A 118,001-nucleotide genomic window follows, 5' to 3' on the forward strand; every position below is an offset into this window, starting at 1 on the left:
TGTAGCTAGTAAATAATCCAATGCTAGTCTGTTATTGAGAATTACATTTGCCACACTGTCGAGGGACTCTTCAATTCCCTCTAATGCCTGATTTGTGTTTGTGGCTAAGGATTTTAGGGTTTGAGTTAAGTTTTCTTAGGGTTGACTCATGATAGGCAAGGCCACCCCAGGGTGCTACTAGTCCTATTGCTACCCCAGTTCCTGCCAGAATTAATCCAATTGTTCACTTGCTTCTGGTATTCCTGGGTCCTATGGGGTTAGACTGTGACCCCTTAAGGGGCAAGGGTAGTCAATGTAAATGCACCTCTGTTCCAAGTTCTTTATATACAGGGAGAGCTACTCCTAAAAGAACAGGTGTCTACGTATGTAGTTGGGAGTGGTTACAGAGTATGACTTTTTCCATTCATGGCCTCAACAAAAATGAGCCCACTTGAAGCAAAAATAGAGGCCTTACAGGGTATGATGTCTATATATCACTGCCAAGTTGGGTCTATATATTCTTTCCCTATTCCAATTGGGGTGGTAGAACAATCTTTGTTTTCCAGAAGGGGTTGGTACTTCCACCATCTCAGATTAGGCAATTATTTTTTCCCGTTTATGTTCTGATCCAGGAGAAGGCACTATATATGGTCTCACTTACAAGTGGAATCCCATTTACTTTGCTGCAGCCTTGGGAACTTGGCAACTAGAGTTGGATTAGAGCATCACAGAGAAACTTCCATTCTGGGTCATTAACACAACAGTGGATGCAAAAGATAGAATCATTAGTGCACTTGTGTATTAGTCCATTTTCATACTGCAATGAAGAAGTACTCAAGACTGGGTAATTTAGAAAGAAAAACAGGTTTAATGGATTCACAGTTCCACATGGCTGGGGAGGCTTAACAATCATGACAGAAGGTGAAAGAGGAGCAAAGTCATGTTATACATGGCAGCAGGCAAAAGAGCATGCGCAGGGGAACTGCCCTTTATAAAACCATTTTATCTCGTGAGACTTACTCACTATCACCAGAACAGCATGGAAAAAAACCTGCCGCTAGTATTCAATTACCTCCCATTGGGTCCCTCACATGACACGCAGGGATTATGGGAGCTACAATTCAAGATGAGATTTGGGTGTGGACACAGTCAAACCATATCAACTGGAGATATAGATACCCACCTTCCCAAGTCCAGGTAATAGCGGCAGGGGGTGTTCATGTGGAATCCATTAAGTGGTGGAGAGTTCCACATAACAAGTAGGGACTTGGGTACTTTGGGATCACTATGGTTAGTTAGAAGGTCTGGGGAGTTGGCTGTGAGATTTTCTGGATAGATCAAAAGACGGAATGTTGATGACAAATCCAGAAACTTTGCTTGCCCCAGTAGGTACGGAAGACAGGAAGAAGCAGGGAAGAGGATCCTGTAGCATCAAGTAAGGAAGGGACAGGGTAAACCATGTTGCTCAAAAGGACACCCTGGAGTCCCCAAGCTGCCATAGAGCTTACCCAGCAGTGAAGACACTGAAGAAAAACGTTCAGGTGGCCACTTCTCTGCCATTGTGAGAAGCTATCTGTCTAGTCAAGGGTCCAAGACCTCTTTAAACTTACTTGAGCAAGGTAGCTCACTGGGGCTAATGTAAGAAGGTTAGCTATAGTATTAATGGGGAGTCTTTTTCTCTCAATCACAGGGAACAGTTAGGACATTCTCATTGTCAATGGTCCTTTTGCTTACAGTAGGCATACTGATTCTGGCCTAGTGGCCACCAAGTCAGGGGCTCTTGTCTGGGCCTCCCAAATGCCAATCTCATAACACTTTTTTGGGATGGGTAATTCTGAGGTGGCAGGGGGTTTAATGCAACTGCTAACAATTGTACTTTTTGTCTACTTGTTTTTATCTTTTTTTCACTTTTTTGCCCTGTATGTATTGTTGTAAACTTTTTTTTAATGTTTTTTGAGATAGAGTCTCACTGTGTTGCCCAGGTTGGTGTGCAGTGGCACGATCTTGGCTCACTGCAACCTCTGCCTCCTGAGTTCAAGTGACTCTCCTGCCTCAGCCTCCCGAGTAGCTGGGATTACAGGCACATGTTACCATGCCCAGCTAATTTTTGTATTTTTAGTAGAGACAGGTTTCACCAGGCTGGTCTCGAACTTCTGACCCCAAGTGATCCACCGGCTTGGCTGGGAAAAAGGTGCTGGGATTACAGGTGTGAGCCACTGCGCCTGGCCTTTTATTGTTGTAAACTTTAAAGGCTGTGTTTAAAAGTTGACCATAGGGGTTTGAGGTCCCATTACTGCTTTTCATAGCTTTCTCCTAATGTTAGGGGCAGATTGTGTAATAAAATGTATAACCAAGAGAGCTTGCCCCTCTGGAGAGCCTCGGCCTGCGTTAATATATATCCTGAGTGCTCTAACCAAATGACCCTGAAACAGAGCAAAATTTTTATTTTTTCCCTCAGTTATTTCTCTAACCTTGTCATAATTGACTGGCTTAATCACACCTTTTTTTCTTCACTCTTTTCTCACAGCACAGCAAGTGGATGACAATATTAGTAAGTCATGACAAGTTAAAGAACATGGTCAGCTTAAAGTCCTCCACAAATTTTTCTAGATCCTCTGAAAGCTGACCAAATTTTTCCTTTTATTAAGCCAAATTAGACAGAGAAAATGGCACATGTACTTAGAGTGTTCCCTCATTCTATCAGCTATCTTCCTCAATGGACACGTGGACGCAGGATTGAATTTAGGGGCTGATATGGGGTTCCACTTCCAGTGGTACTTGTTGAGCTTACTTTCTCAGACAGAGGTGGGTATAGGGTGGAACTAGTTGAATAAGGAATAGGTGTGCCTGACAATCTTGAGGTGGGATCCTTCATTAGAAAACTGGTGGGAGACCCCTCAGCATTGGGGATCTGAGAAGACTCTGGGGAAAATGTAGGCCTTCTAGGGGGAGCAGCTAGGAGGGGATCTCTTAGGCCAGGGGTCCCCAACCCCCAGGCTGTGAACTGGTACCAGTCTGTGGCCTGCTAAGAACTGTGCCACACAGCAGGAGGTGAATGACAGGAGCAGCAGGAAAGCATTATGTGCTGAGCTCTGCCTCCTGTCAGATCAATGACAGCATTAGATTCTCACAGGAGTGCAAACTGTATTGCAAACTGAGGGTGTGAGGGATCTACATTGTGCGCTCCTTATGAGAATGTAACTAATGCCTGATGATCTGAGGTGGAACAGTTTCATCCTGAAACCATCCCCTCCCAGCCCCGGTCCATGGAAGAACTGTCTTCCATGAAACAAGTCCCTGGTGCCAAAAACGTTGGCGACTGCTGCTTTCCTGTTGCCTGGAAGTAATGTGAGCCAGTAAAGGACCATAAAAGCCTATATATAAGAGACCTTCTCCATTTTTCTTTTCTTTTCTTCCTTTCTTTCTTTTTTTTTTTTTTTTTAACCAAGTAAGTTCAATTGTGAAATATCATTATAACATTTAGAACCATGTTTTGGCTAAATCTGTTGGTTTTCTAAGTTGTATTGAACCCAAATAATGATGCAATAGAAAATGAATTCCTTTTTCTTTAAGCTGAATTCTAAAAATTTGCTCCAATAGCATAAGAGACGCTTTAGTAGTGAGTTTTCTGAGATGCTTGTCACTGTCCCCATGACTAACAGAGGTTTTTCTGGACATAGAAGTTTTTTTAATGTAGCAAGAGGGAGAGCAACTGGGCCCCTGTTATTTTTCCCTTTTGGATTTCCACTTCCCACAGAAAAGGTCTAAGTATAGGTAGCAAGATGTTAATGATTATAAGGATTATAAATGTTTGCCAGGGAACAAAATACAACCAAAGATGTATTTTTATTAAACAAAGTATAGAAGGAAGAGTAAATAAAGTGACAATAAAAAAGAATATGCTGTTACAGGAAACAATAACTTTAGGGTGGAAAATAAGAAAGAGCAAGACCAGGATTCTCCTAGGGTGGGCTTCCAACCCACAATCCTAGAAGGAATGCCAGTGCCAAAAACCCTAGAGCATCTGGAGGGCAGCCAACAATACCAAATGGCAACAACCCAAACTATCTGAGTATTAGTCCATGAGGGTACCCGCATCAAATGCCAGAAATCCTGGAGTACCTGGGACTGACCAAAGGCAGAAAACCCAGGAGCATCTGAGGGACAGCCAACAGTGAACCAGAGAGGTCTGGCTGGGGACACAGAGCAATGTGAATCTGGCATCCCAGAATCAGCACAGCAGGGGACCTCTCACAACAAATTGTCCTGCCTTAAACAGTTGCCCACGGAGTGAAAGCAAAAAATAAAATAAAATATAAAATAAAATAAAATAAAATAAAATAAAATAACTGTGAACATAACATACATTTTAAGACTAAAAATAAAATGGTTGTTGGTTGTTGGAGCACTAAAACGGAGTCAGAGGACAAAGGACCATGGGAAGGAGTGACAAGGACATGTTTTAGGGCACTCAAATAATGAGGGATTTTTAAATGACCACTTAGCCAGAGGCTTTTATTCCCTAGCCTACCCAATATTGTGAGGTTAGGAGGAAGATGAGACACTCGCCCCATCTGCAAGAGTCAAAATAGTGCTACCCAATCTTCCATGTGGGACTGGGGTGAAGGTCTCTCCAGGTTTTCTCAGCTTGAGTGAGCGTGGCTGGCATGTGGGGGGCCAGCATGAGGACCAGAGATCTGCAGGCCTGCTGGTAGGAGTGACAGGTCTCATACAAGGTGGCAGCATGATGGCTGCTTGCCCTTTCACTCAGCTCTGCTGCCCCTAGGAAAGGTGATGGCTCTTCAAAGAGCCTTTGGCTAGTGTTACAGCTCTGTAGTGTTAGCAGCTTCTCAGCGTTACAGCTCTGCAGCTTCTGATTGTTGTCTCATTGTCTATTGTCAGTTGCTCCCTCTCTCTGTCTCACCATCCCATCGTCTCACCACCTCTTGCTGTCTCACTGTCCTACCACCTCTGTCTCACTCCAATTGCTGATTGCCACCATCTTTGCTGTCTCGTTGTCTCATCTCTCCACTGATTGCCACGATCTCTGCTGTCTTGCTGCCTCCACTTGCTGTCTTCATCCCTTTGTGGTTGCTAGATGATGCAGGGTAGGCAAACCCCAAAATTGAGGCTGGCCTATCCCAGGAGGGTTCTTGGCTTCACCCAAAAAAGAATGCAAGGGTGAACTCATGGTGTTAAACAGCAACTTTTATTGAAGCAGCCATGTACAGCAGCAGCAGAGGTACTGAACCTTGTGGAACAGGGATACTCCATAGGCAGTGTGCCCAGAATAGCAGCTCAGAGGCAGTTCTGCTGTCATATTTATACCCACTTTTAATTACATGCAAATTAAGGAGCAGATTATGCAGATATTTCTAGATATTTCTAGAAAAAGGGTGGTAACTTTCAGATCATCAGGCCATTACCATGATAAAGGAGCAATAAATTTTGGGTTTTGCCATGGCAACAGCAAACTGACATGGCATTGGTGGGTGTGTCTTATGAAGAGGCACTTTTGCCTCTTCCCTGTTTCAGTTAGTCTTTAATCTGGTCCAGTGCCCAAGCCCCGCCTCCAGAGTCCAGCCCTGCCTCCTACCTCTGTAATGAGTAATGATCTCACTGAAAGTTAAATATATGTTCAGAGAAGGGAGAGACCAGAATTATCATCTGGGAAAAACTCACAGAGGGGTTAACACTTGAGTCTGGCTATAAAGGATGAATAAGGTGTAAAGAAGTAGAGGGAATGTAGGCTAGGCAATAGACATAGAATAGAATGTATGGGAGCAGTGATTAGACACATCTAGGGCAAAACACTCATTCATTTAATTGTTTTGAGATAATTTATTGAATAACTATTAGAAGCCAGGCACTATGCTCACTCTGGGGATAAAATGATTATTTTAAACTGACATGCTCTTACTTTCATGGCAATAGGAGGTGCCATGTTGCACGTTCTGTGAAAACATGAGAGGGCTAGAGTCAGATGTGAGAATCAGGATAAAACACAATAAGCAATGAAGCTACTATGGTAGCTCACTCACTCACTATCACAAGAACAGCACCAACAGAGAAATCCACCCCCATAATCCAATCACCTCCCACCAGGCCCCACCTGCAACACTGGGGATTACAATTCAACATGGACACAGATCCAAACTATGTCAGGATCTATTTTAATGTTCCCCTTAATCCCAATCCTAGAACCATAATCTTTACACTTAAGGCCTTCTACCTTGTCAGCATTCAAACTCCAAACTCCATAATCCTTGTGGTGGACACTAGCTAAAATGTCTGCTTAGCTTTTGAAGTCATCCAATCAGTGCTTTTTTGCTGTGCTCCTTGTCGTCTTCTTTGCACACATGTAGCTTTTGTAGCAGACAGATATTTGAGAAAAGTTTATGTGCAAATTTGTGATTTTTCCCTTTGTTTCTCCCTTTTCAGGACTTCTTTCTCAATTTCACCCTTTCTGACAGCCCAAATTGCGTTCTCTGATACCTCAAGCCAATAAGACTGTAGATTTGTATATAAATTTTAGCCATCCCCATTATGTAGACTGGAAAGAGCCTTTATGGAAAAGTGTTATAAATGTAGAACTTATTCTATGCATTTCCTTCCTTTTACTGCTCATATTCCCTTTAACTTCATTTATGTTTTTAGTGCCTTCAAAAAGTTTTTAAATATTTTTTTCAAAGGCTTATAATTTTTATTTATGTGAGATTTAGTTTCTCCATCACTATCGGAATCACAACTTCTTCATCAGTAGCTCTTTTAAGCATACGAATGAGGTCTCTAATGTTAGGAGCAAATTGTTGCTGCTACTCTGACACTTCATGAAACTGCCTCTAGATCAATTGACACAGTCGGTCTGTTGCTGAGTTCAGGCCAGATTCTACCATGGAAGTTTCCTTTGTGATGTGTTTCTAAAAACCTCTAACTTATTCTTCGTCTCCCTCATTAAGCAAGAAGAATGATATCAATATCCAGCTGCTCTGTAGCTCTTTTCTGACCATGTAAATCACAGTCTTCAGTCTTATTCTAAGTCTTCTTGATCAAGGTCTCAGCCATAAGTAAAGCAGAGTATCCTGCCTTGCATGAAAGCTCATGGTTTTTGCTGCCAGAACTCTCTTCCTACTACATCTTTCTCCCCATATATTTCCTGCAGTGTTTATTTTTAATTGGTTAAATGACTGGTGGGGGTTCATGGTATTTTTATATGTAATAATTGGCCTTCACAGCTCTTTACGTTTATAACTAGAATGCATTTTTTGAAGCACTTCTGTATTTTATGAAATTTGAGAAATAACATTTTTCATTCTCAAAAAGTTCTTTCATATATACTACAGTACTTCAGAGACCATGTAGTATATTGGTTATGAGTACAGGAACTAGATTCTATGATTGTATATCTTGCTACTTACTAGTAGTTTAACTTTGGAAAAATTACTTAATTTCTTCCTATCTCAGTTTGCTCATCTGTAAAACAAGAATGATAATAAGTAGTACCACCATTAGATGCAAGCAGGTAAAGCCCCTGCCTTGGGTACTGCCTTGTGGAGGGTAGGAAGGAAAAGGGTTCCTTAAAAATTTTTATGTACCCTTCCAGTACCTACAACTGGCCAGGGCTGGCAGTGCTATCCAGGCAGGGGACCCCAAATCTAGACCAGGATCCATATAACCCAGAAGCTCCATTTGTCCCCGTAAGAGAGCTCTCAAGCCCTCTACCATGCATATGGGGTTGACCAGATACAATGCAGAGCTCTAGGAGTTTCACCTATGAGGTCATCTGGGCCTCCATTTCCAGAAGTATGGCCTGGCATGGAGATTGCTTTTGCTGACCTGAGCAGTATTTATTTCATGGGATCCCATGATACTGGGTCACCAGTCTCATGGTGTCTCAGGGCAACTCTCACTGACCTCCAACAGAGTACAAGTTAAGGGCTCTGAACTGTGCATGGTCTATTGCCAACCCTTGGTTTTAAGTTCTGTGTGTGGGCATATTAATTGGCTCTTGCCATTTGGATTCTAGTCATGATGCCACCTTTGGTCTATAGCACCCAAGGGGTAGTGCTAGTGGCAGACATTCTTTTATTCTGTGTACCCTCATTGATGACACTTAGAGCAGTCAGCACATCCTCTCTACAGTCTTCACTCCATATGTCAGATTCTCCAGGGATGGTCATGACCATCTCATTTTGTAAGGCCATTCCTCCGCAATGCCAGTGGGTCCTTCCAATCAATGTCCTTTCTTTCCTCCAATCAATGTAGTGGTGTAAATGCACATCTATCAGTCCTAAGTCATTCCAGATGAGGACTGACCATTCCTTGTATTAATACAAATGGGACTGCTCTTGTCAGTCTGCGCATAGTCCTCTTCCTTTCCTCAGGTTATGTAGATGGCAGAGCTGCAGTCAACATTGAAAGAGTTCGCAGTCTAGGAATGCATTGATTACAACCTAAAGATTTCAAGAGGAGATATAGTTGGAAAATGTGTTTTGCACATTTATGCTACAAAACTCTGAGTGTTAAATGAACATAACCAGAAAATGAATTATTATTCACATTATTTTTCTGCATATTCTGAGTAAGACTCGTATTTGTAATCATCAACAAATAATGATAAGCTTTTAGAGAGCCACTGCAAATAACTATTCTTGGGTAGCACATGGACAATGCATGGTTATAAATGATTATATAATCAGCATTAAATAAATGACATTAGGAAAGTATAGTGGTAAGAAGGTCTCTATTGTTTTAATACAAATGGTTCCAAAGAGCTATGGTTTTGCAGGCAGAATTCTGAGATGGCCCCCCAAGATTCCTGTTCCACTGAGACTGTGGAAATGATCTATTTTACTCCTGTGATTAGTTGATATTATGTGGCACGTTTGACTTTAAGAAAGAGAGATTATCTTGAGTGGACCAGATCTCACCAGATACGTCCTTAAAAGTCTGAGTTCTTCCTAACAAAAGAAATCTGAAGTATGAGACAGCTTATGGAAAGGAGCGATGTAGCAATAAATGGGTGGCCTCTAGGAGCTATAAGCAACCCCTGCCTGACAGCCAGCATCGAACTGAAGACCTCAGTCCGGCAGCCACATAAAAATACTATTTTGGAGTGATCCTCATAACAACTTGAAGGTTCTTGGAAGCAGATTTGTCCCCACAGCCTCCAGAAAGGAATATATTAGTGATATGGTTTGGTTGTTTTCCCAGTCAAATCTCATCTTGAATTGTAGCTCCCATAATTCCCACATGTTGTGGGAGGGACCCGGTGGGAGGTAATAGAATCATGGGGGCAGGTCTTTCCCATGCTGTTCTCGTGATAGTGAATAAGTCTCACAAGATCTGATGGTTTTATAAGGAGGAGTTTCCCTACGCAAGTTCTCTCTTGCCTGCTGCCATGTGTGCCTTTTGCCTTCTGCCATGATTGTGAGACCTCCCCAGCCACATGGAACTGTGAGTCCATTAAACCTCCTTTTCTTTATAAATGACCCGGCCTTGGATATGTCTATCAGCAGTGTGAACACGGACTAACATAATTAGGTCGGTGCAAAAGTAATTGTGGTTTTTGCTATTGAAATTAGTAGCAAAAACCATTGAAAGTAATGGAAAGAACCGCAATTACTTTTGCACTAACCTTTTATACCACAGTCAACATCCTGATTGCAGCCTGTGAGACCCAGGCAGGGAACCCAGCTATGCCTTGCCTAGACTTCTGCCCTAGAGAACTGTGAGCTAATACATGGGTGTTGTTTTAAGCCACTTTGTAGTAATTTTTTATGTAGCTTGGAAAACTAATGCACATCACATTGCCATTTTTTTCCTGTGGTGGGAGATATTAAGTTGCCAAGAGTAGTACGTTTGATAACAAAGGACATGAAGAGATGATTCCTGGACCTGCCTGAACACTACAAAGAACCCTCACATTGTCCGATTGGGCAATAACTATATGTACGTTCCTATTCTCTACTCCTAATTCTAAATCTTCAACTGTATTCTTCACATTCTTCATGAACTTTGTAATACAGCTTTAAACCAAATTGGAAATATTTTCCAGGAGCCCCACATACCCTTGGAGAGGCTCTGATAATAATAGTTCTTACTTTGTTGAATTGTTACAAATATTAAATGAGCTAATACATTTAAAGGGTTTATCACAGTTTTTGACAAATACTAAGCACTCAATTAATGTTAGCCATGTCATTTGATCTTAGAAACTACCTCTGGCCATCAGAGAAATGCAAATCAAAACCACAATGAGATAACATCTCACACCAGTTAGGATGGTGATCATTAAAAAGTCAGGGAACAACAGGTGCTGGAAAGGATGTAGAGAAATAGGAACACTTTTACACTGTTGGTGGGACTGTAAACTAGTTCAACCATCGTGGAAGACAGTGTGGTAATTCCTCAAGGATCTAGAACTAGGAATACCATTTGACCCAGCCATCCCATTACTGGGTATATACCCAAAGGATTATAAATCATGCTGCTATAAAGACACATGCACACGTATGTTTATTGTGGCACTATTAACAATAGCAAAGACTTGGAACCAACCCAAATGTCCATCAATGATAGACTGGATTAAGAAAATGTGGCACATATACACCATGGAATACTATGCAGCCATAAAAAAGGATGAGTTCATGTCCTTTGTAGGGACATGGATGAAGCTGGAAACCATCATTCTCAGCAAACTATCACAAGGACAAAAAACCAAACACTGTATGTTCTCACTCATAGGTGGGAATTGAACCATGAGAACACTTGGACACAGGAAGGGGAACATCACACACTGGGGCCTGTCGTGGGGTAGGGGAAGGAGGGAGGGATAGCATTAGGAGATATACCTAATGTCAATGACGAGTTAATGGATGCAGCACACCAACATAGCACATGTATACATATGTAACAAACCTGCACGTTGTGCGCATGTACCCTAGAACTTAAAGTATAATGAAAAAAAAAAAAAGAAACTACCTCTAGATATAGCAATACAGAGATTGTTCTATGCATTTTACAACTGAGGAAACTGAGTGTGAAGCAGGTTAAATAACTCATTCAGGGTCACACAGTTACTAAGTGTAAAACTTGGATAGTCACAGGTCTTGTAGATTTACTTTCTACTATTGATTTTCTGCTTGCAGAGATTCCTCATAGTAGGATGATGTCAAAGTTCTTTATCTTTAACAGACGAATATGCAGAAAGTCATATTTTTAGAGTGGCACAGTAACTGGAGGCCCATGACGTAGAGTCATAAACCAGTTATCACTTCAGACCCTTGCTACTCGAAGTGTAACTGTCCAAACAGTAAGCATCTGCCTATTAGAAATCGACTATGTTGGCAGGGTGTGGTGGCTCATGCCTGTAATCCCAGCACTTTGGGAGGCCAAAGCAGGTGAATCACATGAGGTCAGGAGTTCAAGACCAGCCTGGCCTATATGGTGAAATCTCGTCTCTGCAAAACTACAAAAAAAAAAAAAAAAAAAATAGCCAGGCATGATGGTGGGTGCCTGTAATCCCACTTACTTGGGAGGCTGAGGTGGGAGAATCACTTGAACCTGGGAGGCAGAGGTTGCAGTAAGCCGAGATCACACCATTGCACTCCAGCTAAGGCAACAGAGCAAGACTCCGTCTCAAAAAAAAAAAGAAAAAGAAAAACAAATTGACCATGTTAGAAATGCAGATTCTTGTGCCCTACCTAAGAGCTACTGAACCAGCAATACGTTTAACAAGATGCCCGGTTGTTCATATGCACACTAAATTTGAGAAACACAGTTTAGGAGTGTTCATCCACTAATCTACTTAATTTTGGCCTTCTTTATTCACTTGGGGTCTCCAAGTGAGTTCAGCTGCGTTCAGATATTTCTCTAGGCTTTCTTAGTGCCTGTTTATATATATTCCACTGTTTTAAAAATAGAATTCCTTTATTCTGGTCACTAATAGTATACTTCCAATTTTTTTGAACATTTTCCAGGGAAGGAAAGAGTTGGCTTCACTCATTATTGATTTTTTTTGTATTTAATATATTAAAACAAATGCAAAACAATTAAATGTTTACAAGCATTGTTTTATCCAAATCCATATTTAGGGCATCCTAGAGCACAGTGTCTAATAATAAAGTATCGCCAAATACATGTCTAAATTGACTCGGGAAGAATTACCTTAGAATGAAACTTATCAAATTGGTTTTATTCTTATCCTTTAGTTACTATTGTCAGCTCTCTCTCTCTGTTCTAGCCTCTTCTCAGCTCTTTCTAATGGACAATCATAGATCCCCAGGATGTTCTGTCTCCCAGTGCCAAGAAGCTGGCAGGAGGACGTTTCACACCTCCACCCAGAATCCAAGGGGCGTTAGGCATAGCTGTGTTTGTTCCAGGCCATGGGTGATAGCATCAGATTGTACTCAAGATGTAGCCAGGTGGTTTTCTGGTTTCCTGACATTGGATGTGTGTGATCATTGTCCAAGAAACCAAGTCCTGATACCGCAGCCAGCTGAGTGGAATGCACTTCCAACATCTATTAGATGATGCAGTTTATAAAAGTGGGTGCCGAAGTGTCCCTCCTGTGTACAGCAAAGACCTTCCCTTATATCTCTCTGATAAGGGAAAATGGGCTTGGCTGAACAAAGGCAAGTGTTCTCAGAGTGCCCTTTAGAGAGGAGACAAGGTTTTCAATGAAAGAGAGATTAATAGGACGTCTCCTCAGCTGCCACATGCAAACACACACACATACATACACACACACACACATCAGGCTTTCTCAAGATAGGGAGGAATGTCTCTCTCAAACGTCCCTCTCAAACATCCCTTCCCTTCTTGAGACAACATCCCTAGGTCAGGTCACAGAGCGGTGCTATGCCAGTAGCTCTAAAGTTTTGATGAGCTCGTGCAAATACATTAAAGATGAAAAAAATCAATAATGAGCGAAACCAACTCCTTCTTTTCTTAGAAAATGTCCATAAAATTTTTGAAACATACTACCAGTTGCTAGGATAAAGAAATTTTATTACTAAAGAGTAAATTTGCATCCACAGGATGTGGTACTACATGTTGGCTTATTTAACTTTGCTTGCCAGTGGGCTGGTGCCCCACTTTCCCTGCCCTTGTTTTCTCTTTCTCTATAGGGAAAGAATATTTGATATAGCAGCTTACATTTGATACCCTTTCTGTTTCCAGGTTGACCCATCCATCCCACATACCCAGACTAAATATTCATGCTGAATCTCCTTCCAAACTCCAAAAGGCATTAGCAAATACAGGGTGTGTTATCTAACCTCCCGTGACCCTAACTAACTGTGCTTCCTCTGTCATCCCAAAGCATCCTCCCTTTTAACCTGTATCGTGGCTATATTCTGTATTTACCAGAAGAGATTTGAATTGTTGACTTGCACATCCCTCTCTCCTCCTAAAACATGAGCTCGTGAAAAGCAGAGCCAATGATTTCTTCCTTTTTTGGAGACTTGTTGAATGAATTGGACTGCCGAATCCCTCCCATCTCCATGCTTGCTCTCCAGGACCTGTGTCTCTCCCTCAGTTGCTCTAGTAACTCCTTCTCAATCCCCTACACTGGGCCTGCTCTTTGCCCAGTTTGCCAGAAGACCAGCATAGTAGATATCATGTGTGAACCACTTGCTGGGGTAAGTCCCGGCAAATCACCTTGAGACATAGCACAGGGTTTGGTCAGATTTCAAGAGTCATCGTTTTCAGCATGTTCACTGCCTAGTTCCAAACACTTACTGCCTCTATGCCATTGCATTACTTGGAAAGTGAATTTGTCACTTGCTGGTTATGCTATTGCAGGACAGTCTGCTCTGAGTTCTTCCAGGTCCCTGAGTTCCATTTGTTTTTGGGGTCCTACACTGTAAATTCCTTTCTCCTTCCCTTCCACCATCTCTCTGCTGATGTTCTCTTCTTGGTGACAACCATGCCTAATATGTCACAGTTGTGTCCTTGCCTGGAGTGCACAGCTGGGGACAAGTAGCAACAGGTTTTATTTGTTTGTTTGAACAACTCAAATAATCTGTTAAATGGTCCCTTTGTGTGTCTATAGCTCATGTATATGCAAAGACATGGTGTGATTTCTGCTGAGTCTAGGCAAGGCACAAACGTTCAGGAACAGGAGCTTCTCAAATGAAGGAAGTTACAATTATTGCAATTTGGTGACCCTTTCTTTCCAGAGTAAACTTGACATTCCGTTGTTACTAAAGGTGCTGTGTGTTGGCCGGGCACAGTGGCGCACGCCTGTAATCCCAGCACTTTGGGAGGCCGAGGTGGGCGGATCACAGGGTCAGGAGATCGAGACCATCCTGGCTAACATGGTGAAACCCTGTCTCTACTAAAAATACAAAAAAAATAGCTGGGCATGGTGGCAGGCACCTGTAGTCCCAGCTACTTGGGAAGCTGAGGCAGGAGAATAGCGTGAACCCGGGAGGCGGAGCTTACAGTGAGCCAAGATCGGCCACTGCACTCCAGCCTGGGCTACAGAGCAAGACTCCGTCTCAGAAAAAAAAAAAAAAAAAAACTAACGGTGCTGTGTAGTGATAGCAGAAGCTGTCAGCGTCCCCTCTGTTCACCTCATAGGTTACCTGATAGGTCCCTTTCTGGGTGTAGGATCTTGCTCGGCCAAAATGAACACGGAGTAGACAGAAGCAAGAGAAATTAATGCCCCAGGGGTGCCCCTCAAGCAGTGACGAGTTTTCTAGCTCTGTTGTCTCCTGAAAATAAATTTTGAGTTATTTTCTACACAGTCTCATAGAAGATCCCCAGTGGGACTGAGCCCCAAATGTCCAAAGCAGTGACCCACTTATCAAGTCACCCTCTATTGACTTTTCTCCTTTCCCTCTCTCACTTCTGCACTCCTCAAATAAGCTTGCACTTAAATCCTTGTCTCAGGATCTGCTTCTAGTAAGCTGAAATTATCCATGCATGTCCAAATGTGTAAAAAACAGCAAAAGCTATGCACTCTGACTAACCACTCACTATTCATGATTTAGTAGGTTGTGGTCCAGGACTGTGAATCTTACTGTTAAGGGAAAGGGGTTAAACTTAATGTGCCCATCTGTATGTGCTCTAGAATGTGCCAGATGTTTTATATACATACATAGTTTTATTTCTTCATAATGGTACTTTCCTCCTGCATTCAATGTAAGAATTAAATGAGATAACATAAAGTGTTTGACATGGTGCCTGGTCATTTTTATTTTTGTTATTGTCATTTATTTTCTATAAACAAATTGAGGCTCAAAGAGGTGCAATATATTCGGATTTATTTGCATATGGACAATATGCATTGGATAAAGGATTCAAACCCAGCTTTGTTTAATTCCAAAGTTGGCCACACTCTCTGTATGCTGCCTTCCATTTTTCAATGATGGTTCAATCAACTTAATTTACAAATGCAAATGCTTTTCCTCTGAAGTGTCAGATACTCCTAGGCCCCTTTCAGCATTAAAATAATACCTTGTCCTCATTTAAATAGGCTGCCATCCTCACATGAATCATCACACAACATGTTTTTCTTTAAGAGTTCCACTATAAAAGAGCAGTCTTCACCAAATTCTCCACTGGCAGGGATATATTTTAAAATGTCAAATCTCTAAGAGAAGAAAATAGATTCATCTCTATTTCTGTCTCCCATCCTAACAAAATCCAATTATGGTAACAATAACCGCTCATCTGCTTACTATCAAGATCAGCCAGTATTGGGCTTTCAAGATGACAGATGACTCAAGTGTCCCCACATCACCCTTAGAACAGGGCCTACCTTTCTGCAGAAATGTTTGGCAAACTTTGAGTAATTATTTTAAAGATATTGCAATACCCACCAAAACTCATCTACATTTTTAGTTTTCATCTGACAGAACACAACTAAATTGATCTGATAATCATGTGCCCAATGTGTTCTTTTTTCCTATGTTGGAAATAAATTTTTGATTCTTATTTAGAGACTCTGCTAAGGAAGAAGAGTTAATCCTATATCCTCAATCCAAGAGATTCCTCTTCTCTCTGGGACTGTGGCCTTTGATTAAACCCAAGACTTTCAGAGAAAATTAATACATACCTAGCTAGCATTGGGATTTAGCCTTGGGATCACAGTGATGTTGCTACTCAAGAAATAATTCTCATTACAAAAACAGTACTGGCTTATTAAAGAGCATTTGGAAATACATTGTCAAAAGAAATAATAGATGGAGTGGGGAAGGGGTTAATTTCCTATAACCTCCATCACCAAAACACACTTACTTAAAGCAGTCTGACTTGCCCCCAATCAACGTGTTCACGCATTTTTCTAATAACAATTATTTTATGTATTCAGTTTTGTTTTGCTTCTTTAACTCAACCTTATATCATAAACATTTTTATTATATATTCTTTGAAACATCATTTTCAAAGTATTTGTAGGATTTAATTAAGAAGATAGACACAGTTTACTCAGTGATTAACCTGTGATTGGATAGCTTGGTGGCTGCCAAGTTTTTGGTATTATCAATGTAGAGGTGTGAATTTTCTGTAGTTAGAATTATTTTGTTAGAATCAAATTTTTTAAATTTCAATAATATTCAATGATTGATGTGGCTGTGAAATTATCTGAACTGGCTTTAATTCGTAATGTACTATTGACAGGTTTCTAAGCTTGCTCAAGCATCAGGAAACCAGTTGGTAGCTATTAGTATTTCTTAGCAACAACTCATTTCTTTTTTCCCTCAACATGAAGAAGAAAATTAGACCAGGGAAATATTGAGTCAACCTCTAAAATTTGTTATTATACAGCTTAAGTTACTATCAGTGCTAAAAAGGGGGAAAAAAACATACTAAAATGTTAGGGTAAATTTCAGACCACAATATTTGTCAGTTAGACCTTGATTAGAGATGATTTCCTGTCTATTCCCCAATCTAGACTGTTTTTAGATCAGTTTACAGTCTAAAATGTTAACAAATGATACAGAAGGCCAAACTCAAACTGTAAATCATCCATTAAAGATAGAACATCCTGTGCTTATCAGATCTAGTTGCTAAGTACCCACTCTTTATGACTCAGGAGCCCACACAGACCCGAGGCGCCAGCTGCAGTTTGAGATAGCAGACTGGGGAGACAGCAATACTAATGTGTTGAAAATGGATGAGGGGAAAACTGTCCCGGATTTTCAGGTGGTTCATACAAATGAGGTGAGGAAAACATTCAACAATGTGAATGGCGTATTCAACACTGGGATAGAATGAGGTGATAGCCCATCAGGAACAATCTAGAACTTGTCTTGAGCTGCCAGAGGATATTTCAGGCACAAAGCATTCATGCCCTCTCCATGCTGTGCAACTGCATTTTTTCCCTCCCAAATCCCACCCAACATTTATTTAAATAGAACCCAAAATAAATAGGTTATTTAACTTGGCATATTTTTTCCTATGCAAAAAAAAAAAAGAAAAAGAAAGAAAGAAATAGTTACACCTAAGCTGGAAATCACAGTGGTCTCAGGATGACTCTAGAGCCTTGGCTCAGAACCAGTCACCAGCTGTGGGGCCTCAAGCCAACTGGTAAGCGTTCTGTGCCTCAGTTTCTTCCTCTTGCAAAACAGGCTCTCTCAAGTGTGAGGATTAAACAAGACAAAGTATGGAAGGCACTTGGCCCAGTATTGGGGTCATGATATGTACGTAATCAATATTAGTGATGATGGCTCTTCCTTTCTGGAGGTGCATGGGCTATTATCTCAACATAGAGAGGGCATTTTCTATTGCATTCTTTTTTATCTCCCTAAACACAGACAGGAGGATTATAATGAAGATTCTATACCTATTTACTATATTGAAGAACCTGTGCTTTAGAATGGCATGCTCCTCTTCAATTTTATCAGAGAGCTTTGAATACGAGCTGTTAATTTTCAGATACTTAAAAGGGATAATGTTGTGACTAACAGCTGTGTTTCTGGAGTCCTGTGGAGCTGAATCTGAATCCCTAATTTTCAACCTACTACTTGGGCAAATTAGTTCAATTCTTTGTGCTTCAATCTCCTCATCTGAGAAATAGGGATGGTAGAGATACCTCCCTTATTGTGTCTTGTGGAAATGTCAGAAATAATTTATTTAAGTGGCATAAGGCATGGAACCTGGAATATAATAAATCTTTCACAAATGTTAGCTGTTTTTATATTAGGAATTTAAGAGGTAAAGCGGGAAAGGTTAAATAAGCAGAACTATTTGAAAGTATTGCCCTCCACTGTTCTTTCAAATCAAGACTGTCTCTCTATTAATTGAAGGATTTAGCAATATAAAGTCATCACAACTTTGGTCAATCTGTACATATTCTTGTGACTTTGGATAGTCATATATTGGACTGATTACAGAAGAGTCCCATCTTCGAATGGTCTGTTTTAACAAAAAGTGTTGTAATACTAGTCAAACTAAAAGCTTTTATATACATCTTACCAAAGGAATTGTTATATAACTGCTATTATATTAAATAGCATCAATATGTAATCATCCAAACATTACTTTTTTACTTTGTCCCCACCAGTGTCTTAAGTTTTTGTGAATAGCTCTGAATTCTTATTACCTACTAGTACTTTCTACTTCCAAGAGTCTTTAATTCTTTCAATTCTTTCAGGAAGAAATAAAAGGACTTCTCTGGGTGAATTCTACTTTAAACTAACATCTGCTCCAATGTTTCTGGCTTGTTTATTGTCAAGCTACTGAATTGCCTCTTCCTTCTCTCTCGGCCATCCACTTTTATTTTATGTACTGTCTGTATTTTTAAGTCTAAGCTGTGTTTCTACCGATAGAAAATCCTTAAGAAACTTGTGGGCTTCCTATGTATATCACAGAGATTCACTTCATTAGATGAGAGGCTTCTCTACAGATCTTTCCTAGATAATCCCATCTCTGTTTTTAACTTCTGCTAAGATGCCTGAGGAGATAAGTAAGTCATACATTTAATCTCTTCAAATAGCTTTTTTGTAAGTGAACATTCTGACTTTTTGCAATATGAATAGGCTGAGAATTTCATGAACATCAATCCTGGTTTCTCAGTGTACTTTTTTCCTCTTTTTTTAATTTTTATTTTTATTTTAAGTTCTGGGGTACATGTGCAGGATGTGCAGGTTTGTTACATAGGTAAACGTCTGCCATGATGGTTTGCTGCACCTATCAACCCATCACCTAGGTATTAAGCCCAGCATGCATTAGCTATTTTTCCTAATGCTCTCCTTCCCCCACCTAACCCCCCAACAACCCAAATGCCCATCAATGATAGACTGGATAAAGAAAATATGGTACATATACACCATGGAATACTATGCAACCATAAAAAGGAATGAGATCATGTCCTTTGCAGGGACATGGATGGAGATGGAAGCCATTATCCTCAGCAAACTAATGCAGGACTATATGTTCTCACTTATAAGTGGGAGCTGAACAATGAGAACATATGGAAACAGGGAGGAGAACAATATACACCGGGGTCCTCTTGCATTTTACTGGAGGCTGCAGAAGTCACAAGGCCACACCTTTAATGCACCATTTGGAATTTCCTCAGCCAAATGTCCAATTTCATCTTTTATAAATTCTGCTTTCCACACACCTGTAGGACACAATCCTGATAAGTTTTCCACCACTATACAAGAATCCCTTTCCTTCCAGTTTTCAGTAACATGTGCCTCTCTTCCTTCCACACCCTCACTAGCACAGTCATTAACATATAGACTCATATTTAGTTTGTTTAAGACAATCTAGGCATTTTCTATCATCCTCAAAATTTTTCCAGACTCTTCCTGCTGCCCCGTTCCAAAGCCACTTTGGCATTTGTAGACATGTGTTCCAGCAGCACCCCAATCTGTTCATTTTACTTTCCTATTGCTGCCATAACAAGTTAGCACAAATTTAGTGACTTAATATAAATTTGTTATCTTGCCATTTTGTTTGTCGCAAGTCTGACATAGCTCTCACTGGGCTAAAATAGTGCATCAGCAGGGCTGCATTCCTTTCCAGAGGCTTTGGTGGAGCATCTGTTTTCTTGCATTTTCTAGCTTCTAGAGGCTGCCTTTACTCTTTGTCTCATGGTCCCTTCCCTCTATCTTCAAGGTGAGCAATGAGGGTTTAGCATCTTGCACATTGCATTACTCTGACCTCACTTTTTTATTACGCCTCCTCGTCTGACTCTGGCCCCTCTGCCTCCCTCTTCTGCATTTAAGAACACTTGTGATTCCATTGGACCTACCTGGATAATCTAGGATGATCTCCCTATCTAAGGTCAGCTGATTAGCAACTTTAATTCATTTGCAACTTTAATTTTCCTTTGCCATGTAACCGAACATATTTACAGGTTCCAAAGATTGGGACATGGAAAACTTTGGGGGTGGGGGTAATTATCCTGCCTACCACAACATCTATTCTATCAAATTCCAAGTCATGAATGCCTCCAACTTTCCAGGTCTCCCTGGAGGTATAGTAGAATGTTTTCAACTGACAATTGAGGGCTCCGAAAGACATCTCCCCACATTTAAGTCTCTCCTCTCCAATCTCTGTTCTGGTTTCCTGGAAGGCGTATGCTTAAGTGTGTGTGTAATGCAGAGTTTAGAAACATTTAGACAAAGGAATTACAAAGCTAAATTTTGGCTAGCAGTCAGAGTGAAAATTCTGATGTTTTAGAGAAGCACACTTACCAGATTTCTTAAAAGGTCAATCCTCAGTGATTGTTGTATCTAACATAATTTAATCTAAATTTTTTTTTTAGCAATCCAAATGCTTTCTCTCTAAACATTGATGGTAAATTAGACGTTTCTCTGCCTCTATAATTTTTCCCTCTCTTCCCAGGCAAATGGTGGATACTTATTGCAAATTTGGTAGGTTAAGAGTAAAGAGAGATTTTTTTTCCCAAAAATATTCCTATTTCTATTTGGTTCTACCCTACATTTAAAAACACATTAACTGACACAAACAAACAAAAAAGCAGTAATAGTATTTAAAAATCACCTGGGCCAGGCACAGTGGCTCACGCCTGTAATCCCAGGACTTTGGGAGGCTTAGGTGGGTGGATCACCTGAGGTCAGGAGTTCGAGACCAGCCTGGACAACATGGTGAAACCCCGTCTCTACTAAAAATACAAACATTAGCTGGACATGGTGGCGGACACCTGTAATCCCAGCTACTGGGGAGGTTGAGGCAGGAGAATTGCTTGATTCACCACAGCGGAGGTGGCAGTGAGCTGAGATCACACCATTGCACTCCAGCCTGGGTGATAATAGCAAAACTACACACACACACACACACACACACACACAAAAGAGAGAGAGAAAAAGAAATGAAAAAGAAAATCACCTGTAGTGCAAAAGTCCATAAATTCAGAATATGTTAGGTTCAGAATGTGTAATAGTCAACTGGAACCAAATTTGGCATAGTGTTGATAATTTAGCCATGATTACCCACTAATTTCAACTAACCCAAGTTTGTTTATATACTCTGACACAGTATATTTTGAATAGATTTAGTCATGTTTTAAGATAACAAGTTGTATTTACCATGTGTTTGAGTAATATCATGAATACATCATGTGAGCCAGCAGCTATTCCTTAATTGCCAGAGCTTTAAGAAATAGTTCAACCTTTTAATCCACTATTTTGTGGTTAGGCATATCCCTCATAAGACACTACATTGGTTTGTACTGATGCCTGTACAAGCTTTTACCTACTTGCAAATCCTAGCAGTAAGTCAATTTACATTCTATAATCATGTCACATTCTCATTTTAAGTATCCTTTTTAGATCTCACCAATGTGAAGAAATATATGAGCGTTCATCATACAATCTTGGATTTGCTCTCTACCTCTCTTTGAAAGAGGTGGAAGCATTAAGACTTATCTTACTAAATTGCAGGTAGCTACTATTGGAAGATTTTTACTGATGGCTCTAGATTAATAAAGTGCAATCGTATTTTGATTTTATGATGACATCCATTTACCTTCCTGGGATGGAGATGCTATCTATGTTTTTTACCCTTTCTCTCATTAGCACATTGATTTGTTTTGATTATTGAAGGCAACTCATTTCTCTCTTGCCTGTTTCTATTTGCATGGAAATCAAGGAAGAGAGCCTTGAGGGGTTTATAGCAGAGGCATTTAATCTTGGTGCTTGCAGACTCATGGCAGTAACTTTGAGAAAATGGTTATGATTGCTATCCTTGAGTTTCCTCACTTTCGCCTTGCTCTTAAACTCCTACCCATCTTAAATTTATCACAAAATGGCCCACTGCAGTTTTACGTTGTGAACTGGAGGGAATAGAAAATCCTTTCTCTATAAATGAATTTTACTGCCATATAACCACTGGTAAACTTGTAAATAAAAATATCCTAGATTCAACACTGCCTTTCAAAAATGAATGCCTACTACCCAACATTTTAGAGTTTTTGAGTATTGGATGAGAAAATTGGCCTGCTTACCCACTGAAACATTAGAGCTCCCAAGCTAATTATTTTGTACCAGCGTATTGTTTAGGAGTTTTAGAGTTGCTTCATTGATTTTAGCCAACATGTATTTTCTATAAAGAACTCAGTAAGTGAATAGAAACGGGAGATCTGAGTCAGAGTGGGAAATTGCAATTTTATGTTCTCTAAAACAGAACAGATTTTTGGATTTTCCCCTTGAATAGAAATGCATAGGGGGAGAATTTGGTCTAAGCTACTTAAAATACAGTTCCATGTGGACTGAACAAAACAGTCACCACAATTTGGTTAAATCATTAATCTTATTCAGATCAATTATTAACAATAACCACCGACTTCTGTTGCCCAAAGTAGATTTTACTTCATTGTCAAACAAATGTCATTAGATATTTACTTTGCTATGTTAATATATTAATTACTGTTAATTTCTAAGACTATAGCTTTAGGAACATATATTTATAGAAATACATATATTAATTTTAAAAAGTAAATGAGAAAATCATATTCTTTGTGACTTCTGCTTTGAACTCTTTAAGCACTAAGAGTCAACTGATCTCAGCACCAAAATTACAAAACAAAATACATTAGCATCAAAGGATTTGTTCATCAAATTGGTTCACAGTTGCTCTGTAGAAGACTATTGCATCTATAATGGAGGAAGATGAGTAGTTAACTGGATACTTCAGTGATTTGCACTGATTCTTTGCCCCACCAAGTGAAAAACTGCATAGTTTACATGCTGATGAACGACCACAGACAATGAATTATGTTACAAAATACTTTTATTGCATACTTGTTATATACAAGGACTCATATTTGGTGCTAGGGAAAATATAGAGATTAATAAGATCGAGAAATGAGTAACCTGGGCCTGAATTTAAGCATATGAAAAAAAAGAAATTAGTCATCATGTTTTTTCTAATTCAGTAAGTTTAAAAAAAGAAATTAATAATCGGAGTCTCCAAAAATAACTCTAATTCAAAGTAAGGGGAAGTGCTTAGCATGACATTGATGTACAGATTTTATAGCATGGGCCTACATCAAAGTACTGAATAGTGAGGTAGCAAGTTTGCATGAATCTTGGAAGAGAAGGTAACGTCTAATGAAATGGCTAATTTTAGACTTCAACCCACAAGCAGCAAGTTGGTGTTAAAGAGCAATGCCCAAACTGAATTAAGGATAAATAAATACTCAATTCTGTCAAGAAAATGATAAGATCAGTACTATCCTATATAGTAGTGGAAATATAAATCCATTAAAACATAATATTGAAACCATTTCTGAAAAGCAATTTAGCAACATATGTTGAAATTCTTGACAGGCTTTATATTCTCGGACTCAGTAATTCCTCTTCTGAGGATATAACCTCATGAAATAAGCTTAAGTGGTCAAAGATTTATAAAGCTGTTTGAGGCCATCATGGTATTATTTTGGGTATGGAAAAATTGGAAACAACATAAATATTGAAGAGTTAGAGAGTGGTTAAATAAATTATGACACATCCATTTATTGAAATGTGATGAAATTGGCCGGGCGCGGTGGCTCACCCCTGTAATCCCAGCACTTTGGGAGGCCAAGGAGGGCGGATCACAAGATCAGGAGATCGAGACCATCCTGGCTAACATGGTGAAACCCCGTCTCTGCTAAAAATACAAAAAATTAGCTGGGCGTGGTGGCGATCGCCTGTAGTCCCAGCTACTCGGGAGGCTGAGGCAGGAGAATGGCGTGAACCTGGGAGGTGGAGCTTGCAGTGAGCTGAGATCATGCCACTGCACTCCAGCCTGGGTGACAGAGCAAGACCCCGTCTCAAAAAAAAACAAAACAGAAATGTGATGAAATTACTAAATAACGTGTACTTTAAAAACGAATCAACAAAATTAAAATGTTTAAAATATAAATAAAAAGAAACAGATTACAAAATGCATATATTGAGTGTGATCCCAATTTGGCAAAATATACACTGGGAAAGTGATGTTTAGGCTTTGTGTCCCTACCCAGATCTCATCTTGAATTATAATCCCCGCAATCCCCACGTGTCAAGGGAGAGACCAGGTGGAGGTAATGGGATCATGGGGACGGTTTCCCCCATTCTGTTCTCGTGATAGTCAGTGAGTTCTCACAAGATCTGATGGTTTTATAAGGGGCTCTTCCCCCTTCACTCAGCACTTCTCCTTTCTGCCACCTTGGGAAGAAGGTGCCTTGCTTTCCCCTTAGCCTTCCACCATGATTGTAAGTTTCCTGAGGCCTCCACAGCCATGCTGAACTGTGAGTCGATTAAACCTCTTTCCTTTTTAAATTATCCAGTCTCAGGCAGTTCTTCATAGCAATATGAAAGTGGACTAATACAGAAAGATATACCAAAATGATAAAGGATGCTGTTCTTAGAGATAGGCTTTGCCTGCACAGAGATTTTTTGGAATTGATCTCTGGGATTAGTCATCATGGAATAGAGGGAAGCAAGACTGGGCAAGGGGAGAAGCTGTGCTGCAATGTGGTTGCAATGGATGCTTCAGACAGTTCCACAGGGTGTTCCAGAACAGGAAGGGCCCTTCAGAGTTTCTCCAAATTTAGACAATGAAGCCAGAACTGTTTTTGTTGTTGTTGTTGTTGTTGTTGTTGTTGTTGTTGTTGTTGTTGTTTTAGACAGAATCTCACTCTACCACCCAGGCTGGAGTGCAGTGGCAAGATCTCGGCTCACTGCAACCTCCACCTCCTGGGTTCAAGGAATTCTCCTGCCTCAGTCTCCAGTGTAGCTGGGATTACAGGTACACGCACCACCATGCCTGGCTAATTTTTTTTTTATTATTTTTAGTAGACACGAGGTTTCACCATGTTAGCCAGGAGGGTCTCAATCTCCTGACCTTGTGATTCACCGATCTCGGCCTCCCAAAGTGCTGGGATTACAGGCGTGAGCCACCACACCCGGCTGAAGCCAGAACTTTTATAACTACACCAGAACTTTTATAACTACACCAACCAGCCATTAACCAGAGCCACCCCTACAGGGTATGTGCAATAGACTGAACATTTATGTCCCCCCAAAATTTGTATGTTGAAATTTTAACTCCAAAGATGATGGTATTAGGAGATGAGACTTTGGGAGGCAATTAGATGATGAGGGTGAATACATCATGAATAGGATCACTGCCCTTATAAAGGACCCCCCAGAGAGCTGGTTTGCCTCTTCTACCATGTGAAGACACAGCAAGAAGTTGGCAGCCTGAAACCTAAAAGAGTGCCCTCACCAGAACCTAACCATACTGGCACGCTGATGGACTAAGATAGAGTGTGAACTTGGTGAAGCAATACCCTGCAGCTAAGGGCAATTTCCAGTTTGGGGCAAAGCTATGAGCTGTCTGCAGCCAAATTCTCCATAGCTGAGGCATGGGTGCATAGCCATGGCAGAGGGTTCTGAGCAGATTACTATAGTGTCTTCTATGAGCACTCATTTCTAATGATGATAAATTACCAGTGATTTCTCTTCCTCTCACCCCCGACACTCTCTCTCTTTTAAAAATACATTAGAGTACACTCCTTTTTCTAGTATGATTTTGTTGTACAATCAGAATATCATTGTTAAACGTTAATATAAAAAAAATTAACTTAGTCAAGCCTTTGCATTTGGAGCTCTTACTTGAATCTCCTTAGTTTTATAAAACACTGGGACAAAAGAGATCAGAATTTGGCTCAGTAGTCTTTACCAGACATTATTTTCACAGTGGCACAAATAGCTTTCTTTTTCATAATGGCAAGAATGACACTTTATGAAACATGAAAATGAGATTGTTATAATGTGTTGTGCTTCCAAAGACTAAATATTAGTTGCAGATATCATTAGTTGCAGATATCATTATAAAGCTTTTCACCATTTTCATCTGAGAGTCAGTCAGTTGGTCATCCATTCAAGATTATGGCCAATAGAATGAATGGATTTGGGGTGCCCTTTCCTCTCCCCTGTATCTACTCAAATAGCTCAGCGTCAAACCCTCGTCTCTGAGGTTTTCCACAAGTACTCGTGCCCCACTTAATAACACCTTTCAGTGGACTCTTATGGCATTTAGTTCACATAATTCTATAGCCAGTACTGAAAGTAGAAGGTCATCTGTCTTACAAACCAGGCAAAAAACTGGGAATGATGAATGAAGGACAATGAACACATTTTTTCATTCTACCTGATTTTGCTAAGGATGAACCCTGGTAGAAAAGAGGCATTATGTTGCCTCTCAATAGGAGCTACTCAAGAATTTTATTATTTCAAGTGGGAAACAATGAAAAGTTCTGAATTAGCAATGATATGAGAACAACCTGTAGTGCCTCCTACCTCCTCTCTATTTTCCTCAGGGACAGCAACATGGCCCAGTTAGAAGGTGTGGAAATGACAGTGCGTGTGGACAGTGAAGGTGTGCCCAGTACAGGAGGGTATGCCAGCATCTCCAGGATGGGTGGCCGGTGTGATATATTCCTCCTTCCAGGAGATCTCCACTTATGCCACTTTCTAATATCCCTAAAAAAATAGCAACAATTGAAGGTGGTTGGTATCAATAGAGACTGCCCATCTGGCAATAATCGTGGAGCCTTTCTTACACTATTTTTTTCCCTCAATATTTCTAAGGGCAAATGTTCTATGTGTGGCAGGTTTCTGTCGATCTCATCCCCTACTGCGGGTAGGAAACTCCTTAGACCAAGCATAACTGACACTGAATTGTCCTCTGCTTATTCCAGGGTAAGGAGGACATCTTGTACAGCAGCAGTGACCAAAATGAGGGTGAAAGCGGTCTACCATAGAGTGGAATAGCTATATAATTCCTGACCTCATGTGAGTCCCTGAGACTGAATGCTTCCTTACCTGTATTTCTCCTTCTAAAAATCTACCAGCCACAGATACTAGGGTTAACTCTGAAGAATCACCCATCTTTGTTTTCACTTTCAGTCTTCATTTAGATGGAAGTTTGAGCCTGTTCTTCCTTGGAGGAATGTTATGCTATATTGTGACATATGAAGTGACCTTTTCCAAAATGTCACACACTAGAAGAGGAGAGAATTTCAATATTCTCAAGCTCTGCTTTTATGTTGAATAGTAATCAAGAGACATTTTACCAAGTATGAAATACTGGATAGTCCTGATTCTTATCATAGGTGATATAGAGCTAGTGGAATCAGATGACTGAAAATTCACCCGCTCTTACAGAGCCTTGTTATGTATAACTCATTTAGGGAGATTTAGTACTACACACAACTGGGTGCTATGTTCTTATTTGATATCTCAAATTGTCCATGATATTTTAGAAATTTTTGCATGTTCAAACAAGCTAATGCAGTCTGAAGCTAAAAATTTTTTTTTTTCAAAAAGCAATTTCAGTGGAAGGACAATCTAATTCTGGGCAAATCTAAATGTCATAGACTAGAATTACAAGCCTCTAAACTACACAATCAAAAATTCAGTCACTATTGGCTGTTTGCTATTTTTCAGTTAGAGGCTTTAAAAGGTGAAATTTTTGATATAGTTGATTCAATTAACTTAGTATTCAGCAGACAGAACCTGAAAAATACAGAAACGCCCAGTAGACGACAGATCCAAAGAGTGAATTTCGGTGAATGGCACATGTTGATCTAATACTAAGGAGTATTAGCAGCCAAACAAATGGAATATTTATGAATCAGATCATTAAAGCTGTTCTTTTATGATACAAGCTCTATAAAAGTATTTTTAATACAAATTATATTACAGTGGGGTCAGAGGATTCAGCTCTATGAAGGCTGAGTGCATACCAGGGAGATGATAGGGATAACAATTTGCATTTTTATGATGTTTTATGTCTTCTAAGCTGCTTTTGGAAAAAGAGGGGACATAAAGGCAGAAAGAGAGTATATTGGCCAATTGATTGGGATCAGACATGCCTGGGTTTGATTCCCATCCCTGCCACCATGACGGAGACAACTGACCTATCACCAAATCCTCTGCTTCCTCAGCACACAACAATGCTACATTTCCTGGCCTCCCTTGCAGATAAGTGTGACCATAACTACATTCTAGTCAATGAAACATCAACACAAGTGCTGTGCAGCTTAGCCTTGCCTGTATAACATAGGGAATTCTTCACGTTCTTTCTCCTTCTGCCTCCTCGAGGCAGAGAAACAATGGTGGCCTTGGAGACCAAATGTAAAAAACTGTAAAACCACAACAGAGAAAGGTCCTAAATCTTTGCATCGCTGCTTAGAGGAGGGCTTCTCACCAATTAGAATCACCCATTTTGGATTTTACATGAAAAATAATATTCTATTACATTAAGCCACTAAGAGTTACGGGTTTATCCTTCATAGCAGCGCACAATATTGTAATGAATATGGCCAGTTTTTTCCCGGATTTTGGTCAAGTTACTTCTCTATGCCTCAATTATTTCCTCAGTAAAATACTGGTATTACTAGTTCTACCTCGAAGAGTTGCTAGGAGGACATGCGTAAGGCGCTTTCACAGTCCTTGCCATGAGGTAAGCTCACAACAGATGGCAGCTGTTATTAATCACTTTTGCTGATGCTTAATTTTTGTTCAGCATTGTGCTATATATACACATTGACACACACATATGTTCTCATTTAACCATCAAAATGACACTGCAATGCAAGGACTTTCACTCCTACTCTGTCCATAATAATAAATGTGATAAAAAAAAAATTGGGCATTTTCTGCATGGTCAGTACTGTTCCAAGCACTCTGCATGCACTGATACTACAAACAACCCTATATAGTATGTATTATTATTATCCTCATTTTACAGATGAGGAAACAGAGACACTGAGATTATTCTTTGGCCCCACGCCCATATAGCTAAGTAAGTGGCAGAACCAGGATTCCACTTGGGAAATCCCGCTGTAGAGCCAGATTTAACCACATTCTAGAGCTGGCCATAACTACAATGCTGGTCTCTTAACCAGCTCTGGTCACTGAGGTGTCCGAAGTTTGTCAAGGTCAAGTGAAATGCCTGAGATCTAGATATGAGTACCTATGGCCTTAGAACGTGATGGCTCAAATCAGAAGTGAATGCAATTGAATCAGCCCATCCTAACTGAGGAATTTAGTAGAATATAAATCTACTAAAGCAGTGCTAGTCCTGCAGGTTGGCTTAGTACAATAGTTAGGAAGCTGGTGGTGTTTACGCAGAGCTATATAATGCTACTAGCTCTCTAAACACTGGTATCACTTACAGCTTTGTTTTAATCTTAGAATATGTTCCAAATTCACAAACGCTTGCAGACCAGGACACATGAACGGTATTTGCCAAGTACTTCAGTTTCTGTGGAATTTTATGGTTGGTTGGATTTTTAACCCAAGTACTGCTGATAGGTTGGTCCAGCAGTAGGACTGGAAGCAGGTAAAGTGAGACCAGATTTTTACCTTCTGTGTCTCTGTCATTAAGTCTAAGATGAGTCATCACAGAAAGCCTACAAAGCAGCCTGGTTTCTGGCTTTCTTGGGGAGATTCTAGAACATTAGTGATGCTTAATAATTTAAGTGCAGATGTTGCATGGACTGTAAATGCAACCAATTTGCTGAATTTAATTTTTCTCATGAGGAATATTGTGATGCTGCAACAGTGGTGAATCCACTTGCCTTACAGCTCTTGGAAAAAAGGTCTGTTTTACTGGTAAATGTTTTTGCTTTTATATAGGCAGAGAAGGTTTCCTTCTGTAGCAAATTCTGCATTTAAATTATCCATTGAACATTACAGAATGACTGATTCATTGTCTAAAATACATGATTGAGTTTTATCATGTTAAGGGTAAGTTCATTATCTGCCTACTGCTCAAACTCAGCGATAAAAATAGTGCAAAGAAAAAGATGTGTTGAAATATAACACTATATTTTTCTGCTCTTGAAAAGCACTCTGCAAAATTATCTCATCAGTCCTCCAAGACTTATACAGCAAAGAGCTATTACTCTATTATCAATTAAAGGTACAGTCAAGCTCTAAGTTAGAGAATGGCTCTAGAAACTATCTAGGTCACACAAACTGATTTATTAAAGGATATATAAAAATTAGGGGAGAGATACTTGGGGCCAATATATTTTATAAATGACTTTGTTTTATAAAATATGATTATGTACTAAATACTGCAATATGCTTATTATGTTTGTCTAAGACTGTGTTTACCATATAAAAATCCAAAGCATTTTAAATAAGTGAAATATATGCTGTTAATAATGATACCAAGTGTCTCCTTGGAGTACATAGTAGAACACCAGGGTGAAGCTTGGTCTATGCAGCCTGTGCAACCTTGGGCAACCATCTGGCTTCTCTGTGTCTCAGTTTCCTCATCTGCAAAACGTGGAAATAGTATCTCCTGCATAATGTTGCTATAAGATGAACTAAATCAATGTATATAAAAGTTTAGAACAATGCATAGCCTAAAATAAGTGCTTGATGAATGCAAAAAGAATAAATGTTGTTTAGCTTTTACAGTTTCAATCATAAGATAAATAAATTCTGGGTATCTAGTATACAGTATGATGGCCATTGTTAATTATACTTCATTGTGTACTTAAAATTTGCTAAAAAAAAAAAGGTAGATCTTATCAACACATATACACTCACGGTAACTATGTGAGGTGATTTGTTTGTGTTCATTAGTTTGTTTGTGGTAATCATTTTACAATGTATACATAAATCAAATCATCACATTGTATACCTTAAATATATATAACTTTTATTTATCAAATAAGCTGGAAAAGTATATTAGTTATCTTTTCTTGGGGGAGCATATATTACTCTTTTTCAATAAAGATTAAGAATAATTTTATTAAAAACTAATGCACCAAAAGAGGATGCTTCAATTCCAAAAGGTGTGAAGGAGGTAATTAAATGTTAAAAATAAATATTTCCTACCTTCCCTACTGAAACTCTATGTTAAGAGAAATTAAAACTGGGGTGACAAAGAGGCCAATATTTCCATTCACTACTTGTCATTGTCCAACCTGGAAGTGTTTTGGGGTAAGGAGGAACAATCAGGTATCATTCCCAAATTCCTAATTTGGGTGGTTTCCGTTTTTAATGCAACTTATCTCTAGGAGAATCATTCACATCTATTCAGAACGTACTTTACCTGTTCAGTTTGTTTAAATGAAGCCGTTTGGAGAGTTTGGATTGTTAAGGAATATGAACTACAAGTTTATAACGTGGGAAATTTTAGGTGAAAATTATGAGAGAACATCTCAGTGAAGCAATTTGGATAGTATGTCACTTATCTCCTGCTGCTTAAAAAAAAACCTCCCCAAAACTTACAAGCATGAAGCAACAACCATTAGCCCAGCTTATACATCTTTTGGGTGACAAAGTAGATTGGGCTCAGCTGGGTGATTCTTCTGATCTGGGCTAGTTTGGGGCATTCTTGGCTGCCTTAGGTCACATTTCTGGAGGCTTGGCTGGAACAATTCGGCTGACTTCTCCATATGAGCTCTTATCATACAGCAGGCTGGCCTGAGTTTGTTCAAATGATGCATACAGGGAGCCAAGAGCAAGTAGAGGCCTGCAAAATATTTTCGGTTCTAGGATGGGCACTGGAATGCTTCCACAGCATTTCTTGGATCAAAGCAAGTCACAAGACCAGTGCAGACTCCGGGACTGGAAAAATAGACTCCAACACTTGATGGGAGGAGCTGCAAAGTCATGTCACAAATGATGAGGAGAGAGCCAAAGGAAGGATTAGTGGTCCAAATGTGCAATCTACCACGGGTAGCCAACATCATTCCTATGTTAGCAAGAAGAAGGCTGAAGAAGGCCCCATCAAAATCAGAGAGAATCAAAGTTCATTTTGCAAATTGGCTGGGACCCTCATAGCCTTAAAATGGATGAAGCTGGAAACCATCATTCTAAGCAAACTATCACAAAGACAGAAAACCAAACACCACATGTTCTCACTCATAGGTGGGAGTTGAACAATGACAACACATGGACACAGGGCGGGGAACATCATACACAGGGGCCGGTCGGGGGGTGGCGGACTGGGGGAGGGATAGCATTAGGAGAAATACCTAGTATAAATGACGAGTTGATGGGTGCAGCAAACCAACATGGCACATGTATACCTATGTAACAAACCTGCATGTTGTGCACATGTACCCTAGAACTTAAAGTATAATAAAAATAAATAAATAAATAAAAATTAAAATATATATATAATTTCTATTTTTCTGGCATCTTATTTCATTCTGTTGTCTAATGTGAAGCAAGATTTCATGTAAATGGAATTGCTGGCCAGACCAAAACATTCATGTGTGTGTGGTTCATGCTAATTCAACCCATATGACTGGAAAATCTGAGAGATCCTTAATTTTCCTACTATTAGGTGAAAATTAACAATTCTTTAAGAATATAGATAATAAATTATTTGCATATCATTGCTCTTGCTTTAGTTTTGTCAAGTGTGACAGACAACTTTTCATAAAGTACTTCCCCACATTGGAGAGGGTGGAGAGGAGGACAGCTTCAGTAATTCAGTGCATTAATCCAATAACATAGTATCATTAACTAAGGTAAAAACACCTTTTCAATGGATACCTCTGGAACTCTCCCTTTTGGTGTTATGTAATTGTATTGTAAATTTAACTAAGATTTATTTTTAGAACGTCAGCGTTTTAGCAACCACATCTATCAGTCCACCAACTACAAAGTCAAGACTCTTTTTGAAAAAGGCCTCATGAATACAAGTTAAGACAGTAGCTAATGCTTTTAACTAAACAGCATAAATACATAATGCAAACAAAGACAATTCTTCAAGATGCACATAGAGGGAAAATATAACCTTCAAGGTTTAGAAAATGTCGGGTGCTTTAAAATTAAATGGTATGAGAAATATAAAAAGCTAGAGGTAGTCCAGAAAAATAGGAGAAATAAACAACATTTGTTAAAGTAATTAGAGATGATAGTATTAATTAAAGTAATTACAGATGATAGTATTAATTAAAGTAATTAGAGAAGATACTATTAATCTTGCAGTCTCCTCTGGCATAATAAATGTGGATTACATTCTCTTTGTCTCTTCAGACCAAAACTATATAGAGGAGAAAGTAGGACAACTTTAGAAGTTTATGAGATGACATGAAAATGAGACATGAAAACAATCCAGGTAGGTAACTTAACATCTTGAAGTGTTAGAGCTGAAAAGATTAATAGAGATTAGATTACATAATCCCTCATTTTAAAGCTGAAGAAACTGAGTTGTTTGCCCAAGTTCGCACAGCTAACAGGTAACTAATCTACTCCCCAATAACTGATTTTACTATACTTGCCTTAGGGCCTGATCACAATTGCTTAGTAAGTTCCCAGTCATGCTCATCCAGTTTTTATGACCTTATTTTAACATATGTGAAATATTTTTAAATTAATTTCTGAATATTTTAGCATGCTGGAGAATGAGGGGCTCATAGCTAGGATCAAAGACTTCATTGAAAGATATGGTTTGGATGTGTGTTCCCTCCAAGTCTCATATTGAAATTTTTACCCCCGTGTTGGAGTAGGGCAATAGTGGAAGGTGGGGGTGATGGAGGCAGATCCCTCATGCTATTCTCACAGCAATGAGTGAATTCTCACTCTATTAGTTCGTGTGAGAGCTGGTTGTTTAAAGAGCGTGGCGCCTTCTCCTCTTGCTCCTTCTCTCACCATCTTCCCCCTTTACCTTCCACCATGATTGGAAGCTTCCTGAGGCCTCACTGGAAGCTGAGCAGATGCTGGTGCCATGCTTGTACAGTCTGCAGAACCATGAGCCAACTACCCAGTCTCAGGTATTTTTCTATAGCAACACAAAATGGATTAACACATTGAACTTCTGACTTAAATCTCAACTCACCTAATCACTGGGTTTTTGCAGATGAGATATGGGTAAGTTGGGTTTCTGAAAAATGTAGGAAGGGCTTCCACTTCTATAAACATGTTCAGCTACGTCTCTCTTCTCACCGAAGGTCCAGCACTGCTTCAAACTGGATAAATAAGCTACGATTTCAGGCAATCACGTGAGTAGAGGAACATTGAGCTCTTCATTTCTTTAGAGCATAAACAGGCATCAAAAGAGGTTTTTTTTAGAATCGCTTGAGTTGTTGATACTCTGAGGACAAAGTGTTGCCCACTAGAAGGAAGGACCATGGGGAAAAGCAGACCTAATTATATGAGACATCTCCAACCTTGGCAGCCCCCATGGCATAAGTACTTCACTCTCATAACCCGCATAAGTACAGTTGTTCTCTGTAGTAAATATGTGATGTAAATTTGTGGAAATAGGAAAGGATGGGAGAAAGAAAGGATTCAAAAAGGAAGAGGGAAGGGGAGAAAAATAAAAAGAAAGTATCATTTAACAAGAACTTTTGAGTGTTCGTGGGTGGGCAGAGAGGAAGACCTGAGAATTAATGGAGAGAAAAAAGATGTGGCTACAGATGTAGGAGGTGAGAGGATTCTAGAATGAAGATTAATGTGATAAAGAGGACATTACATAATACGTTGGTGGGTTATAAATTAGTCCTCTTTGTCATTATTTTTAAAAAATAAGTAAATAATGCAATTATTTTTATGACTATTGCTTGCCTGATAGTACTTCTTTGTATCCCACAAGGCCTTGACTTTTATGGGATGACATCACCTGTTGCTTTCTGAGTTTTCATCAATTTCTAGAGCTGCATTTTCTTCCACAAAACCTCTTGTTCTTAGTAATGGCTGCTCACTCTACCTCTGGCCCTGCCTATAACTCTGTTGGCTCATGCTGCCAGATACCTCTCTGTTGCTGTGGAGAACTGAGGAGTAACAACATGATAGTACAGCTTAAAATAAATACTATCATAGAGAAAAATAAAATAAAATATAAGGATCAGGGGAGAAAATACATTTGTAGAAACAAAGAAAATGAGAAGACTATGAAGTGTTGCTACAATTAAAATGTTGATTCTAAATCTGTTTGAACTTCAGTTTCTCTTCTTTTTTTCTGAGTGATCAGATGGCTCATATTCTGAATGTGTTAGCTTAGGCATTCAGCTTAGAATACACGTTGATTAATTCTGAATTATTCAGCGTTAATCAGGTATTGCTTCAAGTTTTCTTCTTTGTGCTTCATGTCTCCAAAGTCAGAAAGTTGAGCTTAAATACTTCTGAATAAAGTAATTCCTAAATGAAATGTGAGTGTGGCTCTACCAAACAGGAGGGGTGTTAGCTATGCAAGGCTGGGCTGCCAAAGGGCAGTTTGGAAAGAAAAGGAAGCAATTTCTCAAAAGATGGATGGAATTGATATCAGGATATAATCCTGTCTATTTAAAATGGTTGTATACCTATGTAACAAACCTGCACGTTGTGCACATGTACCCTAGAACTTAAAGTATTATATATATATAAAATGGTTTAGATGACACGGTGCTTAAAGGCAGCATTGCTGATGGGCTCTGGGACCAATACGGTGTTTCCGAGAGCTGCAGAGAGCTATGGGACTCTGAGTATTATGATATCCAAGCCTTGGGATAATGTTCAGGAAAAAATGCACAGGGGAAACTGATAATGTTTGCTATTAATGATGGGGATTGGGAAAATACCTAATGCAGTGAAAAAAAAAAAAGTGTGATTTAGGTATGGGTGGCCCTATGCCCAATCCTGATTCTACCTTTTACCAGCCATGTGGCTTATTCCATCTGAATAACTAAGCTTTGGTTTTTTATATTCAATTTGGCACCTAGTGGATATCCAAATACTGATAACTATTAATATGACTTTAAACATAGGCTTCAGTGCATAGAGCAATGGTTTGAAGTCACATGGTTCTCCCACACTTCTTTGGGGTTGGCCTTTAATGCATGAATGAGCTCACCTGATTGGAAGGGGACACAGTATCCTGCATAAAAACAGGAATTTCATCTCCAACTCCTTCTAACTCAAACTATCCTGTGCCATAAAGGTTAGAGATGTGGTATTGGTGACTCAAAGATACCATGGCAACATGGAGGAGTCCTAGGGAGGAAGGCTTAGCCTCAGAGCTTAGATGTGGAGACAGGCCTGAGATCCAACCCTTTTACTTTGTCCCTGCACCAGTGAAAACGGTAGCGAGCTGGGTCAGGAGAAGCCAGTGCTGGTAATTGTGCAGCCTATGAAGAAAGTCAGTTTTATTCTAAGTATTCATGCTCTTATCAGATTCTAAAGTTGACAGAATTGGCACGAAATAAGATCTGCATGTTTATGTCTGAGAATGTTTCTTCTGGACCTCTAAACCCATAAAGTCTCTAAAGATCAGATTTGACTTTAACTTTTTTTTTCATTTTGGCCATGCAGTTTATCCAGTGGAATGTGGTAAAATATGAACTAAATTTCATGGGCCAAAATAAATCTCTTTGTTAAAGTTGTGCCATTTCTAACCTATTCTTTCCAAATGACTTTTTTTTTGTTACTTCTTAGTATTTCTTGGTTGACCAATTTATACTTGTCATCTTAATCAAATTTGATTTATTTGGTTATATTTTTAAAGAGCAGTGTACTCTTTCCATCACTTCTCCTTCCCCAGAAATATTTTTTAAATGTTTTTCTAAAAAACAAAACAAAAAAATCTTTACTTTTTACTCCATCCATTGGTTCACTCCCTGGGCACCGCTTGTCCAGCCTCCTATTTATTTCTTAACATCTCCCTACCTATCCCCCCAATTTTTCCTAAAAATGCTTTCTTTGGGAAAGGAGCATCATCTGCTCATCAGCTATATAAACTGAAAGGCTCGAGTTTCTTCTACTCTACCTTTGCCTTCCTCCTCCACAACCAGAGGTCACTAAGATCTGTCCATTTTACTTGCTGAATGTCCTTTTTTAAAATAATGGCATTATAGATACATAATTCATATACCACAAAAATCACCCTTTTAAAATGTAGTCAAGTGGCTCTTATTATATTCACAGAGTTGTGAAACCATCACCACTCTCTATTTCCAGAACATTTTCTTCATTACCCCAAAAACAAATCCTGTACCCATTAACAGTCAGTCCCTGTACCTCTCCCAAGTGCCTATCAATTGACTTTTTGTCTCCAGGATTTGGCTATTCTGAATAATTCATATAAATGAAATCATACAATGTGTGGTCTGTTGTGACTGGCTTCTCTCACTTAGCATAATGTTTTCAAGGTTCATCCACATAATAACATGTATCAGCTCTTTATCCCTTTTTATGGCTGATAATATTCCACTATAAGGAGGATATACCATATTGTGTTTATCCTTCCAATGGACATTTAGGTTGTTTCCACTTTGGGCTATTATGAATACTGCTGTTATAAACGTTCATATGCATGTTTTTGTATGGATGTGTTTTCAATTCTATTGGGTAGATACTTAAGGAGTCAGATTTCTGGATCACAGGGTACTCCAAGTTTAATATTTGAGAAACTGCCAAACAGTTTTCCAAAGTTGCCGTGCCATTTTACAACCCCACCGGAAGTGTATGAAGGTTTGACTTGATGAATATTGAAATTTCTGCACCTTCCCCTCCATCACACTATCAATGCCTTATTCGGGTCCTCATCACGTCTAACCTGAAATATGACCATCAACTGATTGACCTAGCCATTGCTGCCCAGGCTTCCTGATCCATCTTCCCCACTTCCACCAGGGAGCACAAACCTGACCAAATCACTTCATGTTAAAGATCACAGATATTTCACATGGCCAAAAGGACTAAACATAATCTGGTGCCAGCTGCTTAGCCTCTGCTTCCTCTCCTTACACCTCACACATCCTTTATGCTCAGCTTCTAAGACTCTTCACTTACAATGAATTTATTTGAATTTTAGGGGCAACGTGAGAATATATATTTCAGTGGAACCATGTCCTCTGCCATCCATAGCTGTCATCCAGAAAATATTTATTGAATACCCACTACTCTATTAGAAAATGATCATAACTCTCCTCCCTCTTACATTATCCATTATTTGGACCTGAGGTAAAATGTTGAATCGATCAAAAGTATTTCTCACATTTTTGGTCTTTATTTGATGGAAAATGCTCAATAAATTGGACAATTCACTGGACTTGAGCTTAAGATCTACTATTGATTGATATTATTATTTCATGTATTCAAAAAATACTTACTGAGCACTTAGTATATGCCAGATACTGTTCTAGACACCTGGGATACAAAAGAGATAAAATTTCCTGTTGTCATGAGCTTTCCTTCTAGAAGGGAAAGACAGGCAATGAACAAATAAGTAAAATACAGCATTTTAAATGACAATAAGTGCTACAGAAAATGAAAAGCAGGACTGGGGACAAGGACTGCTTGGAGAAGGTTGTAATTTTAAATAAAGTGGTCAGGAAAGGCCACACGGACAAGGTGATGTTGGAGAAAAGATCTGAAAGAAATCAAAGTTTGCACCATGTGGTTATCTGTGAGAGGCGTCTTCCAGGGAGAGAGGACCCTGAGGCGGGAGGGTGTTTGATGTGTTCTAGTAACAGCCAGGAGGCTAGTGCCCATAGAACCACATGAATAACAGTATGTGTTGAATGATGAGTCTGATTGTTTCGTGATAAAACTGATAATTACATGGATCCACCTTTTTACAGAGCAGGCAGCCCTAAGACCTCCTCAGAACAGGAAGCTAAGAAGCAGTAGGAGAAGATCAAACTAGGCTCTGTTGCTGTTTAGTGAACACCATGACCACTTGGGCTAGAACTTACTCTGAGAGATGCTTAGAGCCCAGTCATTTCCCTAACATTGGTTATTTTTGTCACTCCCCATCTGCTATCTGAAGAAGGGAGATATAAAAAGTCCAAGACGCCAAAAGAGGTTGCTTGCTTACTTCAGAAACAGCAGGGAGGCCAGAAGCTGGAAAGGTTTTCCATCGTTCTAACAGCCACAGGGCAGTGGGGGCTGCTGATCTGGAGAAGTAGGTGGAAGCAGTGAGGGAAGAATTGGACTAAATTCCCATGTGTCGGGGTCAAAAGGCAAGGAAGAAGAGATGAGGGCTGGCCAGGGAAGAGGACCACACTCCAGGGTTTGACTGGCAGGTGTTCATGAGACCTCTGGCAAGTTTTGCGACTATTTTGCAGGAGGACTGCAGCTCACTGGTTACCATGCTTGCCCTTCTGAAATAGAAGCTATTTCCTGCACTGAAGAATTTAATTATTGAAACCCAGATTGTCAGATAAAGTTACTGATTTGTGCTTCTCCAGAATATTCCAGTAAAAGAAAATAGTGCATACCACTGCATTTGTCTTTGCTTTTTTAAGCATTATTTTTTAAAGCAAAAATAAAACATGCACATTATTTCTAAAGTTAAATTATACCGGGTTTACGGCAGAGGAAAAAAAAATCACCTCTTTTTTCCCCACTCCTCTTTGTTGACATTCACTATCATCTCCTTTAGCTATTTTTTAAAAATCTGTATCTCAAAACTTTCAAATAACACAATCACACAGCTATTTTTCCAGTTTTATATGTTACCTATTAAATTCTCTCTTGCCCTCTTCCTAGTTCTCCAATTATCTCTCATTCTCCTAAAATAGTTATATGACTCTTGGGTTAAATTGATTCTCAGTGATTACTAATTATAACGACTTAAATTTTATTCCCAGGTAAGTGATAATGTCCACTAGCATCATCTTTCCTCTTGCATCACTTTCCCTCAATCTCTGCCTTACACTCTACTGTTTTTGTTGTGGTTGATGAGAATGATGTTTGTTTTGTTTTGTTTGTTTTTAAAGCTTACATTTCCCTGTCTTCGATTCTTTGTGCACACTTTTATGTCTCATGGAAAGTTCCTCTCCCACCCTTTCTCAGCCCTCCACTCCTCGGTCCACACAGGTTACTCAGCGTTTCCATCTTTAACACTACTGTCCTCTGGGAAATCCTCCTTGACACTCCAGCCTAGGTTAACCTCCTCGGGATATGCCAGTTACACTGCACTTCTTTAAAACACTCATCCTAGCCATCAGGTTTCATAAGGATAGGATTGTGTTGGTCTCCTTTCTCAGCACCAAAACACTTTTAGACACATAGTAGACTTTAAATAAATATTTGTGGAAGAAAGGGAAGGAGGGAGAGAAAAGATGAATGAAGGAGGAAGGAAAGGGCTCAAAGAGACAGAAAGAGAGAAGGAAAGGGAAAATGGATAGACTTACTATCCAATTTAGTGACTATTCTCATCTCATAACACATTAAGTACACCTTTCTAAGGATTTTGGTCAGCTATGGCTACGAGGAGTCGAGGTCAGGAGTTCGAGATCAGCCTGACCAACATGGTGAAACCCTGTCTCTACTAAAAAATACAAAAACTAGCTGGGCATGGTGGCGGGTGCCTGTAATCCCAGCTACTCGGGAGGTTGAGGCAGGAGAATCACTTGAACCTGGGAGGCGGAGGTTGCAGTGAGCTAAGATTGCGCCATTGCACTCCAGCCTGGGTGACACAGCAAGACTCTGTCTCAAAAAAAAATTTTTAAAAAAATCTGCTTTTCTTAATTTCCTTTGGTTTCCAGATAATCATGGATATGCAGATAATCATGGGAGCCAGCCACCCTCCTGAGTGCCCCTAAATAGGTTGAGAGGGGCTGGGGGCAACACATCAGACCATTTATCTTTCATCATTATACCATGTCATGGCTATGATGCCACTCTGTCCTGCACAATTTCCATGAGGTATATTTGCCCATAACTAAGTTGCTATCTTTATTTTTTGTCCTTCTTTCAGCACTACCTGAGGGAAGCTGTTTCTGTTTTTGTTTTTTTGGCAAATTTGACATTGCCAGCATAATGAGCCATCTTGCACTGAGCGTGAAAATCCCTACTGTCTTTATTAATTTATTCATGAATAACACATGCATTGCCAATTCTTTAGGGAAATTAGGGCATCTATACATACACATCAGCTTCTAAGCACAATAGAGAGGAGGGTAGCTGAGCTCTGCCAGGTCCAGGACCCTGGTGCCTATGGAAGATGGAGCATAGTTCTGGCTCAGAGTATGACAGTATTCCCTACATCTCATTCTCTTATTTTAAAGATGAGGAAATAAAAGTCCACAGAAGTAGGGTTACTTATCCAATGGGGTCATGTCTGTATCAGAATTCAGTCCCCTGACCCCGAGTTTGGTGATCTTTGAGTGAGCATAAGGTGCTTTATGCCATGATGCATTATGGTCAGGAGGAGAAGAAGGTAAAAGCCTGATGAAAATTTCATGCACAAGCCATAGAAACAGAGATGTTTCCAAGGAAAACAATTTAACTTCTCACTTCTGATTTAGTAATTAATCAGCATGTGTCAGTAGAAGATGCAAGACAGATTATCAAATTTTCCTAAATCAAGGACATGTTTTTAAGCCTGACTCTTCTAGTTCAGGGAATTATTTGGCCAAATAGCCAAGAGATTTTGGGCAATAGTATACATTTCTGAGATTATGTAGATAAGGTTAGGTGAGATAATAGGGAAAGAGAGAAGAAGAGAAACAGTGCATTTTTTACATTAAACAAGTCTTCGCTGGAGTAGTAAGACTATTTCTTTCTAACATAAGCAACAATAGAAGCTTTCTTAGGGCTTTCAGCCTCAGTGTTTTTCATTATTATGTAAAGGAAGAATCCATAAGCTGCTTTTCTTTAATCCTAAAAGCACCCATAAAGATGATTAGAACTTACCTTCATCGACATTTCAAAAACAGCATTTTTCTAATCTAAAAACACTGAGTTTATAAATGACCTGTGCTGTTACTGCCATCTTTGTTAGCCAGCCCCTATTGGTATGGCCCCAAGGAGCCAAAACATTTCTATACTTCAGAACCAAAGGATTCATGGGATCCATGGGATTGCCAAGTTCCTGTTGCCAGATGGAGAAAAAAACAAACAAAGTGGTTGGTGAGTCACATTAGGGCACAAAAGACTATTGGGGCTTGTATTAGTCTGTTCTCACACTGCTATAAAGAAATACCTGAGACTACGTGATTTATAAAGAAAAGATTTAATTGGTTCATTGATCTGCAGGTTGTACACGAAGCATGGTGCTGGCATCTGCTCAACTTCTGAGGAGGCCTCAGGAAACTTACAATCCTGGCAGAAGGTGAAGAGGAAGCAGGCTTGCCTTACATGGCCAGAATAGGACAGAGAGAAAGGGGGGAGGTGCCACACACCTTTAAACAACCAGATCCCAGGAGAACTCACTATCCTGATGACAGCACCAAAGCGCATGTTGTTAAACCATGAGAAACCGCACCCCAGGATCCAATCACCTCCCACCAAGCCCCACCTCCAACACTGAGGATTAAATTAAACATAAGATTTGAGTGGGGACAGAGATCCAAAACACATCAGGGCTTGTTTAGCTTCATATGCTGTGAGAGGCCCTGGACACTTGCTTTCATGCTTTCTCACTGCTCTTGAAAGAGCAGGAGCCCAGGGCTGGTCCAACCTCACAATCTCCCATGCATCCCAGCTGTACCAGTCATCCCCATCTTCTCAGTGGGCATGTAAGAGAGCCTCCCTCCAGGGGCATCCACTCAGTTCTTTCCTCTCTTACATGGCCCCTCACTTTTTCAAAGTACACTGTCTCTACCAATGAACCCTGTATTTATTCATTGAAATCCTCCTCTCCTGCATAGCGAGCATGAAAATGTAGATAAAGCTCAAAAGACATGGGAAGGGCTTTATACCTACATCAGAATATATTTTTACTAATTTATCCACTATCTCTAATTTTCTCTCCCTTCTGTAAAGTCTTGTTCCTGGCCCTAATCCCATTTTATTCCTTTATACTTTCATTAATTTATCCAACACATATGTATTGGGTATTTATTATGTCTGTGCAGTCTGTAGTTGCAAAATATAGTCTCAAAAGAGATTTGGGCAGAGTCTGGGACATTTGTCCCACAAGCCCCAATTTTATTTCTGTCCCTATCTCTACCTCTATCTCAATAGATAAATAGATAATCTTTAGAACAGCCACATTATGGATTAATTAGATGTTTGTGGGCTGGCCTGGGTACACAATCATTCTTTATGATGGTGATCCTCAATCTCTGCTCCCACACAACTCTGAAGATTCATGAGTTAGTCCTGTCTCAATTACAGTGAAGAGTTGAGGGAGAGAGGAGTTGAATCTATACTCTTGGAATATATTACCAATTTAAAAATTTCTGGGCCAGGTATGGTGGTTCATCCCTGTAATCCCAGCACTTTGAGAGGCCGAGATGGAAGGTTTGCTTGAGCCTAGGGGTTTGAGACCAGTCTGGGCAACATAGTGAGACCCTGTCTCTACAAAAAAAGGAAAAAGGGGAAAAAATAGAATTTTCCTCATTAATATTTCTTAAATCTTTGCCAACTATTGCTTCTTATCTGCAAGTAAGCCTAACAGATGACAGAAAAATTACCAATGATGAATGAACAGGGAATCTAAGATATAAATTGAAAAACTATTTTCATGGATGTGTGTGCTCTTGGTTATGATTTGACATTATATCCATAGGCTTAATGCATATTTTTGATTAGTTGAATGTTACTACTTCCTGTGATGAAATTAAATATGTCAGTATTTCATGGTGTTCTGTGAAGAGCACCATGCCATTCATGTGTGCCACCATCTGAATAAATTTGAGAATCTCTTCCGTATAGTACGTTTTCAATAAAATAATAAATATTAATAAATAACAGTTCTGCCGTTAATAAATAACTAACTGAAAAATGAACCTTTGGAGGTTAACTAGTTCACAGTAATAAAGCTACATAATACTTGTTTGTGCTTTCTAGTTTCTAGACATTTCACTTGCATTATTGCATTTCAGGGACTACAATCTATCTCCATATTCTGCTTGAGGAAATCAGAATACAGAGAATTTGAGTGGATTTTTCAAGCTCAAACAATTAGTAAGTGCCAGAGGTAGTGTTCAACTTCTCTTCATTTAATGCCAAATCCAGTGTTCATTTCCACAGTTTAAATCATTTTATTTACTATGAAAGAAAAGACTGAACAATATCCAAAGTACTATACAATAATCAAGCCAAGAGAAGAAATAGTAATGCACCAAAATCACGCCCTAAAATCATCAGATCCCTTGAAATATTGGAAGTCAAAGATCAGCTTACATTAATTTCAACCTTGTTAACATTTTCTCTAGGAAGGAAGAGATCTTAATACCATGAAACAACATACCGAATAATAGAATCTTGAAGTGCTAGTAGAGTCAAAAACCGTTGCAGAGAAGCATTCTATACAACAAAGCAATTTTCACATCTAAAGGAATGATGCAAAGAACATTGCTTTGTTGAATTTTTTAACAGCAAATTCTACCCAACAAATAATTCTGTTCAGCAGGAGTTTTCATTGATTCCTGTTCACATAACAGTCATTCTGTAATGGGAAAATAACTTGATTTTTGTGTGTTTGGGAAAGAAAATCTAGGTTAAAGTTTTATTTTTTTATACTGTCTTAAGTTCATGATCAAGGAGAAATCATTCTAACTCATCTTACATTTTTCCTCCAAAACACAAGCAAGTAATGATCATCTAAAGGGCAACTGGTGAAGAAATTCAAATCTGATCCCCTGCCTTCCCTTCCCATGGGATTCAAAGCACTTCTTTAATTTTTAAAATAATTTTGAGGGAGGGGCAATAAATCTGTTTCAGTTATAGAGCTTGGGCATTTACTTATATGGAAGAGAATACTTAGATAAATCTTGTAGGTTTCTGTGAAGTTCTTTATTTAAAAAAATAAAATCTGTTCTTGTTAAGCCACAGGCTTAGGAAACATTTACCAAGTCAATCAAATGGTCTTGAGAGTGAGAAATATTTGTTCTGTCCCATTTAAAGGTTAGGGTCGAGTAATCATTTTCACTTACTTATTCTAAATGGCAATATTTTAATGTTTGTACCTATTATAAAAGCAATGACATGCTTAAAATTAAATGATTAGTCCCCAAAGCAGAAAGCAAAAATTCCTCTTTATTAAGAGGCAGGAATATAAAGCAATATTGGCTTCATTTTGGCCTTCTCCCAACTAAGACAGCAAAGAAAAATTTTATCTTTGTTCCAGTATTCATTTACTTCCTATTTCCAATCCTCTTTTCTCTTTTCTTAATAATTATCAATATTAACATTTAGTATAAAGAAAAAATTGTAATGACTGATTTGGATCAAAGATAATCACTGTTTGACTAGGAAATAAGACCACATATATCTTTAGATGGTTTTTAAAAAGACCCAAATAGAAAGATCAAAGTTCCCACCACTAGGAAATGGTCATCACAACAATGATGAGTCCACAATGGACTTTAGGAAAGTGGAGATGATAAGGAAACTACCTGGTGATAGCTTTGTTAGCAGGGAATAGTGATTAGCCCATGGATCCTAAGAAAATGTTTTGAGAGAGGGGGATCATGGATAGGTGATATCTATTAAAGGATACCATGCAGGGAAGCCAGAAAGTAAGATAACAGAGAGCAAGATTCTGGATGAATGAAGCACGGAGTTTCCCTGCAGGATTTGTAAGTGTCCCTGAAGAATTTAAAAGATGGTCAGTGACTCCAGGGTTCCTATTACTGACATCTGATAGCATTGTCCTTTTTTATACACAGTGATTAGGTAACTAGAATCTTTACTAGCAGGAGGACCCCAGGCTATTGTCTAGATTTTGGGAGGGACTTATATTCGCTTGGCTATTGGCCAAATGAAAATACATGTGAAAGATCTTTGTAAACTGAAGAATGCTGTAATATCATCATTATTGGAATGTCAATGTTTTGGGAATCATTGGCACGAGAATTACGTGTAAAGCTTTTTGCTGATACACGGTCCTTGAGTTTCTTGAACTCTTGATAAACTCGTCTCCATCATGTGAAACTCCTGTGCTGTTTCAGGTTCATCAAGAACATTATGCCAACTCAACTAATTCCATTTTGTTAATGTTCCAGTGCAATACCATGGATATTAAGTATTAGATTTCTACATGACTGTTTATGTGGTCCAAAATATTTTCATGAGCAATATAGAGCAGCTTAGATTACTCGATGAAAACTTAACCATTTGGACATTACCGCATGAGTCAACTAACGTATTCGTTTCAGCTTAGAAGTGACTTTCAACTTGCCCACCAACAATAACAAATGTTTATTGAATATCTATGGGTCCGGCACTATATTAAGTGCTGAGGATACAGTGGTAAACAAGCTAGAAATAATTCCTGCCCTCAAGAAACTCAAAAGCTAGTAAACAAAACAGGCAATAATAAGGAAGCAAATGGTAGAATTACAAAATTTTTGAATGCTGCTACAAAAAAATCACACAGGGTGATGGAGATGGAGAATAACAGAAAAGGAATATCTAAACTGTCAAAAGATTTATACTTGGTCTTGCCCATTTTTTGTTTGTTTGTTGTTTTAACTTATTTTAAATTGCCTCATTGAGATAAAATTCACATACCTTCAAATTCACCCAGTTAAAGTGTACGAGTCAACGCTTTTTGATATATTCCCAGGGTAGTAAAACCCCAATATCTAATCTTGAAACATTTTTAATCACCCTTGAAAGAAACCCCACACTGATTAGCAGCCACTCCCCATTTCCCCCAAGCTCCCCCAAGAAACCACTAACTTTGTTTCTGTATCCATAGATTTAGCTATTCTGAACATTTCATATAAATGGAATGATATATATGTGGTCTTTTGTGTCTGGCTTCTTTCATTCAGCACATGGTTTCCAAGGTCCATCTATGTTGTAGCATTTATCAGAATTTCATTGCTTTTAAAAGCTGAATAATATGTCATTAAATGTACATACCACATTATATTTATCCATTCATCTCTTGATGGGCATTTGGCTTGTTGTTTGGCCATTAAAAATAATGCTGCTCTGAACACAAGTGTACAAATATTTTCATTCTTTTTTGTGGACAAATAATATTTCATTACGTGAATATAACATTTTATTTATCTATTCATCAGTGGATAAGCACTGGGTTGTTTTCACTTCTTGTCTGTTGTGAATAATATTGCTATGAATATTCATGTACACATTGTTGTGTGGACATATGTTTTGTTATTTAGCTTGGATACACACCTAAGAATGAAATTGTTGAGTCATATGATATCCCCATGTTTAACATTTTGAGGACCTGCTAAATAGTTTTCCAAAAAAGTTGCAATAATTTATACTCCCACAAGCAATATATGAGGGTTGCAATTTCTCCACATTCTCTCTAATGCTTGATATTGTTTGACTATAACCATCTTAGTGGATGTAAAGTGGTATCTTGTGGTTTTGAGTCACATTTCCCTAAAGGCTAGTGGGCACTTTTCATGTGCTTATTGGCCATTTGTATATCTTCTGTGGAGGAATGGCTATTCAAATGCTTTTCCCATTTTTGAAATTTGGTTATTTGTGTTTTCATTTTTGAGTTCTAAGAGTTCTTTACATACTGTGAATATAAGTCTCTTATATTTCCTTTCCTTCTATACTTGACCTTTCATTTTCTTGATACTATCATTTACAGCAAAAAAAAAAAGTGTTAAATTTGAAGTCCAGTGTATCTATTTTCACTTTTTTCACACATGCTTTTGGTGTCATATCTAAGTAACCATCACCCAACCTAAGATCATAAAGATTTAATCCAATGTTTCTCCTTAGACCTTTATAATTTTAAATTTTTTTAATTTTTATTTTATTGTTATTATTATTTTTTTTTTTTTGAGACAGCATCTGGCTCTGTCACGCAGCCTGGAGTACAGTAGCACCATCTTGGCTCATTGCAACCTCCACGTTCTGGCCTCAAGCAATCCTCCCACCTCAGCCTCCTGAGTAGCAGGGACTACCGGTGTGCACCACCACGCCCGGGTAATCTTTGTTTGTTTTTCTGTAGAGACGGGGTTTCGCCATGCTGCCCAGGCTGGTCTCAAACTCCTGGGCTCAAGCCGTACACCCGCCATAGCCTCCCAAACTGCTAGGATTACAGGCGTGAGTCATTGCTATAATTTTAAATTTTACATTTAGGGCTGGGCGCAGTGGCTCACGCCTGTAATCCCAGCACTTTGGGAGGCCGAGGTGGGCGGATCAAGAGGTCAGGAGATAGATACCATCCCGGCTAACACAGTGAAACCTTGTCTCTACTAAAACTACAAAAAATTAGCCGGGCAGGGTGGCACATGCCTGTAGTCCCAGCTACTCGGGAGGCTGAGGCAGGACAATCGCTTGAACCTGGGGCGGAGGTTGCATTGAGCCGAGATCGCGCCACTGCACTGCAGCCTGAGCGACAGAGTAAGACTCGGACTAAAAAAATAAAAAATAAAAATAAAAAAACAATTTAAAAAATTACTTTTAGGTGTAGGACCCTTTTTTGAGGGTTTTTTTTTTTTGTAATTTTTGTATGTGCTGTGAGACAGTGGTCCAGTTTTATTCTCTTGTATGTGAATATACATTGGCACCACCACTGCTCATTAAAAAGACTGTTCTTTTCCTCTGTTGAATTCTGTTGGCACTCTTGTTGAAAATTGATTGGCCATAAATGTAAAGATTTATTTCTGGACTTCCAATTTTATTACATTAACCTATTAGTCTGTTCTTATGCCAATAACACACTGTCTTGATTACTGCAGGTTTGTAGTACGTTTTTATATCAGGAACTGTGCGTCTTCCAACTTTGTTCTTTTTCAAGACTGTTTTGACTATCCTGGGTTCCTAGCATTTTCAAATAAATTTCAGGATTAGATCGACAAGTTCTGCAAAGAGCTAGATATCATTTTAATAGGGATTTTGTTAAATCTGTGGATCAATTTGGGTCATATTGTCATCTTAATAACATTAAATCTTTTGATTCATGAAAATGAGGTGTCAGAAGACTACATAGAGATATTTAGATATTCTTTTTTCTGTCAACAATATTTTTAATTTTCAGTGTATAAGATTTGCCCTTCTTATAAGGATAAAATCTATCCTTAGTATTTTATTCCTTTCAATGCTGCTGTAAACGAAATTGTTTTCTTAACTTCATCTTCAAATTGTTCATTTATATCGTATGGAAATACAATTAATTTTTGTATATTGACTTTGTATCCTGCAACTTTGCTGAACTTGTTTACTACCATCAGTTATTTTTGGTGGCTTCTTTAGGATTTTCTGTATAAAAGATCATATCATCTGTGTTGCCTCATTTTTCATCTTTAATTAGCGGAACAGATATAGAAAGAAAAAGAATTTAAGAAATTATAAGCAAATATTTGAAGTAAATTTATTCTTTGTATCACCAGGGACCAATTTTGTGATTACTAAAAACATACAATTTAAAGAAAAATATATTTGGGTACAAAGTCAAGAAAAATATTGTAAATAAGCATAGTTATTCAGCAACAGAGTAGGCTGCCTAGCGAGGTAGTGAACACTCAATAACTAAAGGTGTTCACTCAACAACACAGCTGTTCAGGGTGTGTTATAGAAGGGATTTCAACAACACAGCTGTTCAGGGTGTGTTATAGAAGGGATCTGAGCATCAGGAAATGAACTGGACTGCGTGATTTCTAGTCTCTTCCAATTTTGAATGTATGTTACTAATTCATTATATTTTACTAACTACTTTTATGTAGATATTTAACCACATAAATGCTATGAACAAGGATCAGTAAGATTTCCTATTTAATAATAAAAGCAAGACCACAGTGTGTTTCTGCATACAATTACGAGTTTTCTTCTGTGGGTACAAAAGTGGTTTCTATTATCAACCCTGCAAGGTCTAGGTTATGTAGCATTTCAGTAGGTCTTAAATTTTCCAGGAGCCATTCATCCCTGAGAAGAATTATTATCAGACATCTAAGGTATATGAATACTAATATTATGCATCTCCTTTCAAAGTGCTTTCACTCTTAAAATATCTCTGTGAGCTTTCAAACAACCCCCACTCTGCAAGGAAACTTAGAGCTCATTGAAGAGATTTATTCCTGCAATCTGGCTATATTTAACATCCATGGTGGAACAGCTGTGGTTCCACGGTGGAAGTAACAGAAATGGACACTTAAGCAAAAGGGAAGTTATTGGAAAGAATTCAGGGCCTCACAAAATTGATGGAAGTAGGAGACCCAGATAGTAAAGGAACATCAGAAGGCTAAGACCCAGAAGCATACAATTGTCTCATACCAAAATGTATATGGTTATTACTCCATACTTGCCACCATAAAGAATTCTATTCAGCTATTTCTTCTTCCGCCCTTGCTTCACACTTTCAAGTTTCAACGTCCTAAAAGAAAGCCCCCAGTCAGTCTAGATTAGGTCATAAGTTCATTCCATTGAAACATCAGAATGAAGAGAAAAATGCTGTGGACCTCTCAGCTCTATAAATGGAGGCATGCAGAAGGAATTAACCTTGCACACGCACAAAAAATGCAGAATAAGGGAAAGGTAACACCCTTGAAAGAAACTGAAGTACTATTGAAATTAGATGTTGGGTATTCAACCAAAGAACGCCAAATATTCTCTCCACACATGCAGTGCTTTTTTGGATTTATTTAAGAGCTGCTGTAGTTGCAATCCTGGCAACCTCAGAGATCAGATTTTTCTCTACTATCTTCTCCACAGTAGAGATTTGTTGTGGCACTCTGCCACCTGTTATTTTTTGTCTATAACACAAAGAAATAGAGACAAAGTTTTTGCCTCAAAAATGTTTTTCTTGTGGTAGGACCTTGTCTTTATAACCCTCACCCCAGTCTCAATCAAGTGGCCCAGTTTCTGTTTTAGACCGTTATTTAAAATCCTGACTGTTCCAATATACTAATGAGGCACCATTATCTGAGGGCTGTTTTTCAACTGCCCTGGTTTCTTGTTTGTATTACTACTGTCATCTCTTGGCCTAAATATTTTTTATATTTAATGATGCCTTAGTGCTTCTATCCTAGGCTTTTTAGCAAAGGCAGCTAATTTAAAAATCAAATAAATGAGTCTTTCTGGACTTCTAATTTCTAGCTCAAGGCCAGAACTACTAGACAATTAACTCCTTTAGATTTAAAACAAATAGAATATGAAGTTTAATCATGTATTTAATATAATTCAAAATATAAATGATCAAAATAACGTGAAAGCACTTGTTTTGTTGTTCCATGGGATCACAACAATTAAGAATCAAAGTTTCTCTTTCTTTAACTTTTAGAGAAGAAGAAAGACTTCTTAATTCCCAAAGGTAAAGTCCTCATGAATCATGACTTAAAAGCCAGTTTCTTCAACACCACGCAGGACTATGACTCATACCTTGTCTTTATTTCATGTTGCGATTCCTTAAGAAGGTATAGGTTGGCCAACAGAATTCATCTGGGTAAAGGATGTGAGCCCCAACCTAATCAATATAATCACTATTTTTGTCAGCACTGCCTTTTGTTTTCTTAACATCTACTAATCAGAGGAAGATGGTTGTTTATTTCCACTGGTTCCATCAGCATTTAACTTTCTAAGGACTTACTACTGTGGGCCAAATTTGACTCACTATTTGAGGTTATTAATAGTCTCCATAATGCTACTTCCTGATTGGCTTGCTACCCTGAACTAACATGGAATTCAATCAATGTTTCCGCACTAGAGTGCATTCATAATTTCAGCGAATGTATTTTGAAGCAAGGAATGGAAACCATATGTAAAGTGTAAGAATCAACAAAACTATGTATTTCCTTGGTCTTTGGGTTTGTTTATATCCCTTCTCATCTCAGAAAGAATTCATAGTGCTTCTGTGGCTGTATTTAAATTAGGATCCTTATACAGGGAACATGAGTTGAACCATCCACATTGTCTTTTGAAAAAGGGATTAAACATACCTCTCAGAACCAGTGCATTCCATATTGAAGCAAAGATCACAAAGACTTGTTTCAAAGCTGAACAAGTTTCCACAACTATGCTATTGTCAGGCTACTTCCCATGAGCCACCCTAAGGTCTGCACTAGCAAAAAGCCAGCAAAAGCAAACCATGTCCGGCTTTCTCAATACAGATTATCCAACCAACAGCTTAAATAGGTATCATCTGAGTTTTGTTACTTTACAAATGTAAGTAGAATATATCATAGTATATTTTTAATTTCACAGTAAGTAAATCAACAATTACTCTAATTCTACTTACATGTGAAATTATTTTAAAATAAAGAATTTTTGACCAATCAATTTATATTTCAGCTTTATTTCTTTCTTCTCCATTTCATTTTAGTATTCAGATATCTGGTTTCATTTCTGAGAATAATATTATGTAGTTGGACTTAATGCCATCATAGCCAATGGAGAATAAAATATACCCAAACGTTTCTATAGGATTGCTCAGCAAATGAATTACCTATAAAAATAAACACTAGTATTGTTTTGTCCTAACTACACTGTGAAAATGTGTCTTTCCTCACTCAATAAGGGTATTTTCAGGTTCATTATTTCTGCTGAATAATCTAATTCCCTGCTTGTGCCCCAAACTTAAACTCAGACAAATGATGTTCTATTGAAGGCATTTGAGGTTACATTGTGATGGGAACATGGAGAGATAACAACACCAACCAATATTTGAATATTGCTTTATAATTCACAATGCTTTTCACAGACATTATGCTATATGATACTCTCAAATCACATGATTTTAGCCCAGGGAGAAACTTTAGATATAATATGGTCTAACCTCCTCATACTGAATCCCGGAGAAGTTAGTGATTTGAACAACGACTCAAGGTGCATAAGTATGAGAGCCAAGATTGGAATCCAATCCTTAACAATAAAATAGTGAAAATAATCTCACTGAGGTCTCGTGATGATCATATATTCTATCTGTAGTATTTTCACATGTTGTGACATTTTTTTCAACTATTCCAACATAACTGTTGGGTTTTTTTTTTAATAAGAAATTATAACCAAGTGCATTGTAGGAACATGCTTAGCCATGATGATCTGAGCCTCAGGTCCCTCATCTGTAAAAGATGGCTAATTTGAACATATGCCCTCTCAGGACATGCTGGGCCTTCGTAGCTTGTGTGCTGCTGTCATTTCTTTCAGCCCATTTTGGTGAAGTATATTTAGTTTACTGACTTAGAATATAAAAGATGCCCAGATGATGGAAATAAAGAGACATTCTTTCCAGATCCGACAGGGGGTGTTATCATTAGAAATGGGAGGTGGTTCTTCAAATCTATCTGCCAATATCTGGCTTGATCTCACTTTTGGTTTAGTACAGGCAAATAAAATAGTAGGACAGACACAAATCTCTAGGTCAGAGGCAGAAACTCTCGAGAAGGCCATATGGTTATTCATACCAGTAAAGGTAACTAATGAAGTACAAATAGCTTTTCTTGTTTACCCTGGAAATCCCTTCATAGGCAGCTTGTTAGTTGGTCTCAGATTGTTTGGAAAGTCCAAGAACCAACACAGATGAAGTGCATTAATAGACAGTGGTGGCAACAGCCAGGGTTGAAATGCTAGTGTGTTCTTAGAGTGACTGAACTGTGCTTGTCAAGGAGGGAAGGGTTGTGGAGACCCATTCACCCATTGACCCATCCACCTGACCTTCTCTGACACCTCAGGAGGTATATCTGGGCCCTGTCCCCCAGTGAAAATTCTGCTTAATCCCAAAGTCTTGAGATGTGAGGATTCCTACCCACTGATGTTTGGTGTCTGTCATAAGGTAGGCACTGAAGGCATCCCCTCAACACACATCCAGAGTGCAGGTATTCCCCTCCCCTAACTTTCCTGCCAAGAGTCTCAATTTACCAGCAAAGAAGTTCAACCTGGGCCACATGGCTGATTCATGATAAGAAGTGTTCTTCAGGAAGAAGCCTCTCCCTACTGTTATTCAGTGATGTGAAATTATAAAACTGGAATCCAAGAAATCATGAGTGGCAAGACCCAGTGTATAAATCAGTCCCTGACTTCCATATCTGTGCTTTCCATAAGATGTCACCAGCTCTCTTGTTGCCTGACATTTAACACTCACAGAGCAATGAGTCAGACAGGCTGGAATAAAACATCAGGCACCTGGGTTTCCTTGTTAACTGCCTGGTAATCATTTGAAACACCACCTCCAGTACCAAGAAACAACAGTCCCTGATGGTGGAAGAATTGGGGCACAAAATCTTGGTATGGAGCATTATGTTAAAATCCCAGCCTTCTATCCCCATATGAACAGTGACCTTAAAAAGAAAATCATGAGATTGAGTCATTATTAACATCCAAGTCTTGTAAACTCTTATTTATTAAAAAGAAAATCATGAGATTGAGTCCTTATTGGCATCCAAGTCTTATAAACTCTTAATTATACTTTAAATTCTAAGTCCAGCAGCTTAATCACCTGTTTTTAGATTTAGCTGTTGGCTACTGAGAGCTTAGAGATTGTGTGGTTTGTTCAGGCAGCCCTAGTAGATTAAATGCCACTTATCATCAGAGAAAGATTGAGAGAGGTACAAAAAAAAAAAAAGGAGAGAGAGAGATTGGAAAGAGAAGTAATTGTTGTTTGAGCTTACTATTTATATTTCCTGACATTAATTGGTAGCACCATAGAAAGTACCAAAAAGTCAACCATGTACTGATGTTAGAAATATAATTTCCAAGTGTAAGTACCACAGTATTCTGGATATCTTGTGTTTCACTTGACGTCTTCAGAATTATGCAAGTGATTAACAAAAAAGCCCAATAATATACCCATCTTTTAGTCCATTAGTTTTTGTTTTCAAGTATCAGTTATTAAGCGCTCACTACATGCCTAGTACTGTGGTGAGAAATTTACTTCCATAATCTTACCTAATCCTCACAACAATTATTTAAGATAAGTATTATTATCTCATTTTTTTTTTTTTGAGACAGAGTCTCGCTCTGTTGCCCAGGCTGGAGTTCAGTGGCGTGATCTTGGCTCACTGCAAGCTCTGCCTCCTGAGTTCACACCATTCTCCTGCCTCAGCCTCCCGAATAGTTGGGACTACAGGCACCCGCCACCACACCCGGCTAATTTTTTTTTGTATTTTTTTAGTAGAGATGGGGTTTTTCACCGTGTTAGCCAGGATGGTCTCGATCTCCTGACCTCATGATCCGCCTGCCTCGGCCTCCCAAAGTGCTGGGATTACAGGCGTGAGCCACTGCGCCCGGCCTATTATCAGATTTTTTTTTTATTATACTTTAAGTTTTAGGGTACATGTGCACAATGTGCAGGTTTGTTACATATGCATACATGTGCCATGTTGGTGTGCTGCACCCATTAACTCATCATTTAGCATTAGATATATCTCCTAATGCTATCCCTCCCCCGAAAATGTGGCACATATACACCATGGAATACTATGCAGCCATAAAAAGTGATGAGTTCATGTTCTTTGTAGGGACATGGATGAAGCTGGAAACCATCATTCTCAGCAAACTATCGCAAGGACAAAAAACCAAACACCACATGTTCTCACTTATAGGTGGGAATTGAACAATGAGAACACATGGACACAGGAAGGGGAACATCATACACCAGGGACTATTATCTGATTTTAAAGGAGAAAAGTGAGACAACTTTCTGATCTCACACAGTAATTAGGAATTTAAACTCAGAGTTGTCAGATGCCAGAGGCTACCCTCTAAAGCAGTACACTAGACATCTACCCCAAGATGAACCTGATATTGATAGAATCTCAGTTATTGCATTCTGGCATTATTGATTATCTTTGTAAACACTTATTATTTTCACTGCTTTTTCCTAGTTATTAAAGAAAATCTTGATGCTAATGAAGAACACTGCACTCCAATTCGTCACTGAATTAATTTCCTGAGTAAGGAGGAGAAGGCGGTATTATTTTCAGGACAAAGATTAGCTTCATCGCTGCCAAAAGCTTGGTGTTACACTAGGATGTTAACGATGTGTCATTTTGGAAGTGAATCACGGACATAATCAAATTCCACTTCTGGCAGCAGAGAAGAGAATACAGCTGTGTATAACTCTGAGCTGGTTCTCTTATTCACATACACCATCTGCTTTCTGTTGCTTTAGATAAAATTTTTTATTTCAGGATTTAAAAATGCTTTAAATTCAATAATTATCTAACTAGTGAATCATGTGAAAAAAAAACAAGATAGAGACAGCATAATGCTTTGTCTTCTAGTCTCTTCTTGTCTAATGGTATTTCAGTAATGAGGTCTAGATACATGGTGACATAGCAGGTATTCCTTTTAATTATCAGCCTGAGACAGAATAAGAATGGGACTTTCCCCCAACCATGTCCCATCAAGGACTGCAAGCTGGTGAGGGGAAGGGCTCCTGGCCAGCAGAGACCCCAATCAGATCATTCAGACCCTGCATCATAATCTTGTGCATGGTGCCATAGCCACTGACTACAGGAAATTGAAGAAGCTAAAATAAGCAATTCCCACCATAAATCTTACTCAAGAGAGTCCACCCTAACTCCCACATATGCACAAGACCAGGAGATGACCAACCCTTAACCTCAGCTTCATTACTAAAAATCACATACTAAAAATCACACCCAGGGGTAGAGACTTAACATGCAAATGAGACATGCAACATATGAAGAAGCATGTTATCAAACTGCCCAAGTGCTAACAGTTCCCTGCCTCTGCATACCCAAACACCATTCCTTTCCCTCTGCAGCCCTTTTAAAACTGTCTTTTCATCTCCCTCTGGGGAGCCAGCCAGAAAATTCTCTCTCTCTGTTGCTGCCTCCTTTATGCCCTGGTGTAAGTTCCAATAAAGACTTGTCTGGGCAAACTCTTTGGGCCTCATGTCAACTTATATTGCATTGAAGGTCCAAGAACCCAGGGTCAGTAACAAGCCAGCCTTTAGAGTCAGTTGCTCTGGCAAGACCAGGCATTTTGGGGAAGACCTTAACTCTTCCAGTTCAGTCCTGGCAACTCCTTGGGATATTCACATAAATGGTTCAATGCACTGAGCACAGAGACAGCTTGAGCCAGGGGGTCTTTGCCCTGGCCAGCTGTAAGGTTATAAGTCACAGTTCAAAGTGAGTGTGAGACTCTCTCAAGCCAAAGTTGGTTTTATCCAATCAAGAAGAACCTTCAATGGAGATCTCTGGTCTCTACCAAGATAAATTCAGGTCATTCAGAGCAGTCCAGCAATTTCAGGAGCAAAAATAATCAGGCTAGCTCTAGTTCCTAAAAGACGTGAACTTCTGCAAGGTATTTCATCTCTCTGGGTCCTGATTGCTCATCAGTGAAATGAAAAAAAATACCTTCCTAAACCTCTTATGAATTTAGGAGGCCAAGATGAAATAATAAGCGGGAAACACCTTTGAAAGTGCTTTATTCCAGGTGGTGGTGACATCATTAGTATTGTCTATTTGCTGCTGATGACCATCCCCTTACAGGCGATCCCTGGACAGCTGTGGATTTTGAAAGTTCATTATATTCTCCCAAGGTTGCAAATTCAGGTAAAGAACCAATATGCATTAACTGGTCACAGGCAAAGAATCTTTGTGGGCAGCAGCTTTCAATCTTTTCACCACTCCGACGTGTGTATCAGATGACTTTTACATTTTACACATAGCTAGATTCCTATAGATATAAAACAGCAACCTAGTTGTACACACATGCCTTTCTTTCCCACTTCAAAAAGTAAGTGGGTGAAAATGAATCCATCTGTGATATTGTGAAATATATATTTGGTCTTCTTTCTTATTTCCTGGCATAGAACTTCTAAAATCCTTGGAATCCCTCAAGTGCTATCTTTTTGTATGCTAATGGTGACTGACAGCTTTAAGATGAGGGCTGGTCACAGGAAAAACAAAAATATGAATGGGGGGTGGGACTGACAGTCCCCTCCCCAATCTCTCTTCTGGGGATAGGGGAGGAGCTGAAAGTCAAGTTGGTCACCTATGGCCAATGGTTTAATCAATGCCTAATGAATCCTCTTTAAGAACTCAAGAGAACAGGGTTCAGAGAGCTTCCAAATAGCTGAACACGTGGAGGTTATTGGAGGGTGGCGCTTCCAGGGAGGACACGGAAGCTCCTTAACATACTCTTTCACTTCTACTGAGAGAGGCAGGATGCAGAGAAATCCTAGGCAGACAGGGGCAGATCCCTGGTGAAACCCCACCTTCAAGCTGAAAAGCCTGAAACCCGTGGCCCAAAGTGAGAACTTCTATCACTGTTTGCCTGCTGTCTCCTGATTGGCTCTTTCCAAATGATGTCTTTTTACCAATCAAACGTTGTCTTTTCCAAAACTACCTAAGGCCTTCCCCATTCCCCATCCTGTGCTTATAAAGACCCCAAATTCAGTCAGTAGAGAGACAGAAGCCACTTGACTGGAGAGAGGTAACTTGACTTCAGAGGGGCAACTGTACTTCGGAGGAGAGATGGTTTAACTTTGGAGAGGTGGCTTGATGTCAGGGAAGAGCCAGCCAGAGCCAGCTGGACTTTGGGGAAAGATTACCTGCCCACCCCATCCTCTCTCCAGCTCTCCTCTCCTCTGAAAGCCATTTCCATTGCTTAATAAAATTCTCCACCTTCACCATCCTTCAAGTGTTCCAGCAACCTCATTCTTCTTGGACACTGGACAAGAGCTCAGGACCCACCAAGTTCAGGTACCAAAAAAAGGAAGTCGCACTGGCCCTTTGCCCTCACTGGCAGAGGCCAGCTGCCTCACGTGATGAGGCAAGGGGCCCACTGAGCTGGTAACACACTGCTGTCCACAGATGGTGGAGCTAAGAGAACATTGTACATGTGCTCTGGGGTTTCGGGGGTTGCAGACACCTCCACCTGGGTGCCACCATGGGGCCTGCATGGAGCTTGCTTCTGCTGGTGCCCAAAGCAGCCAGCTAGATCCCACACTCACTCACGAGCTCCCTCCTACAAGAGGTTGAGCATGATGGGCCATATAGATGGGGTATCCCCATCACAAGTCCAATAAAGGGGTTGAGAAAAATCATGCATTACTACCTCTCCGTGTGCAACACTTCATCTATATCCTTTGTAATATCCTCTATAATAAAACAGTAAAACATAAGCATTTGCCTGAGATTTGTTCCAGTAAATTAACGAAACCCAAAGAGGAGTCATGGGAACCCCAACTTGAAGCCAGTGGGTCAGAAATTCTGAAGGCCCAGACTTCAGACTGGTGTCTGAAGTGAAGAGGGCAGTTTCGTGGGACTGAACCCTCAATTTGTGGGACCTGATGCTATCTCCAGGTAGATAGTGTTGGCACTGAATTGGAGGACATCCAGTTGGTATCTGATGCAGGATTAATTGCTCACTTGGTGGTGGAGAGAAACCCTCCCACACACACACATTTGGTCACAAAAGTCTGTGTTTATTGTGTGTTGTGAGGGCAAAGAAAAAAACATTTGAGAGTTTTTTCCAAACACCATTCTATCTATATTTTAAAAAAGAAATACTTCAACAACTTTAACAGTTATTAACAGCAAATTATTTGTGGCACTATTGTGTTATTAACCCTGGGATAAAAGCATTACTCTAGAGAATAAATTGAACTTTCCTGACTTGGAAGTTCAATTGTTTCTTTCTAATTAGGAGGCATAAAGCCTAATTTAATGCTAAATTACAGTAATTTTGTTGGCTTGAACTTTTTTCTGTTTTCACTTTTCCCTCTTCTTCACGCTTCTGTAACTATTTTAAACAACTTACTATATATTCATTTTATTATAAATGACTAGGATCTCTTTTTGAAAAAAGGTGGGATTTAAATCATAGCTGACAAATATATATATTCTGAGATCCTCCAGTTTAATAGTCCAAGCAGTTCATTTATTGCAAATGACTTACAATGCAAATCATGTTCTCAAGTAGGAGAAATAGCTAAATTTGAAATTTTCCACTCAATATGTTTACCATAGAGGAACATAAAATTGACCATTTTCAATTATTTTGAAAACAATGAAATGGAAATAATAATGGCCTTCTCAAGAAGGGAAAGAATAAAGTGTACACTTTTCATTGTGTTTATATTGCAACTGTGAAGTATGCCACATGTGGTTTCTAATGGAACTCTTAAAATTTCCCCTGAGTCATCCCAAATTTTATACTTTTAAAAATGCAGTATCTTTTCAATTAGAAGTGATAGAAAACACCAAATAGTAACCTTACAGAGTAAGAAGCTTATCTGCGTGGTTTCCACGTCTAAAAAGGGCAAGAAACTAGAATCAAATCATGGGAAAATGTTTTACTGTGTACATGGAGATTCTAAGAAAGACAGTGGTCACAAATTGTATGGGAACAATGGCCTAATTTTTCAGTTATTTTTGTGATAGTAGATGGTTTGCAAAATGGCCCCAATCTGATTTTGCCTTGTGTCAACACTCAGTTTCAAATGATTTTGAAGCTTCTCTAGTCAAGAATGGAGTCTTCTCTTCCTATTCCTCCAAGACAGGGACAGTGGTAGGGAAGCAAGTGGCTGTAGAGATAACAGAAGAAGAAGAGATGGAAAGTGACATAGCAGAAGGGGAGGGCCCATATTTGAATTTGAATTTTGGTAGGCAGTAGTGATAAAGGCTACAACCAGCAGAAGTGATCATGACCAGGAAGAGGTAGGCTTAGGGTTGGAGTTGAGATTTCAACATAACGCTGGCTGGAGAATCTGGGCTGGCTTGTCACATGTTTTGCCCAATGCAATGAGGAAGAAGTGATAGGGCACTAGTTCTGAGCCAAGGCCTCCAAATACCTTGATTCTATTCTCTCCTTCTTGTTCCTGTGTCTTTGAGGAAACTAGCCTGTTGGAACACAAGATCACACAAGGAACAGAGCTGAGTTGTCCACCTGAGATCATCCTAGACCTTTCACAGCTGACCATAGACCCATGAGCAAGCCTAGATGACAGCAGCTGACCAGCCCGCTCTTAAACTTATTAAAAATAACAAATTCTGTCAGTTTGTATTTCACACTATCCAAGAGTTAAGAATGGCAGAAAATCATTACACTAATTGCTGACTTCAAGAATTAAGACTCAGAAGTGGTGGAGTTAATTTCCCAAGGTCTGAGCCTACCTGTGACTTAAGCTCTGATCTTCTAGCTCCAAGAGTAGGACCTAAGTTGAAACATGAACACACTAAACTCATTTGCTGTTTCCCGAATGCCATTGAAATAATACCTTTAACTCAAAATATGGAAGCCTTTTTCTTAACAGTTTCCTTGGGCTTAAAATTCTCTAAGAGACTCCAAAATGATTTAAAGAACCTTAGATGGGAGAGCTATAATGGGTTGTTCAGGGAAACACAGCTGTTAAGGCAATATTTTCTGCCTTCTTTTGTCATAGTTATCAGAAATTAAATACCATGTTGAATGGATCATGGCTTTCTCCAGGTATGAGAAGGGTCAAGCATTTTTATACATTTTATACATTTACCTCTGAGCATCAGGTAAACAATATGGAATATACTTCCAAAAGAGCAAGTGAAATGCTGTGTTTCAAACCAACAGAATCCTATTCAGAGCAAAATGTTGCCATAAGGCCAAGAATGATTTTGCTCATCAAAAACACACTATCTGTATTTTAGGTTAGAGCCTCAAAGTTCCATAAAGATTGAGTGGAAGTCTATATAAAGTTAGAGTAAAGTCCATAAAGTTTAGAAAGTCTATAAAGTTGGAGTGAAGCACATCTTGGTAGATAGGCATAAGTACTGACTAAACTGCAAAGATTAGCTTCTATTTCTTGTATTACTAATATCACTTTTGAATCCCACCTTACCTATAAATCAGCTGAGTACAGATGCAACTTCTCAGGAATGGAGGGTGAGCAGTAAGCACTGTGGTGCACAGAAACAAGATCAAGTTGGGAATTGGAGACTTGTGCTTCCTGAATCTTATAGACTGAATTGTGTCCCCTGAAAAGTCATATGTTGTCATCCTAACTCCAGTATCTCAAAATGTGATTATATTTGGAGATGGGTCCTTTAACAAAGGGATTAAGTTAAAATGAGGTCATTACGATGGGCCTATCCAATATGACTGGTGTCATGAAAAGAGGAGAATAGGACATTGACATACAAAAGGAAAATCAAATGAGGACACAGCAGAAGTTGGCCATCTATAAGCCAAGGACAAAGGCCTCAAAAGAAATCAATCCTGCTAACACTTTAATCTCAGATTTCTAGCAATCCAGAACTGCAAGAAAATAAATGTCTGTTGTTTAAGCCACCCATTGGTACTTTGTTCTGGCAGCCCCTGCAAAAGAATACACTGAGTTTGAAAGAATACACTGAGGAGATGGTTGATTCAACCACAGCTTCATAACGGAAACACTTAAGGTGTGTAGGTGCAAATAAGTTTTTAAGCAATCAATGTTCTAAGACAGACAAAAATAAAGTGCTGTGAGAGTTTAGAGGAGGGAAAGGTTGGCATTTTTCCTTTACCCAGAAAATTAAAGCCAAAAGGAAAAATTACAAAGAACATGAGTTTTCAGGAATTGTTCAACCTGACTTGGAGTATTTAACATTTTTATCTACAGGGCTGTCACCTTCAGCATGTCTATTTTAAAGTAATTTAGAGGGCTCAAAAGATGTAACATTTGGGAGTTGTGCATTGCATTGTAGGAATTCAATATAGGAATAAATTTGCCATAAATAGTGAGGTATGGATGCTAGATGCTAGAAATATAGGTTGGTGCAAAAGTAATTGTGGTTTTGACGTTACTTTTAATAGCAAACACTGCAACTACTTTTGCAGTAACCTAATAGAAAGGGGTCTTGAAAGGGATCTCACTCACGTGACCCCTGAGGTTTGGACGGGTAAACTGGAGTCCAGAGATGTTTAGTGACTTGCCAAATGTCACTCAATGAGTCCAATAATCCAGGGCCAGAACTGGAAACAACGTAGCTTAGGTTGTTAGAAAAACAAGGTATAGAGCCAGTTATTCTATATGATAAAAGCAAAATGAGATACATCAATTCACTCCCCAATATAATTAGCAGCCCAATATCTTCGTTGTCTCAATCAGAATAAAATTAATCTCGGTTTACTACTAGAATTTCCTACTATAGCATTTTCATTTGTTCAACAATTAACAGTAAATTATTCTTTTGTTCAACCATTAATAGTAAACTATTTAGCTAACGTCTATAAAAAATACTGCAATGCCTTCTGCTGTTAAAAATCTTACCCTGTAGTCTCAAAATCAATTCTTCCCTCCTTGATGTAGCACCAGGATAATTGAGTTTCCTCCTTTCCAGAAATACTGGAGTAGATTCATGAGTCAGACATAGCTTTGGACTATGGAGCTCAAAAACCTGGTTATAAAACAAAATGCTTTTTTGTGTTTCCACCTCATGAAGGTAACCCTTACCTCTTCATGACAGGCAGTATGTATAATGGTTAGTAGCATGGGCACTGCTACATACCAGCTATGGAAACATGGATCCACTTTTTAAAGAGGTGATGATGGTAACAATGATGCCGTCCTCAAGGAATTTGTGAGGACTCCACTCTTTTCTTGGTTCCTCTGCTACATGGCTACTTCTCCTTCTTAGAATTAATAAAGGGATATTCCTCATTTCTTTAGCCTTAAGACACTGGAGTACTGTTAGTTCCATTCTGGAAACTTCTACATCTTCCTTCAATCAGTAAGTGAGCTCACAACATTCATGTTTGAAATGTCATCTATATACTAATAATTCTTAGATGTATATATACAGCCTTGGCTTCCCCTTAAACTCCTGATTCAAATCCTCTGCTCTCTACTTAATATCTACTCAATATTAGTAGATAGCTACTAATCTGCTTATATCCAATTTGCTCAGGCCAAACTCCTGATCCCTCCACACCCATTCCTTACACAGTTTTTCCCAACTGAGTTATGTCACCTACATTCTGTTATTATTCAAGGCAAAAGCTTTGCAGCAATTGTTGGCCTTTTTGTTTCTCTCACTTGCCCTATCCAGCCTATCAGCAATCCCACTGGCTCTGCCTTCAAAGTGTGTCCAGAATCTGACCCCTACTCACCGCCTTCATCACTGCCACCCAGGTTTAACCCACCTTCACTTCCCCCTTGTATTATTGCAAAAACCTCCTGACTGCTCTTCGTGATTCTGTCCTTGTCTTTCTAAAATCTATTCTCTAGAGAGATGTCTTAGAAAAATAACTGAGACGTAGTGACTTTCGTACTCAAAACCCTCCAATGGCTGTTATCTCATGAAGAGTAAAACCCAAAGTCCATCAAATGGCTGGAAAGGGTCCAGCTCCCAATCATCTCTGACCTCACTCTCTTCTAATTTATTCCTGCTCATTCTGTTCTACTGTACTGGCCTCCTTGGTCTTCCTTGCATGGGTTCCTGCCTCAGGGCCTTGGCATTTGCTGGAATGACATTGGCTGGACTGACTTTCCCTCGGACATACATGATTCACTCACTCTGTCACTTGTTTCAGCTCGTTCACCAAATGACATTGACTCTGAAAGGCCTTCCCTTACCACAGTCCTATCTAAAATAGCACACTTCTTCACTCTACTGTGTTGTGTCTATTTTCTCTTTGCTTCTTATCTGTCTTCTCTCTCCTTGAGTACAAGCCAACAAGGGCTTCTTTTTACACTGCTAAGTCAAGCATGCCTGTGATTAATGCACATGGTAAGTACTCAATAAATATTGGTAAAGTAAATAAACAAAAGAATCCTCTTATTCCTGATGAGAAACTTTCAGTGACTTTTCATTGACCACAAAATGACATCCAAACTGTTCCTTTTAGCTTTCAAGGCTTTCCATAATTTACCGTTCCAATTTCATTTTCCCACTAGACACCAAACCTCAGCCTGGCTATTTTCCGAACTCTAAGCCTCTCCTCCTGCACTCTACCCAGATGGTTCCTCACCATCTCAACATGCCCCTTGCTACCTGTCCATCAAAGCATGGCTCACCTGCTATAAACTCCCTTGAACCTCCCCTGATTCCCATAGCCCATGCTGTAGTACAGATGTTCATAGACATGTTTTTCCTTTTTGAACAGAGACTCTTCTTAGCTACTCGTGTCATCCATGCTCAGAGCTGGAACTCCAGTTAAAAATGAGCTCATTAAATAAATGAATTCTAGCCAAGATTCACTTTAGCCAAGAACCTGACAACCTTACAAGCAACATTATGGTTTCTAGATATTTTTCTCATTCCAGTGTTGTAAGAAGGATTTGAAATTTTATTTTTCTGAAGATACATTTTTTGCTCATTATATACACAAAAAGTGGCTGGTCTCCATATTGTAGATTAAGGAAGCTCATTGAATTAAAATGAGATCATAGGGTCTGTTTTAAGTGACTGGGAATTCAAATGTTAGGATTAAATCTTCAGAGAAAGACTACAAATTAAAGAGCCATTATCCAGATGTTTCTGAATATCTATCTCTACCTATGTCTTATTCAGCTGGTCATTTAGTTAAGTGAAGGGTGCATGTGGCTTCAGCTTTTGACTACCGCTGTCTTTCCTTCTCTAAAGGAAGCCTCACTGAGTACCCAGGCCACACCTAGTTACCTTATCTACTCCACAAATAACAAGCAATACCTCCAACCCCATAATTCCAGCACTGCTGGAAGGTGGGCTAAGTGGCTCACTCAGTGAGTTGATAGTCTGTCCTGCCCCCCACAGATGGGACTACAAACCAGGCCATGTCTCAGGTGACAGCCAATTTCCAAATGAGGCCAAGAATATTTAGAAGTGGTTACAGCTCTGATTTGGGATTCGTCTCCTGGAGATGCCATGGTGCCTTTTTAATTTCCTGACATTTTCAGACATGGAGAAAAGAATCTGGCTGATGAGTCACCAATATTAATGGGTTTTTGAATCCTATTCGCTGTGGCAGCTGCCTCTTCTTTAGTTATTCACACACAAAAAAAAGAAAAAGACTTTCAGGCAAACTCCGAGAAAGAAGCAGTGTTGGCAGCCATTCAATTGTCATGTGTATTCTCAGACCTTGGCCCCTGTTTCATGGGGAGGGGAGTTGTTTGTTTTTTTGCCTTGTGTGTGACTGTTTGAGAAGCTGAAGATAATTGTTATATACATACTACCTTGGTGGAGTGGGCTTCGTTTGTTTGATGGACAGAAAACACCTCCAGAGCTCAAATCTTGTGATTCTGCTGAGTCATAACAGAATAGAGGGTTGTATTACATTACAGCACTTCTTGTTTTCCTGGTTCCTGAATTCTGCTTTTACCTGCATGCCCTGATATGAAAAAGGAAAAATATAAAGTGAAATGTTTGTGTTTAGAATAGCTAATTATACTTCACAAACTTCCACACAAGTCCAAGGTTTGAAGCCAAAATATTAAAATAGTTGCATCCTTGCTACCTTTAGGGTCCTCCAGTTCCCAACATCCCAAGTGTATTTTAAAAGCAGCCCTAGCTGGCTCCCAACAGTGACTGTGAGCTTGCTAGATAACCAAGTCTCTTCTTCCTAACAGAAAAACATAACATTACCTATCCCTCTGTAAGTATGTGGTAAGAATTCTCTATTTCCTATTCTTCCTGTGCTTTTTAAACTAAAAGGAGTATATGGGCCAAGACAGCCCCTTTTGTGAGTTAACAGAGGACATTTTTTTCTTCACAGACCAAGATCTCTTGAGTTCTATCATAAATCATGAAACCCGTGCCAGGGTCCAAACTAGTTCTTCACAATCAAACAAACAATTAGCTCTGAGGTCACATTGTGGGGATAATGGGGGTAGGGAGGGAAGAAAGAAAATTAGCACACACATTATCTGAGATTTTATTTCACAGCACGCGTACAAAGAAGTGCTGCATCCAGGGCACAAGAGATTACTGATGAAAGGAATTTACAGTGAAAGATAACGAGGGAGCTTTCAGCAAGCCATCAATCTGTGGGCTGTTCCTGGAAGCCCCTGGACAGTCGGAACACAGACCGTGCTGAATGGAAGCAAGGTGACATTTAGAGGACATGGTTCACTGAAAAGAGCAAACGTATGCAAACCCAGGAATATCATCTTGTGAGGAAATAAACCTTGCTGCTGTGAACACCAGTGTTGTAGCTGTTGAGTCTTTCTCAGCTTACAGAGCAGAGCCTTTTGGCAGCCTGGGAATACTGCAGAAAACGAGAATAACTGCTGGCGCTCACTAGAACAGCAGACCCAGCTGGGAGCAAAGCAGAGAGTTGCAGACACTCTCTCTTAATCAAACTTTGTACGAAGAGCTTGAGAGATTATTTCTTTGTCTTACCCATTTCACATCCTGTTATTTTTTTTTCTGCGTAAGTTTCAGTATGAAAGAACTGTGGATATTCTCTGAATTTAAGTAAATCCATTTAAGAACAGAGGTAATTAAAATTAGCCCAGGTGCAGTGGCTCACTCCTGTAATCCCAACACTTTGGGAGGCAGAAGTAGGCAGATCACCTGAGGTCGGGAGTTCGAGACCAGCCTGGCCAACATGGTGAAACCTTGTCTCCACTAAAAACACAAAAATTAGCTGAGTGTGGTGGTGCATGCCTGTAATCCAATCTACTAAGGAGGCTGAGGCCCGAGAAGCACTTGAATCTGGGAGGTGGAGATTGCAGTGAGCTGAGATCTCACCGCTGTACTCCAGCCTGGGTGAAAAGAGTGAGACTCCATCTAAAAAAAAAAAAAAGTAATTACTCTTAAAAAGGCTGTGTATATCATTGTTTCATTAAAGAAAATCAAGTTTCTGACCAGGCATGGTGGCTCATGCCTGTGATCCTAGCACTTTGGGAGGCCGAGGCAGGTGGATCACTTGAGGTCAGGAGTTTGAAACCAGCCTAGCTAATATGAGGAAACCCTGTCTCTACTAAAAATACAAAAAAAAATTAACCAAGGGTGGTGGTGAGTGCCAGTAATCCCAGCTACTTGGGAGGCTGAGGCAGAAGAATCACTTGAACCTGGGAGTTGGAGATTGCAGTGAGCCGAGATCGCACCACTGCACTCCAGCCTGGGAGAAAGAGCAATACTCCATCAGAAAGAAAAGAAAGAAAAGAAAAGAAAAGAGAAAAGAAAGAAGGAAGGAAGGAAGGAAGGAGAAAAAAAAGAAAAGAGAAGGAAGGAAGGAAGGAAAGAAATGAAAAGAAAAGAGAGAAAGAAAGAAGGAAAAGAAAGAAAGAAGAAAGAGAGAAAGAAAATCAAGTTTCCAAATGCCAGTCTCTTTATTTCCTTGAGGGAAAGTGTCCCGAGGAGGACTCATGTGTGCAAAGACTGACAGTGGCATGGAATCCCTCTCACACCATTGCATGTTCCTTTACTTTAACCATTTTTATTGGTTATGCCTCTATACACAAGACCACATGTTTCTTATAGAAATTACTTGGGGAAAAAAAGTCAATGAGAGCTTAATCTTCTGTGATGCTACCTATCAGTAATCACATCATTCATGCTTTAGCTATAATCTTCTGGACTTTCTTTAGTCAATATATACTTGTACCTATAAACCTATAAATGTGTATACACCTACTTATATTCTTTTCACAAAGGGAATCATCTTGAAATGTATTAAATATTTTGTAATTTGCTTTTCTTCACTCAACAATGAAGTATGTTGGTGTAGTTTGAAATGTACTAAACCTCATGTTGAAATGTAATCCCCAGTGTTGGAGGCAGGGTGTGATGGGAGGTGATTGAATCATGGGGGTAGACATCTCATGAATGGTTTAGCGCCAACCACCTGGTGCTGTCCTCCAGATACTGAGTGAGTTCTCATGAGAGCTGGTTGTTTAAAAGTGTGTGGCACTTCCCCTCTCCCCTCTTCTTGCTCCCACTCTGCCGTGTGAGATGCCTACTCCCCCTTCACCCTCCACCATGATTTAAGTTTCCTGAGGCCTCACCAGAAGCCAAGCAGATGCCAGTGCCATGCTTCTGGTACAACCTACAGAACTATAAGCCAATTAAGCCTCTTTTCTTTATAAATTACCTAGCCTCGGCTATCTCTTTATAGCAATGCAAGAATGGCCTAACACACATGTACATCTTTTCATGTTATTAAATATACATTTGCATCTTCATTCTAAATATCTGCACTGTGTTTTCTAGTGTAGATATCCATTAATTATTTAACACCAAAATCAGAGACATGTCTGAAATAAAACTACAAGTCCCAATTTCCCTGGATACTCTACTCAAAATGTAGTTTGGCATGCATCCATGCACACACAGCCATGCATTTTGTCTCATAATATAGTATTAGAGAAGGCTGAAGTGAACCTGGGAAGTTATAGAAATCCTGGAAGAATTAAAAAACTGGGCTAAATGCTTGCAGCATTTTTCCAAATTTGATGGAGCATGGATTCACTATAAACCACTGTAGATGCCTTTGCCTGCTGTAACCCCTACCACTGTTGTTTTTGCACATAGTTGATCTTCAAAAGCATTTGTTGATTTTAAAGGAATGAAGGAAGAGAGGACACATGTGATCTTTACCATGAGCTGGAGAGCTCTGCACTTCAGCAATTGCTCTTTATATCCTCATACAGCTGCGGGTAAAGCATAGTTCTCTGGAAGGAAGACAAAGGGGAAAACAGGAGGCCTCAGGCATTACTAGATGGAAACTCCTTAAGAAACCGTAAAACAAGGAAAGCAACTTCTCTCTCAATACTGTAAAGAAAGATATTGGAGAGAAGGTGAGATTTGGCTTAGTGTGAACAAGCCACAGCTGAGGAGATCATAAGGCCTGAGTACTTAAACATTTAAGTTCCATGCTTTAAATGTTAATTGAGATTAGCTTCAATTTCTGTGCAAAATAAAAAGGTTATCTGGCCAATGTGTACATGGTTTCCAGAATCAATGAAAGAAATGTATGAAATTGGCAGGTGAAGACTGCAATTTCTATTTCATAAAGAAAAATAGGTAGGAAATAGGTAGGCATGTGTGTGCCTCTAAAGAGTGAATGATGACCAGTCCTGTCAAAAACAAACAAAAAAAATCGTTCAAAAGGTTTTAAGGTCCCTGTGCGACGTAGAAAGAAGCTAACCTTCGGTCTTCATGATAAGCCATCAAGCCAAGCTAAGCCTGCCCACATTTCTTTCCTGTAACAGCTTAAAAATATATATAAAATCTAACAGGAATATCACTTTACAAGCAATCAGTAGCAGGACTCCAGCTGATTCCAAAATCATCTTTTTATTGTAACATGTCTGCTAACCTTCCATTTTATAAAATATCTTCTATACTACTTTCAGTACTTCAGAATATTCCTAAATGTATATACACTGTGGATGGATTTCAGATCTTTTTGGCCACAAAGGCCAACAGCAAAAGCCAGCCATCGCGTTCCAGGAACGGAGGTGCAAAATGCCGCTCAGATCACACACTCCTGCCTTGTGTTTGGTGAGAAGCAGCTGCTTCTATGTCAAGTTTATCTGTTTGAAATATTTACTGTATGTAATTATCACTTGGCTGGTGGGCCTTTGCCATAGAAACTGTCTTAGCAAACACGATGAACACCAGCGGGAAGATGAGCGCATATTTGGAAGGACAGAAACCCCTCTGCAAAACACCCCAGTCTTGAGAGGAACAGCTTCTGTGTGTGAAAACTTGAGAAACAAGTACTGGTTACATAAACAGGAACATGATGGAACCAAATGCTATTCCAGCCTTTTGCCATCATGCTTGGTTTTTGGCATAGAGAGCCAGAATAAACGTCCCAGTCTAAAGAGCTCACCAATTGAGGTAACTGGAATTACAATTATAGGAGTTCCTCAGACCCTTCCTACTCAGCCCTGCCAGCTTCTGACCATAAGCTGCAACCAACTAACTCAGTCCTATCCACTTTCTAAGATAATTTATTTCTTCTTTCAACAATTATTTTCACTACATATATGTAAGGTGTACAACATGATATTTCGATATCCTTAATTCATAGTGAGGTGGTTCCTATAGTGAGCACCAACTAATGCCCGGCATTCAGCTAGGGGCTGAGGATTCAGTAGTGAATGAGACAGGTAGGATCCATAGGGTCAGACACTGTTCTAATGGTCCCTAATGCTGGTTGTATCCTATTTTAGCCAACAACTGTAGCTATTCCTGCTCCCCCCTTCAGAAGTTTCCACCAACGTGTTCTCACTGCCCTGGAGGTCCCGTGCTAAGCCCACAACCCACCTGATCAATTTCTCAGAAATCTGATTACATCTCTTTAGTTATCACTTTTTAGATTGCTGGCCAACTGCTCCTGATCCATTACTACAGTCCTGAGCATGTCCGGTCAAATCTTCTTCCCCCTTTCCCACCAGCCAAGGATACAGTTCTAACATATTATACAGATATTTTGTATCTATTTTGTTTACTGAGGTTCGTATGCATATATATATTTATCTATTTTGTTTATTGAGCTTTGTTTGCATATACATATATGCATTGAGATTAGCGTCAATTTCTGTGCAAAATAAAAGGTTATCCGGCCAATGTGTACATGGCTTCTAGAATCAGTGAAAGAAATGTATGAAATTGTGTACAGTGAAAATGAGTACAGTAAATAGTCAGTTTCTCCAAACCAATTCAAGGTTATGTTGCTCACCTATCCTCATCACGCTGACCAAACTAACCTCCAATGGAAGGAAAGAAGGCGTATACATATATGCATACAAAGCTCAATAAGCCCAAATATGTAAGGGTTTATTGAGGTATATTTTGCAATAAAATTCACTCAATTTAGTGAATACTTCTGGGTTTAATAACATGCATATAGTCAAATAATCATCACCATAATAAAGATATAGTGCATTTTCATTAACCACTAAAATATTCTCATGCTCCTTTTGTAGTCAGCCCTACCCCCAGCCTCTGTAAACCACTGATCTGTTCTATTTCCCTATAGTTTCGGCTTGGAATCTGATATTCTGGAAAAACCAAAACTATAGCTTATAGTTTCAAATCTGATCAATGGAATCAAAAGGCATGTAACTTTTTGAGTCTGGTTTCTATCACTTAGCATAATGCATTTGAAATTTCTCCATGAGGTTGCATGTATCAATAGATCTTTTTTATTGCCAAATAGTACTTCATTATGTGTACGTACCACCATTTATTTTCCCATTTGGTAATCAGACGACACTTGGGTTCATTCCAGTTTTTAGCAATTGTGACTAAAGCTGCTGTAAATATTCATGTACAGGTTTCTGTGTGAATATGTGGCTTTATTTCTCTTGGGTAAATATACAGGCAAGGGATTTCCAGGCCATACGGCAAATGTGTGCTTAGTGTTATAAAACTAACATTTTTTAATGACTTTTTTTTTTTTTTGAGACAGAGTCTTGCTCTATCACCAGGCTGGAGTGCAGTGGCATGATCTTGGCTTGCTGCAACCTCCGCCTCCTGGGTTCAAGCAGTCCCCCTGCCTCAGCCCCCCAAGTAGCTGGGACTACAGGTGCGCATCACCACACCTGGCTAATTTTTTTGTATTTTTAGTAGAGATGAGGTTTCGCCATGTTGGCCAGGATGGTCTTGATCTCCTGGCCTTGTGATCCACCTGCCTCGGCCTCCCAAAGTGCTGGGATTACAGGTGTGAGCCACCGTACCTGGCCAATGACTATTTTTGGAGCTAGCAAGTGCATTTTTATGTTAATGGAATGAAGATTAAACCTGGAATTCAAGGCACACATTTGAAACTAATAATTTTCACAGCTTTAGATAAATTCTGTCATTATTTTTTAACTCCTTTCCTTGTCTATGAACATGGATTATCATCATTCACAGAGTCATTTCAGTGTAACATAAGCTAACTATGGGAGAGCCTTATAAAATGTAAATTATTAAACTCTATTATAAATTACGATTATATTACATTATTATTACATTTTGTTACAAATCTATTACAAATGAGAGGTCACTGTTGTGTTATGATGCATGTTGAATGTGGTTGACACAAAACTGAAGTCACAGGCACCCTCTGCCATGCATTTGTACCCTTTGTCCTTTTAAAGATTCTAGGGTTGCTGTGTGTAATACAGTAGCCACTAGCCACATCATTTAAATTTAAATTAATTAAAATTAAATAGAGTTAGAGATTCAGGTCCTCAGTTGCACTAGCTGCATTTCAGGTGCTCTGTAGCCTCATGGGGCTAGTGACTACCTCACTGGACAATGCAGACTATAAAACATTTCTTTCATTACAGAAAGTTGTAGATGGTGCTGATCAAAAGGGCAGATACTATGCCCTTGCCCTTCTCAACAAACAACCTGGAAAAAAAATCCTAGAACCCTTTTACAACTCAATATTAAAAATTTGTTGTGACCACTATTATCTGTTTTGATCTTGAGACTCTTAGTCAGCCCTATAAGCCCAAATACCCAGGCATCCACTGCCTCGTAAAAGTAAGGTACATACATCTACCCATGAGTAATGAAATCATTCTACACATTTCTGGCCTGATCCTATATTGATCTACCCTTTTCTGGGTCCTTACTCACGACTGTTTCTGTTTATTATCTTGTTCTTGCTCCTTTTAGCATGACCTTTGCACCTAACATCTCTGACTTCAATTCTGGATTCCTTCTCTGCTTTTCTGGGGTATCCATCCCAAAAGAGTACAGTAAATAGTTTCTCCAAACCAATTCAAGTCTATGGGGCTGACCCATCCTCATCATGCTGACCAAACTAACCTCCAATAGAATGAAAGAACTGCACCATAAGGGCAGCAGCAGCTGTTCAGGTTAGGTCAGTGTTGTGAACCTTTGACAGGGGTCATGAATTTCAATGCCTTCAGGAGCCACGCAAGCCACGTAAATGAATGAAGCAGGCTGAGAGGAACAGGAGGCAGTGGAAGAGATAAGGCAGATGGAGAGCATATGCTCTACCACAGAAAGCAATTCAAATATCAATAAATAAACACTCTGTGGCAATTGCAGGCACAGAAATTAGAAAAGAAGACATTACACTATCTATGTTTGCAGATGATGAAATAGTGCCCTGGAAAAAAAGGCCAAGAGTATCAATGCTAAAATTAGTAAAAACAGAAAAAAAATTAGTAAGCTAGAAAGATAGAATACCAGCATACAAAAATTAGTAATCTTATATATACAAACTTTAATCAGCTAGAACATAACCCTATTTATAACCACACATGCAAAAAAAGAAAAGATGAAAAATTTGAAACAGTCAAATGAAGAAGGCTTTCAAATATTTCCCCCAAAAGACAAAATTAGATTGGGATAAATGCAAAAACATCCTTATTCTTGAACAAAACAATTCAACATCATAAACTTGTCAGGACTTCCCATTATATAAATTTAATGAGACCCCAATTTTAAAAACTAAGGCGTTTGCTTTTCTGGAACTAAATAAGTTGATTGTAAAGATTACATGCATTTTAACCATTCGAGAAAATCTAGGAAAACCCTAAAAAGGAGAAATGAGTAGAGACGAATTCTGCCAGATTAAAACTCAGTATGCAGGCTGCATAATTAAAACAGAGTGGTCCTGGGGCCCAATTAAATGAAATAGAAAGTACACAAATAGAAAGAAAAAGATTGATACATTCAACTACAGCAGTGTAAAATAAAACTTTTTGCATGGAGAAAAATGCTGTCAGAAAAGTAGGAAGGTAAATTATAAACTGGGAGAAAATATTTGCTTAGACAAATTTGGTTAGACAAAGTACTAACCTTGTTAATTTGTAAATAAGTCCCTAAAAATAAGAAAAAAGAAGCACCAAAAACCTAATACAAAAATGGACAAAAGGGGAAGCTCTGTATTGTTGTCCACAGCTGCAGCATTTACATTTCCATCAACTGTGCACAAGGGTTCCAATTTCTCAAAAAAATTAAAAAAAGAATGACCATCCAGTAATTCCACTGCCAGTTATATGTCTGAAGGAAATAAAATTTTTATCTCAGAGAGATAACTGCACTCCCAAGTTCATGGCAGCATTATTCACAATAGCCAGTACATGGAAACAACCCAAATGTCTATGAATGAATGAATGAATGAATGAAAGAATGAATACAGAAAATGTGGTATAGACATACAATGAAATTAATCAGACTTAAACAATAAGGAAATTCTTCCATTTGAGACAACATGGATGAATCTAGATGATATTATGCTAACTAAAACAAGACCAGTCAAAGAAGGACAAATACTGCATATTTCCTATTATATGAAGCATCTAAAATAGTCACACTCATAGAAGCAGAGAGTAGAATGCTGCTTGCCAGGAGCTGGGGAGAAGGGGAGATGAGGAGATGCTGTTCAATGGCTCTAGTCTCTGTTATGCTAGATGAATAAGTTCTAGAGATCTCCTGTACAGTACAATGCTGTAGTTGACAATATTGTTTGTGCACATCAAAATTTGTTAGGAGAATGGATCTCATGTTATGTGTTCTTACAAAAACAAAACAAAACAAAAGGACATAGGGAAACTTTGGGAGATAGATGTTGGATGTGTCTATTACCTTGATTGTAGTTGACGGTATCAGGGATGTTTACATACATCTAAACTCATCAATTTTTTTTTTTTGAGACAGAGCCTTGCTCTGTGGCCCAGGCTGGAGTGCAGTGGGGTGATCTTGGCTCACTGCAACCTCTGCCTCCAGGGTTCAAGTGATTCTCTTGCCTCAGCCTCCTGAGTAGCTGGACTACAGGCATGCACCACCACATCCAGCTAATCTTTAGCCCGTCTCTCTTTTAATAGAGACAGGGTTTCACCATGTTGTCTGCGCTGGTCTCAAACTCTTGACCTCAAGTGATCCACCTGCCTTGGCCTCCCAAACTGCTGGCATTACAGCCATGGGCTACCATGCCCAGCCTAAACTCGTCAATTTTTATGTACACATTAAGTATGTGCATTTTTATGTACCAATTATACCTCAATAAAGCTGTTTTAAAAATTAAAAATAAACAAGTAAAAATTAATTACATTGCACCTAAAAAATGAAAAAAGACTTGAACACATAGTTCAGAAAAAAAGACACATACGAATTGACATGTAAGCAAGAAAAGAGGCTCAATTTTTCTCATAATAAAACAAATGCAAAGTACAACACCGAAATACCATGTCTCACTTACAGATTGACGAAAACCAAATGCTTGAGAAAACATGCTGCTGGCAAGGTCGTGAGGTAGCAGACACTATGGTCATTCCTGGTGAATGTACAAAATCGTACAAATCTAAGCTGGACAATTGCAAATATCTTACAAAATTATATGCATTTTTATCCTATGACCTAGCAATCCCATTTCTAGAAACCTACCTGAAACTATTTCCCACAAAAGGAAACAACATAGGCACAAAGTTATTCACGTAGGCATCATTGATAGCTGTAAAAGATTGAAAACCATCCAAATATTCAACAACTAGAGACCTATTGAATAAACTATGGTTCATCCTCACAATGGGGTACTTTGCAGCTATAAAAAAGAATGAGAAAGAGCTTCATGAATGGGTATGGAATGAATTTCAAAATTCCGTATATATTGCAAAGTTATAAGCATAAGATGCAAAACAGTGCACATGGCATAATATGATACTTTTGTGTATATATATTTTAAAAACTGATAAAACAAATGAAAATTGTTACTTACAGGGCTGAGTAGCAACAGGGTCAGGGGAATAGGGATAGAAATGAGAATTCTATGAGTACACCTTTTGAATCACATATTCAAAAAGTAAAATTAAATCAAAAGGACAAAAAAATTCATGTCAGACAAACGCAAAATATCAGCAGGTTGAATTTACCCACCTTTTCTGCAACCATTGACCTATGCAATTACATACAGTCTTAAGGACTTCCTTGGCTTTCTAAGGTGCATTCTGAGGCTGTGAATAGAAAATATGGCTTGGGGAAGGAGAATTAAGATTTAAAATTAGGTTAGGCTGATTGCATTCACCTTCATAAAGACTAATAGCCAGTTACATTATAATTAGCTGCTCAATTCCATTACCTTCACAATGCATAGAGAAATATTACTCACAAGTTTTTCATTCTGTCTTTTCATCTTTCTCCCAAAGTGATTTTGATCACATACCAAGTTCAAAAACTTATTATTCGGTTTCTAAGATTTCAGGAAACAAGGCCAACTTTATCCTCATTTCCATCATCTGACTCACACACCAAGCCCCTGAGGCAGCAACGCCGAACATATTGGTATCAGCAATTACAGGCTGACTCATCCAAGAACGTGCACAATTAACCTATTGAACATCTCTCCACCGGGCTTTTCATCCTCAGTAGGACCATCTGCACCACATTCACCCAGGGCAGGAGCCCAGCCAACCCAGTGTGCATTCCCACGCATTTCCGCTTTGATGCCAAGCCAGAAGCAATTCATAACCCCACAGTGCAGTGCCGCATCAGCAATGGATCTCAAGCTCAGAACATTCACTCTAAGCTGAACAGACCATTTCTGGGTTCTCTGCTCCTACCATGCTAACCCTGAAAGCACCCCAAAACTTAAGAAAGGGATTTCCTACTGTTGCAATGCTTCATCTAACAGTTAACAAAATATTAATACTATAGGGCTTAAGACTCCAAATTCCAAGTTTTATTTGGATATAGGTTTCACCACCTGGTTCAGTGAAGGGCCATAGGAAAAATCACTTACTCTCACTAAATTTCAGTGTCCTCATTTGTTAGACACCCAGGTAAAAATTTTTTTGGTAAAAATTTAAATGAGGTACTTGATAGGTACTAGAGTTGCAAATAAGTATTCTGGCCCCCTAGTCAATGTACTGAGAAAAATTAGTTCTTATTTCTAACTGATGACATCTTCTCCCTAAGAATTCCCACCCAACCCACCAAGAGTAGAAAAAAGAAACAACACAAACAACAAAACCCTGAACTCTGCCGTTTAAGAGCTCTCAATTCCTTCCAGTTAAGAGTATCCTTGGGGTAACACAGCGTATTTCATGTACACATTCACCTCGTCAAATCTTCCACCCTACTTCTCTTCTGCAAGGAGGATTACTAGGATGACTTAACGGTAGCAGGGAAAAGGGATACAACTCCAGGTGCCAACTCTGGTATTCACTGATCTCTACTGCAGAGTGGCTGGCTGGTCTGGTTCTGCCCTGGCCTGGGTTCTGTGAAGGTCCAAGTGACAGGGTTGTACCTGGTTGGGAGTGGTCATTCTATGCTGCCCACTGCTCAAGCCAGCAGCTGACACAATGATGATCTATTTATTTGGCTCGATCAAGACTTGCCTTGCCCACTGGGTCCCAATTCAGTGTGCAGGTGTGCCAGGACTCCTGTCTTTCCCTGTCCCTGGCAATTCTACCCCCAGAGAATTCTTAGCTACTCTCCTTTCTGCCACCAGAAAAGGCTTTTAGGAACTGCTGGGTCCCTTGATATCCCACTGGAGATAAGTGCAGCTCAACAGAGCTAGCACGTGTGGCCACCTCTCTACTCCCTTTTTATGCTATCACTCCCCTGAACACTGGAGCCAATAGCATTAGCAGTTGTCTCTCAGGGTTTCAAAGAGGGAATGGGATCAGAACCATTGTTTCCAATATATCTCGTTCTGCAATAACACTCTCCTTACTCTGGCCCTCCCTGGAACTTTGGTTCAAAAAGAGGTATCAAAACATTTGTTGTAATCATATGAAAAAAGCTCAGCATCACTGATCTTTAAAGAAATGCAAATCAAAACAACAATGAGATACCATTTCACACCAGCCAGAATGACTATTATTAAAAAGTCAAAAAATAACAGATGCTGGTGAGATGGTGGAGAAAAAAAAAGAATGCTTATACACTGTCGGTGGGAGTGTAAATTAGTTCATCCATTGTGGAAGACAGTGTGGCAATTCCTCAAAGACCTAAACACAGGAATACCATTCGACCCAGCAATCCCATTACTGGGTATATACCCAGAGGAATATAAATTATTATATTATAAAGATACATGCCCGTGTATGTTCATTGCAGCACTACTATTCACAATAACAAAGACATGGAATCAACCTCAATTCCCATCAATAACAGACTGGATAAATAAAATGTGGTTCGTATACACCACAGAATACTATGCAGCCATAAAAAGGAATGAGATCATGTCCTTTGCAGGGTCATGGATGGAGCTGGAGGCCATTATCCCTAGCAAACTAACAAAGAAACAGAAAACCAAATACCAACATGTTCTCACTTATAAGTGGGAGCTGAATGATAAGAACACATGGACACATGGTAGGGAACAAGACACAGACACACTGCGGCCGTTTGGAAGGTGGAGGATGGGAGGAGGGAGAGGATCAGGAAAAAATAACTAATGTGTACTAGGCTTAATACCTGGGTGATGAAATAATCTGTACAACAAACCCCCGTAACACAAGTTTATCTAGGCAGCAAACTTGCATTAGACCCCAAACTTAAAATTAAAGTTTTTTAAAAATAAAAAAAGATGTCCACACAAAACAAACAAATAAAAAAAAAACACAAACGTTTGTTGTTTTCCAACAATGCTGTCTTCACACAGGCTCTTTTCTTTGTCTGGAAGGGACGTTGCAATGTTATATCCTTCTTCTGGTAGTGGCATCCAACAGGCCCACTTCTCTGAGGCCATAAAAGTGCATGGGGAACAAGAAAGGAACCAGTTTACTGATAAGGGAAGTTCCAAAGTAGAGTTTCTTTGTTATTTATGTACAGCATTTAGCATTGTGTCTGGCACAGAACATGCGCTCAATAATGGCAGCTAGTACTAATAATAATATTCTGTATTTGTTCGAGGAAGGCTCTCCTTCTCCACACTTTTTCAAACTAAGTCAAATTATGAAAAGTCTAAGTCTGGATGCAGTTGCTCATGCCTGTAAGCCCAGAACTTTGGGAGGTCGAGGCAAGTGGATCACCTGAGGTCAGGAGTTCAAGTCCAATATGGTGAAACCCCTGTCTCTACTAAAAATGCAAAAATTAGCCAGGTGTGGTGGTGTGCATCTGTATTCTCAGCTACTTGGGAGGCTGAGACAGGAGAATTGCTTGAACCTGGGAGGCAGAGGTTGAAGTGAGCCAAGATCGCACCACTGCACTCCAGCCTGGGCAACAGAGAGAGACTCCATCTCAAAAAAAAAAAAAATCTATATGTTCATGTGTCAGTTGAATTTGCCTTTATTGATACTAAAGGCAACCAGAAGGTCCATGTTTGTCTTGTGAGTGTTGTAAATGATTATTGATTCAAATGTACATACAGGCTTTATCTCTATTTTCACATTGCCAATAGCCCTATTACCCTGGTTTTATGATGCCAATGAAGGAGAATTGTATGAAAGTCTCCCTGTGGAAAGATATTTCTAATACTTACTAATTTGTGCATTCATCTGTGCAGCATATATGTCTGGGAATACACGAATAAAATACAGTTTCCGTACCTTCTGGACATAAGACAAAGAGCTTATTCCTTAATATACAAAGAGCTTTTACAAATCAATAAGTGAAAAAACACAAAATTTGAGCAAGGATGTGATCCACACAAACACATACACATACACACACCCACACAAATCCTATCAATATTTTTTAGTGTTCAATCCACTCAGAGAAATGCAAATTAAATTTCTAAGATATTACCTAAGAGGATGTTATAATGAGACTGTTTCTGTGTCAGTTTCAGCTGAGGCAGGAAAACATTAAATTCAAAGGAGACCACACTGCTAAACTTTCTAATTCAATGATCCAGATCAGCCATCTTTTAAACCTTTCATCCATAATAAGGAGGGAAAAAGGGCTAGAACACTGGAGATTGAGGGAGGATTTCAGACGAGTGTTGCTCGAAAGCTACTAATTTCCTGTGTCCCTCTCCATTAGGGAGCTGTAAGGGGAGTCTTTGTCTATCACCTTAAATCTAGAGAGAAGAGTTTCAGTGGGACTACCAAGAGCATTTGACACATGCCCCTGAAGTTGGGAAACACAGACAATTGATGTCAAACTCCAGCCTGGAAAACCTCCTTAACCTATTGGCTCATTCAGCACATATTTATTGGGTGCCTACTTTGTGCAAGTCACTACTGTACAAAGAGCCGGGGATACAGCAATGAAGAAGGCAAATGAGGCAACACCACCATAGAGCATACAATTTCATGAGAACCAACGACTTTGCGTTCTGCTATCCAAATTTAAATGGTGATCATTCATAAAGATTAGATTTGGGGGAATGCTCCAAGTGAATTGTGGATAAATCTATGCCATTGAGGCATATATTAGTTCACCCCCTTGGGCAACTAGCTTCCAAAACTCCTGTAAAAAGAAGAGCTTCTAACTACTTGCTTTGGTGTTTTGTTTTGCTGTTTCTGCAAGTGATACGCATTCAACTGATCTTTTCCTTCTTCATTTAAAGTCCTGTTTATCAGACTGCTTTTGCTATGAAAAAAGAAAGCTCTTCATTGCTGATGGATAGTTTTTCGTTTTTGTTTTTTTTTTAAAAAAAAGGTCAAAATAAAACTCTCAACAGAACATCAGCATTTAGTCTGGCTTCAAAGAATAAATAATTTTTTTCATGAAAGTTTTCACTTGGAGCCTGATTTTCCCTGGAAAGTAATCTTCTAACCAATATTCAGCCTGTGCCCTACCGTCAGTACTTTGTGAGCTTCAAAGTGGGAATTCAGTGAAATTTGATGGGCAAGCAACATGCTCAGAGCTGGACTTGGCTCTGTTCCCCTGGTTGTCTCCAGCTCAGCCCTCCGATTTAGGATGTGACAGAAGGAGTTGGAGGTTTGGGCTTAGCCTCAGAGAAGGGCAGCCCCTGCTTCTCTCCCAGGGACATTGAATGTTCTACTTCACCCACATCCTCTTAGGAATCGTCATCACTTAACAGGTCTTCTTTCCCTCCACGTCGGTATTCAGCCGTCTCACTGAACCTAATCTTCCTCCCTGCCACCATGGTGTGCTGGTAAAAGTTTAACCACCAACTCTGGAGTGGGAGAGCCCTGATTTGTAACATTTACTGATTACTGTGGTGTAAATACCCTCACTGTGGTCGATTTCAAGCTACCAACCTGCCACCACTGAATGCAGAGTTGGAAAGAGATGCTAACAGGATACCACGTGCCAGTCCCACGTGTTTACTTTTCTCATTCCTCGTTTCTAGACTTCAGATAAGGTGACTGTGGAACCACGCCACCTCTGTTTTATGCTTTGTTTTGTTTTCAGAAGAAACCATCTTTTTCCTGCTATTTTGGATTGTGCCTCACTGTCCTGGTGTCTGCGTTATCCTTGTCACCACCTGGCATCCATCTGTTTTCTTTCCCTGGCATTCTTTCAGATATCATGTCAACCTCTGCCATCTTTTAGTTTTCTTTAGCCACCCTTTGCTTATGGTAGCTGTCTTTGTTCCTCTGAGAACCTAGCTATGGTTGATTCATCTCATTTTTCCTTGCTGCTGGACCTCTAAGGATGGCGTGGTTGTGCCTGCTGTCCCTTCCCAGTGGCTTGATACTTGATCCATGGAACGGCTGGCATAGATAAGGCCACCTAGCAGCCAGTGACTTCTCATCCCCCGTTTCCTTATTTTTGCACAAAGCCCTTTTGCAAGATTATTCTTCACATGTACACATCCACCCAGGCTATGGGTAGACACGTACGGCACATTTCAAGTGTGCTGGGAGATGTATACCTCCGCCTTCTCCTTGATATAGCTAAGAGTTCAGAAAAGATCCACTTCAAGTCTCCACCAACAGCTTTGTCTCTGAGGAAGCAATTGCTGCTGCAGCACTTCGTAGGAAGCCATTAGCTCTGGCACAGCTTCATCGCTTTGGAAATAGGAAGATTAAATGGGAAGAGTTGGGAATGTATTGTGATACCCAGGGAATCTATAACACAAAAATAACAATATGTGGGAAAATATAATGCATTCTGTTATTTCAGATGATTCTCATTTCATCACAGAACCTCCTTTTACTGAAGGGAAATGCTTCTGAGGTCAGATAAAAAGGGAAGTGTTTTTACCAGGGAGTATTAACCTTGTTATTCTCAAGAAAGCTTTCTGTGTCTCCTGATCGCTTCCCTGGTGGTTGCACCTGGGAAGCCTGGGACCAACCTCTATCTTACCACATAACAACAGCTGGTAACACATTCCAGGAAGATGCGGATGAGTGGTGAGGAAGAAAAGCTCTTCCAGAATAACTGATATACTCAAGATTCTCTGTATGCATGCGCTTACACGATTTTTGTTTGCTTGTTTTTTAACTTTTTACTGAGATGTAATTTCAAATGAACAGAAAATTTGCAAGAATGTATAAATACCTGTATACACTATACCCAAATTCATTACCCATTTATATTTCTGTGTATTTGGTTTTGGTCTGTGTGTTTACTTACTGGCTTGGTTAGTTGTGTCTTTTCAAATAATGCAACCTTTTGGTGTCCTCATTCCCTAATTTGGGAATTTGGGGTTTTTTCTTTAATGATTAGAATAAAGCTATGTTGTTTCTGACCCAGGAGTTAAAAAAAATAAAAATCAATAAAAATAACAGAATAATGCTTCGGGAAGTTCTGACCAATCAGTAACGTGCACTTTTCAGTTTGGAATCCAGATCTGATCACACTGTAAAGGGGCATGACATTTGAAGACATGGATGAAGAATGATGTGAGAAGTTGGGGGCAGAGGAAACTTATTGGACAACACTGAAAGTGAGGAGAGTCCTACTGCAAAGGAGTGAGAATAAGATCATCAAGAAAAGCTGAGACAATTAGGGGCTATAAAGAATTAAGTAATAATGAGTGTTAAACCTTTCAATGGAGTTACCTTTTTTGTATGTGACTATCTAAGAACTGTGGGGAGGGGAAAGAATAAACGAAAAAGAAAAGGCAAATACTGCTTGAGGGAAGAGTGTGTCATTATCCCTAGGCATTAATGCCACCTGAAGGAGCTCATGGTGCTCCACCGCACACACGACGGAGTGATGTTCACAGACCGCCAGCTCAAAGTTGCTAACTAAATAAGTATTCTCTGTCCCAAGTCCCATTACAATTCCAGAAGAAATATAAAAATACAGTCACTACAGCTCTAAAAATGCAGAAAAGTTGTCAAAGATGAAACAATCGATATTGATCTACAACTTTTACTCATCAACAAATATTAATGAGTGCACACTCTGTGTTAGGCAGGCAGAAGTTCCTGCTCTTAATGCATTTGCATTCTTGTGGAAAACAGTTCCCATCCTCATGGGGTGGTTGACATTTGAAGAAACTCCATGCAGACCAACAAGGGAGTTTTTTCATCAGAATCCCAGAATAACAAAAGGTCTCAGGACTGTAACTGTAGACATGAGAGAGATTTCTCAAACTATAAGAGAATGCTCTGTACAGATGTATGCCAAAAATCTTGAAAATATACATGAAATGGATGCATTTTTCAGAAAGTTTAAAAATATGTGTATTTCACTCAATAAGCAGTAGAAGACATGGAAAGATGAATAGACACTGGCAAAAGTAACAATTTGATCAAATGACTACTAAAATTTTTTAAAGACATCACACTTAGACAGGGCACGGTGGCTCACGCCTGTAATCCCAGCACTTTGGGAAGCTGAGGTGGGCAGATGATGAGGTCAAGAGATCGAGACCATCCTCGCCAACATGGTGAAAACTCATCTCTACTAAAAATATAAAAATTAGCTGGGTGTGGTGGCACGCGCCTGTAGTCCCAGCTACTCAGGAAGCTGAGGCAGGAGAATCACTTGAACCCGGGAGGCGGAGGTTGCAGTGAGCTGAGATCACACCATTGCACTCCAGCCTGGGTGACAGAGTGAGGTTCCTTCTCAAAAAAAAAAATAAAGACATCACACTTAGATTCCATAGGCAGATTAGATTCCATAGGCATGGAATCACACTTAGATTCCATAGGCATATCCAAATCTGAATAGATAATATACTTATGTTATACAAATTTCTATGTCCTGTTCCAGAACACAAAATAATTGATAGAATACTTTCCAACTCATTCAGTGAAACTAACTATAACCCTGGTACCAAAACCAGACAGAAAAAAGAAAACATAAAGAAGAAAACTATAAACAATGAATTAAATTATAACCAATTTATTAAACTATAGACAATCAATTAAATTACATTCCTTAATAAGATAAAGGAGACACCCAAATAATTGTTTTAACAGATCTTAAGACATGTTACTTAGTATTTGATAAAATTCAACACCTGTTTCTATCTTTCAAAGGTATCAGTAAGTAAGAAATAAAAATAAATTTATTTTATAAATGTCACCTAATGGAAGTTGAGAGCAAACACTTTACCTAGGTAAAACATTTGAAGCACGTTCATAAAAATCAGTAAGGTGATAAAGATGGCCATTGTCACCTTTGCTCTGGGCAGTCCTGGCCAAAGAAAAAAATATGGAAAAATATAAAGGTATAAATTCATTTTGGGAACAATGAAATCAAAAACTAATTATCTTAGATATGATCCTCTACCTACAAGACCTAAGATAATCTAAAGAGGAAAAAAATGTAAGAAATAGTAAGAAGTACCTTAGGATTCAGCCATCCCACTTTTGCATATATATCCAAAGGAAATGAAATCAGTATGTTGAAGAGATGTCTTCATGCCCATATTCATTGCAGCATTATTTAAAACAGTTCAAACCGGGCACAGTGACTCATACCTGTAATCCCAGCACTTCGGGAGGCCAAGGTAGGTGGATCACCTGAGGTCAGAAGTTCAAGACCAGCCTGGCCAATGTGGTGAAACCCCGTCTCTACTAAAAATACAAAAATTAGCTGGGTGTGGTGACATGCACCTGTAGTCCCAGCCACTCGGGTGGCTAAGGCAGGAGAATCGGCTTGAACCCCGGAGGCAGAGGTTGCAGTGAACCGAGATCATGCCACTGCACTCCAGCCTGGGTGACAGAGCAGAACTCCATCTCAAAAAAATAAAAATAAAACAGTTCACAGTTCACACAGGGAAACAACCCAAGTATACATCAATAGATAAATGAATTTCTTTCTTTCTTTCTTTCTTTTTTGAGGCAGGGTCTTGCTCTATAACCCAGGCTGGAGTGCAGTGGCCTGATCTCGACTCACTGCAATTTCCACCTCCCAGGTTTAAGTGATTCTAGTACCTCAGCCTCCCAAGTAGCTGGGACTACAGGCACGCCACCATGCCCAAATAATTTTTGTATTTTTAGTTGAGACAAGGTTTTGCTCCATTGTTGGCCAGGCTGGTCTTGAACTCTTGACCTCAAGTGATCCTCCTGCCTTGGCTCCCAAAGTGCTGGAATTACAGGCATGAGCCACCGCACCCAGCCAGATGAATGAATTTTTAAAATGTGATATAAACACACAATGGACTATTGTTCAGTTTAGTTTTGGTTTGGTTTTTTTGAGACAGGTTCTTGCTCTGTGGTCCAGGCTAGGGTGTAGTGGCACAATGATGGCTCACTGCAGCCTCAGCTTCCCTGGCTCAAGCTATCCTCCCACTTCAGCTTTCCGAGTAGCTGAGACTACAGGTGCCTGCTACCACCCCTAGCTAATTTTTTGCATTTTTGGTAGAGACGGGGTTTTACCATCTTGCCCAAGCTGGTCTCTAACTCCTGGGTTCAAGTGAACTGCCCGCCTCGGCCTCCCAAAGTGCTGGAATTACAGGTGTGAGCCCCTGTGCCCATTCTTGTTTAGTTTATAAAAAGAAGAAAATTCTGCCACTTGTGAAAACATGGATAAAGCTAGAGGACATCACGCTAAGTGAAATAAGCCACTCACAGCAGGGTGAATACTGCATGGTTCCACCTATATGAGGTATCTACAATAGTCAAACTCATAGAAGCAGAGAATTGTTGCCAGAGGCTGGAGGGGGTGGGAAATGGGAAGCTGTTGTTTAATGAGTATAAAGTGTCAGCTACACTAGATGAATAAATTCTAGAGAGCTGTTGTACAATATAGTTCCTGTAGTTAATAACATGGTATTGTGCACTTTAAAAGTTATCAAGAGGGTAGATCTCATGTTGTGTTCTTACCGAAAATCAAAAATGAAAGCAAAAACAAAGAGACACAAGGAAACCTTGAGAGGTGTTGGATATGCCTATTACCTTGATTGTGACAATGATATCATGGGTGTCTGCATATTTTCAAACTCATCAGATTGTACATATTAAATATGCACAGACTTTGCTTTATTAAAGCATCATTGGACAAAATACCAAGTCCAATTAGCATGTGAAAAGATACCTAACCTACAAAGTAATCAAGTAATCTCACAAGTTAAAACAACAATGGATGCCAAGTTTTGTCCATCAGACTGGCAAAAATAGAAAATGCTGATAATAACCAGTGCAGGCATATATATAGGTAAATTGGGACTTGTAGGCTTGACAGAGAGTACAAATTAAACTTTGCAACTGTAACTTGGTGTCATATGACAAAATTACAACATACATGTCTTTTAAATTAGAAATTCCAGCAAATCTATAAAACTGTCCAAGATACATGCAAACAGATATTTGTATACGGAAGTCAATAGTTAATATTATCTGCAATATAAAAAATTGTTGTAATCTAATTATTTATAATAGTCTAAGCATTATACAGTGTATGGCAGATGTATTCTGTGAAATACTACTCAGTCATGGAAAACAATGAGGCAGCTATAATAGTCTGATATTAATCGCCAATCATGATTTTTGTTAGAAGGTAATCAACATGCATTTCTTTCTTTTCCCTCCTGACTGAATTCCAATTCACTTAAAGTAGCAATGTGCCCAGATGAAGGTTTTCTTGAGAGATGGGTAGGTAATGTTGTGCAAACGGAAGTCGATGGGTTTCTGGAAAAGCTAATTAAGAGCGACTGGCTGATTAAATTACATTCTCCCCATCAATTTCTTCATCACTCTTGTCTGTATTAGTGATACAATGGCTAGCTCCTGTAGCTATCTTGAATTATGAGATGATCTGGAAGGTGAAAGCCATATGCTAAGAATGGCATATGGAAAGGGTAAAAACGGAAGGAGTGGAAAACAAAAAGCATTTTTCAGAACAATATGTGTAAAATATCTGATCTGTGTTTTTAAAAACCATGTAAATGTGTTTGTATAGAAAGAAAGTCTTTAACAATATACTCAAATTGGTATGAGTGGCTTTTTTATGGAGAGAAGAGTGTATTGTTATAAGTTTAATGTTATGCGTTATGGGGAACTTCCTTTTTTGATCTTACTTTTGAATGGTTTTAATTTTTAAAAGCTTATTGCATGCTGTATTTGAAACTTTTAAAATAACTAAATATATGTAGCCTTGTGTTTTTAGTACAACTTTAATTCTGAATACTCATTTATATTTGATTATTTCAAATGCTGCAATTTTGATAAAATGGCACTAAGGCCAAAAGAGACCTTGTAGATTTTCCAATTCCATCTCAAAATTTGACAGGTATGTCCATCAGTCTAGAAAGGTGAATAACCGACCTCAAAGAAATGCAGCTACCTTACAGCATAGGTCTGGAGGAGCCAACTAATTAAAAACTTAATTTGGAAGCACTAAATTAATTAAAAACCTAATATAATTCAGGTGCTCTGTTATATATGTTATCATTTATTCTTCACTTAAACCTTATATGATACCTATAATATCTCTATTTTACAGATGAGGAAAGTAAATTTTGAATAGTTTAACATAATCAATTTCCCTGAGAATATACATCAATTAAGGAAGGAACCTGGATTTAAAATCTGATCTACTTGCTTCAGCCTCTTTCCACTTCACCACATTGCCGCCCACACAACCCCTTGTGCAAACATTGTAAACAATAGCGTGGCCTAGCAGCTCCCAAGTTAATTTCCCCCATTATTATTTATTTGCTAAGTGTTATACAACAGCCACCAGAGAACCCCATCCCCAGGGAACCTGTCACTGTAGACTGTGCACCTAGACTGCTCACGTGGACTGCCTGATTTAAAATTGGTCCCACGTTGCCAAAGGAGGAATGTCAGTTGTTCCATTAATTGAAATGACATGACATAAAATATCAGTGATGCATGGCCAAAAGGCTCCCAGAAAACAAGGAAACATTGATGAGAGATAGGCCAGGGATTTCAAAGTTTCAAGAGACAGTATCCTCCACTGGGTTTCTGTAAATCAGTCAGCGCTTAGTCATCAAGAAAAGTAACAACAACTTCAGGACCAGAGACACTGATTTTCTCCGTGAAAGCCAATCCAGTGGCAATGCGAAGACATTACAGGACAAAGGACAAGCCTAATGGCAGAGAAGCAACACAAGCCCCAGAAGAGAGATCTCACAGCAAAATGAAAAATTCAAGAAATTCTGAAATTCTTTGAACTTATTTTCTTTTGTCATAGTTTTTTTTTCATTTATATCTGTGTTTAACAGTTTTTAAAGCTTTCTTTTCCCAAACCTTCACTCAAAATGCATACCCAGGAAGATTTGTCACATTCAATTTGGAGTTTCCATAGAATACCTGAAAATTATACAGAATTGAAAACAAAAGATGAATTATCAGATTCAGAGTACAACAGGTCTTAACCAGGGTAAATGAAAATGTTTCCACACTGATGCAACAAAAATAAACCATACATACTGTTTTAGGGTAAAGATTCTGACAGAGTATTAGAATATCATATCTTTCTGCATGAAGGGAGAAGAAATGAATTCCAAGATTCCACTGGCTAACAAACCAAAGAAAAACTATTTAGCATATCTTCCAAAATTATCGACATTAATATGTATATTGTTATCTATAACAACCAATTTATATAAACACAATTGACAAGCTTGATCTAACAGATATACATGAAACTCTGCATGGAATAATCAGAGAATAAAATTGATTAGGTCACAGAACAAGTCCCAATAAATGTCTAACAACTGTATTTTCACCACCAGGCCATAAAGTTTGAAATCTAGTTTTTCAATGATAACTTTCTTTTAAAAAAATTATACATACTTAGAAACTTAAAAACACGTGTATAGATAATGTATGGCTCAAAGAAAGAATCATAAGGAAAAATCAGAAAATACCAGAAACTGAACTACAAATGTCCCAGAGCTCTACCTCACCTGCATTCCTGTCTCCTCTTTGAGAAGAATCTTGTATTAGTCATTTACCCCTCAACATGAATCTCAGGCAATGAGCTCTCTGCCTTGGGGAAATTTCCACTTAAAGTACATCAGTGTCATAAGGGCCTAGACAATGAGCCAGTCTTGTGGGTTCAAATTTTGTTTCTGCTCTTTACTAACTATGTGACCACAGATAAGTGACTTGTCCTCTTTGTGCCTCGGTTGCCTCATCCATAAAGTAGAAATAACAATAGCTATATCAAAAACTGTAATGATGATTGAATATATCTAGCAGTGTGTGTGTGGTGTGTTTATACTGTTAGAATAGTGCCTGACAGGCTGGGCACGGTGGCTCACACCTGTAATCCCAGCACTTTGGGAGGCTGAGGAAGACAGATCACGAGGTCAGGATATCGAGATCATCCTGGCTAACATGGTGAAACCCCGTCTCTACTAAAAATACAAAAAAAGTAGCCAGGCGTGGTGGTGGGCGCCTGTAGTCCCAGCTACTCGGGAGGCTGAGGCAGGAGAATGGCGTGAACCCGGGAGGCGGAGTTTGCAGTGAGCCGAGATCGCACCACTGCACTCCAGCCTGGGAAACAGCGAGACTCTGTCTCAAAAAAAAAAAAAAAAAAAAAAAAAAAGAATAGTGCCTGACATGAAGTGAGCACACAACAAAGTGAAATGTTTTTGCTCTATTCATTACTAGCAGAATATCAGTAAACAGGTAGAGATGGTATTTAGGGAACAGGGACTTTGCAAAAGCCCCAAAATCCTGTTTTCAGGCAGCTTTCTCTCTACCTATCATTGAATCCAAACCTACATTTTAGTTCAACCAAATTAAAAATTGTCACTTTTCTCGCCATCTCATACTACCACGGTCTTTGTCTAGGACTTAGCAATGTTTCCTTGAATGATTAGCAGTTCTTCCACTCTGGAATTTTCATCTGCAAGCCCTCCTCAAGTCAGGGCCAGAGGAGACCAATAAAATTGGGGAATTCTAGGATCATCCCATTCAACAAACTCCCTCCACAATATACTGATGTAGCATAAAAGATTAATCCCATTAGAGAATAAAGAATTATGTTTCATTCAAATAAAATTTAAAATTGAGTTGGACAAAACTACCTTGGTAATACACATGGTATTTGTTTGTAGTAACCATCCTTTCAATTAAGAGCAAAACATCTCCTAAGTGAGAAGGAGTTCAGATTGTTGCCTTTGCTTTGCCAAGCCTGCAAGAAGAAAATCTGCAGCATCTGGAGAGGTGAAATTTGCTCTTTATTCTCTTTACATGGGCCATGAAGGGCTAGACCTCTCATTTTAAAGGTGGTGGAGCTTTCTCTCTTCTCCCTGCAGGTGTCATGTTGTAGTGGACACTTCCATCATCTATGTTTAGTGATTACTCACTGCTTCCCATGTGTGGGAGGAAGAATGACTCATCAGGTTGTTTAGAAAGAATCCAGGACAAAGGGACAGGTTCTGTGCCTTTCCATCTGCCTTCCAGAGACAGCCTGATATTCCTTCTCAATCTCTCTTTCTCTCTCTCTCTCTCTTTCTGTTTCTTTCTCTCTCTCATTTTCCCTCCCTCCCTCCTAGCTTCCAACTTCACTGCCTATAAACATGTGAGGAAATCAGGCTGCCCCTGCTCCATTTGTCTGGTTGTCTTCAATTTGGGGCGAAAATCAGGGAAGGGACCTTTTTTAATATAGCCAGGGACCCTGCCTTTCACAGTAAAAAGCAACTTGATGGGCCATTATAAGGGCTCCTGTGAGGCTTTCAGTTCTTTGTGAGAATAAATTACTACCAAGAACTGTGAAGGAAAAGGGGTGAGTCTACACTTCTAATATATTCATACTTACCCCTAATTTAGAATTAGGAATATTAAGCAGTTTTTACTAACTGGGATTTTTTTCTAATATATAATTATTTAACTTGTAATGTTGAAAAGATGAGTAATAAATAGCTTCACTATAATAGCCTTTCCTGGGATGGTCTCTTTTTGAACTCAAGATATCATTTGAATTATGTTCCTTGAATCTAGTAATTTCAGACCATTTACTATAACATAATTGAAAGAAACATTGTCATGAATCTGGCCTAACTAGATATTGACATTTCTTAAGGAAATGCCAAAAAAAAGAAAAAAAAAACTGTACATGAAACAAACAAACAAACAAAAAAAAAACCATAAGTGAAACAATGGGTAAATACACCAATGATAGGAAACCTGGGCACCCAGTGAAGGTAAGATGCGAATCACTAGAGTTTTAAACAAAACTTATTCATGCCTCAGGTCCTCCTCAAAAATAATAGATTAAAAAGAAATTATGCAGTTGAATAAGAGCTTTATGGGAATGTCCTCTAATGGAACAATTTTTTTTTCAGAGTAATTGCAAAGAAAGCAATTTGGTGGTTTTTACTGAATAGCACAGAATAATTTAAGGACGCAAGAGCACGTGCCCTCCATAAGGGATGACCCTCTTACTGGGAGGGCTGCCTTAGCATTGCAGTCATGGCCAGGTGCATTCCAGATGCCCACTACGGCTTTGATTAATTACTTTCCTTGTATTCTATCTTATTAGGTACATGCAGTGAGAAATGAAGGATAATTTGATCAGAAAATAGCTTCTGTTGAATCAAAGGCTTAAAAAATAGTATTGAAATGTGGTGAATAACAAGAAAAAGGGGCCGGGCATGGTGGCTCACTCCTGTAATCCTAGCACTTTGGGAGGCTGAGGCAGGTGGATTACCTGAGGTCAGGAGTTCAAGACCTGCCTGGCCAACATGGTGAAACCCCATCTCTACTAAACATACAAAAATTAACCAGGAGTGGTGGCACATGCCTGCAATCCCAGCTACTCGGGAGGCTGAGGAAGGAGAATGGCTTGAACCCAGAAGACGGAGGTTGCAGTGAGCAGAGATCGTGCCACTGCACTCCAGCCTAGGGCGACAGAGTAAGACTCCATCTCAAAAACAAAAAGGATAAAAATGGTTGTAATGAGTATCTCAACAGCTGTTTTTACAACATGGGATCACCTAAAAACTTGTGTGCTTCACCCCAATTCTTAAGATAAGAGTTCAACCCACATTCAATTCTTCTTTAACTGCCTGATCTGTACAGCCCTCTGTGAAAAGGAAATGAGAACTTTAGAAAAGCAAACAGATGTTTAATAACTTCATGTAGTCCCTGCTAGTTAGACTAGTTAGAGAAAGTAGTTTTGTATAAGCAACTGTCACCATTGGAAGGGGACAGTTTATGGTGTTTTATATAGACTCGAAAAATGTGGAGGATACTTAACGCTTAGATTGGCTTGAAGAGCAGTAAACAGTAGGAATCCACATGGAAATTAATTAGGGTGTAACTCTCTACATGTAGCTGTCCCATATCCTCTTTTGCCCTCACTGACCTCCTGCTCTTTGGCTTCCAGCCACAACACAACTCTTGGTGATCAGAACCCCCAGGCCAAGCATTTGGTTAATGCTGGTCATTCATTCATTCATTGACTAACTCAGAAAATAAAGATGGAGGTTATGTACCAAGAATTGTTGGTTCCCAACTTCTCACTAATTGTTTTGTTCCTGCTATCATCCCAGCTAACCTAAAGTTCTTCAGAGGCCACAGAACAAATTTTTCACTTTGTTATGATTTCCCACAGTGCCTGGGCAGTGCTGAGCACAAAAGAGGTGATCAGCACCAGTGCCCAGAACGTTGCTCCACAGTGTCCGCAGAAAAAAAGTCAAATCCCTTAGCCTGACTCAAAAAGGACCCTTCGCCCTACCCTGCCTTCTTTCAGCTTCATTTCTCATCTCTGACAGAACCCACCTTACCAACCCTGTGTTCCCAGCATACTAAGTTTCTTGCAGCGTCAGAATTTGGGTCACACTCTCAATTTGGAATTTTGCACATGCTATTCCCTCTTGCAGCAACACTCTTCCCATCTTCCCTGTCATCTGGATAACACTACTATTGACTTGACTCAAATATTCCTTATCTGGGAAGCTTACCCTGAGACCAAAAAATACAGTCAGCACTCCTCCTGGAAACCTCTATAATGGCCTACACCCACCACTGTGGTATCACTGCAAGATAAAGGCTTTATAAATACCCATTCAATTAAACTGCCTGAAGTTATGGGCTATGCCTATGTCACAGTTGTATCCCTGAGAACCAACAGTTCTTGGTACCATAGCCAGCCTCCATATTTACTTTTTGAGTTAGTCAATGAATGAATGAATGGCCTAGCCTTGGTGGGTGGTTCTCAATGATCTCTGCTAACAGAAATTCTCATTCTTGAAATATTTTAAATATTTAATCTCTCATCCCAGATATTCTACTTTAGGAAGTAGGTTGCTCATTGTGACATATTGTGGCACCATCTAAAGGTTGTCCTGGCAGCTGAAAATTAGAATACAATTCTTTATACAATTGCAGGATGTGGTGTTAATGAAGCAATGTGCCTGCTACAGAAATAGATTTTTGCTTTGTTTTGTTTTGTTTTTCTGAGACAGGGTCTTGCTCTGTCACCGAGGCTGGAGTGCAGCAACTCACTACAGCTTTGACCTCCCAGGCTCAAGTAATCCTCCAACCTCAGCCTCCCAAGTAGCTGGAACCACAGGCATGTGCCACCACTCCCAGATAATTTTTTTTGAGAGGTGGGGTCTCACTATATTGTTCAGGCTGGTCTTGAACTCCTGGCCTCAAGCAATCCTCCCACCTCAGTCTGCCAAAGTGCTGGGACTACAGGCATGAGTCACCACACCCAACTTATAGGAACCATTTTTTTAAAGTCCCTATATACCTTCACATGGAAGTCATCATAAAGCTTTTAATGAGATATCTTATACACAAAAGTTACTTAATAAATGCTTATTTTGAATGAATGAATGCCCAAAATAATTCTTGCTCAGGAAAACACTTTGCTAATAAAATTAGCAAACACCCATGAAGTCCTCACTTATAGATGAAGAAAGCTGAACAATTTGAGACAAACTTGGAGGTTTACATTGAAAATGACTTGCAAAATAGATATCCGAGTGCTTGATTTAAATGACTTATTTAGCTTAGCAACCAATTTAATGTGTTTTTTAATTTCTAGTGTTTGTGTGTGTATTATAGTAAATATACAATAGTTAATTACAGTTGTCAATTGATTTTTTTTTTCTACTAGCCACTTTGTAGTCAGGTAGCCAGGTGGAGCATCTAGGCCCATGGCCCTGCCCAGCCTGATGAATTGCATGCTGATATTCCCCCTTCAGCCTTTTCTTTCTTTCTTTCTTTTTCTTTCTTTCTTTCTTCTTTTGTTTTTTTTTTTTTTTTTTTTTTTGAGACAGAGTCTCCCTCTGTCACCCAGGCTAGAGTGCAGTGGCACCATCTTGGCTCACTGCAACCTCCACGTCCCGGGTTCAAGCGATTCTCCTCCCCTTCAGCATTTCAAAGGTTGGAGGAAATTGGAGGCACCAAATACCATTTTGTTCTTCTCTCTTCTTGAGGCTCTTCTGTAAACATCCCGGAGTGTTTACTCTACAAATAACATTTCTGGTATGGCCCTGATTTTCTGAAATCGGCAGGAAACATTGGTCTAATCAAAGCTTATTGAACTCTGTTCACATTCTGGAAATCACCACTCATGATTCAAGAATCCAAATGATGCCAAAGGGAGGACAGTAATCCAAGCAAACTCATCCTTTAAGGGCTTTGAATTAAATTTTCAAAATGTGAGAGATAGAATAGTGGAATTGTAAATACTTAACCCTAAATTACAAAGAGGACACTGACATTAATATCAATAGAAGCTTTACAAATAGATTTTCTTTCTTATCCAGAAGGCATGAGTCCTCTGGGATCCCTCAAGTCCAAGTTACCTTTATTTCTCAGTTACCTTCTGCCACGGCATTTTTTTTTTTTTTTTTTTTTTTTGAGATGGAGTATCGCTCTGTCGCCCAGGCTGGAGTGCAGTGGCATGATCTTGGCTCTCTGCAACCTCTGCCTCCCCGGTTCAAGTGATTCTCTTGCCTTAGTCTCCCAAGTAGCTGGGACTACCGGCGCAGGCCACCATGCCTGGCTAATTTTTGTATTTTTAGTAGAGACGAGGTTTTACCATGTTGGCCAGGCTGCTCTTGAACTCCTAACCTCAAGTGATCTGCCCACCTTGGCCTCCCAAAGTGCTGGGATTATAGGCATGAAACATCGCGCCCAGCCTATGCCACAGTCTTGAATTGAAATTTTTGAAACTCTTAAATTTAGAAGAATATGGAAGGCAGATAACTATGTCATGCACTACTAAAACTAAACAAAGAAAATCATAAATATAAAAGCCTCAGTAGTGGTATAGATGGAAACTAAACAATCTTTTCAATCCCCTGTAAAGCTCAAGAAGAAAAACTTCTTCATACCTGGTCAAATGAAGTGAAAAATGATCTCAATCAATGTTTTATGGAATTGATAGACTTCAAATATCAATATTTTGGAAAAGAATTTGAGAATTTAGCTTTAAATCACCTCAGTGATAATTGATAACAAACTGTATTTGTGTAACTCTTTTAACAAAGCCATATATTTCATAAACTCATGGACTAGTCTGAATATTTTTCCTATTTCTCAGATAAAGAAACTTTGAGTTAGACAGGAAGGTGAAATGAGTGGCCAGAGTTGTATACATGCTTTGCCTCCTCCCACTCAGCCCAAAGAAAACAAATTTTCCTCTGGCTACCAGTGTAGTATAAAGCAAAATACATTAATTTTTTGCCAATGTCATTTTAATGCAGTTTAGTGATAATCTAAAATCATTTTGCACTAGGGAACTGAGTTTCTATGAAAATAAAATAAATTGTCTTTCTTGCTCAGAGATGGGAAGACAGAGAGAATGAAGTGATAGATTCCTTTACCTCAGGCTCTGTGAGTGAGCTCGTCAGCCTCCCAGGCTCCACATGTGAATACAGGAAGCACCTGCACAGCCCAAAACATCCTGGCCATACCTAGTATGTCCTGGATTGATGCATCAAATCTTTAGATTATTCATTCTTATGTGAAATGAACATCTTCCAAATAGCTTTCTTCATTTCATCGCTTGATCAGCAGTAAGTAGCAAGTGCTTCTGATGTTCTGGTGGGAAGAGAAAAGGTATTTATTTTAAAACTATTCAACTTAGGAAAGTCTGACCTTTAGAGACAGATTCAAAGCATAAATAACTATCTGAGAGGAACTTCTCTTCTCCATCTCTGGTTTCCATGAAGAGGAATTTTCCCTAAGCCCTTTAAGCTTCTGGACCAAAACTTCTGTCTCCCTGGAAATATATTAGGTTACCTGTAGGTGAGCAATGCCATTGGTCTTGGGTGGAATTAATCTATCAAAAGCTATACACATGGCATTTCATCTTCCTCCTCCTCCCTAGATCAGTGTGAGGCAATGATTTTTTTACAGATTAAAGCTTGCCCTGAACTGAGCCCCAGACGCTAAATTGGGTGTGCAGAGGAAGTAACAGCACTTTTATTTCATCACTAAGCTACATTGCCGTTAACTTTATCAGTAATAAAGATAAATTTTTTTCCTGCAAATGCTGGCTCCTTTGTTTACATTCTCAGTTTCATTTTTTAAAATTCACACAGGAGGGAAGGGTTCTATTTATTGGACTTTCCTCAAAAACTCCACCAGGAAGAGCACACACTGTATTCAAGTATTCAAATAGGGGGAAAGTGGTTTAGAACACAAGCCGACTATGCTGGGCAGAATTTTAGGATGGCCCCCACATGTGGTAGCCCCTTGGTGTTCCTGCAGTGTATCGTCTCCTTCCCTTGAGAATGGGTGGCACTAGTGAATATTTTGGGTTATTATTCCTGAAATTAGGTTACTAACAAGTTAGCTGGAGTTAATAAAAACGAAGCTTATCCTCGGTGGGTCTAACTAATCAGGTGTTCTCTCTGCAAGAACATGAAGCTTCAGAGAGATGTGCTGCTGTTGGCCTGGAAGAAAAGCAAATAGCCATGTTGCAAATTGCTAATGGAGGGGCCACATAGCTAGAACCCAATGGAAATGCCTAGGAGCTGAGAGCAATCTCCACCCCAAAGCTGGCAAAAAGAAAGAGAGAGAGAGAGATAAAGAAAGAAAGAAGGAAAGAAAGAAGGAAAGAAAGAATGAAAGAAAGAAAGAAAGAAGAAAGAAGAAAGAAAGAAAGAAAGAAAGAAGAAAGAAAGAAAGAAAGAAAGAAAGAAAGAAAGAAAGAAAGAAAGAAAGAAAGAAAGGAAAGAAAAGAAAGAGTGAGAGAAAACAAGGACTACACTTCTGCAATTGCAAATAATTGAATTCTGCCAACAGCATAAAGGAGCTGGGAAGAGTACCTCAAACTCCAGGTGAGAATACAGCCTTAGCTGACACTCTGACATCTGCCTGTGAGACCCTAACAGAAAACCCAGCTGTGCCATGCCCGTATTTCTCACCCATGGAGAGTGTGACATAATAAACATGTTGTTTTATCGACTAAGTTTGTGGCACTTTGTTATGAAGCAATATAAAACTAACACAGCCATTGAATATTGACCATTCCCTTCAGATGGTTCTGTCTAAAAAGCTTGCAAGCCAATTGTTTTGAGTTGAAAAGCAACTTCTAGAGGAGCAAACTAATGACTCCTAAAAAGCATAGTTTGGTATTTTACATATATAGTGAGATTTAAAGGGGGACATCTGAGAGGAAAAGGGCAGAGCAGGGAACTGACGTAAATGTCCTAGAGCTGTGTGCCACGAGTCCAGATCAGAGGCCTTAGAGTGGCATGTAAGTGCATCATCAGCAAATAACAGAATGAAAGCCCCATGGAGGCAGAGTGCTGTAGTATGGGAAGGATGACCTCTCTACTCAACATCTCAAGCCATCAGTAAAAATATTAAGAAACAAGGGGCAAAGCTTGGGAATGGAATTGTGCACCAATCTGACATAAGAGGAGAAACTCAATGGCCTGTAAGTAGAAAAGAGATCAAAAGGGCAAAAGATTCACCCAAGTTAAGACAGCGAAGATTTCAGCTAAATGTAACTTAACCTATTATTTTCTTGTTTTTATTTATTTTTTTAAATAGAGATGAGTGCTCACCATATTGCCCATATTGCCCAGGCTAGCCTTGAACTCCTGGGCTAAAGCAATCCTCCTGCCTCGGCCTCCCAAAGTGTTGGGATTACAGGTGTGAGCCACCATGCCTGCCCCAAAATGTAACTTAACCTCTAAGGAGTAAAGAAGAATCTAGTTACAGTCATACAGCCAGGGCAGAGGAAGTGCTATGTACTTCAAATTCAAATGTGACTCAAGTGTTTAGCCATCAAAACCCCAGATCGCTGAGTGCAAGGGGAACCCAAGTCAATTTGGTGTGACATTGCAAAGAGAAAAGATGAACTAGTTAACTAAAAAGGGATAAGTGAATAGCTACATGCAAAAGATAATATTAGGTCCCTGTCTGACACCACATTATTATAAAGAAAAATCCACATGAACTAAAAACCTATGCAAGATTTTTTAACTTTTGGGAGAAAATATAGGCGATTTCTGTAATGAGGACAGAAAAGGATTTAGTAAACAAGTATTAAATTGTACAAACTATAAAGAAAAATATGAGATTAAACTACCTTAAAAATGAAAGAGCTTATGCACAACATAAGACATCATAAGGAAAGTTAAAAGACACACTGTCTGAAAGAAGAGATTTTAAAGCCATATAACTACCAAGACTGAAACATAAACAAATACAAAATCAGAACAGACTAATAAGTAAAGAGATTGAATCAGTCAAAAACCTTCCGAAAAAGAAAAGGTCTGACCCCAGATGGCGTCACTGATGAATTCTACCAAACATTTAAAGAAAAATGAATGCCAATCATATTTAAACTCTTCCAAAAATTGAAGAGGAGAAAACATTTCCAAATTCATTTTATGGGGCTGGTATTACCCTTATACCAAAGCCAGACAAGAACACTACAAGAAAGGAAAATTCCAGGCCAAATCCCTCATGAACATAGATCCAAAACTCCTCAACAAAATACTAGCAAACCAAATTCAACAGCACATTAAAAGAATTATACACCACAATCAAGTGGGATTTACTATGAGATGCAAGAATGGTTCAACATACACAAATCAATGAAGTGATATATCACATTAACAGAACGAAGGATAAAAACCATATGATCATCTCAGTAGATGCAGGAAAAAAAAATTTGACAAAATTCAACATTCTTTCATGATTAAAACTCTCAATAAATTACGTATAGATGAAATGTACATCAACATAATAAAGGCCACATATATCAAGCCCACAGCTAATGTCATACTCAATAGTGAAAAGTTGAAAGCCTTTCCTCTAGGATTAGGAACAAGAAAAGGATATCTACCCTCACCACTTCTAGACACATGACTGGAAATCCTAGAGAAAGCAAGCAAGATAAAAGTCATCCTAATCAGCAAGAAAGAAGTAAAATTATCCCTGTTCACAGTTGAGGTGATTTTGTATATAGAAAATCTTAAAGACTCCAACAAAAAAATTCTTAGAACTAATCAGTAAGTCCAGAAAAGTTGTAAGGCAAAAAATCAACATACAAAATCGGTAGCATTTCTAGACTCTAAATAACTAGCTAACAGGAAAAAAAATAAGAAAATAATCCCCATTTACAATAGCATCAAAAAGAATAACATATTTAGAAATAAATTTAACTAGAAGGTGGAAGAGCTGTACATTGAAAACTATAAAACATTGATGAAAGAAATTGAGGACACAAATAAATGCAAAAATACCCCCCAGTGCTCATGGATTGAAATAATTAATATTGTTAAAATGTCCATATTGCTCAAAGTGATCAACAGATTCAGTGCCTTCTCTGTCAAAATTTCCACGGCATTTGTGATGGTTAATTTTATGTTCAACTTGACCAGACAAAGGGATACTCAGATAGCTGGCAAAACATTATTTCTAGACATGTCTGTGAGGGTATTTCCAGAACACATTAGCATTTGCATCAATAGACTGAGTAAAAACAATCACTCTAACCAATGTGGGCAGGCATCACCCAATTCAGTGAGTATATAGCTACCAATACTGTACTGTATACTTGAAATTTGGCAAGAGTGTAGATCCTGAGTCCTCACCACCAAAAAAAAGGTAACTATTTGAGGTGATGGATATGCTGATTAGCCTGATTGTGTTGATTATTCCACAATGTATATGTATATCTGACTATCACGAACACCTCAAATACATACAATAAAAAAAATAAATCTTACCAAACCAATATGAAAAAGACAAATACACATATAGAAAATTGGACAAAAATATAAACAGGAAATTCACAGAGAAGATGAATTGACTACCAGTAAACAATATTTTCAAGTCACCGATGACATTGGAGGAAAAAAAATCACTAGGGTATTGGTGATGATGTGGGGAAATGGGAATCATACACTGCCAATGAGTGTAAATTGTCCCAAACACTTAGTAGAGCAAGTCCTAGAAGTTGACATTGCTCCTGTCCTTTAGCTCAGCAATTTGTTTGTAGCTGTCTAACAGAAACTCATATGAATAAAGAAGCATATTCAAAAACGTTCATGCAATTTTTGTGATACCAAAACAGTAAAAGCAACCTTACTATCCACCAGTCAACAAACAACATCGCTTCAAAAATGGACTAATACAATAGTCATTAAGACCAAAAATATTCAGATCAGGATCTCAAAAAGTAGGGAGACCCTCCAAATAATTGGAGAAGGGAATACTGATTAAAGGTAAATTTAGGATCACCTGTGGTCCTAGCATATAATGAAATACTATAAAATAAATGAACTAAGTAGGATAAACAAGGAAAATCACAAAATGTAACTATAAGTAAAAAAAAAAGTTGGAAAAAGATATCCTGATGGTATACCATTTATGTCATTCAATATAATATATACTAAATTTATATATTAATAAAAGTATATAACCTTTAATTTATATAATATATACATAATATTTACTAATACATACAATATATGATAAATGTATAAAACCATACCTTGATGTGATATACATCAACTTGGAGAATGGAGCTTACAACTACAATCTAGACTGGGCATTTCACGAAGAAGGAACTTATTTACAGCTATTCCTTACACCTAGAAGACTGCCCAAAAAATAGTAGATGCTTAACATTTATCTTTGAATAAACCAGTGAATGAATGAATGGTTTCATCTGGGAGGAGAATGAGATGAATAGAACAGCGGTGGGGAAAAATTTAGGTGTATTTTTAACATTTTCTTTGTAGAATGGTTATGATTCATATAAAACAAAGTCATATTATCAATTAAGCCTAAGTGATGGGCTTTCTATTTTTTAATATTATATCATTTCAATTTAAAAATTTTAAACATGTCTGTAACAGTTTTTTCATATAGATAGAATTAGTGCCCCCTCCCCCTACCGAAGAATTCTTTAGAGAGCCCATTTTTTAATCTCATAGGAAAAACCTTTCAATGCACAAATCAAAGAACTGACCTAAATTTTAAGTGTTGTAGAATAAAACTTGAACTAAAAAGTTGAGGTATTGCTATACTTACTACCACAAGTAATAATCTTCTTTATTTAAAAATTGCATTATCACCTCCTTTGATAAATTTAAATCAATTTCTAGAAGTGATAGGTAATTACAAGGGAGAAAATAGGTATACTTCAAAGCAGAGTTAATTTAAATTGTCTGCCTTTTGTGTAATTACATTTATTCTCTATGGAAAAAGATCACAACACAAATATACTACAGGCTATACGCTACTGTAAGATCTAGATAATCAGAAGTCCAAATATAGTTCCTCTATGACTTTGCAGCAAGTTAGAGAAGCAAAACGTTAATTGTGATACCTCATGATAACTATTATCATGGAATTATTCAGAGGAGTATGTAAGCACATAGAAGAAAGCTCTCACAATCTGGAGCTGCAAGAAAGGCTTCCTGGAGGACATGACACATGAGCTAGACTTTGAAGGATAAGTGTTTGCCAAACAGGAAAGTTGATGGAATAAGGGATGGTAGGCAGTGAAGGATTTTTTCCAGACAAAGGTACAGTAGTTGTAAAGTTCCAGTCAAGTAAGAAATAATAGCATATTTGGAGAGCTACAAGTAGGACAATCGACTGTAGCCCGAATATGCATTTTGTAGCATGGTGGGAGAGAAGTCTAGAAACAGAGACAGATACAAGACTGTTGAGCACCTTACAATGCCATGATAAATGATTGCAGAGTCTTTCTCATATGTCATAAGGAATTATTAAAAACTTTTAAGCAATGAAGTGACATACTCAGAATAGGAATAACAGAGAGGATGTTTTGGAGTGGGGTCAAATTGGATGAAAGGAAAATAGGTAAGAGTCTATTAAGGTAAAGCTGGGCATGGTGACCCATCCCTGTAATCCCAGCATTTTGGGAGGCTGAGGCAGGTGGGTCAGTTGAGGCCAGGAGTTCAAGACCAGCCTGGCCAACATGGTGGAAATGATAAAGCTTCCCTAACCTACAACAGTGTCATAGAACTGGGGAAGGGAATATTAATTAAAGGCATATTTAGGACACATAATCTATAGTATTTATAAGCATAATGTTCTTTGTTTTCCTTCCAGTAATGTGGAATGAGTATAATTTTCTAGGGGAAAGATGTATAGCTGATTGTTAAGATGGTCATAGTTGTCTTCCTCTTTATACCTAGGTATCTTTGCAATGTGACTTTGCAGCTCCTTCCATGAGAATATGGAGTCTCTTTCCCCACCTCTCTAATCTAGGCTAATTTTGTGCCTTGCTTTGATCCAGGTCATGAGAAAAGCATTTATAAATGGGCTTAAACACCCAGGGGGATCAGGGGAAAAAAACATCAGAAATGGCAAAAATATTAAAATGAATTAATTAATTTTCTACAAAAATATCTAACAACACTGATATTAAACTGGCATATTTTGCTTGAAAAGTCCTTCTGCTTATGAAACCAACACATTAATGGCTATCATTTACAATTGAAAATGAGTTAAATTAATTTATAAACACAGTAATTTGATCTAAATAAAAAGTCATCATATGTAACTAAGCCTTCTACCACTACACATATTAAGTCATTGCCTTTGGGCACAGTTTCCACAAAATAATGACTGACTTTTGAAACTTTAGAAGATTTACATCTTCTTATTTTCTTATGGTCAGCTTTATTACTGGAGTTCCCATAGTGGATGACAAATGTAGCCAACATCCACAATTAAGCCAAATTAAAATTTCATCATCAACTTTTGTGAGAAAGAGAAAATTAGCACATAATTTTTTATTAAGCATGCACTATTATCACTTTAGCTTATTTCTGTGCCAAAGGTTTATTGTAAAATTAAAAAAAAAAACAATATCTTATGAGATAATAAAATTAATAATTAGCTATTGACTTGCAATGTACAACAAATGATAGAATCACCAGAGCAAGAATGTTTCGATAACTCTCAAAGCACTCTATGGAAAAATAGTTTAGTCCATATGCCACATACAGTTTATTTTCACCTAACCTGTAATTTCTGAAGTTTCCCACTGACTCCAGTCCCCGCCAACTGGCAATCTGGCAAGTTTTTTTGTCTGTTTGTTTTTTGAGATGGGGTCTCACCCTGTCATCCAGGCTGTAGTGCAGTGGCGTGATTATGGCTCACTGTACCCTTGACCTCCCAGGCTCAATCGATCCTCCCACCTCCGCCTCCCAAGTAGCTTGGACTACAGGCACATGCCACTACATCCAGCTAATTTCTGTAGTTTTTGTAGAGACAGAGTCTCACCATGTTGCCCAAGCCAGTCTCAAACATCTGGGCTCAAGTTATTCGCTTACGTCAGCCTCCCAAAGTGTTGGGATTACAGGAATGAGTCACTGCACTTGGCCTCTACAAATGTCGGAATCTCACAGGTCACAGTAAAAGTCAGGGCATAACTTGGTAACACAACAAAAACTAGCAAAGGCAACAGCCTCAAATATTTCTCCCACCACCATCTGAAGCTGGGAAGAGTTGGGTTTTCCTAACCCCTTATGTCTGAGTGTCCTTGATTTTATTCTTCCTGCTGTCTTTGAGGAAAGTGTCTTTTACCATCCATCTTTAAGGAGCTGGGGAAAGAGAAGTTACTGCTAATTGTCTTTCAGATTTAACCCTATATTAAAGTAAGAACTCTGTTCTCTGCACAGGAATCTCAAAACCATGTGACCAAGGCAGAAGCTGGAAGTACAGAGTCAAGGTCTATAAACCCTTTCCAACTTATCTAAATGTAACTACTCATTATAAAAACATGTCACTAAAAAATGAAAAATCAAAAAAAAAAATGTTAAGCAGATGGGACATCAGGACAATAGACTGAAACCTGCACTGCTCTTGGCAAGCAGGCACATAGGGTCTTCTGTTTACTTCCTTCCTACAGTCCACCCCATGTGTTGATCCATTGGCATAGACCAAGGACTCAGGCTCCAGTGGCAGGGAAGAAAATGAGGTGGAAAGTGCCATGCAAGTCAAGGGGAGGGGCATTACTCTTGGCTCTCTGAGGGCTCTACATCCTAGCTGCCTTCTCTTTGAAGACTAGCACTTTGGTTACATAGGATACAAGACCTCAGTATCAAGGTTCTCTGGTTAATGCTACATTCCATATAAAATGTTTGAGGACCTATGCCCGGGTAGGGTGGCTCATGCCTGTAATGCCAGCAATTTGGGAGGCTGAGGCTGGTGGATCACCTGAGGTCAGGAGTTCAAGACCAGCCTGGCCAACATGGTGAAACCCCATCTCTACTAAAAATACAAAAATTAGCTGGGCATGGTGGCAAGCAACTGTAATCCCAGCTACTTGGGAGGCTGAGGCAAGAGAATTGCTTGAACCCAAGAGGTGGAGGTTGCAGTGAGCCAAGATCGCACCACTGCACTCCATCTTGGGTGACAGAGTGAGACTCCATCTAAAAAAAAAAAAAAAAGTTTGAGTACCTAATATGTTCGAAGACACATGTATGGAAATTATTGTCCTGGAGGCAACCCTGAGTCCTGTGTATGCACAAGGTGAGAAAGGAATTTTTAAAACCTCCTTGTTTATTTCCCTTTTAAATTAATGTTTCTTCACTCAGATAGAAGAGGTCCAGGTGTGGTGGCTTACACCTGTAATCCCAGCACTTTGGGAGGCCAAGGTGGGAGGATCGCTTGAGGCCAGGAGTTCAAGACCAGCCTGGGCAACATAGTGAGACCACCATCTCTACAAAATAGTAAATTAAAAAATTAGCTGGGCATGGTGGTGTGTGCTTGTAGTCCCAGCTGCTCAGGTAGCTGAGCTGGGAGGCTTGCTTGAGCCCAGGGGTTGGAGGTTGCTCTGAGCTATGAGAGCACCACTGCACTCCAGCCTGTGCAACAGAGTGAGACCCTGTCTCTAAAAATAAAAATAAAAGAGGGAGGGTGGCAGAGAGCTGAGAGATGAGAAATTACCTAATGGGAACAAAAACATTATTAGGGTGATGGATACACTAAAAGCCCAGACTTCACCACTGTGCAATATATCCATGTAACAAAACGGCAATCACACTCCCTAAATCTATATAAAAATTTTAAGAAGAAAAGAAAGTAATGTCTCTTCAAATTGGATAACCCCATATTCTTCTTACCTTTCCTATCGCTGGGAGAATTGTTCCCAGTGATCCAAGGAAGTTGCTCATCAGAATGAGGCAGAGAAGACTAGAGACAGAGAGCATGTCAACTTGTAGAATGTTTGATTGGATGAATCAATTTCATTAACTTTGTAGCAGAAAATGCTGTGCTTCCTGATGCCCAATGACCTATTGAAGATTTCATGAGTCACCTGTTTGTTTCTTTTGCAGTCAATGGATGTGATTACTATAGAGCCAGGATGTTGCTCTGCATGCATGAATACATGCCCTTGGGACCTTTTCACCTTCCTACCATGACCTCTGTACCACTCTCAAAAGGCTTAAGCTTGAATGATGCTATTTCTTGATAGACAAATGACTTGTTCCCTCTTCTTTTGTTCCCACTCAAAACCACATATGGCACCTTATGGAGGAAGAGAAAGCTTTTATACTTAAAGTTCCTCACTTAAGCTTTTATACTTAAGTTATGAAGTACAACCTTCCCTATTTGCCACCTATATGCTATTTAGGGTAGTCTATTATCAGGATCTAAGCCTTTCATTCCACCATTTGAGTTAAGTATAAATCCAATACGATCCTCAGAGTGGAATCAATACCACCATAGAAAATGACAACAGTATCTTCATGAACAAGGCGTTCCCAGGCTCGTAAATCCTACTGCTGCAGTGGATGAGTCCTGTAAATCATCTGGTCACTGACTATTTTTACAAATGAAGAAACTGGGACTGGAGCAATGTAATTATCTGACATATACAGTTAATTTGGGCCAATATATGGAGCCGGGTCTTCTGATTCCTCACCTGCTGTTCTTAGAGGAAGAAGATAATGATGAGTATATAAGGATACTGGGGTCCAGTGGAAGCCAGAAACAGGTCCCAGGAGGAGAAAACAGAAAATTCAGTGATGACAAAGAGAATCCATTTATGTCTCAATTGCTCCCAACTAAGTATAGTGTCCGGAGGAACAATAGAGTTACAGGAGTGTCACATCTGCTCTACCTAACCCTAGCCCTAGCCCCACTCAGAGACAATACATCCCTCAGCTTTGCTACTCAAAGTGTAGGGCTCAGACAGCCACATCAACCTCATCCAGGAGCTTGTTACACATGAACAATCTCAGCCCACCTCCCATGACCTATTGGACCAGAATCTGCATTTTTTTTTTTTTTTTTAGATGGAGTTGAGCTCTGTCTTCCAGGCTGGAGTGCAGTGGCATGATCAGCACAACCTCCGCCTCCTGAGTTCAAGCAATTTTCCTGTCTCAGCCTCCTGAGTAGCTGGGATTACAGGTGTGCACCACTGGGCCTGGCTAATTTTTGTATTTTTTTTAGTAGAGGCGGGGTTTCTCCATGTTGGCCAGGCTAGTCTTGAACTTCTGACGTCAGGTGATCCGCTCCCATTGGCCTCCCAAAGCGCTGGGATTGCAGGCATGAGCCACCACACCTGGCCCAGGATATGCATTCTAACAAGATTTCCAGGTGACTCGTGTGCACAGTCAAGTGTGAGAAGCACTGGGCTAGGGTGCAAGTCCACAGGAAGTAAATCAGGCTCCTAGCCTCAAGCTCCTCTCCTGCCATCATCTTTCCAAAGCACCTGTAGAAATCAGAGCCAGCGTCAGGGCTGACACAGCACCTTGTGATTTCCAGATCCCAGTTCCCAGGATGTTTTAGATAGTTCCAAAATCCTCAAAGAAGATAAAGAGGATATCATGATGCATGAGGTGTGGGGAGGGGGGCACCAAAACGTGCCTGGATAGTTTGAATAGAAGCTACTAGGACTTCACAGGATGCCTGTAACCTAGTTCTGCTTTATGTGTTTTTTATTTTGTTTTTATTTGATTTGATGCATTTGTTTTGTTGTTTTGTTTGTCCATTTCAGGTATCTGGGTCTACTGTGCAAAGCAGGGAAATCCAAGCTGTTCCACAGACAATTCTCTAAATGTCTTACTCCTCATGCATCTCTAATAGCTTAGATGTAGCTTTATTTTATAGTTTTTTCCCCCAAATAAGCATTTTTATAAGGCAGTTGCCCTAACTAGACTGTCACCAACTCAAAGGCAAAATTCAATGTTTATTTTTCTTTACCATGCTAACCATTAGTGCCCTGCGTTTAATAAGCAACAAATAATGAGTGATTTAAAAAGCAAAATGAAAGTGAAAGAATGAATGAATACATAAATGAATGAACGGGTTGAAGTGGTATGAAATAGAATGAATTCAGTAGAAAACTAAGCTCCCGTTCTCCTGACTTCAGCTCCAATAGCCTGCTGTTATTTCTCTTGTAGCCTGGACGAGTCACATGACTCATGGCTTTGAGCTGTGTCTTCCATTACAGAGAAGTCAGCCAGACTGTCTGAGTGTTTGTGTCCTGCAGTGCAGAAAAAAATACATGAGCTACAATATGTAACATGCAACCAATAAACTGCATTCCTTTGAAATCCTCAGATGAAAGTCACCATCCAACATACATTCACTGCGAGGACGCAATTTTCCTTACTCTCTACTCTTGATTTAAAATGTAAATGCAAGGGAAGAAACACATTATCAAAGGAAAGAAAAAAGAAGGAGCAACTGCTTTTCTTTCCAACAACTCTGCCCACTGTCAAAAAAGGAAAAAATTACAAAATATATAAAATCTTAAAAATAACTATTTCCTGGAAGTACTTTGCTCAAACTCACAGCAAAAGTATTCTCTGTAGCTATTTGCTGGCACTACATTATGAATCCAACAGTAATAATAATACTGATGACAGTGCCACAAAATTCAACTACTACTTATCTATAAAGAGAAAAATATAGTATCTTTATTTTGCCTGTAACGAAAGCAGTTCTTCTCCTGCGCTTTCATCACTGGATTAGTAGAAAAACAAATTAAACCACAGAACAATATATTAAACAGTCTCTTTAGGAAATAGCTTTCCATTTGTTAAAAATACTAGGTCTCTTAATCTCCCATCTCCTCTGCTTTCCTCCTTCAAATAGGGTCAGGATAGGAGGAAGACTTATGTGTCCTCATAACCCCAGGAAAGAGTGGGTGTTCCCTGATGAAATGTCACCATCTCACTCTGGTCTCTGGGTGTTTCAGACTTAAAAGTGCATCTCTCAAATCCCCCTTCAAGAAACAACCCCCTGCCCAACTGCAAGGGGTTGTCTGAGAGCCTCCACCTGTTAGTTCCTTCAGGGTCTGCCTCAACTTTCAAGCCGGGCTCACACTCTTCCTGTGCGGGGCCCTATCCAGTGTCTGAGCAAGGACGTGATCACCCAGCCATATTCTTCCTGTGGTGGCGTATGCCATGCCTGAGCAAGTGGGATGGGGCCTGGCCATTTCCATGCACAGCAGGGCCATTCTTCCAGATGAAGAGAGCATCTGGAGCATCCCATGGGACTGCCAGTGACTTCCGTGTCTGTGTCTCTGTATCTCATCTCAGAGCTTGCCCCTTCCATCCTGCTTCCTCCCTTTTTCTTTCAGGGGTGTTCCTTTCCAATGTACATTTCATATTCCCACCTTCATCTTGGGGTCTGCTTCCCAGAGCATCCTACTGGCACCCTGAGACGATGTCCCTTGTCCAACTGAGGGACCCTTGTCCTGCTGGCTTTTCAAGCTGAAGTCTGTGCCTGACCTGACCCACAGTCCATTCCCTCTCAGCTTTGTCTGTGCTTGTTAGTGGATCCTGGCAAATCCAGCCTCACCTCAGTTTCCCCAGGAGCCCTTTACTCTAAGTACAGTCACGTGCCACAAAACCACATATGGACCACACCTACAACAGTGGTCCCATAAGATTATAATGAAGTTGAAAAAGTCTCATCACCTAGTGACATTATACCTCATACCACAATACATTATTCATGCATTTGTGTTGATGCTGGTGTAAACCCACCTACTATTCTGACAGTCATGTAAAAGTATAGTACATACAATTACATACAGTACATGATTCTTAATGATAAGAAACAACAATGTCATCAGTTTATGTATTTATTATACAATATTTGTATCAGTATTTTAGAGTGTATTCCTACTTATTTAAAAAAATTAGCTGTAAAACAGCCTCAGGCAGGTCCTTCAGGGGGTATTCCAGAAGAAGACATTGTTATCATAGATGACAGTTCCATGCATGTTATTGCCCCTGAAGACCTTCCAGTGGTACAAAATATACAGGTGGAAGACAGTGATATTGATGATCTTAACCCTGTGTGGGCCTAGACTAAAGTGTGTGTTTGTGTCTTAGTTTTGTTGTTTTTGTTTTGAGATGGAGTCTCACTCTGTCACCCAGGCTGGAGTGCAGTGGCGTGACCTCGGCTGACTGCAACCTCTGCCTCCTGGGTTCAAGCAATTCTCCTGCCTCAGCCTCCTGAGTAGCTGGGATTACAGGTGCCTGCCACCACACCCAGCTAGTATTTTTAGTAGAGATGGGGTTTCACCATGTTGGCCAAGCTGGTCTTGAACTCTTGACCTCAGATGATCCGCCTGCCTTGGCCTCCCAAAGTGCTGGGATTATAGGTGTGAGCTACCTCGCCTGGCCAGGTTAATTTATTATTGAAGAAGGAAAAATCTTTTGATAAATATAGTATAGCCTAAATGTACAGTGTTCATAAAGTCTACAGTTGTGTACAGTCCTAGGCCTTCCCATTCACTCACCCTCACTCATTGACTCACCCAGAGCAGCTTCCAGCCCTGCAAGCTCTATTCATAGCAAACGCCCTATACAAGTGTACCATGTTTAATCTTTTATACCATATTTTACTCTATCTTTTTAATGCTTAGATATGTTTGGGTACACAAATACTTACCATTGTGCTACAACCACCTACAGCTATCAGCATAGATACATGCTGTATGGGTGTGTAGCCCAGGAGCAATAGGCTACAGCATATAGTCTACATGCGTAATAGACTATACATACAGGTTTGTGTAAGCACACTCTATGGTGTTCACACAATGATAAAATAGGCCAGGTGCAGTACCTCACACCTGTGATCCCAGCACTTTGGGAGGCTGAGGCGGGTGGGTCACCTGAGATCAGGAACTGGAGATCAGCCTGGTCAATATGGTGAAACCCCATCTCTACTAAAAATATTAAAAAATTAGCCAGGCATGGTGGTGCGTGCCTGTAACCCAAGCTACTCGGGAAGCTGAGGTAGGAGAGGATCACTTCAACCCAGTGGGGCAGAGGCTGCAGTGAGCCGAGATCACACTGTGGCACTCCAGCCTGGGCAACAAGAGCAAAAAACTCCATCTCAAAAAATAAAATAAAATAAAATAAAGATAAAATCATCTAATGCTGCATTTCCCAGCACATGTCTCCCTCAGTAAGTGACACATGACTACATCTGCCATGCCCTTCATCAGCCTCAAGCCTGGCCATCCAACAAGGCAATAGATATATTCAGGCATAAAATATTCAAAGTCTCAAGACATTCTCTCTTATAACATTCATATTGATTAGCCCAGCTTGGGCCATATGACCATCCTTGAACCTTCCCTGTGGTTGAGAGGATGAGCTACCATGATTGATCAATCTAGAGGCTCCATGTGGCATTGCGGTTGTAGGTTGGGAGATGCTAAGTTTACCAGTCCTGATGTGCGTACATGAGAGAGGCAGGTTTCCAAAGCAAGGTGTGGTGATATGACCAGAAGAAAGGTGGAATGAGATGCTGAGCATGCCAAAACAAAACAAAAAGTTACTTAGTTCTTCACTACATGTTGCATGTTCTCAAAGAGCTCAATGTTTTATCCTAGAGTTACATATACACAGACAATTGCAATAGAATATGGTAAGTGCAGTTGGAGTAGTTACTGTAAAGAAGGAAAAGATTTCATTGTTTCTTTTTTTTTTCTATTAACTAGGCTGTAAAAGGCAGGGTGTTTGGAACAGGAAGCAATGTGGGAAAAGAGTTCACAAGTCATATCTTAAAAATGAACAAAAAAGCTTGGCAGAAAAATAAGAGTGGAGGATCATGCAGGTGGAAGGAATGAAATATGCCAAGTCATTGAGGCACAAAACATCCTGGTAGAACATGCTTCCTCCCCTGAGTTCCCCAATTGGAGCATCTCCTTGGAGATACATCAAGTTTCAGAATGGACTAGACCCTACACATCTCTAATCCTAATGCAGCCCAGTCCCAAGATGCTCCAAGTCATAGCAAATAAGAATAAACTGTGCACTTATGAAATCAGGCTGACCTATTGGCTTAGCTATTTTTCTTTAATTTTGTGGTTATAGCTGCATCCACAGAAAAGGTTAGGATTTCAATTGGGTAAAGGAGAGATAATAACTCTATATGGGAGAAAACAGGGAGGGTATATTAGACGGTATTAGCAATTATTAAACTTAGGACTTTAAATAGCGAGGCTAAATGATCATATATATTTACATAGGTGTATAAGTAATATTAATACATGTGGAGTACTTCATATGACTTTGTTATATCAAAAATGCCTTTTAGTATACATATATTATGCACATGTGCATAATATATATTTATAATATCTTCACATATTATGTATCATATATTATGTATATGTGATATTTACGTATATATTACCTTATATTAGGAAGGCATTTTTCACATAATGAATAGATGCAAAAGTGAACATTTCATACTGAATTCTGTGTTCCAAGGGTTCTAGTTATAACACAGTTTCAGTGTGTCTGAACATACACATTTAAAAAAATTAAACCGTTAGCTTCTCTCTGACTGGAAATGAATAGAAACCTAGAACACGTAATTAGAAGCCCTTCTTGTTCATTTTTTGTTGCATGTAGCTTTTCTTTAATAATATGAGTCTTACTGGGATCAAGTCTTAAACTCAGTAAATAAAAAGCACAGATCACAGCTTACTGCACTTGGCACCCTGGAAAAGCTGCTAAATTATTAAAGAGGCTCAGGCTGTCATTGCCACCTTGTTATTTTTATTTTCTTAAAGATGCAGGGAGCCTGCAGTTTAAAGCACAAAATTGCTCTCACCACTGCCATGAATTTTGAAGCGCCTCCTGCACTGCACTGATGTCACATTGTAGAACGAATGGTTCAATGTTGTAACCCTGAGTCGCCTGCTACCATAGCAACCTGTTGGTTCAGAATGAATTGAATTATGAGATTATCACTAAAGAGGTAGGGTGGGGCTTCTGTTTTATTTACTTTTTCATCAGTTCACTGTGCAATGCCTACGAATGGGAAGAACAGAAAGCAATGATTTTTTTGTTTCTTTCAAAATATATGTTGTATTTTAAAACTATCAGGATTATTAAATATCCATGTTAAATGTATAGGGGTTAGTTTATCACCGTATCAGCTAAGGGCAGTAGAGAACAAATAAAAAAAAATCTTCATTATCTCATTGCAAATTCATTTCTTTTTAAAAATAATGGAATTTGGGCAGTAGGTAGATAGGAAAATCATATCAAAATGAAACTTGATCTCATCTGTTTCCCCTGTCCATATGGGATAATTTTAGCATAAATTGGGATTTTTAAACTTAAAATAAACCTGAAGTGTTGGTTCATACCACCCACGGGCTTCTAAACATTCCAATTCCCGTGAAATGGCCCCAGTTAAATTGTATCCCATGACAGATGGAATCAGAACTTGTTGCTTCATTACAAACCACTTTCCCAAAATAGCTGCAGCATGAGAAATAATCCTGTTTGTAAATGGAACAAAAGTGCTTTCACAATGTGGTCTATTTATGGGGAAACCATTATATGCATGCCTTATAGCTCTCTCCCTATTTAATGCCTAATATTAAGATTTACATAGTGCAAATGATTAGCAGTAGTTGTTGGCTAATTGATTGGACAAATTTACCTTATATTTGACAACACTTTGTTCCAGGGACTGTAAAGCCACTTCACACACATTGTCAATAAATCCTTACAACAGCCCTGAAAGGTAAATATAATTCTCACCTTAGACCCAGCTAGATCCCATGCCTGTCAGGTAAATAGGAAAACCAGGATTTTACTCTTGCACTTTTTTATTATCCCCAAAATATATTCTTTAAAAGCTCCAATGCATCAGATCAGAGAAGTTTTTGGAATGAAAATCTGAATGCTTTTTGAGCTGGGATGCAGGAATTGACATGCCAATCAACATGAGAAAATTTAAATTGTTATGTAGTGGGCCGAACTCACCCAGTAAGACATGTGTGAGGACTTCATTGTTCAAAATAGAAAGCTCTTGAGTGTTTCTGGACCTAAGAATTAGAAAATTGCAGTTAAAAGGGGATGCCGTGTGGGACTCTAGGATAGGATTTTAACTTAAATTAAGCCACATATTGAATTAGATACCCTTTAAAGCATGGCACCATTCTGATATTTCGGATATTCTGAAAATGCCAAGGTCAAAAGGCCACGCAGACGACCATGTGGAGTGCAAAGAGGAAGATATGCTTAATAATACCTGCTTATTTATTCAACACATGAGTTTTGAGCAGCTCACATGAAAGAAGCACAGTGCTGGACATTGTACAGGTTACTGAAAGGATATTGAGAACTGGTCCCTGACTTCAAAGAGCTTCTAATTTAATAGGTGAGACAGACAGGTCAACCTGCCTAGCCACAGCTGCGTAGCAAGACCAAGAAAAATAAATATTACAAAGAAATTTTTTAAAAATACTGGGCAAGCCAAGGAGTACTCTCAGGGGAGGTAGCAGTGTGTGCACTAAACCTCAAAGGATGACTAAAATATTAATAGCAGATAAAGGAGGGAGGAACCAAAAGCAAGATATAAGTACGAACTGGAGCAGCAGGAGATACCACTGTGGCTATTACATCATTATATTAGTCTGTTTTCACGCTGTTGATAAAGACATACCCAAGAGTGGGTAATTTATAAAGAAAAAGAGGTTTAATGAACTCACAGTTCCACATGGCTGGGGAAGCCTCACAATCATGGCAGAAGAGCAAGGGACATCTTACATGGTGGCAGGCAAGAGAGAAATGAGAACCAAGCAAAAGAGGTTTCTCCTTATAAAACTATCAGATCTCGTGAGACTTATTCACTACCACGAGAACAGTATGGGGGAAACCGCCCCCAGATTTAATTATTTCCCACCAGGTCCCTCCCACAACATGTGGGAATTATGGGAGCTACAATTCAAGATGAGATTTGGGTGGTGATACAGCCAAACTATATCAATTATTAAGTCTTAGCATAGACACTGTAGTCTAGTATTTACCTAAGCCTTCCAGCCCCCAAACCCACTGACCCTCTATGATGTCCAGAAGTCACCTCAATGGTAATGCTTTAATAAAAGGGTATCAAGGGAAAAGAAAGACTCTGATAAAATAATAAACCTCGAGGTATCAACAACACATTTTGCAGTGAATATATCCTGAAAATAGAAAACAGGGTGAATGTAGGCACATGCAAATGACATGGAAATTAACTATAAATACACATGTGGCTTCAGTTCTCCAGAAAAAAATTTTCTGATGGTTGCTATAATAAACCATCTGGAAGGTAGATACTAAAGTCTGAACACTTGCAGACAAATTATCATCTTTGTTCCAAATCAAAAGGCTTAAAGTCACCAAGAAAACTCCACGGGCTTTTCAGTCCCTAGTTCTTTTCAGCCTTTAGAAGTTCCTTGATCAAAGCCCATGGGGCTTCCCAGCCTTCCAACTGTGAGGAATAATAGTCAAAGCATAAATAGCATTCGTAGCTACGTATTCAGGCTGGCATAACTTTTATCAGCATGTGACTAATTTCCATAGCATTATAATAACAGTAATCTTTTTCTTCTGTAGGGCAAAATAACTATAATTCTCACCTATATTGATAAAAATACCAAAATAACTATAATTTTGTAATTCAAGAAAACTATGGCATCTTAGAGGATTGCCTAATCATGATCTGAGTCCTTCTGATAATGCATAAGTTAAATTGCAAAAAATAGCTGGGCCCAGTTTTCACAAGCTTACAACTCCTACCTACCCTCTTCCTGCTAGGTTAGAGAGGTAATTGAACTCTAATGCTGCTGCTACATTTCCTTGGGGCAAAGCTAAAAGACTTGGTAAAGAAAGATACTGAAATCTGGATCAAGAATTTTATTTCCTCCACTAATTTCATTCTGTCAAAATTTAAAATGTCACCAAATCTATATTGATGTACTGTAATAAAATTGTTACTTGATATAACTGATTTAAAAAATTAATATAATAATTTATATCATAAAATCATATACTTATCAAGTTTATTCTTTTAGTAAGGCTTTACTTTGTTTCATTCTTCTAGATTCAAAGTTAATCTCTATTCTTCCTATTGCTATGGTCAGCATATCAATTTGGATCAATCATTCAAATCTCATGCTGAAATGTGATTCCCAGTGTTGGAGGTGGGACCTGGTGGGAGATGCTTGCGTCACAGGGGCAGATCCCTTACGAATGGCTTGGTGCTGTCCTCGCAATAATGAGTGAAGTTCTCGCTCTGAGTTCACTTCAGATCTGGTTGTTTAAGAGTGTGGCACCTCCTCCCCCATTTTGCACCCACACTCACCATGTGACACACCAGCTCCCCCTTTGCTTTCCGCCATGATTGTAAGCTTCCTCATGCCCTCACCAAGAGCAGATGCTGGGGCTATGCTTCCTGTACAGCCTACAGAATCATGAGACAATTAAATCTATTTTCTTTATAAATTACCCAGTCTCAGGTATTCCTTTATAGCAATGCAAGAACAGAACAACATACTATTTTCTCTCCTTTTTTCTACCCTCATTCCTTCATCCCCCATTCATTCATTAGGTCAGTAACTATTTCCTATGCACTTTCTGTGTTTTGGTTACTGATCTAGAGAGCTAGAGATGCAACAATAAATAAAATAAACAATAACTACCCCCAGAAAGACTACATTCTGGTGATAAAGAAGTAGGCAATAACTTAGATATTATTGTAAGTTGAGAATGTTGGATGTAATAAATGCTAAGAAGAAAACAATTAAGCAAGAAAAGGGAATAGAAAAGGTGTGTAGGAATTGAAGTTGACCAAGAAGTCAATATTTCAACTAAGACTTGAAGGAAATAAGGGAGAAAATCATGCAGCTATTTGGGGAGATAGCATTTCTGAAAGAGGAAACAGAAAATGCAGAAGTCTTCAGATGGGGATATGCTTGCCACTTTCAAGAACAGTGAGGAGGTCAGTGCACCTAGGAAGGAGGGTATAATGAAAAAAGTACAAGG

The 118,001-nt window shown here is 39.1% G+C and overlaps 2 long non-coding RNA genes across 3 annotated transcripts, besides 2 other annotated features; one reads left to right on the forward strand and one right to left on the reverse strand.

Moving 5' to 3' along the window:
- Nucleotides 1-17,041: 17,041 nt before the first annotated feature.
- LOC105373907 (uncharacterized) lies at nt 17,042-57,066 on the forward strand. Of its 2 annotated transcripts, none has more exons than NR_187973.1 (5): nt 17,042-17,151; nt 27,134-27,227; nt 33,450-33,531; nt 44,168-44,249; nt 56,042-57,066. It is a non-coding gene; the product is annotated as an uncharacterized LOC105373907 (long non-coding RNA). The 2 variants fall into 2 exon arrangements; NR_187972.1 differs by lacking the exons at nt 44,168-44,249; nt 56,042-57,066 and adding exons at nt 34,100-34,186; nt 34,364-35,347.
- A 4,809-nt stretch (nt 57,067-61,875) lies between these two features.
- On the reverse strand, nt 61,876-63,544 carry LOC124907987 (uncharacterized). Its single transcript, XR_007088098.1, has 2 exons — nt 63,418-63,544; nt 61,876-63,173 (listed from the first exon to the last, which is right to left on the reverse strand). It is a non-coding gene; the product is annotated as an uncharacterized LOC124907987 (long non-coding RNA).
- Nucleotides 76,614-77,813: an enhancer, noted in NCBI's record as "MED14-independent group 3 enhancer chr2:224413358-224414557 (GRCh37/hg19 assembly coordinates)". NCBI's record gives its function as "activates an origin of replication core promoter dependent on BRD2, BRD4, P300/CBP and CDK7 cofactors, and independent of MED14, by STARR-seq in HCT116 cells {active_cell/tissue: HCT116}" and the evidence as "EXISTENCE:reporter gene assay evidence [ECO:0000049][PMID:35650434]".
- Nucleotides 91,505-91,799: an enhancer, noted in NCBI's record as "tiled region #14563; HepG2 Activating DNase unmatched - State 8:EnhW, and K562 Activating DNase unmatched - State 9:DNaseU". NCBI's record gives its function as "activates a minimal TATA promoter and a strong SV40 promoter by Sharpr-MPRA in HepG2 cells, with weaker activity in K562 cells {active_cell/tissue: HepG2 | K562}" and the evidence as "EXISTENCE:reporter gene assay evidence [ECO:0000049][PMID:27701403]".

The sequence above is a fragment of the Homo sapiens genome, chromosome 2 (assembly GCF_000001405.40).
Source record: "Homo sapiens chromosome 2, GRCh38.p14 Primary Assembly".
Classification (NCBI taxonomy): Eukaryota; Metazoa; Chordata; class Mammalia; order Primates; family Hominidae; genus Homo; species Homo sapiens.